This window comes from Medicago sativa, chromosome 4 (assembly GCF_051527215.1).
Source record: "Medicago sativa cultivar Bolivia chromosome 4, Bolivia_mono, whole genome shotgun sequence".
Taxonomy (NCBI): domain Eukaryota; kingdom Viridiplantae; phylum Streptophyta; class Magnoliopsida; order Fabales; family Fabaceae; genus Medicago; species Medicago sativa.
In genome coordinates this window covers 72,749,563-72,891,562 of record NC_140752.1, presented here as the reverse complement: position 1 = coordinate 72,891,562, position 142,000 = coordinate 72,749,563, and the positions used below count along the sequence as shown (strand labels likewise).

At 32.8% G+C, this 142,000-nt stretch overlaps 17 protein-coding genes and 1 long non-coding RNA gene across 24 annotated transcripts; 11 read left to right on the top strand and 7 right to left on the bottom strand.

Annotated features, from left to right (window-relative positions):
* Positions 1-1,862: 1,862 nt before the first annotated feature.
* LOC146931633 (zinc finger CCCH domain-containing protein 61-like) lies at positions 1,863-3,220 on the bottom strand. Its single transcript, XM_085703143.1, has one exon. The coding sequence runs from the start codon at positions 3,110-3,112 to the stop codon at positions 2,174-2,176; it is 939 nt and encodes a 312-aa protein (XP_085559269.1). The 5' UTR covers positions 3,113-3,220; the 3' UTR covers positions 1,863-2,173.
* A 10,154-nt stretch (positions 3,221-13,374) lies between these two features.
* LOC146931632 (zinc finger CCCH domain-containing protein 61-like) lies at positions 13,375-14,899 on the bottom strand. Its single transcript, XM_085703142.1, has one exon. The coding sequence runs from the start codon at positions 14,622-14,624 to the stop codon at positions 13,686-13,688; it is 939 nt and encodes a 312-aa protein (XP_085559268.1). The 5' UTR covers positions 14,625-14,899; the 3' UTR covers positions 13,375-13,685.
* A 7,141-nt stretch (positions 14,900-22,040) lies between these two features.
* LOC146931631 (adoMet-dependent rRNA methyltransferase spb1-like) lies at positions 22,041-28,611 on the top strand. The gene is made up of 11 exons (XM_085703141.1): positions 22,041-22,571; positions 22,667-22,714; positions 23,661-23,819; positions 23,908-23,954; positions 24,242-24,398; positions 24,508-24,569; positions 24,713-24,905; positions 25,192-25,278; positions 26,142-26,281; positions 26,618-26,744; positions 27,284-28,611. Exons 1-11 carry the CDS (start codon positions 22,092-22,094, stop codon positions 28,358-28,360), a joined length of 2,577 nt encoding a protein of 858 aa, XP_085559267.1. The 5' UTR covers positions 22,041-22,091; the 3' UTR covers positions 28,361-28,611.
* A 2,325-nt stretch (positions 28,612-30,936) lies between these two features.
* Positions 30,937-32,290, bottom strand: ATA1 (TAPETUM 1). The gene is made up of 3 exons (XM_085703140.1): positions 32,125-32,290; positions 31,786-32,045; positions 30,937-31,628 (listed from the first exon to the last, which is right to left on the bottom strand). The coding sequence occupies exons 1-3, from the start codon at positions 32,175-32,177 to the stop codon at positions 31,084-31,086; spliced, it is 858 nt and encodes a 285-aa protein (XP_085559266.1). The 5' UTR covers positions 32,178-32,290; the 3' UTR covers positions 30,937-31,083.
* A 2,145-nt stretch (positions 32,291-34,435) lies between these two features.
* TPX2 (targeting protein for XKLP2) lies at positions 34,436-39,555 on the top strand. 2 transcript variants are annotated; one of them, XM_085703139.1, is made up of 18 exons: positions 34,436-34,714; positions 35,571-35,761; positions 35,846-35,914; positions 36,008-36,307; positions 36,400-36,492; positions 36,607-36,723; positions 36,824-36,976; positions 37,094-37,156; positions 37,240-37,320; positions 37,404-37,559; positions 37,645-37,776; positions 37,921-37,998; positions 38,094-38,213; positions 38,292-38,458; positions 38,602-38,710; positions 38,819-38,878; positions 38,973-39,067; positions 39,161-39,555. In XM_085703139.1, the coding sequence occupies exons 1-18, from the start codon at positions 34,552-34,554 to the stop codon at positions 39,261-39,263; spliced, it is 2,250 nt and encodes a 749-aa protein (XP_085559265.1). In that variant the 5' UTR covers positions 34,436-34,551; the 3' UTR covers positions 39,264-39,555. The 2 variants fall into 2 exon arrangements, with proteins under 2 accessions (XP_085559265.1, XP_085559264.1); XM_085703138.1 differs by having other exon boundaries at positions 35,846-35,926.
* A 3,761-nt stretch (positions 39,556-43,316) lies between these two features.
* On the bottom strand, positions 43,317-44,150 carry LOC146931628 (uncharacterized). Its single transcript, XR_015008380.1, has 2 exons — positions 43,912-44,150; positions 43,317-43,804 (listed from the first exon to the last, which is right to left on the bottom strand). It is a non-coding gene; the product is annotated as an uncharacterized LOC146931628 (long non-coding RNA).
* Positions 44,151-47,961: 3,811 nt separating this feature from the next.
* Positions 47,962-55,394, top strand: LOC146931627 (protein kinase and Mad3-BUB1-I domain-containing protein). Its single transcript, XM_085703136.1, has 14 exons — positions 47,962-48,068; positions 48,165-48,306; positions 49,012-49,169; positions 50,374-50,464; positions 50,636-50,746; positions 50,836-50,923; positions 51,897-52,000; positions 52,087-52,158; positions 52,294-52,383; positions 52,465-52,622; positions 53,985-54,039; positions 54,119-54,253; positions 54,344-54,465; positions 54,671-55,394. Exons 1-14 carry the CDS (start codon positions 47,995-47,997, stop codon positions 54,858-54,860), a joined length of 1,590 nt encoding a protein of 529 aa, XP_085559262.1. The 5' UTR covers positions 47,962-47,994; the 3' UTR covers positions 54,861-55,394.
* A 1,348-nt stretch (positions 55,395-56,742) lies between these two features.
* AAC3 (ADP/ATP carrier 3) lies at positions 56,743-60,093 on the top strand. The gene is made up of 4 exons (XM_085703135.1): positions 56,743-56,789; positions 57,749-58,213; positions 58,702-59,073; positions 59,551-60,093. Exons 2-4 carry the CDS (start codon positions 57,770-57,772, stop codon positions 59,845-59,847), a joined length of 1,113 nt encoding a protein of 370 aa, XP_085559261.1. The 5' UTR covers positions 56,743-56,789; positions 57,749-57,769; the 3' UTR covers positions 59,848-60,093.
* A 2,418-nt stretch (positions 60,094-62,511) lies between these two features.
* LOC146931625 (Leucine-rich repeat (LRR) family protein) lies at positions 62,512-64,120 on the top strand. The gene has a single exon (XM_085703134.1). It carries the CDS (start codon positions 62,580-62,582, stop codon positions 63,846-63,848), a length of 1,269 nt encoding a protein of 422 aa, XP_085559260.1. The 5' UTR covers positions 62,512-62,579; the 3' UTR covers positions 63,849-64,120.
* A 749-nt stretch (positions 64,121-64,869) lies between these two features.
* Positions 64,870-71,169, bottom strand: LOC146931624 (RING/U-box superfamily protein). The gene is made up of 15 exons (XM_085703133.1): positions 70,593-71,169; positions 69,610-69,682; positions 68,890-69,017; positions 68,479-68,594; positions 68,271-68,331; positions 68,027-68,093; positions 67,844-67,921; positions 67,586-67,743; positions 67,445-67,504; positions 67,197-67,290; positions 66,309-66,476; positions 65,621-65,949; positions 65,411-65,527; positions 65,162-65,328; positions 64,870-65,078 (listed from the first exon to the last, which is right to left on the bottom strand). Exons 1-14 carry the CDS (start codon positions 70,776-70,778, stop codon positions 65,227-65,229), a joined length of 1,737 nt encoding a protein of 578 aa, XP_085559259.1. The 5' UTR covers positions 70,779-71,169; the 3' UTR covers positions 64,870-65,078; positions 65,162-65,226.
* A 3,877-nt stretch (positions 71,170-75,046) lies between these two features.
* Positions 75,047-80,476, top strand: LOC146931623 (Prefoldin chaperone subunit family protein). Its single transcript, XM_085703132.1, has 11 exons — positions 75,047-75,355; positions 75,465-75,524; positions 75,700-75,858; positions 76,694-76,772; positions 78,615-78,826; positions 78,918-79,022; positions 79,139-79,172; positions 79,314-79,387; positions 79,832-79,873; positions 79,970-80,044; positions 80,182-80,476. Exons 1-11 carry the CDS (start codon positions 75,149-75,151, stop codon positions 80,236-80,238), a joined length of 1,104 nt encoding a protein of 367 aa, XP_085559258.1. The 5' UTR covers positions 75,047-75,148; the 3' UTR covers positions 80,239-80,476.
* A 1,582-nt stretch (positions 80,477-82,058) lies between these two features.
* Positions 82,059-88,214, bottom strand: SWI2 (switch 2). The gene is made up of 8 exons (XM_085703131.1): positions 87,743-88,214; positions 86,961-87,067; positions 85,199-86,120; positions 84,055-84,302; positions 83,679-83,805; positions 83,324-83,599; positions 82,991-83,240; positions 82,059-82,571 (listed from the first exon to the last, which is right to left on the bottom strand). Exons 1-8 carry the CDS (start codon positions 88,151-88,153, stop codon positions 82,243-82,245), a joined length of 2,670 nt encoding a protein of 889 aa, XP_085559257.1. The 5' UTR covers positions 88,154-88,214; the 3' UTR covers positions 82,059-82,242.
* A 2,099-nt stretch (positions 88,215-90,313) lies between these two features.
* LOC146931621 (early nodulin-like protein 3) lies at positions 90,314-91,103 on the top strand. Its single transcript, XM_085703130.1, has 2 exons — positions 90,314-90,526; positions 90,639-91,103. Exons 1-2 carry the CDS (start codon positions 90,361-90,363, stop codon positions 91,019-91,021), a joined length of 549 nt encoding a protein of 182 aa, XP_085559256.1. The 5' UTR covers positions 90,314-90,360; the 3' UTR covers positions 91,022-91,103.
* Positions 91,104-97,205: 6,102 nt separating this feature from the next.
* On the top strand, positions 97,206-98,362 carry LOC146931620 (uncharacterized). Of its 3 annotated transcripts, XR_015006771.1 has the most exons (3): positions 97,216-97,442; positions 97,625-98,053; positions 98,155-98,362. XR_015006771.1 is itself a non-coding variant. In XM_085703129.1 (2 exons), the coding sequence occupies exon 2, from the start codon at positions 97,626-97,628 to the stop codon at positions 97,899-97,901; it is 276 nt and encodes a 91-aa protein (XP_085559255.1). In that variant the 5' UTR covers positions 97,206-97,442; positions 97,609-97,625; the 3' UTR covers positions 97,902-98,362. The 3 variants fall into 3 exon arrangements, 2 of the variants coding, with proteins under 2 accessions (XP_085559255.1, XP_085559254.1); XM_085703129.1 differs by having other exon boundaries at positions 97,206-97,442; positions 97,609-98,362; XM_085703128.1 differs by having other exon boundaries at positions 97,625-98,362.
* A 4,097-nt stretch (positions 98,363-102,459) lies between these two features.
* Positions 102,460-107,617, top strand: LOC146931619 (wax ester synthase/diacylglycerol acyltransferase 7-like). Of its 2 annotated transcripts, none has more exons than XM_085703127.1 (5): positions 102,460-102,550; positions 104,096-104,668; positions 106,444-106,797; positions 106,887-107,024; positions 107,131-107,617. In XM_085703127.1, exons 2-5 carry the CDS (start codon positions 104,117-104,119, stop codon positions 107,290-107,292), a joined length of 1,206 nt encoding a protein of 401 aa, XP_085559253.1. In that variant the 5' UTR covers positions 102,460-102,550; positions 104,096-104,116; the 3' UTR covers positions 107,293-107,617. The 2 variants fall into 2 exon arrangements, with proteins under 2 accessions (XP_085559253.1, XP_085559251.1); XM_085703125.1 differs by lacking the exon at positions 102,460-102,550 and adding an exon at positions 103,769-104,002.
* Positions 107,618-113,343: 5,726 nt separating this feature from the next.
* LOC146931618 (wax ester synthase/diacylglycerol acyltransferase 4-like) lies at positions 113,344-121,870 on the top strand. 3 transcript variants are annotated; one of them, XR_015006770.1, is made up of 6 exons: positions 113,344-113,588; positions 113,717-114,289; positions 115,102-115,455; positions 115,545-115,682; positions 119,989-120,191; positions 121,412-121,870. XR_015006770.1 is itself a non-coding variant. In XM_085703124.1 (5 exons), exons 1-5 carry the CDS (start codon positions 113,406-113,408, stop codon positions 120,136-120,138), a joined length of 1,398 nt encoding a protein of 465 aa, XP_085559250.1. In that variant the 5' UTR covers positions 113,344-113,405; the 3' UTR covers positions 120,139-120,490. The 3 variants fall into 3 exon arrangements, 1 of the variants encoding a protein (XP_085559250.1); XR_015006769.1 differs by lacking the exon at positions 121,412-121,870 and adding an exon at positions 120,304-120,490; XM_085703124.1 differs by lacking the exon at positions 121,412-121,870 and having other exon boundaries at positions 119,989-120,490.
* Positions 121,871-123,525: 1,655 nt separating this feature from the next.
* LOC146931617 (wax ester synthase/diacylglycerol acyltransferase 4-like) lies at positions 123,526-129,374 on the top strand. Its single transcript, XM_085703123.1, has 5 exons — positions 123,526-123,737; positions 123,835-124,407; positions 124,806-125,159; positions 125,989-126,126; positions 128,973-129,374. The coding sequence occupies exons 1-5, from the start codon at positions 123,555-123,557 to the stop codon at positions 129,138-129,140; spliced, it is 1,416 nt and encodes a 471-aa protein (XP_085559249.1). The 5' UTR covers positions 123,526-123,554; the 3' UTR covers positions 129,141-129,374.
* A 2,583-nt stretch (positions 129,375-131,957) lies between these two features.
* On the bottom strand, positions 131,958-132,881 carry LOC146931616 (uncharacterized). Its single transcript, XM_085708341.1, has one exon. It carries the CDS (start codon positions 132,807-132,809, stop codon positions 132,132-132,134), a length of 678 nt encoding a protein of 225 aa, XP_085564467.1. The 5' UTR covers positions 132,810-132,881; the 3' UTR covers positions 131,958-132,131.
* Between the last annotated feature and the right edge of the window lie 9,119 nt (positions 132,882-142,000).

Genomic DNA, 142,000 nt, shown 5'->3' with positions numbered 1-142,000 from the left:
GTTGCTCCCCCATTCCCAAACCATTAGGTGTGAGTTTATGGTAGTTACTACCACCTAGCTAACTCAATAGTACCATAGTAGTGTAGTACCTCACCTAACCAACAAATTAACCCCACCAAAAACTTATTCCATACACTTCTTCTTTATGGGTCATTCCCTTCACTGCCTTAGCTGTCTTTCAGATAAGTTTGCTTCCTAGGAAACAAATATTACGCTATCAAAGAATGGTACGTTATCTGACTTTTGATCTGTATGATTTAATGTCCACTTTCTTTTAATTAAGGAGTCCTGGATCCCAGCACGCTTATGTATCCCCTAACCATTTTGGATCTAAATCCAATTAGATAGGTATTAATTTCTAAATATTGAAACACATATATTGGTTTTACCTTTTACATCTAGATACAAAAATGTATTCACATCGTGACAAATCGAAATTTGAATCCCGGCTGAGAGAAGTATCAACCTTTAGTATTTCAAACACCTAAAATATGATTTTCTCTAGCGAAAGAACTCATGAGAAACAGTATATAATGTATAATGACTAAACAAATATTGCATGGTCATTATGAAATGATAATGCTAGATTGATCAATTATCAGAAGCCAATTTGATTATTGAAAGCTTTTATTGTTTTCATGATCTTAACTGAAAGCTAAAATGAAACAAATGAAACCATCTTAGTTACATAATTAACAATGTCACATACACAAGGTCATTTGATAAAAAAAATAATAATATCATTTCACATGGACATGTGGGGAAGGGACCTTGTGTAGTACATATGATTAATGCCTGCAAAGTTTCTCATGAGAACATAGAGCCTTAAAAATAGAGTAATGATATTTTAACATCCATTTGATGACAACCTTGTTTTTCTCAATTCTTATTGGTCAAAAACAATGAAGAGAGAAAAAGGAAGAGAGAGGATAACAACATCATGTGAGTATGAGAGAGAAAGTTGTCCAAAAGTTGTCAAAAAGTGGTTGTCAAAATATCATTTCTCAAATAAATAACTGAGCATTAGCACATCTATTGGTACAGTATTCTTGCCACACGGGCATGCCTATTCTAACAAAGTTTCTCTAATATATATAATTATATTTTTCCAATTTTATTAGATGTTTAGGATGTTTATGTTAAAGAAATTTGTCAAAATTTATTTGACCAAGAAATCTACAAGATCACCAAACAAGTTGTACATGATGAAATGAAATGACTTCATTAAATATAAACAAACACCTTGTAGAGTGGTACCGATCGAATTTGTTTCACAGATGGGGTGGACCCAACATTATGCTTAGCTAGTTTTCTTCTAGCTAATGACCAAACTATAAGATCAAAATTTGTGTCCTTAATTTCATTTTTCAATTACGTACTGCCCAATTAATATTTGGGTGCCTGTCTCGTGCATTTCAGCTGAAGAGAACATTACATTTCATATATTAATATCCGTTGTGTAACAATAACAAACTTTTCTTTGAACAAAGTCATGAAAAATATACATTGACAATAGGAGTTTTTTTTATTTATCTTATTTTTTTTCTCTCATAAAAACGTCGATTATTTTAAAAAATATAAAATAAACCTTGATATAATTGGAATAAAAAAAAAAACTTGTAATAAGTTTGTTATCAAATGGCACCAATATTGCATGGTTGCCATGTGCAAAGATATGCCTTGGACTAACACAAGTCACACGTAAGGACCTTCCCACGTAATAAGAACAAGATAAATCTAAGCTAACAAACAAAACAGCCCCAAAATATATCCAACAACAAAAAAAATTAATTAACAAAACTTTAACACGATTCGTTACTCTTTAGTCATTAGTCCATTCCTTTTCCACCCAAAAATCAAGATTCATAAAATCTAATTAATTTAATCGGAATAAAAATTACATAATTTGATTAATTTTCACAAACATACAAATTCAGAAAGTAATAAACTAGAAATGAACAAGAATTGAATTACAATTGGAAATAGAGGCTAAGCAAGCCAATTAAGGATCATATGTTAAGTCACATGATCACATAACCATATCTACACTTAATTACGTACTTTTTTTTTACTAGAAATTAATTACTGAAATAATAAATCACCATGAATTCACATAATTATCATCATCATCATCATCATATCAACATCAGCAGCTTTGTTGTCATTGTATCATCTACATCAGCAGCTCATTCACCCACCCAAAATCTGGTGTGACATCATTATCAACAACCTTAATCCTTTGTTCATCTCTCAAAAACATGCCACTACCACCACTTGAATTATAATATTTTCCACAACCCAATGAAGAATTAGGATTATTGTTATTATTATTAATCCAATTCAATTTGGAAGCAGAAACAGGTGAATTAGCCTCATGAACAATATCATCACCAAAGTTAAAACTCTCCATAGAACGAATAAGCTCATTAAGCACATGCACATCTTTGGAATTTGAATTGGACAAAGGTGACAAAGGGGGTGAATTTGAAGAAGAAAAATGGGGCCCACTTAACAAAGTAGAAGTGGGTGAAGAAGAATTTGAACAGCAATGACAGAAAGAACAACATTTTTTGTTGTTTTTTTGAGGAGGTGTAAGAGAAGGAGAAAGGGGTGGTAAAAGTAAAACTCTAAGTTGACGAGGTGTATGAGCAAAAAAACAAATTTTGCGCTTACAATTTTTACCATCTTTACAAGCTTCAGTTCTATACCTTGAAGGGTGCAACCAGCATTCAAAAACTCCGTGGGAGAATTCACAGGCTTCGCCGCGTTCGCAGTTTCCGCGGCGGTAATCAGGACACACCTCACCGGAGTACTGATATCTGAGGGGGTCACGACGGCGTGCCTTTTCGCCCGGGTGGGCGAAAGGGCAGTCAGTCCAGTCGTGGCTCCGGCTACGGGTGCATCGCCGGATTTTGAACTCGTACATTCGGAAATGGTCGGAGGAATAAGGATCCTCATCGGAAAACATGTCAGTGACGGCGGTGGAGGTGGGTGAGCGGCGGGTGAGTAGCTTCCTAGGTGGGATGTTGTCCATGATAGTGTCCCTTAGAGTGAGAGACTTTTTCAGGGAAAGGAGAAGTTTTTGTTGCTCTTCACAAAGTACACTACTCATTTTTGAATAGTTATAATAAATAAATAAAATAATTATGTAATTAGGTGGAAGAAAATATATGAAGTGAAGTGAAGATGTATAGAGAGGGAATGAGAGTGTGTATATATAGGGTGGGTTTTTTCTAGATTACCCTCTCTTGTTTAGAGGGTATTTTACCCTCTCATGATATCAACCAATCAAAATGTAATATACATTGGAAACATTAAATGTCAAATAAATGAGTAAATTTTTTCTATAAAAAAAAATTCAATTTTAGGTAACTTTTAATACTTTTAATTTTTATTTAATTATAGACAAGATTACATTATAGGTCCTTTATCTTATTTATTTGTAACACTTTGGTCCTTTATCTTTATTTTTTTCCGTTTAGGTCTTTTATCTCTCATAAAAACACATATACATCCTTTTTCTCATTTTTTTTATTAAAAAAATACATAATTTTATTTTTTAAAATATATTTTTATTAAAAATGTAAAAAAAATCCAGAAATATGATGAAGATGTTCATCATCTCCATCTTTTTTCTTTGAATCTTCACCATCTTCATTGAATCATAAAAAATTCTACACAAATATATCTCCAAATATCATGAATTAATGTTATGTTCACCTCAAATCTTCTTTTAAACACAAAAATCAAAACCCTATAGAAAAGAGATTTAGTTTCATCACCAAAAAAAAAAATTAGTTATATAAATTGTCACACCGTATATTATTATTATTTTCTAACTCAATATTCAAACCCGGCATAAAAATAACCCCAAAATTGAGAGCAGCTTTGCACATCAATTTTGTTGTTTCCAGAACAATCTTAACTTTTGTAAAGCCTAACCCTTCCGCTAGTGACTAAGCCTCCACCATCCGCCTTGCAACATTTGTGAAATTAAGGTTTTGATTTTTGTGTTTAAAAGAAGATTTGAGGTGAATATAACATTAATTCACGATATTTGGAGATATATTTTAGTAGAATTTTTTTTTATTTAAAGAAGATGATGAAGATTCAAAGGAAGAAGATGAAGATGATGAACATCTTCATCATATTTCTGGATTTTTTTTTCATTTTTAATAAAAATATATTTTTAAAAATAAAATTATATGTATATGTGCTTTTAAGAGAGATAAAGGACCTAAACGGGAAAAAATAAAGTTAAATGACCAAATTGTTACAAAAAAAATTAAGATAAAGGACCCCTAATGTAATCTTGCCTTAATTATATTTAGGTGTTCAATCTTAATTAATTTACACTACAAGACTGGTTTAGAACAATTAAAATTTCACATCAAATTTCTTTCATCTGAATGTCCTTAAATTTATCGGTTGCATTCAGAAAATTTCTTCTTCCCATTTTTATTGTTCAATTTTGTCGTTCTAAACTGCCGCATTTTTCAATTTTCGTGAGAATCGTCGTCGTTCGTTTGATTCCAAATATCGTGAGAATTACCGTTATTTCCAGAACCACGTCAGGTATGGCGAGTTGATTTTTCTTTTTGATTTGATTTTTCTTGGTTGTAAGGTAGTTAATTATAACAATTGAGTAAGTCATCTGTTATACTTCAAGGATTGCTAGCAGGCGTTGCCGTTGCGATGTTTTGGGAGTTTGCTAGCATTTTTTTTCGGTTGTTGCTGAAATGGTTATGTCATGAGGCTTTTGTTATTTTGTTTGGACTTAAAAGCTTTGGCTGATAGTGAGGCAGGTCTATGCGTGTTAGCATATTTTATTAGGTTGGCTGCTTAAATAAAAAAAAAAGTCATGATACCTGACGCGGTTCTAGAAACAACGACAATTCTCACTATAATTTGAAACTGCAGCAGTTTGAAACGACAAAATTGAACAATCAAAATGGGAAGAAAACGAAAATGAAACAAGAATTGATCAATAGGGAAGAATAAAGAAGAAATTTGAATGAAGGAGATGTTTTTGTTCTCACGTTCGGGGTTGTGGAATGGAAGAAATTTTATGAATGTAAGTAATGAATTTAAGGCAGATGAAAGAAATTTGATGTAAAAATTTTATTTGTTATAAGTCTAGCAAAATAAAATAAAATAATCTAACACACTTAAAAAAAAAAGTACTTCGGGTCTATTTTAACATAATCAAAATTTGAATACATATTTTTCGCTATTTTTTATTCACAATTACATTAACATATAGTTTTAAACCCTATTATAAAATATGAAACAACCAAAAAATAAAATTACAATAATTACTAAATACAGTAAAATATGGTTATTTAAAAATTAGTTTTATACTATAAATTATAAACTTAATAGCAAAATATTTAAGTTTAATTACCATTGATATTTAAATTATAAAGAAATGAATTTATTTTTCTTAAATGGTGGTTCAAAATTAGTATATATCATAAAAATATTTATTTATGTTAAAATAGATTAAAGTGTAGTACATATTTAATTATTAAGGGAAAAGGTTGTAATTCAAGCATCTTATAGGGAGAGGAGTGTAGATTTTATTTTTAAAGGGAGAGAAATGTATATTTTAACATAAGAGGGGAGGAGAGTGTAATTTACTCTAAATAAAAATTAAAAGTATTAAAAGTTGCCTTATGATTAAGATTAACTTTTTTATTTTTAGAAAAAATTGATTCATTTATTTGACATTTAATGTTGTCTATGCATATTACATTTTGATTGGTTGATAACAAGAGAGGGTAACTACCCCCTAAACAAGAGAGGGTAACGTAGTTCTCACCTATAGGGTGGTTTCAGGTATTAAATGAGAGAGAAAATATAGAGAGAGGGTGGTGCGAGAGAAATGGGTTTTATGGGATATAAGTGTGCGTGGCTGCATAGTATTTGGTGTGAGCATGCAAAAGAGGGTATGTGGCAATTTCACAATTCATTGCAGTCATCTGTTTTGCCTATGTGTACATCTGCTTCTTCATATAGATATGTAGATGCTGTGCCCAATTTTGAAGGCAAGTAGTTCTACTATGCACCTAGACTATTAATTAATTAACTAAAAATGGTTTAAATTTTTCTTTTAAAAGTATTTAATGGCTTTATATTTTATCCAGAGTATAAAATTCTAATTCAAAACTCGATTTGTATATTACAATGTTTCTACCAATTAAAAATATATAATAGATAGTTTCAAATTTTAATATGAATAATTTGTATGATGAGACTTGAGTAGCGTCTAAAACATTGTATCCCCTAGCAATTAGACAAATAGTTTGAACACCACATCTTCATTTAAAATATTAAAATATTAATCCCTCCTTTAAAACACATACGAGTATTTATAAAATGACGAAGTACTTAAACTTGGTACTTAATTTGCATATGGTACTATTCATGTGCTCCATATTTCGTTGTTAGTAAAATTTGTCGATTTCTCGTATATTTATGGCCTAATCTTTTATTTTAACCGTCGTTGACCTATTTATTCTTCTGTAAGTGTTCTACTCTTTTTTTTTTTTTGAAGAAGCCAAAATGAAATATAACTAAACGCGAGTGGTTCAACTAGCACAAGTGTGCCAAAAAGAACCACCCAAAAGGAGTACAAAGTTATGTGTATGTTTCCATAAACGCAACGAAAAAAAACAAGCAAAAGAAAACTACTCCCTAACACCCATACATAATAAAGGGCTCCGCCATCAGTCATTGTAACCGAAAGCAGAAGTGAGCAGCTTAGCTTTTAACCAAGAAAAATATATAAACTTGACATCATCTAACAACTTAAACAAATCCTAAGCTTTGTTCTTAAAAATCCTGTTATTTCGTTCCTTCCAAATGACCCAAACAGTTGTGTGTCAAATCAATTGGAGGTAAGAGTGAACATGTCGCGGAAAACTACTCTTTCTTAAAATGAATACCATTCAGCTATTCTAAAATTTTGATTAAAAAAAGGGTCTTGTTAACGAATGCTTCTGGGGCACTTTTTAAGCATTCTAAATTAAGTAATTATTCCATAAAAATGTCAAAGTTTTTAATTTCCAATGCACTTTATTCTACAAATTTTCACAAAAAGTTACTATTTAAAGTCCTTAACGAGTGTCTGGGATACTAGTTAACATTTCCTTAAAAAAATAAGACTGTATCCGGTCGTTCTTCATAGTTTGAACAATTTTCATATACACCTACCTCAATACAAAAATCGTATACACCAATAAACCAAACATAGAACCTGTCGATTTTAGCTGTTATACTTTCTTTCTGAATTACTTTAATTTGCGTTTTCTCATAGGCAATTATGTTAAGTTGCTGAAAATTCTAGATTTCATGTATTTGGGAATCGTTCTTAATTAACAAAAATTTAAAAATTAGCTTCATTTCTTTTACTTTATCCTATTTTCTTGATGTTCCTTTTGACCGTTAAGATGTGTCTTTGGAAAAATGTTTTTTTTTTTTTTTTTTTGGTACAAGTCTTTGGAAAAATGTTACAAAGGCGTGGTTACGATCTTTGACTGATTGTTCTTCTGAGTTAAATCTTCAATATTGAAAATAAAATCTTAGGTAATTAATTGTTTTCCTTTCTTATGATGATATAATATTAAAGATGAAGTTATGAGTCTAAATAAAGACATAAACTGTTAAGAGTTCGACGTAGAAAAGATTAATATTATTTCATAAAGGTGTAGTTATGAGTATAAATCAAAATATAATGTTCCCTAAAAAAAATATAATGTGTTACGAGTTCCACGTTGTAAGCGATAGGTTATGAGTTTCACATTGATGAAAGTGTTTGCAATCGGGTTAAGGGGTTCAAATCAAATTCTAAGATAGTATTAGAGTCTATTTAAGATCGGTTAGACCACCTGCTATAAGGTTTTTGTTATCTAGGGATGGCAATGGGTACCTAATGGGTAGGGTACTATAGCACCTTCCCCATACCCGCGTTTGTAAAAAATGCCCGTACCCGAGCACGTATCCTCATGGGTAACAACTTTAGTGTCATTCCCCATACCCTATGGGCACCTAAGTGCCCATACCCATACCCAATACCCGCACTTTAATTATAAAGAGACAATAAAAAACATCACAATTGAAATAAAACTATGATCCAAATTTTTTTAAAGCAACTCATAAAATAGTAGAAATCATAGTATTTAGCCAAATAAAAAATATTCCTCGAAAATTAAAATAAAAACATTCAAAATACATATAAAAAAGTGCATGCTAAAATAAACATCAAATTGATTTAAATCATAAATTTGTAGCTCGTAAGCTTATGTACGTAAGGATGAAACGATTACCGTATTAGTTTTTAGGTTTAGTTTTATGTTTAAATAGCTAAACAAATTAAATAATTATACACCAAAAATAAATAAAATATTTATTATATTATATAATATAATAAATTTGCGGGTAATTAGTTTTAAATAATTATGCGGGTTGCGGGGCTGGGTAGTATAGTGCCCTTACCCGCACCCATACTCATATAAATTTGCGGGTAATTACCCGGACCCAAGCCCATACCCATAAAGCGGGGTTTTACCCTATCCATTGCGGATATTTTTTGCGGGTGCCCATCAGGCCTAGGTTCAATTGCCATCACTATTGTTATCTGATCACTTGGTTCACACTTCAAATGTATATGGTTGATGTTAAGAGTCTCACCTTAAAAGAGATGATTTTAAATTAGTTTATAAGTGAGAGTAATTCTAAGACAGTTTTGTAAGGTTGAGTTAGGTCAAATAAAAAATGGGAAATGTTAACTTGTGCCCTTAAAGCACAAGTTAATGAAACAAATATAGAAATAACTCATTGGAATGTGTGCAATACATTTAATTTTAACTTTTTAATGAGTTGAATGCACAAAATTTTATAAAATATTTCTCCTTTTAGATCTCTTAACATGTGCTCTAAGGGCACAAGTTAACACTACCCATAAAAAATATAAGATGAATAACAAAGAAAAAAATATATTTAGGTAATACTTTCGTCCTTTATCTTTTTTTTGTCACGATTTAGTCTTTATGTTATAAAATAACAACATAGTTATCCTTTTTTATGAAAAAAATAATCAAAAACTAAAAAAAAAATTCATCAATGTCAGTTATTTGATTATCGATCATCATTAGTAATAAAAGTTACCACGAATCCAAGATAATGACCGATTATCGATCATCATTAGTAATAAAAGTTACCACGAATCCAAGATAACGACTTCATAGAATTCTTACCATCATAACCTAACTGAATCCCAGTTATTTGATTTCAGAAAGTTTTTATGCCGGATATTGTTTGTAATTTGTAGGCAATAGTTGTGTTTCTAATAAGCATACGCCTATGTTGACGCGTTTACAATATTACAACATCTAGTAATTTGGGATAATTTGGTTGTTTTCTATGCTATCAACTGGATCTTCAGTGCTCTTCTTTCATCAGGGATGCATAATTGCATATGATTATGTTTCGGCTGTGTCTACAACCGTCGTGTAAGTGCCTTTGCATTTTTTTTTTTTTTTTTTTTTTATCTTAGATGTGTAGTTCCTTGCTTTTTTGACGTTTTTAATTTTAAGATGAATAGCTATTGAGGGTGGTCCGGGGCACAAATTTTAGGTAGCCTTGTGATATGGGTGACAGTTACTTGCGGTAACATACTTTTTTTTTTTGGTAGGACGCAAGTAAGACTACCTACATCCCCCTTCTCACTGCCAATTAGTAGGAGCCTACTGCACCACAAAATCTTATAGAACACCAAATACCTGTCATATCCCTAGTATCCTCTCCTGCATTGCAGGATAAGATTTCACATTATGCTGAAATCTTGTCCCATAAACATAGTATAGGTATTATCTAATGTGGACATGGTATATTAATAGACCATTGGTGGTGACATTGATCATTGCACATGTCAATGTCACTTTGTTCTCCACTTTTTCTTTTTGCTGAAATTTGTATACATTGCATCAGGCATCAGCTATATTTTGATAGAAAATATAATTTCCATACAGCTCACAGTTGCAGCCTGGATGGTCCAATTCTTGCCATCAAGTACTTCTGATGTACATATAGTCGAAGCAAAACCAGTACACTTCAGCCGGTTGAACAGCTGGGAGGCCGATTGTTATTGCTGTCCAGTTACCCAATAAACAAAGACAAGTGAATTTATAGCAAGTGAATCTCCAATATAGGTTTTGATCTGGTAAATATACATGTAATTTTTTCGGAAGTCGATCCAGCCCTATCTATCTACCATAGATCCTAACCATTAGACTAATAATGCCTGTTAAAAATAAAAAAAATAAACTCACTCTCTATTTCAAAACAGAATGTGTACTTCATCGTTTCTGTCAAACGACCACTAGACACCATCGCTGTGAACCTCCACAACATCCACCTGAGCCATATGTCTGAGTTGACTCCTGATCTGTTTGAGTTATTAGCAGTAAATTAACAGACTTCAATTTTATTCGTCACTTTCCAGATTGGTTTAGCAATCTAATGATTTGCTATAGGCATTTTACATAGTTTGTATTTGTACTCATAGATTGAATGTGTTAGAATATCTCATACACTCCTCGATTTTGCTTATGAAAAAACAACTCATTAGACCCGCAAGTTAAACACAGTATTAAACCATGAAGGAGTTCTAATCATAAAATTCATGATTTACCATGAAAATTAACATAAGTGACCACTACAGTAATTTACTAATAATTATATACTAAACACAATATTTTTTTTTTGAACAAGTACTAAACACAATATTAAACTTGTAAAATCACATTTAATGAACTTACTAAAAAATAATTGATCTTAACAAGTACAAATTGCATGCTGAAGTACTGGCTATACTAGCCGGCCTAAGTCTATGTACCATTATCCATTGAAAACTGGGGTTATGCTACAATTATAGAATTGAAGAGTAATTGAGTTGAGGTCTTTAAAAGAATAAGAAGTTAATGTTATGCATGGCTGATAGCAACAATATTAAATCCAAGAAAATGACATCTAAATCCGCATGACAGCACTTTTATTCTCTGGTAGCTTTTAAAACACGGTAATTCTTACCATTTGAAAGCTATGGTAGGAATGAAACAACTTTTTAATTGGTAAATATAATATGACTCTCTATGACTCAAACAACCCTGTCAGAACTCAACCACAACATGAATAAAAACTTTAGCATTGATTGAAAATGAAATGCATAAAAGTGAATGAGCACGGGGAATGTATATGAATAGCATTTCGCATCCAGAAATGTATATGCATGTATCAAAATATTGGTCTTGATGACAAAGAAATGATGTACCCATTCACATGTGTCGGTAGTTTCATTCACTTAGGTAACAAGAGTATGGGATGCTTGTCCCACAAAAGTTGTTGTTTAATTCATCTTCTAAAAACGAATTTGAAAAATTATGACACAAAGGTAAAAGGTCAGAGAGATAGGGGACCTCAAAAGCCCTAAAATAGGTCAATTTTAGTATGGGTTGCTCCCCCATTCCCAAACCATTAGGTGTGAGTTTATGGTAGTTACTACCACCTAGCTAACTCAATAGTACCATAGTAGTGTAGTACCTCACCTAACCAACAAATTAACCCCACCAAAAACTTATTCCATACACTTCTTCTTTATGGGTCATTCCCTTCACTGCCTTAGCTGTCTTTCAGATAAGTTTGCTTCCTAGGAAACAAATATTACGCTATCAAAGAATGGTACGTTATCTGACTTTTGATCTGTATGATTTAATGTCCACTTTCTTTTAATTAAGGAGTCCTGGATCCCAGCACGCTTATGTATCCCCTAACCATTTTGGATCTAAATCCAATTAGATAGGTATTAATTTCTAAATATTGAAACACATATATTGGTTTTACCTTTTACATCTAGATACAAAAATGTATTCACATCGTGACAAATCGAAATTTGAATCCCGGCTGAGAGAAGTATCAACCTTTAGTATTTCAAACACCTAAAATATGATTTTCTCTAGCGAAAGAACTCATGAGAAACAGTATATAATGTATAATGACTAAACAAATATTGCATGGTCATTATGAAATGATAATGCTAGATTGATCAATTATCAGAAGCCAATTTGATTATTGAAAGCTTTTATTGTTTTCATGATCTTAACTGAAAGCTAAAATGAAACAAATGAAACCATCTTAGTTACATAATTAACAATGTCACATACACAAGGTCATTTGATAAAAAAAATAATAATATCATTTCACATGGACATGTGGGGAAGGGACCTTGTGTAGTACATATGATTAATGCCTGCAAAGTTTCTCATGAGAACATAGAGCCTTAAAAATAGAGTAATGATATTTTAACATCCATTTGATGACAACCTTGTTTTTCTCAATTCTTATTGGTCAAAAACAATGAAGAGAGAAAAAGGAAGAGAGAGGATAACAACATCATGTGAGTATGAGAGAGAAAGTTGTCCAAAAGTTGTCAAAAAGTGGTTGTCAAAATATCATTTCTCAAATAAATAACTGAGCATTAGCACATCTATTGGTACAGTATTCTTGCCACACGGGCATGCCTATTCTAACAAAGTTTCTCTAATATATATAATTATATTTTTCCAATTTTATTAGATGTTTAGGATGTTTATGTTAAAGAAATTTGTCAAAATTTATTTGACCAAGAAATCTACAAGATCACCAAACAAGTTGTACATGATGAAATGAAATGACTTCATTAAATATAAACAAACACCTTGTAGAGTGGTACCGATCGAATTTGTTTCACAGATGGGGTGGACCCAACATTATGCTTAGCTAGTTTTCTTCTAGCTAATGACCAAACTATAAGATCAAAATTTGTGTCCTTAATTTCATTTTTCAATTACGTACTGCCCAATTAATATTTGGGTGCCTGTCTCGTGCATTTCAGCTGAAGAGAACATTACATTTCATATATTAATATCCGTTGTGTAACAATAACAAACTTTTCTTTGAACAAAGTCATGAAAAATATACATTGACAATAGGAGTTTTTTTTATTTATCTTATTTTTTTTCTCTCATAAAAACGTCGATTATTTTAAAAAATATAAAATAAACCTTGATATAATTGGAATAAAAAAAAAAACTTGTAATAAGTTTGTTATCAAATGGCACCAATATTGCATGGTTGCCATGTGCAAAGATATGCCTTGGACTAACACAAGTCACACGTAAGGACCTTCCCACGTAATAAGAACAAGATAAATCTAAGCTAACAAACAAAACAGCCCCAAAATATATCCAACAACAAAAAAAATTAATTAACAAAACTTTAACACGATTCGTTACTCTTTAGTCATTAGTCCATTCCTTTTCCACCCAAAAATCAAGATTCATAAAATCTAATTAATTTAATCGGAATAAAAATTACATAATTTGATTAATTTTCACAAACATACAAATTCAGAAAGTAATAAACTAGAAATGAACAAGAATTGAATTACAATTGGAAATAGAGGCTAAGCAAGCCAATTAAGGATCATATGTTAAGTCACATGATCACATAACCATATCTACACTTAATTACGTACTTTTTTTTTACTAGAAATTAATTACTGAAATAATAAATCACCATGAATTCACATAATTATCATCATCATCATCATCATATCAACATCAGCAGCTTTGTTGTCATTGTATCATCTACATCAGCAGCTCATTCACCCACCCAAAATCTGGTGTGACATCATTATCAACAACCTTAATCCTTTGTTCATCTCTCAAAAACATGCCACTACCACCACTTGAATTATAATATTTTCCACAACCCAATGAAGAATTAGGATTATTGTTATTATTATTAATCCAATTCAATTTGGAAGCAGAAACAGGTGAATTAGCCTCATGAACAATATCATCACCAAAGTTAAAACTCTCCATAGAACGAATAAGCTCATTAAGCACATGCACATCTTTGGAATTTGAATTGGACAAAGGTGACAAAGGGGGTGAATTTGAAGAAGAAAAATGGGGCCCACTTAACAAAGTAGAAGTGGGTGAAGAAGAATTTGAACAGCAATGACAGAAAGAACAACATTTTTTGTTGTTTTTTTGAGGAGGTGTAAGAGAAGGAGAAAGGGGTGGTAAAAGTAAAACTCTAAGTTGACGAGGTGTATGAGCAAAAAAACAAATTTTGCGCTTACAATTTTTACCATCTTTACAAGCTTCAGTTCTATACCTTGAAGGGTGCAACCAGCATTCAAAAACTCCGTGGGAGAATTCACAGGCTTCGCCGCGTTCGCAGTTTCCGCGGCGGTAATCAGGACACACCTCACCGGAGTACTGATATCTGAGGGGGTCACGACGGCGTGCCTTTTCGCCCGGGTGGGCGAAAGGGCAGTCAGTCCAGTCGTGGCTCCGGCTACGGGTGCATCGCCGGATTTTGAACTCGTACATTCGGAAATGGTCGGAGGAATAAGGATCCTCATCGGAAAACATGTCAGTGACGGCGGTGGAGGTGGGTGAGCGGCGGGTGAGTAGCTTCCTAGGTGGGATGTTGTCCATGATAGTGTCCCTTAGAGTGAGAGACTTTTTCAGGGAAAGGAGAAGTTTTTGTTGCTCTTCACAAAGTACACTACTCATTTTTGAATAGTTATAATAAATAAATAAAATAATTATGTAATTAGGTGGAAGAAAATATATGAAGTGAAGTGAAGATGTATAGAGAGGGAATGAGAGTGTGTATATATAGGGTGGTTTCAGGTATTAAATGAGAGAGAAAATATAGAGAGAGGGTGGTGCGAGAGAAATGGGTTTTATGGGATATAAGTGTGCGTGGCTGCATAGTATTTGGTGTGAGCATGCAAAAGAGGGTATGTGGCAATTTCACAATTCATTGCAGTCATCTGTTTTGCCTATGTGTACATCTGCTTCTTCATATAGATATGTAGATGCTGTGCCCAATTTTGAAGGCAAGTAGTTCTACTATGCACCTAGACTATTAATTAATTAACTAAAAATGGTTTAAATTTTTCTTTTAAAAGTATTTAATGGCTTTATATTTTATCCAGAGTATAAAATTCTAATTCAAAACTCGATTTGTATATTACAATGTTTCTACCAATTAAAAATATATAATAGATAGTTTCAAATTTTAATATGAATAATTTGTATGATGAGACTTGAGTAGCGTCTAAAACATTGTATCCCCTAGCAATTAGACAAATAGTTTGAACACCACATCTTCATTTAAAATATTAAAATATTAATCCCTCCTTTAAAACACATACGAGTATTTATAAAATGACGAAGTACTTAAACTTGGTACTTAATTTGCATATGGTACTATTCATGTGCTCCATATTTCGTTGTTAGTAAAATTTGTCGATTTCTCGTATATTTATGGCCTAATCTTTTATTTTAACCGTCGTTGACCTATTTATTCTTCTGTAAGTGTTCTACTCTTTTTTTTTTTTTGAAGAAGCCAAAATGAAATATAACTAAACGCGAGTGGTTCAACTAGCACAAGTGTGCCAAAAAGAACCACCCAAAAGGAGTACAAAGTTATGTGTATGTTTCCATAAACGCAACGAAAAAAAACAAGCAAAAGAAAACTACTCCCTAACACCCATACATAATAAAGGGCTCCGCCATCAGTCATTGTAACCGAAAGCAGAAGTGAGCAGCTTAGCTTTTAACCAAGAAAAATATATAAACTTGACATCATCTAACAACTTAAACAAATCCTAAGCTTTGTTCTTAAAAATCCTGTTATTTCGTTCCTTCCAAATGACCCAAACAGTTGTGTGTCAAATCAATTGGAGGTAAGAGTGAACATGTCGCGGAAAACTACTCTTTCTTAAAATGAATACCATTCAGCTATTCTAAAATTTTGATTAAAAAAAGGGTCTTGTTAACGAATGCTTCTGGGGCACTTTTTAAGCATTCTAAATTAAGTAATTATTCCATAAAAATGTCAAAGTTTTTAATTTCCAATGCACTTTATTCTACAAATTTTCACAAAAAGTTACTATTTAAAGTCCTTAACGAGTGTCTGGGATACTAGTTAACATTTCCTTAAAAAAATAAGACTGTATCCGGTCGTTCTTCATAGTTTGAACAATTTTCATATACACCTACCTCAATACAAAAATCGTATACACCAATAAACCAAACATAGAACCTGTCGATTTTAGCTGTTATACTTTCTTTCTGAATTACTTTAATTTGCGTTTTCTCATAGGCAATTATGTTAAGTTGCTGAAAATTCTAGATTTCATGTATTTGGGAATCGTTCTTAATTAACAAAAATTTAAAAATTAGCTTCATTTCTTTTACTTTATCCTATTTTCTTGATGTTCCTTTTGACCGTTAAGATGTGTCTTTGGAAAAATGTTTTTTTTTTTTTTTTTTTGGTACAAGTCTTTGGAAAAATGTTACAAAGGCGTGGTTACGATCTTTGACTGATTGTTCTTCTGAGTTAAATCTTCAATATTGAAAATAAAATCTTAGGTAATTAATTGTTTTCCTTTCTTATGATGATATAATATTAAAGATGAAGTTATGAGTCTAAATAAAGACATAAACTGTTAAGAGTTCGACGTAGAAAAGATTAATATTATTTCATAAAGGTGTAGTTATGAGTATAAATCAAAATATAATGTTCCCTAAAAAAAATATAATGTGTTACGAGTTCCACGTTGTAAGCGATAGGTTATGAGTTTCACATTGATGAAAGTGTTTGCAATCGGGTTAAGGGGTTCAAATCAAATTCTAAGATAGTATTAGAGTCTATTTAAGATCGGTTAGACCACCTGCTATAAGGTTTTTGTTATCTAGGGATGGCAATGGGTACCTAATGGGTAGGGTACTATAGCACCTTCCCCATACCCGCGTTTGTAAAAAATGCCCGTACCCGAGCACGTATCCTCATGGGTAACAACTTTAGTGTCATTCCCCATACCCTATGGGCACCTAAGTGCCCATACCCATACCCAATACCCGCACTTTAATTATAAAGAGACAATAAAAAACATCACAATTGAAATAAAACTATGATCCAAATTTTTTTAAAGCAACTCATAAAATAGTAGAAATCATAGTATTTAGCCAAATAAAAAATATTCCTCGAAAATTAAAATAAAAACATTCAAAATACATATAAAAAAGTGCATGCTAAAATAAACATCAAATTGATTTAAATCATAAATTTGTAGCTCGTAAGCTTATGTACGTAAGGATGAAACGATTACCGTATTAGTTTTTAGGTTTAGTTTTATGTTTAAATAGCTAAACAAATTAAATAATTATACACCAAAAATAAATAAAATATTTATTATATTATATAATATAATAAATTTGCGGGTAATTAGTTTTAAATAATTATGCGGGTTGCGGGGCTGGGTAGTATAGTGCCCTTACCCGCACCCATACTCATATAAATTTGCGGGTAATTACCCGGACCCAAGCCCATACCCATAAAGCGGGGTTTTACCCTATCCATTGCGGATATTTTTTGCGGGTGCCCATCAGGCCTAGGTTCAATTGCCATCACTATTGTTATCTGATCACTTGGTTCACACTTCAAATGTATATGGTTGATGTTAAGAGTCTCACCTTAAAAGAGATGATTTTAAATTAGTTTATAAGTGAGAGTAATTCTAAGACAGTTTTGTAAGGTTGAGTTAGGTCAAATAAAAAATGGGAAATGTTAACTTGTGCCCTTAAAGCACAAGTTAATGAAACAAATATAGAAATAACTCATTGGAATGTGTGCAATACATTTAATTTTAACTTTTTAATGAGTTGAATGCACAAAATTTTATAAAATATTTCTCCTTTTAGATCTCTTAACATGTGCTCTAAGGGCACAAGTTAACACTACCCATAAAAAATATAAGATGAATAACAAAGAAAAAAATATATTTAGGTAATACTTTCGTCCTTTATCTTTTTTTTGTCACGATTTAGTCTTTATGTTATAAAATAACAACATAGTTATCCTTTTTTATGAAAAAAATAATCAAAAACTAAAAAAAAAATTCATCAAACTCATAGACAAACGTAAATCTTCATCATATAAGCCTAGAAAATCAAATTTCTTTGAAAAAAATCTCATAAAAAATGATAAGATATTATCATTTTACAACATAAAGAACTAAATCGTGACAAAAAAAATAAAGAACGAAAATGTTACTTAAAATAAAGTTAAGGGATTAATCGTATAATTTTGCCTTATTTTTGGTTTCTAATAGATTCCTTTCATGAAAGATAGTCTTATTTAAGACACTCAGGCACTAACTATATGTATCTTTTTCAATTGAAATTCGAACATTAATCCGTAAATCCAACTCCGATAGTATGTTTTTCTACCTTCAAAAATTAGAATAACTGTTCGACTTTAGTCAGAAAAAACAAGTGAGGCGGTTGAACCACAAAAAGATGTGATGTATTGTGATGTTATGCTATATATAGACAGACCGAAACGTTGGTTGATTAATTAATTAATTGAGCTGCTATGTGACTAAATTGCAAAGATAATAGTTGAAAATTAGGTCGAATTGCATTATTTCACCAAACTACTGTAATACATGATATTGTCAACTCGAAACCGGCTAATATCTTATACTCCTTCTGGTCACTATTATAAACAAAAATAAACTTTTTAGTTTCATAATGATGTATTTGGTCAATAATATAGACTAAATACATCATTTAATGAATGAACCTAAAAAGTTGATTTTTGCTTATAATAGTGACTGGAGGGATTATATGCATTGCAATTTGCAAGTTATAAGTCAACAAAAGTCCCATCAAGTTAATTGTTTTCTTATACTTAAAAGAAATCTGACCAATTAAAATCATCGAGGCTCGTGCCCTAATCTCTTAATTTCGGATTGCTGACCAAAATATTGAACAATAGAGTGTTGAGATGCAGCATTTCTATATTAATTTGTTTTAAGTTTAAAAAAAATAAACCCATTTGGGGTTGGTCTAGTGGTTGGTTTGGGATCTTGGAGTTTGCTCCTCTAGAGGTCTCAAGTTCGATTCCCTCTGATGCCAATTTCGGTGGGCTAAGTCCATACAGAGCTTGCTCTAGCTTTAAACGGGGGCCCCGCAAGTGGGCGGTGGGATTGGTCCCCTCGGATTAGTCGATTCTTGGATCGGATACCGAGTTTTAAAAAAAAAATTTAAAAAAAATATATCAAAGTTTTAAGGCAAGAAGCTGATGTGTTGTGCATTGTGTGTAAATTTTGCTAATCTTTAGGCACCGATCATTCCTATTATTGTGTTTCATAGCAGACTGGGTCGGTACTCGGTAGTTGCTGACATGTTTAACAACATTGATTCACCTATTAAAGTTAAATATTTTGTCTTTGATTGCATCACGGTAAGTTAGTAGTATCAGCGATTCATGCAAATCATAAAATAAGTCCAAGCCCAGTGATTTCATTTAAGACAAAATGGTGTTAGGCTTGTTAAAGCAAATTAGTCCTTGCCATCATGATGACACAGACCAAACTTTTTAGGACCATCACTGCATTAAAAACTTGTAACTGTAGTTTGAGATTTATTTCCCTAGAAAGAATATTCAACCAACATAATGGAGGGGGCAACCATGACACTTTCAAATATCTGATGGGCTGCCTGTTGAATTCCACGTGAAAGGAAGTGGCAACTTCAAGTTTTGGTTAGGTAGTTGCATGCAAAGGGGAACCAAGTTACTGTCTTTTCTTGATTCCTTTACCACCCTCCCAATCCCAATGACAACACACAAATTCATGGAATAGGAGCCTCATGAATTGTGTGCCTTTTTTCTACATGAGAAAAAGGCAAAAGCAAAAAAATTATAAAAAGATAGTACTAACCGCGATGCTAAGCAATCTTCATACTATCTCTTGTAAGCAACAAAAGAAGCTTAGTTGAAGGGTCAAACACAATCTATAGATCGCTTGTAGACTTTGTACTATAAGTCAACACGTATAGAGTGTGACATAATTGAAAAGCCAACACACATATTTCCATACCGATGAGTGTAAATATCAACATGTTACACCAAATGAATAGTATGCACAGAATTAGTTTAACAAATAATATCTCTTAAACCTTGCCCCAACAAATTTAAATCTCATGTATTAATGTCGATATTTCGGCATGAAGAATACCTAAGTAGTCAATAACCATGGAAACCACACAAGAATTGTCCATCTATAATCAATCAATCAAATTCTTTCATTCCATATTCATTTGAGCACTACCATCCAAGTTAAGAATATATGAGTCAGAATGTCACTCTTTACCAAAAAAATAAATAAGTTGAGGCTGAATACTGGTAATCTTGTTATGCATACCGCTGAAAGCTTAAGATGATATTTAAAAGTTAATTATTATAACTTTTACGATTAATAGTTATCACACAAATTAATTTCCAATATAATATTCATATCTCAATTTTTTTCTTTCCGATTAATAGTTATCTACTCTAACCTTAAGGAATGCCCCAACTCTTGATTTTTTTTGGTCAAATACTATGTTTGGTCCTTTTAGTTTGACATAATTGTCAAGTTAGTCCTTTAAGTTTCAAAAGTTTCAAATATATCATTTTAGTTTGACAGAATTCCCAAATTAGTCCTTTAAGTTTCAAAAGTTTCAAATAAGTCATTTTAGTTGATAAACTATTTCTCCGTTCCCCCTACTGTTAGTATACGTTTAACTAATGCTAATGTAGCCGTTAAGTTGTTGACTTTGATCAAAATGTTGCCTTTTTAAAAGTTCCATGATGTCAAAATGCTACGTTTAATGGTCACAAATAATCATTTATAGTGCTAGAAATGCAGCTATTTACAACAACAAATGTCTTTCTAACACTATTAAACGATATTTATAGTGCTAAAATGATATATGTGACCATTAAACGTAACCTTTTGACACCCTGAAGCTTTTAAAAGGCAATGTTTTGATCCAAGTCAACAACTTAACGACTACATCAACATCAATTAATTATTAACTGATAGCAGGGGGTAATGATGAAATAGTTTATCAACTAAAATGACATATTTGAAACTTTTAAAACTTAAAGGACTAACTTGGAAATTCTGTCAAGCTAAAAGGACATAATTGAAACTTTCGAAACTTAAAGGACTAACTTGAGAATTATGTCAAACTAAAAGGACCAAAAGTAGTATTTGGCCTTTTTTTTTTATTTTACAAAAAGGTCCTTTTGATTTGTATTATACTTTTTTGACAGATTGTATTATACTTAGAAACTATTTGTAGCATTCTTGCTTTTGAATGATGAGATTATTTTTTAAAGTAAAAAAATTAAGGACTCTTAGAGTGTCTTTGAATTTGGTTATAAAAAATTCCAAGAAAATAAAAATTTATGACAATTCAAACACTTCAATTGATTTTTTTTCATTTCTACATTTGTTTCGTTTTGCTTATGTCAAACATGGATGGAAATACGCATTTTTTGTTTTGTTTTTTTTTTTTCTTCCTTTTTTGGTAGCGCTTTCCTTTCGCGGCGCTGCTTAAACTATGTTGGACAATATTTATAAATTCTAAAAGTTGTGGGTGAGTTAAAAATTATGAAAAATAAGGACTAATATATAATATAAAAAAATATAGGGAGTAATTTTCATTTTTTTTATTAAATTCATAGGGACGAATTTGCACAATTTGTAATATATAAGAATCAAGTAGCTAAATATCATCCTTCAAACAAAAAGTAGCTAAATATCCAAGACAATAATAAGTCGATTAAGCCACCAAAGATTCAAATTATATTGGAATAGAGATTTCCTTTAATGCAATTCCTAAGAAGAATTAATATTTCCTTCATACAACTTAGTTTTGGTTATCTCTTGCATGCTCTCAACTTCTCATCTACTGAGTACTTTTCCAGTTTTTTTGTTGTTGGGCCGAAAAGTCAGAACAGAATACTGGGGCCGTAAAGAAAGTGGACCGGGTTGCAACTGATTGGGCCATTCTGACCCGGCCTAAAACCCCAAAACCCTAAACCTCTTCTTTATACTCTCTCTTGCGTCTCCATCCATTCACAACCTCCTTCAACCTATTCTCTTCTTCTTCTTCTTCACCAATCCATCAACAATGGGTAAAGCAAAAGCAAAAGGAAAACATCGTTTAGACAAATACTACTACTTAGCCAAAGAACACGGTTACCGTTCTCGTGCCTCATGGAAACTCGTTCAAATCAATTCCAAATTCCATTTCCTCGAATCCTCACGCTCCGTCCTCGATCTCTGCGCCGCTCCTGGTGGTTGGATGCAAGTCGCAGTTCAACGTGTTCCCGTCGATCATCTCGTTATCGGCGTCGATCTCGCTCCGATTAAACCAATTCGAGGCGCGATTGCTATTCAGGAAGATATTACTAGACCTGAATGTAAATCTAGAGTTAGGAAAATTATGAATGAAAATGGTTATCGTGCTTTTGATGTTATTCTTCATGATGGTTCTCCCAATGTTGGTGGTGCTTGGGCTCAAGAAGCTACCAGTCAGAATTCGCTTGTTATTGATGCTGTTAAGCTTGCTACTCAGTTTTTAGCTCCTAAGGGAACTTTTGTTACTAAGGTTTTAACCTAATTTTGCTTAATTAACTTCCTTAATTATGAAATTATCATTATTATCATCATCATTTTAATTGCTTTTACTTTGTTGTGTGCTAGGTTTTCAGGTCTCAGGATTACAATTCTGTGGTGTGGTGTATGAAGAAGGTGATTATTTTTTAATTTTAAAATGAATTGTTCTGTTTGTGTTTTTTAATCTGGTTTTAGCCCTGTTTGGATAAACAACTTAATTTGCAGCTTATAGCACAAATGATAAAAGGGTTAAATATGTTTTTAGTCCCTCTAAATATACAAACTTCCTATTTTCAATTTTAGTCTATGCTTTTTTACATTTGTGTTATAAGTGATAAGAACTTATGCATAAGCTATCCAATCTCTATTAATTTGCCTTTAACTTCAAATTAAATATGAAATTGTTAAATTTAATATGAAATAGTTAAATTATTAAGCTAACGATACTTCATTAAAAAAGAAGTTGAAACACGGGGCTAAAAGTGATAGTTGTATATTTAGAGGGACTAAAAACATATTTACCCAAGATAAAATATAGTAAATTGTTTCATAAGCTAAGCTATCTTGGAGAGCTTATGAAAATAAGCTGAAAACAATATATGAATATGCCTCAAATTGTTTTCATAGGTTCTTCCAAAAAGTATCGAAATTGTTCTTTATCAAAGATAAGTTCAAATAAGCTATTAATTTGTCTATAACTTCAAGTTAAATATGAAATTGCTAAATTTAATATGAAATAGTTAAATTATTAAGCTAATGATACTTCATTAAAAAAGAAGTTGAAACACGGGGCTAAAAGTGATAGCTGTATATTAGAGGGACTAAAAACATATTTTACCCAAGATAAAATATAGTTAGATTGTTTTATAAGCTAAGCTATCTTGGAGAGCTTATGAAAATAAGCTGAAAACAATATATGAATATGCCACAAGTTGTTTTCATAGGTTCTTCCAAACAGTATTACAATTGTTCATGATTAAAGATAAGTTCAAATAAGCTAATCCAAACAAGCCCTCTGTTGAATTCATTGTGGATGTTGAAAATTGTTTGATGTTGTGGTGGTGGAATTTTTGTATTGCAGTTGTTTGAGAAGGTTGAGGTGGAAAAACCACCGGCTAGTCGTTCTGAATCTGCTGAGATATATATTTTGGGGATTAAGTATTTAGCCCCTGCTAAGATTGATCCTCGCATTCTTGATATCAAACATCTTTTTGAGGCTTCGGCTCAACCGATAGCTAAGGTTAATTGTTTTTTTTAATTTATTTTTTTTGACAATGTGTTTTTGCTCTTTTCATTTGATTTACTTGGTTGTTGAATCAATAATGCAGATGGTGGATGTACTTGGAAACAATAAGCAAAAGAGGCATCGTGACGGGTAACTACCTCATCATTGTGTTTTGGATTTTACATTGTTTCGTTCGGGTTTACGCATTCTTTCTCAAATGGTTCTGCTTGTTATTTTGAAATGGATTTTATTAATTTGTGTGTGTTAGATTCATCATGTATGTTTTTTTGCAAAAGAAACTAATTGTGGAGAATGTTATGATATTTGGAGTAGGGAAAACTCCGCAGTTTAACTGCTTATTTAGAGTAGGGAAAAGTCAGTTGTAACTGCTTAATTATGGTGTTTGTTGCTATTATTATAACTATTTTGTGCTACAGGTATGAAGATGGAAACACAACTTTGAGGAAGGTGTCTTCAGCTGCAAATTTTGTTTGGACAGATACTCCTCTGGAGATTCTTGGTTCAGTTACTTCCATAAGCTTTACTGATCCAGCTGATATACCAATCAAGGATCATGACCTAACAACTGAAGAGGTATTTTTTTGGTATATACAATGATATCTAATTTTTTTGGTAGTCTGAGGGATTGGAACAATGCTCAGTGTTATTGATAATAAAAACTTTGATTGTGGTTGTATGCCAGGTAAAATCTCTCTGTGAAGATTTGAGGGTTTTGGGGAAGCAAGACTTCAAGCATCTTCTAAAGTAATTGCACAGCTAGAACTTTACTCTCCGTCATTTCTGGCATTATTTTTTCAAATGCTGAATCCTGAAAATGTTTATTCTTTTTTTTTTTCTTTTATTTTATATCTGGGGGTAATTATGTTGTATCTGCTGGTTATCTCTAGGTGGCGGATTAACATTAGAAAAGCTCTATCACCTGCTAAAAAGACCGAACCTGCTACTACAGCTGAGGTGGAAAATGAGCATGATGTGGTGGATGAAGATGATAGAATACTCAACGAAATGGAGGAACTGACAAATGCAATGGACCGCAAGAAGAAGCGTGAAAAAAAGATTCTATCAAAAAGAAGAGCCAAGGTTTGTAGCTTCTTAGTTACCACCGAGTACTTTGGGGTTGGATACATCAAATGAATTTTCTGATCTTTGCAACATTGTTAATATTTAGTTGGAAACTATAATAGGTTAATATCAAATCAATATTTACATGATTTTAGTCCCAAAAATGGTTTCAAGGCATGATCAAGAACAAAAGCAGTGTTAATCCTTCCATGTATCATGGCATTCTAAGCTCAGTTCTGTTTTATAATCCTTTTTGGGGATGAGATCAAGCTTGCTCATTGCTTTACCCATTTTGGTTTTACAGGACAAGGCGCGGAAAGCTACAGGGATGCAAGTGGATGCAGTAGAAGATTATGTTGACCATGAGTTGTTTTCCCTTGCTTCTATGAAGGTTTGCTTTAATCTTTTTACTTCCTCCATCTCAAATCAAGTGCTGTTTAAGTTATTTTAATTAACAATCATTAAGACAAGCAACCAAGGACTTGATGAGCAATTGTCCTTATTAACAATTGAAGTATTACTCGTTATAAATGCATAGTGGAGTATAATGACCGAAAGCGTACAATATTTATTTGGGGGGAAGATTGAGAGAAGCATCTTATTTAAATTTATATGCTTGAAGCAGGTCAATTATTTAATCATTCCGAACTCTTCTTCACTTTGTTAAAGGAGATATGTACATAGAGGTTGTGTGATTGACATTCCTGAGAGTTTACTGTGAATGTTTCTGAGAGTTTACTGTGATAGGAGATCTACTTTGATTGGTTAATTACTCATATTGCAACACTTTTGAGCTAGTGAGTCTTAGGTGGTCACAATCATTTGGGCACATCATTTGAGTGCACACACATACTTGAAAAAAAGTAGAAAGATAAAACATTGAAATAATGTATATTTTTCAAATAATTAATGATATGTATTTTTATGTGTGTGTGTAAATGATGTGTCCAAATGATTGGAACAACCCAAGTATTTTCCTACTAATCCATTACTCTTTGGAGTAAGTTACATATTAGTGATATGACTTCTTATCTTAGCATATGTTCTTTTGGCCCTTCAGAAGGAAACCATAAAGAGAGTATATCTTACTTACCTTTTGGGATGGGTATTTTGTTTCTGCTAGTTTATTTGAAGATATTGAGTTCTGTCACTATATCTTCATGGCATAAGTTTAATTTATTACTCATCTTTAGATAGGAGAAATGTTTTCAACTATTTATTAATCGTTTCTTGGTTGTTGTCACCGGGTTTTAGGGTAAGAAGGATCTGGTAGCTGTTGACACCACTGACTATGAAGGTGGTGAGGGTGAAGTGGATGACAGTGAGAATGATGAAAACAAAGGTGGCTCAGAGCATTCATCTAGTGACTTAGATTCTGACGAAGAACGTAAAAGGTGATTGACGGGTTCTTTTGTTATTGTTTTTCATGTTATGAGATCATTTACACTCACATATATCTTGTAATTGTTTTCTAACCAGTGTATCTCTTATGCACAAGCCTCAACTCAAGGATTAAAAGTTGAGGGTTATGTTACGGGTTATAAGTTAAATAAAGTAATATTGTGAGGGAAGGCATATAAGTGAGAGGGTTATATTTGCCCTCGTGTTCATTTTTTTTTTTTTTTGAATTATGAAAACCATTCTTCAATCACATTTGTTCTTACCTCTCCACTGTTTTATTCTGTTGGTCTTTCATAACTGGTGAATCTAACTGTATATACTCAAACCAGATATGATGAACAAATGGAGGATTTACTTGAACAAGCTTATGAGCGGTTTGTGATAAAAAAGGAAGGCACTGCACAGCAGCGTAAGCGTATCAAGAAATCCTATGATGCAGACTCCCAACTTTTGGAGGTATGGAGCTTTTTTGTAATTGTCGATGTAGTTACACCAGTCCGGATTTGCTCCATTTATAGTCCATTTATGAAAGATAGACACATGCGATAGATTAGTGATTTAGTGGCTCCCACTAGTGGATGCCACTAAGCTATCACCTTGTTTATCTCATAAATGGGCAATAAATGGAGCAAAGCTGAACTCTAATTATACCTTCCGGTTTGGGAGTTATATGAAGGGAAATGAAATTATACCCGATTCTTGAAAACTATTATCTTCACATTATATTCCCATTCCTTTAATTCCAGTTTCCTTTAATTTCTTCCCTTCGCTCAAATATATCCTACGTCGAATATTTAATATGAAGCTTACCGGTAATATAAACATGATTTCATGTTGGTATTGTTGGTTTTACCTGCTTGGACCTCCCTTTAGGACTGGTATTTTTGTCATGTCAAATGTGTTGGTTATTGTTGAGAATTGTGGAACTACACATCCTTTTTTATTCCGTGTGCAAAAAGAAATATTCACACGTTCTATTACCTTTTGGCTTGTAGGCTGGTGAAGATGATGACATTATTCCGTCCAAATATGATTCAGATGAAGATCAGGATGTTCAAGAAGCAAATCCTTTGATGGTGCCACTTACAGATGGTACAGGGCCCACCCAAGAGGAGATCACAAATATGTGGTTTAGTCAGGATGTTTTTGCTGAAGCTGTAGAGGAAGGAGGCTTTGAGAAGGATGACAGCGAGAATGAAATGGATATTGATGGGTTGAAGGAGAAGCCTCTTGTTGCTGAAAAGATCAAAGAAAATAAGCCTATTGCTGAAAAGATCAAAGAAAATAAAACGGCTACTTCTGTCGAGACAGATCGCAGTCAATCTAAAGCATCCAATGAAATGGATTTTGAGATTGTTCCTGCACCTGAAACTGATTCCGATGATTCGTCATCTGATGAGTCGGAGGATGATGTTGAAAAAAAAGCTGAGATACTAGCTTATGCTAAGAAGATGCTGAGGAAAAAGCAAAGGGAACAGATGCTAGATGATGCATATAATAAGTACATGTTTGATGACCAGGGATTGCCCAAGTGGTTTCTGGATGAGGAAAGAAAACACCGTGTACCAGTTAAGCCTGTCACGAAAGAGGATGTTGCTGCTATGAAAGCACAATTTAAAGCAATTGATACTAGACCTGCAAAGAAGGTGGCTGAGGCCAAAGCACGAAAGAAGCGTGTTGCAATGAGGAAGATTGAGAAAGTCCGCAAGAAGGCCAATGCTATATCAGATCAGCCAGACATATCTGATCGTTCCAAGAATAAGCAAATTGACCGACTCTATAAAAACGCTGTTCCAAAAAGGCCTCAAAAGGAGTATGTAGTTGCGAAGAAAGGTGTCCAAGTTAAGGCTGGTAAGGGAAAAGTCCTTGTTGATCGCAGGATGAAGAGTGATGCGAGGAAAAGTGGTATGGGTAAGGGAGGCAAAAGAGGTTCCAAGGCAAAGGGTGGCAAGGCACCAAAGGGTGGTAAGGCACCAAAGGGTGGCAGGGCTCCGAGTGGCAAGGCTCCTATGGGTGGTGGCAAGGCACCAAAGGGTAGCAGGGGGCCGGGCGGCAAGAAGGGAAGGAAATAACTGAAAATAGGTTGGTGCACAATTTCAGTGATGAGTTTTCTTACTTTCCAAGGCAAATTTTGTATGTTTATTTTTCATTTGGTTGTTACTGACTGCTATAGATGGATGATAGATAAATTAAATATAGCTGTTTTGTTTTTCATTTAAGGCAATCCTATTCCAAAGTTATTTAGTAATTGATTGTGGGCGCCAATATACCGGTTGTTAGCAGAAACAGTTAGAAATGGTTAATGATATGATTTTATGGGTAATATTGTAGGTGAACAATGATTGTATGCTCTATAATCAGGCTTATACTTCAGCATAATTTTGAATTTATCAAGGCCGTATTGTGAGATGCATCGAGGTCAGGTCTAAAGGCCATATTGTGAGATGTATGTTGAGACAGTGGCTTAATTTGGTGTCGATCTAAAATAAAAGAAGAGGGCCAAAAGCATGGGGTGTCAAAAATCATGAATTGAAAAAAAGAAATAAGGGGATCAAAAGTGTATTAAGCCTTTTTCTTTTATTCTTGTCTCAAATATTTATGGATATTCATGGTTTTTATTAGGGGAAATTACATTGACCTCCCCTAAAGTTTAATCAAATGTCACACACCTCCCCTCTAGTTTTTCTATAGACAATAACTTCCCTCTGATTAACTCCGTTAACAATCCGTCATGTCCAGAATGTCCAGGAAGAAAAGAAAGAAAATTAAAAAAGATCAATTGTCGCCCTGAGGTTTCATCTTTCATATTTAGTATATGTATGCTTATTTTGATCACCTGTACACAATCAAACTTAGTTTACTGAGAGACTAACAACTCTCGAGGTGATAATTTTCGTTCAGGTGATAATTTTCGTTCAGGTATTCACCGAAACGGTACCTTTTGGTTAAGACAACAGCTATTTAGTGAAAATTGTAGCGCTCGATTTGTTAAGCAGAATGGTATCAATCAAGAACATGAAAAGCATTATATGATACTCCTGGTAAATTAGAAGCTTATATATTGGCTTGAGAATCGTAAAAATTAATCTATATGGGTCATATTTTTGTGAATTAGGCTGGTAGATTAAGGAAAATATATTCTTCTAATTTAGGATCTTATGCCAAATTCATTTTTCATAATACAAAAATTAAGAGCACAACGCAACAATTAGATTTCTTTTTTTTGTTTAAGAATCAATTCGTTTGTTTAAGGAGAGTGCAACAGAAACATGAAATGGGGATGTAGGGCATTCTTTGTAGGCGGTGATTTCTGTTTGGATGAAGGTAACAAACGGTGTTAATCAAGAGGGGGGATCAGTGTCATTAATTTAAATAATAAGGGAGGTTTGTGATAAAATTAAAACTAGAGGGGAGGTTTATAACATTTAATTAAACCTCAGGGGAGGTCAATGCAATTTCCCCTTTTTATTATGGGAAATGTTAACTAGTGCCCCCGGGGCGGGGCACTAGTTAAGCACCCAAAGTAGTAATATTTTATAAAAGTTTGTGCATTTGTTGTATTGGAAATTGAAATCTTTACTTTTCTTAAATAATTTCTTCATTAGGAATGCTTAAAGAGTGCCCCGGGGGCATTCGTTAACAACACTCTTTTAATTATTACTGGTGTGCAAACGATGAATGACGTGTCCTGTTCGTTTTATATTGTGCTTAATTTGTGAGTAATAATTTAATGTTTTTTTTTACTGATTAATTATTTTTGAACTTAGTTCAAACTAAACTAGTAAAAAGGATGCTTCATTAATATTCATAAGAACCTCCTTAATTGTTTTGGTGTACACGCAAATTTGGTGACCTTGGTTTTGTTGTTTTAGAAATGCAGCTAGTTTTGAAAGGGAAAAAACATAGATACTATTCCTTATGTGCTTTTCGTATGATTCTTAACTAAATTCATCTATAATTTTCTCATAGTTTGTTATATCCAAAAAAGATGTATTTTTAGTTAAGAACCATACGAAAAACACCTAAAGAATTGTAATTAAGTTTTGTCCATTGAAAATGTAACTTTGAATTTTCAAGTAAGCATGAAACTATCATAGTTGAATAATTTAAGTTGTGAGTTTTATCGACCCCATTGGATTGAAATGCATAAATAAGTACATGGTTTGGAGCATCATGATTGAAACACTGTCCTTCCATGGTTCGAGCATCTTGAACAAACTCTTGTTCAAAATGTGCACGCTAATATATAGCACTAGGTAAGAACAATATTTGTTTGATTAATCAACTAGTAATCAATTACTCGTTCATCAACCATGTACATGTTAACCAAAGTTTATTTGTTGTTTTCTGGTATAAGTTGGTTCAAGTAGAATGGTGTACAATCAATATTTCTCTTTTAAGGAACTCATCAATAGTATTGTTTTGACGTGAGGATAAAGTTCAGAAGCCTCTACAGAAATGAGGGTACAATCTCAGAAGTTAGTTTGATCTTCCGTCACAAAGGTAGCGCGACGAATTGGTAGGCTCATATTTTTGGAAAATGAGGACTACGCAAGAAAACGAAACATTCGTCCTATATTAGTAATCACTAATAATAAACAAGCTAGACCATTTTAAAAAGTAATTAGAAATTGACACTTGAAACACATTAAATTCGTAACGAGTAATAATGTATCTTATAATAATATAGATTACATGGAAATCAAAGAACTATGTATCTTATAATAGGTAAGTTTAGAGTATCAACTACAATGTGAAAACAACCGATTTCACTTTATTAATTATCATTTTCTCTTCACTTAGGATCTTGGTAGATGAAACTCATAACACTATTAGCAGATGTGATTCCACCATCAACTGAAAGATTATGAGCAGTGACAAATCCAGATTCATCACTAGCCAAAAACAGAGCAGCCTGTGCAACATCATCAGTTGTTGCACCTCTCCCTTTAAGCAAACTTGCATTCATCCCAATAAACTCACTCAATTGTTCACTAGTCATATCAACTTCACCGTAACATTTAAAAGCATTCAAAAGCATCTCAGAAGGAACGCCGTGCGGAGAAACACAATTAACACGAATCAAATGAACGCCTAATTCACACGCCGCACTTCTCATTAATCCATCCATAGCTGATTTTGACATTGTATAACCATGTGAAGCGAATCCACCTATAGTTGCAGCTGCACTTGATGTACAAATAATTGATCCTCCTTTTTTACCTTTGATCATTGCTTTTGCAGCATGTTTGATTCCATGGATTGTTCCAAAGAGATTGATTGAAAGTAAATGAGTCAGTTTTTCCATGTCAAGTGTTGTTATGCTTCTTCCTTCATAGCCTGCAATTACGGGCGTTAAAACCAAACCAATGATCCGATGAGCCTAAATATCCAAACAAAACTATTTTAACTCACTTTTTTTTTTTTTTGTCAAAAAAAAAAAACTAATTCACTTTTTTCTTCGAAAATTCAAAATAAACCATTCCATTGCACCCACCTGCAATTCCTGCATTGTTGAACATTATGTCTAAGTGGCCTTTCCATGATATTGAAAGGTTAACTGCTGATTCAATGTCAGATTCTTTGGATACATCACAGTGTATGTAGAGACCATCAATTGATTCAGCAACCCTGGTGCCTTCTTCATCTAGAACATCAGCAATGATGACATGTGCTCCATTTTCTGCAAATAATTTTGCTGTTGCAGCACCAATTCCTCTTGCACCGCCTGTTATAACTGCTACCTTACCTAGTAGCCTTAAAAACATTTCAAAAGAAAAGAAATTTAATATCATATGATAGGTAAATGAGACTATATATCAACGAGATTACTAACCTTTTTGGAGCTAAATTTTGAGATTCTACATTCTGAATCATACGTGGCTCCATTTTATTCTTGCAATCTGTCCTTTATTAATTGATCAATGAAATGTTTATAGAACTAAATAAGCTATAATGGTGAAGTAATGTTTTGTTCTTTATATAAACAATAAACATGCATTTTGTACCTTATAACTACTTCAAAATCTCTCTCTCTCTCTCTCTCTCTCTCTCTCTCTCTCTCTCTCTCTCTCTCTCTCTCTCTCTCTCTCTCTCTCTCTCTCTCTCTCTCTCTCTCTCTCTCTCTCTCTCTCTCTCTCTCTCTCTCTCTCTCTCTCTCTCTCTCTCTCTCTCTGTGTGTGTGTGTGTGTGTGTGTGTGTGCGCGCGCGCTTTATCTCCTCAATTTCGAGCTCCTGATTCCTCTAATTCATTCAAATGTCATGTTCAGAATAAATTTTTTTTTTGATTAAATTCCGCTACAACAAAATAATACAAGTCAATGTGAGACTCTTACTCGCATTTTATATGACGTTTATCCCTCTTTTGGAATTTCATACAAGAAATTTGTTACCTTTAATAAAACCGTCAACTTTGAAACTAATTTGTTTGGTCATGTGATAATCGTGGATCATTATATTAGGCTAAAACAAGTAAACAACCAAATAATTAAATTGGATACCATTATATAAAGACAATTACAAAGATCACCACCGGTTAACTACTTTTTGGTCGGAACTCTTTCAAAGATACATTAATATCACCCACATAAACTATCAAATGTGAACACCTAGATTCAAACTCCGGAACCGGCATCCCTAAGTTATTTTTTTTTTATTTTTTATGTTGATGATATTAAAAATACATTAATTTAATTCTTTAGTCACAAACATTGGTTCCATGTATAGTTTTTATAATAAACTATAATTAATATATTATAATTATTTATATTTTTATTTAGAAGATATAAAAAGTAAATTATATTTACTAACTGATTGTCAAAAATTGTTTCGTTTATAAATATACACCACAACATAACTTTCTAATGAAAATAATAAAGTGTGCTAAAAATATAATTGATTATAATTGTTCTCTTTTTTATTCGAGAGATATTGAAAAACACTTCTTTTAAGTACTTTTTTCATGATAAATATTTGTCTCTTGAATGAATTTTATTTAGAAGATATAAAAAAAATTAAACTTAAGTAATTGATTAATGATAAACAATTATCTCGTGGATATATGCACGTTCTAAAGCCACTCTTTAGTGAATTATTTATAGAAAAACAATGTGAAAACAATGAAGTGTAAAAAATTATAATTATGTATTGTAGTTGTTCTCTTTTTATATTGAAGATATTACAAAATGACATTAATTTTTAGTGACATACATTTGTCTGATTTATGATTTTTATAGTAAATTTAATTATTATTCTCATTTTTATTTAGAAGATATAAAAAAATATAGTTAACTGATTAACCACAAACAATTGTTCTTTGTATGATTTGTACATTTCAATAATACTCTTTAGTAAGCCATTTGCAAAACATAACGTGAAAATAATAAAGTGATATACTAAAAAGAAGACGAAGGTGATAAATTACAACTTAACACTTATTAAAATGAATGAAAACCTGTAATATTAATAAAAGATTTAAAAAAAAATTGGAAATTTAAGTGGGCATTTGTTTTCTTAAGTCTAAAGTTGATAAAAATTAATTAGAGATTAAAGCAAATTGATCATGACATAGACAATTAGGTTGTTAGGTGAGGAAACCTCCCAGCCGATTGATGGTTAGGCGATGCTAAAGAAGTTGAGTGAGGGAGTTGATTCTTTCTCAAAGTCACTGACTCAATTAGTGGGTCGTCAAAACCTTAGGACACACTGAGCTAAAATATAATGAGTATAGACATGACACAAGAAACCCACATTTCGTGTTTGTAGCATCACTAGCCACTTTGAGAAATGAGGGAATAAACACGACCATGAAGTTGTGTAATAAGGATCTTGTCAACATACCACACAGAGAAGGAAAATATTGAAGCCGAACGCGAGACGCCACAATCCCACGAGCAAGGGAGTTATTCGCACAACCCACAAAATTAGCTCAAAAATAGTGAGAATTAAGAAATGAAAATAAATAAATATAGAAAATCATAAAAAGAAAATAAATAAAATAGTGTAATTAAGAGGAGAAAAATAGCCGTTAGAATAGAAAAACATAGATAGATTTTCGTTGCACTGTTCAAAAAGTATTTTCGACCGTTAGAAAACTAACCGTTACACTTTAACAACATTACAGAGCGACACACTCCTTCTTTCTCTTCATCTTTCTCAATTCTCTCTTCTCTTACCACACTTCCCTCCAATTACATTACACAAACACGCTCTCTCTATTCATCTCATTAATTCAATTTCATACAAACCCTAATCGGAATTGAAAATGGCGGTGGAGGAGGGAACCGGCGGTGGTGGCACAACGATCATCGACGAGATTTACGAATTCTGTGCACCGAGATTCTTCGATTTCTTGAAAGTGGAATCCGATGACGATGTTCGTAGGGCTGAACTTTGGTTTCACACCGCTTTATCTTATGCTCCTTCTCGTAAGCATCATTCTCTTCTTTCAATTATCAATTTAATCATGAGAAATTGATTTCGTAATTAGGATTTATTTTCAGAAATTCAATTATAAGATAGGGTTTTCTTCTTTGAATCACGGGTTTGAATGTGAAGACTGTAGGAAAGTTGGAACTGTGTGTGTGGATCGATAAAGTTGATTTTTTTTTCTTGTCAGAATGAAATTGTGAAGGAGACAGTGAATTAGGGTTTTGTTATGTATTCTTGATTGATGATTTTGTGTTTGTGAATTCTTCTTTCATTCACTACTTGGGTTTATTCTGTAGTTTTCAATGTTTTTTCAGATTTTTTGTTGCTTAGGGTGGGTGAAGTTTTGATTTTGACTTGGTAATTGGGATTTCAATTCTATGATTTGTAATTTTGTACTAAAGAAACTCTATATGATTCATACTATAGGAACTGTGTTTCAATTATGTTAGGAACCCAAGACTTGGGTTCGGAAGAAATAACAATTTGATTAAGAAATAGGATACAATTTCTCAAGGGTTTCCCCTACACAATAGTGTCACTGCTCTATTCACTAAACCTTACAAATAGCCTTGAAACAACCTCAACTATCTAACTAACTTTAACCACTAACAAATCTTAACTACTTTAACTACTCTAGTTAGTCATTATTCTATATCCTAACAAATTATGTTGCACTAGCACTTAGAATACATAGATGAAACAAATTGCTTTTCAAGGCTTTTGATCCTCATAGTTTTATGTTTCGGCCAGAGAACTTTGTTTATCAATGTCATACTTGAGCTTTAGACATTGTTTTAATTGTTTCTATGATGTACAAAGGGTTTACTTGGTCGGATTTTCAATTTGTTGCAGCATTCATGCCTAAAATCAAGGCTGGTAGATCCATTACTGTAGACACATTATGTGATTTTAGTGAAGCTGACAATATGCCAAAGGCTGAAGATAGAGTTCTGGAATCAAATACTCAACCACAGAGCATTATTAGCAAAGTAAAGGAAGATGATAGAGCCGAGGAAGAAAACCTTACAATTGCTTCTCACATGGTAATTGCTGGTGCCATTTTTTGTAATTACCCAACAATTTGGTTCTTGGTTATTATTACCATTTGCTCATAGTTCATTTTTCAGAATTCTACCATTAAGAAAGAGGGTGCACCATGCTGCGAGGCCGAAGGAAATAATTCAACTTCTCTTGAGGTATTAAGCGTGGTAATTTTTGGCATCCCCATAACTAATTTGTTTCTCATGGTTTTTATTACTATTGTCTCATAATATCTATCTATCTATCAGGATGCTGTTGGTAAGAAAATGAGTACTCATAAAGCGGAGATCATAAACACAGCGACATCCATAGGAGGAGCATCTGTTGAAGTAGGAAAAGATGCTTGCACACCAAAACCAGCATTGCGAAAAAATGTCAATGCAGCTTCCACTAATTCTAAGAAGCAGCAGAACTCTAAGAAGGTATCCACAAATACCAAAACTCGATTACAGTCAGCAGCCACAAAGAGCACGGCAGGGACTCCCCACTTCACCCAAGAGAATCAAGCCATTAAAAGGCAAAAATTAGAAGGAGGGAAAACTAGACAGGTAATTGTTAAAAGGTCTCTTCGTTTTCTGGTATTGGCCAAAATACCTCAAACTTTAACTATTCAAGCTTATACATTTTTTTAACAATTCAGATTCTGAATCTCAAACCTCAAACTTTGCCTCATGATAAGTCAAAACTGGGTTACTCTTCAAGTACTAGCAAAACTCAGAATGAGGACAGAAAGGTTTGTTTTGTCTCATTAATTAATATTTCATATACGATCAATTTCCTTACGATCATTTCCTTTGTTTCAATCTTTAGCTATTTTGTAAACATTGATTGAACTTTTTATGTAAAGGTTTATGTTCGTGACACACCAAAAACACCAGCAGCACCATTTAAATCAATGGCAGAAATGATGAAGAAATTTGAGTCTAGTACGAGAGACCTGCCCCTGGCCAACACTCTTTCCCATGTAATTATCAATCACATTCCCTGTTTTACCTTTTTGTTGCACCTTGGGATGTTCGAGTACTTTTTGACTAATTATTTGTGATGATAATTCCTTGATACAGACAAAACCGAAACTAACATTGACCAGGCCTAAGTCACCTGAATTTGAGACAAATCAGCGGGTTCGCCCTGCTAGAGTGAAGAGCGCTGCTGAGCTTGAGGAAGAAATGATGGCTAAAATGCCAAAATTCAAGGCTCGAACACTAAATAAGAAGGTACTGTTAAATGTTTTTTTTTTTTTTTTTGTGATTTAGTTAAATTTTGTTATTTACTCAGTCAAATAGGTGTTCTTTTTTAGTGCTTAAATTTATGTTTCTCTATTTTCTCTATAGATTTTGCAAACTTCAACCTTGCCTCCCATGCCAAGAAGTACACCCCAACCACCAGAGTTTAAGGTAAACTAGACCAAAGAATAGAGAGATATTTTTATTAACTAATATGTGAGAGTGTGTTGAACTAACATTTCCATTTTCATCAGGAATTTCATCTAGAAACATTGGCTAGGGCTCATCAAAATACAGATTCAGCTTCAAAAGCCTCATCAGAGGTGTCTCATAAGGTATTTTTTACTAACAGGATAATCAAATAGCTTTTTCATTCATTTTTGATCCATTAGTAACTTATGTTTTTTTATTGAAACAGGAGAACTCATCGAAACCTCATCTCACTGAACCTAAACCTCCACTACTCCAAACGTCACTAAGGGCCCGCCCACCAACAGTGAAAAGCTCATTAGAAATTGAGCAAGAGGAACTTGAAAAGATTCCTAAATTCAAGGCAAGACCCCTAAATAAAAAGGTAATAGTGACAAGCTAACTACGACGTTAACCAATCCTAAGATTTTCATTCTGTCATTTAGCTGACCTAATAGTATATCTATCAGATCTTTGAAAGTAAAGGGGATATTGGAATATTCTGCCATATGAAGAAACATGTTACCGAACCTCAAGAATTTCACTTTGCAACAAGTGAGAGGTTTCCACCTCCTACCGCAGTGGCTGATTTATTTGACAAGGTGGGTGGTATAGACTAAAATGTACAACCAGCTCCCAAGTTTTTTTTTCCTTCAGATTATAGAAGATTGTAATATGCATAGTATATCTATGATCACTTCTATATTCCAAAATCATTTACTTCTTTTTTTCTTTCCATTTTGCAGCTTTCTTTGAAGTCTGAACCTGCACGTAATACAATTCCAAGAACCACTACTCCAAATCCATTCCATCTGCACACTGAGGTTCGTTTCTTTCCATTTGGTTGAAACTTGACAGGTTAATGCAATACATTGATTGGCCAATTCTTCTAATACCAACATTCTTGATCATGTGGCAGGAAAGAGGAGCTGAGAAAGAGAAGAAACTGTACATGGAACTTTTGCAGAAAGAATTGGAAGAGGAAGCAACAAGGGTTCCAAAGGCTAACCCATACCCCTATACCACCGACTATCCCGTGGTACAAAAGTGTTCATTTTGGTGGTTCATATATACAATTTTTTACAACATTATTATTAAATCTACTGATAATTTGCAGATCCCACCAAAGCCAGAACCCAAACAATGCACAAAACCAGAGCCCTTTCAATTGGAGAGTCTAGTGAGACATGAGGAAGAAATGCAAAGGGAACAAGAAGAAAGACTTAGAATGGAAAGAGAAGAAGCACAGATGAGAAAATTTAAGGCGCAACCAGTATTAAAAGAGTGAGCAATCAATTAAGCATGCGTATTTTCTTCAAAAGAAATTTAAACAACCAGGACTTTTTTTTCTTTTCGAAGCATGCATATTTTCAATGATGATACAAGTAGTGAGCCTAAATTTCTTTTCATCTGAATGTACCTTGCAGGGACCCAATCCCAGTTCCAGAGAAGGTCCGCAAACCCCTTACACAAGTTCAAGAGTTTGATTTACATTTGAATCATCGAGTCGTGGATAGAGCACAATTTGATCAGAAGGTAATGAAATCAGTCCGTTTTTGTCTTCAACTTTAAATGATACAAGTAGATAGCTGGAAACAAAGGTATTTATTTATAGTTTAACCAATTCTCGATTAATTTTTATAGATTAAGGAGAAAGAAATGGTATACAAACGATACAGAGAGGAAAGTGAAGCAGCAAGAATGGTATGAATATTCGTTGTTACTGTCAGAGCATATGAATTTAGTTGCATGAATGACTGACTGATGCTGATTTTGCAAACATGAACGAACTTTGCAGATAGAGGAAGAGAAGGCACTGAAACAGATGAGAAGGACAATGGTCCCTCATGCTAGACCAGTTCCAAACTTTAATAATCCTTTTTGCCCACAAAAGTAAGTCATGCATCTGAAACTGTCCTAAACTATATCCCCATTTTTCATCTTTTGAATACTTATAAAGCTAGCTGCACTCTATTGTTGCATCAGGACTTCTAAAACAACAAAACCCAAGTCACCAAACTTGCGTGTACTCCAAAGAAGACGGTTCAATGGTTCCACAACTTCGAGCCCTGCTACTAGCATGAGATGACTGGGAGTATCAGATCTGATCAAAGTTTGGTGTTCAAGAACTCTTGAATCCTTGGCACCTCCCTAGGTGTCTCTGTAATAGTGTAATATATAAATCTGTATTCTTTGATGTAAATTTTTCAAAATTGCAGCTAATGCATCTGTATTGCATCTGTATAAACTATTTGTGATACCAATTCAACATTAATATTGGTAAATTAAGATTATGAACTGTTTGAGGAATAACTCATGAAAACTGAGTTAGTCCATATAAGTTTATGATACTTGAAAATTATGATTCTTTTGGTCAAAAATTGCAGCTAATGCATCTGTATAAACTATTTGTGATACCAATTCAACATTAATATTGATAAATTAAGATTATGAACTGTTTGAGGAATAAGTTCATGATACTTTAAAATTATGGATTCTTTTGGTCAAAAAATCCCAAGAAAATGATATTCATGCCAAAAGAAATGAAGTTGATGATGCTCAAGAAAATGCTCCAACCAAGCTACTACCGCTGTTACTTCATCTTCAATAAAACTAAGCCGATATCTTTAAAAAATTTATCCGTGACAAAGAATTATTTGAAAAAGCTTTAGGACTTTCGTAGTGAGTGAAGAATGACCGAAAATAAAATTGAAATTGTAACAAACTTTTGAGATACGCAGTAAACTATCCAGTATTATTTAACTACAGTTTGTATGTAAATAACTGAAACCAAATTTATGTAGATTCACACTATTTCACTATAGTTTATTCAGCAAAGTGTTTTTTCCAATTTAGATACAGAAAACTATCTACAATGCTCGCTCCTTCACCCTCTAAAAGCCAGAAAAAAGGATTAATCTAATCATTACGTGAGATACCAATAAGCTCGTTTTTAATGCCGGAGAATACTTTAGTATGGCAAGGAGAAAAAGATGGAAGGTACTCGGTGAGATCAGCTTATCACTTACTTGGAGAGGAGAGGAGGAGACTCCTTCCAGGATCCTCTACTGCCCCTAATGACAACCTGTGGCAGAAGATTTGGCATGTCCAGCTGCCTAACCGGGTGAGGAATTTTGTTTGGAGACTAGCAAAAAACATCCTACCAACTAGGGGAAATTTGAGCAAGAAAGACGTTAAAATTGAACCCCTGTGTCCTTTTTGTAATTCTGATATCGAAATCATTGAACACCTTTTTATGAAGTGTAACATTGCTAAGCTGGTCTGGTTCTCTTCTTGCTTGGGAATTCATGTGCCTGAGAACAAACCTCTGAATGACTGGCTGAAAGGGTGGCTGATAGGAAAAGATACTTTAGGGGCTCAAATGTTTTGTACTATTATGTGAAAAATTTGGTTTGCCAGGAACCAAAATGTTTTTAAACAGCTGAATGTTATCCCGCATATAATAGCTGCAGAAGCTATGGAATTTGTTAGTGAATATAACAAAGCTTTGCCTAAGAAACAATCTCATATGCAGCACAATCAAGTCACAGCCCCTATAGATCAATTCCCCAATCCTTACATTGTTCAGGTTGATGCAGGTTGCTTCCCTTGCGGAGTCACGACTGCAGGCTGTGTGATCAAAGACCCCTATGGTACCATAATCCTGTCTGCAACAAAGAAAGAAATGATGAATACTGTTCCAGCCTTAGGTGAAGCTCTTGGTATCAGATGGTTTCTCCAATTAGCTAAAGACCAAAAGCTTGAAAATATCATTGTACAATCTGATGCCCTTGTAGTAATTGAATGTGTTAGAGAGGCTCCAATAGTATTGCAAGTATTGATCATATTGTGGCTGACTGTAATTTGCTCATGAAAGAGTTCAAAACTGTGTCTGTTAACTATATAGGCAGAGAGCTTAACTTGTTAGCTCATAGTCTAGTTGGCTTTGCTATGCAAGCAAGTAGTGGAACCTGGTTGGGGTATGTCCCTTCCTTGGTTGATAACTCTAATTGTTGTTCTTCTTCTATTATTTAATGAAGTTGTTGGAATTTCAAAAAAAAAAAAAAAATGTGAATTCGGATTCACGCCCTTGCTGTACTTGTCATTGCAGGGTGCGTCATTGCAGCTTCCTTTAACCCATATCATAAAGTATAGCAAGATGTTGTAATTTATCAACTATGTAATGAACTAAATTAACTGCATTAAAAATAAAATCAATATAAGAAAATGCATGATACTATTAACCACCAACTATATGTAATTAATCATACATATATTTATGTGAAAAAGATTTGTGTGAGTAACATTTATCAAACTAAAAAGGATATCAGAATTTGCTATAACATTTTGTTCTTCAAATTTGTCCCTACTACAACAAAATACGTTAAATTAATACAAATAACTACAATAGAAAATAGACAATGGTTCAAGTGACAAGAGACTCCTTTCAAAAAAAAAAAGTGACAAGAGACTTAGGCTCCTTAAGCATGCAAGGGTTCAATGCGTATAAAATAAATTTAATTGAAAAGGGAGAACTCACCTTATGTGTTCCTGATTAGTTACTGCTAAGTGGCTAATATAATGGTAAAAAAAAAAAAAAAGAATACACAAGCACGTGCACACCATCAACTAATAAAAAGCATAAAATATTTGTGAAAGAAATAAAAGGAAAAAAAAATGATTTTTGAGAAAATTGATTATGACTAAAAGTAAGTTGAATGTAAAATGATTTGTGGTCTGATACATTCATGTAAAAGTGAATTTAACTATAAACTAGACCATCGACCCGTGCGCCGCACGGGTCTAATGTGATATTTAGTAATTGAGTAAATTATTAATCATAAATCAAACACACATTAAATCATCTTTCTGTTTCATAAGATGCAATCCAATGATTAAAGGGTTAAGGCATTAAATGGGTTTGAGAAGGAGTTCCAAAGTCCTATCCATATAAAAGATTAAAAGTGGATGTCATTGTAAACAAATGAGTAGCGTTTACACTAAAACTATGTACTTGTACTTGAGGAAATTGTGATTATTTTTGCTTAGACATCGTGATAGTATACTTGTTGGAACTTAATGAATTTTGCAACGTTCCAAGGCAATTGTTTAATACTGATGTAAGATATTTACATATCATCTATAATTATGTATGCTTTCAAAAAAATATATATAATTATGTATATTTATGCATAAGTGGGACAATTAATAAGATAAGTAAGATATTTAGTGGGCAAATTAGTAAGATATTGCTATGTCAATTTAAATATATTTTAGTGGACCAATTCATAGGGGAAGGGAGCCTAATAATATGGAGTTCAACCTTGAGCCAAGGAACATGAACAAACTTTTCATTCATCCTAAATGATCAAAAACTCCAATCTCATTAATTAAGGAATGATTTACTAACGTAATCAACCCTCATTAATTTGTCACGTTACACATTACTCCCTCCGTTCCAAAATATATGACTTAGTTGACAATGTGGATTGTTTTTTTGAAGGAGACAGTGTGGATTGTTGAATTGACATTCTTTGACCATGTCTTTTATACTAATATACAAATATAAATCTCATATAAGATGTTGAATTTGTCTCGATGAATATTTTTAAAATATTAAATTTTGATAATTTTTTCTAATAGATAATAAATATATTATAGATAAAAAATATGCATTGATATGTGTGATTGATTCAACTGTATCACTCACTTAATATGAGACAGAGGATGAATATTCAGCTTGAGCAAAAACGTGACATTGGTTATGGATATCAATTGAACATAAAAATTGTGACTACAAACCTGTGATGTTAATGACAGATCACACAAACAATAATTAATCGAAATTTAAATTAATGATATGGATAGCAAGAATGAATCAAAAAATATACATAAATCTTGACAAAATCTATAAGGATGATCTCTTTTTTCAGGGAAAGGATGATCTGATATGCATTATTCTATGTACCTTTTACAAATTAAATTATATGATCATGTAAAATTAATCTTCATTTTTCATAAGCTAAACTATATTTACTCCTTGCAAAACATAAGGCAAGACCACCTTAACAGTCGATATAAATATCAGGTAGTGGTGCTCTTGGCAAAAAATAATATTTCTTTTTTAGGAGAATTGATGGTTTTTCTTTATATAGTTTGTAACAAAAATATATTAAAATATTACAACATAACTATAGTTTACAGAAGAGTTCAACACTAATAAGTTGGTCAGAGAACCAAATTACACCTTTACAATCTTTTTAACAAAAGAGAGTAATAACACCAAAACCACACAACTTTATCAAAACACATATTCTTATGCTTAAGTTGAAAGAAACTTGATCACTAAAACTTAGCAAACTAAACAAACAAAGGTAATTGCTGCCACAAAAAAGCATGAGATGCACAATTATAAGGCATCTCTCACAAAATACAGCAACAGTCCAAACAAATGTGGCGAACAGAAAAATAGCCCGAAATGGATAGTCTGCAAGTCACATCTCTACTTATTGTAACATCAACTCCCCACTCAAAATACAGCAACCAAAATCCTGGAACAATATGCATATCTCAACACAGCTAAACCTGGAACACGCTACTCAGACTGAGGAACTCCAACTCGATGACAGGCTATATCAAAGGCAAAAGGACTACACCTAATCAGATGAGATGCATCCAGTAGGAACATAATCATTGTCTGCAGATCAAGAAATCAACCAAAACGTATAGAATCCAACCCGATATTAACTGATAAGAGAAGACCATGACTATGTGAACTGTCAATCGTAAATAAACTCCAGATCTGGCGCGATTGGAAAAATAAGTCATTAAAAAATAACACACAAATCAACATAACCTTAATTGCACTTTTCAGAAACCTCTCACAAAAAGAACTATTGTCGACACCAAATCAATTTCATAAACAAAAGAACCATTCATTAAAAACAAAATGAAGAGTTGATGCTAATAATATCTATCTCACAATCAAGATACCAGTCAGGGTCACATCTGCATATTCTCAAAGTTGTTTCTCGCACAATGACCTATTTGATTCTTTATCAAGATAAAGAAACACGCCTTAAGAAAAATTAAGCGAAATTGAAAGTGTCAAATTCTGGGTATGTGTCACAAAGCGAACAAACTTGAAAGTGTAAACAATGCTAGTAAGAATCATGCTCAGAATAAGTTTACTGAATAATTAAAAAATTAAAGAAGAATATTTGGTTGATAAAGTCATAAAGCAACATATTTTTATCCCCCATTTTCATTTTCCTCTTTGTAAACTTTTATCCTTCCATCATTTTATCCCATCAATATTATCAATTTATGGAAAAATTAAAATAAAACTCAATTGACTTAGTAACATTTTCAATCACAATTTATAACTATTAAGAGGACCCTATTTACACATTCAGCCAGTCAGATACCACACAACAACTTCAAAGGTACCTTGTAATATATAACAATAGCAGATATGAAACAGACAGATTCAGAATGTCAAAAATACAATGACAAAACTTACTAAAATTGATATTCAATAATTTTGATTATTATATATGTTTTTCTATTGGAGTTTAAATAAATCCTGTATAATTTAAAGTACAGTAGCACTTTCTAAGTCAGAAGATCAAGTAAATAAGGCCTAATTTAAAAAAGAACCCATTAGAGCACTATGGCGTAATTTGATCCATGTAGTTGACCCCACTTTGTGGGAGAAGGCTTAGTTGTTGTTGTGGTATAGAAGCGGATAAATTGGAACTCAAAAGAGAGATGCCCATGAATTAAAAAAAAAAACTCATTTTTAACAAAATATGAATCAACATAGGATATTGTGATCAACATATAAATAACCTCTGCAGAGTAAACAATTCATTGAACAAAAGTGTTCAATTATTCTCAGCAGCTATTCAACTATTTCAATATATTAAAATGATTTAATATCATCACTCACTAATAGCTGTTTGAGATTCTAGCTTCAGGTATAATTCAAAATCTTATTGTAACTACATATACCTTAATTAGTTAAATAGTCTCTCCATGAGTACATTGCACAACCAACGACACCGTCATGAGCTTTTGTAGGCGCCATTCAATACGGTGCACCTGAAAAGTTAGACATAATTATCATGTTAAGATAAGGTAACAACTCGCTTGAACAAAAATAAGGACTCCATTACATACGCACTTGTGTTGCTTCAATACAATCGCACCAGCAAATATCAAACCCAATGGTGAAACAAAACACGAACATGAAATCCAAAATTGATATACATAGGATAGTTGATTGCATTAGTAAAGTACCTTGGTGAGAAGGCCCCTTTACCGCAATTGTCGCTTGAAACTGTCAATATAACACATTTTGTTGTTGTTGTTGTAGCAGCAAAAATAATCAAAGATGGGTACAAAAACCAGTGCTCTACCCAAAGTTTTCATTAGGACCCATAGATCCTGCAATTGCAAAATGCAGCTGTGCTTAGTAAATGCAACCATGTATTTATCAAATGAAGTTATCACATAGACATCAAACAGTGGAGGAAATTGATTTCAGGTTTAGTAATCTCAAAAACTAATCCATAAGACTACAAATTCAATAGAAAATAGTGAAAAGTAAATATGTATACCTCTACATGTGTGTGCTATGCAAATTCAGGTTTAGTAAGCTCAACAGCTTTATGAACCTACAAAGTAATATAGAAAAACACAATTTAAAATCCCAATTTATGAGATATCCTTTTACAAAAAAAACGAAGCTAGGAAGTTATGAAAATAAGCCACTACATTTCAAACAAAGTACAAAAATGATGACAAAATTAACGTGAAATCTGCAAATATGATTCATATAGAATCGCAAATATCATATATGTGATTTAAAAGCATAAATATTCGACTACAAATTCAATAGAAAATAGTGAAAAGTAAATATGTATACCTCTAAATGTGTGTGCTATGCAAATTCAGGTTTAGTAAGCTCAACAGCTTTATGAACCTACAAAGTAATATAGAAAAACACAATTTAAAATCCCAATTTATGAGATATCCTTTTACAAAAAAAAAGAAGCTAGGAAGTTATGAAAATAAGCCACTACATTTCAAACAAAGTACAAAAATGATTACAAAATTAAGTGAAATCTGCAAATATGATTCATATAGAATCGCAAATATCATATATGTGATTTAAAAGCATAAATATTCGACTACAAATTCAATAGAAAATAGTGAAAAGTAAATATGTATACCTCTACATGTGTGTGCTATGCAAATTCAGGTTTAGTAAGCTCAACAGCTTTATGAACCTACAAAGTAATATAGAAAAACACAATTTAAAATCCCAATTTATGAGATATCCTTTTACAAAAAAAAAGAAGCTAGGAAGTTATGAAAATAAGCCACTACATTTCAAACAAAGTACAAAAATGATGACAAAATTAAGTGAAATCTGCAAATATGATTCATATAGAATCGCAAATATCATATATGTGATTTAAAAGCATAAATATTCGACTACAAAGTTGTTGTTCTAGATTTGCTATCAGTTTTTCAGATTGAGACATTTCCTCAAACATCTCATGATCATAATTAAACTTCCAATAAAAGACAAATTAAGAAAGCAAGTCCACATACCTTTGAGCAGATAATTTGAATTAAACTTGCAATTTTCGTTACCTTTGAGCAAGTAATTTGTGTTGCTTCATTTCCTAATAAACTCCAATTCGTCACCAAACAAAACCAGAGAAAACAGGTTAGCATAAAAATATCACGAAACCGACAACAATCAACAATATGAACAACAACTACTGCATGTCACTTGCAAGCAAAAGAATTGAAAGTAAAGAAGGATATCTAATTTACCTAGCTAAAAAATTACACCCACTCGCAACAGAACAACAAAAGAAATTTGCCCAAAGCCAAAAACAAAGTTTAGTAACACAGAAGACACAAAATGCAATCAGAAGCTAATTAGTAATATCTCTGCAGAAGCTAGAAAACAGTAACACTGAAAATAAACACCAACAACCTTGGAGGGAATTGCGGCGAGAGAGAGAGAGAGAGAGAGAGAGAGAGAGAGATCCGAGAGGAGAGTGAGTGGAGAGAACATTGAAGAAAATGGATGATGAATCAATATTGAGAGAGGGATAAGCTTGGTGAACAGAGAGAATGAATAATTTGAATTTTTTCTTCGGAAGTGGGGAGGATGAGATAGTGCATGATTCCAAGGAAAAAAACGTAAAAGTTTGTTTTTAAGGATAACAGTGTAGCGTTGGATTAGGGTAAAACAGTTAGGGTTTAGCGGAAACAACCATGTTTGTAGCGCAAACAGATGAAAAGCCCTATTTTTCTTTTTATTTTTCATAATTAAAGTTTGGAATAGGGTAAAACAGTAATTATAATCATTAGGGCTTCTGAAAAATTAGGGCAAAATTGTTTGCTTGGGGCAACTTTTATATATAGATTGATTCGTGTGTAAAAATCAATTATATAATCAAAAGCTACAAATAATATCTTCAAGTAGAATCAATTCTAAAAGGCAAAATCAATTATACTCGAAAGCAACCAAATTCATCTTAATCAATTATACACCTCTAAATGTAACCAAACATCATACACTTAATTATTTATGAATAAAATATAAAAAATCAACTAATTGAACTCAAATGTAATTTATCAATGATTTTTTTTTTTTTAAGAAATGTAATTTATCAATGATTAATGAGTTGGGTCTAACATTTATTATTTGAATAAACTTCATTCGAATTTGTTAAAAAGAAGAACGTTAGATTCAAATTTCCACGCTTGGTTCATTACTGAAACTCAACAACTCAATGGCCACCACGCTCCTCCGCAACTCATCCACTTTCACAACCGCCGTTGACGATCCTCTCTTACCCTTTCTCCGGTTATACTCTCTCTTTTCTCTATCTCTATTTCCGTCACACACTCGCACAATTTTTCACACTCTCGCCAATTTTCTGCATTTTGTGAATGAATTCAGGTCAATCAAAAAAGCTCTAGAAGATTCCACCACTTCCTCCAGTCAAAATCTCAGCAAGTTACTCAGAGATTGTATCAATACATTCAAGAACAATCACCGCTACCGAAATGATCCTAGATTTCTCAAGATCTGGTTCCTATATGTAATATTTCAACTCTTTCTTTCTACCCAAAATTTCAATTAACATTTCACATACTCTTGCTAAACCGTATTATATTGCAATTAACATGCTTCCTTTTATTTTAGTAGTAGCATTTTAGTTTTTACCACATCACTCCATTTTTTTAGTGTGGTTTCTCATTGAATGTCAGTGTAAAAATGTTTTACACTAACATTATATGTTCACTAAACTCATGGTAATTACTGTTATTTTGTCAATTAAACTATCATCTTTAAGATTTACTTTGTATACACTGACAGTGTAAAACTTTTTCACACATTCATCCGACCATGCTATTATTATTATTATTATTATTAGGTTAGTGCCTAAAATGTATCTACAAATAACTATTTCTATTTGGCGTGTTTTGATTTTATGCATGTGTAAAAATAATTTACACCGTTAGTGCATAGAAATTAATCTCTTACTTTATCTAATTTAATAATAAGAGACATATAGGGAGTAGTATTATTAAAGAGACAAAAGATTTAGAAGGAAAATAAACTGAGATCTTAATATAAGAATATTGTTTCTTAATATGTGTATAATTGGCCGTAAAAATGGAAGAGTAACAACTAGTTATTGTTTGAACGGTTTGCCAGCTTGGACGTGATGAGCACATGTTGCTTTTGAGGAACCTTGAAATTGAAAGGTTCTCAACTTGGTTTTATTGGTTTCTTTATGCAGATGGATGTTAGTGCTGATTTTGACAGTGTTTTCAAAGGAATGCTGAATAGTAATATATGTGCCAATGATGCTTCACTTTATGTGTATTCTGCATGTTTTTTTGAAGCAAAGGGTAGATTGCACGATGCTGACACCATCTATAAGCTCGGCATTTCCAGGTTAGTGCTTTGGGTAACATTTTGTAATCTGCTTTTGATATTGCAAATGGTAGCATAATGATTTGTTAGGAAAAGGACTTTATATTTCTAAAGCTCCAAATACAGTTTCCTATAATTGCTATGGTTTTAGTTAGAATTCCTTGACTCATGGGAAACACACAATCTCACAATTCATTTTTTGAAAATGGAGTTAATGAGTTTCAATTTTCAAAGGTATTTGAAATGGGAAAACAATTAATTTGCATCTATCAGTTTGTGGAAGAACTCATGCTTCAACACAATGTAAACTGGTTTCATGAAACACCGAGGCATTCCAAATCCATGAGAAGTGAGTGAATCTTTAAACAAAGTGGTTGCTTGAATAGTGAGTGTTTCTTGTTGGTGAATATTTACTATTTCTAGTAGATCTTGAATGGGGTATTTGGGTGATACACATCTTGGATGAGTTTATTCAAATTTTATAAACTTGTATACTTATTAGGATTCCGAACCTGTGCAACTTACAGGGAGAAGTTGCGCAATGAGAAAACCGTTGTTTGTGATATCAGCAACTTATAAACACTGAGAGGATGGTAAAAATAGAATTTAAATGATAATTTTGCGGTACATTTGTCAGAATATTTGGTACAATATCTGAACTTAAACACCTATCCCATCAACAAGATCCTTGCCCATCAATTGAACCAGTACATTCTTTTAATCAAATGTAATAAGCCAAATTTATTAGTTTCCCAGATACATCTACTTCATTACGATCTTTATGATGCAAAATGAGCCAAGACTCTTTAGGAATTTACGAAGCCAGCTGAACTGATCATCCAACATTAGCAATTCTTTGAAAATAAAAACATTCCCACACTTTCTGAATTAACCAAAGCTTTATGTCAAGAAAGTGTGAACTTGATCCTGCAAATTATAATGTTGATAAACAAATTACAGGATTGAAGAATAACAAACTTGCATCCTTCGGCTGTGAATAAAATAATACTTCATTTAGGCACCGATTTGCAAATTCGAATTATAAAGACAATTATTTTGAGATGGTAAATATATTTGTTAGAGGGTTTACGTAGACGTGGCCTGAAGGTGACAAAGGCTCCATTTTTTCGTGGTGTTTTATATCTGTTTTATTCTGATTTGTTGGTGTGAGATTTTTTGCATTAGGATTGTAGTTCTAATTTTATGTTTGGTCCATGTTTGACAGAAATGCAGAGCCAATTAAATGGTTGGAGAAGGCACATACCTTATTTCTCAGTAGAGTTTCTGAAATATGCAAGGTTGCTTCAAGCCAGAAGGTATGAAATCATATTGAAAAAGTGAACAATCCCATAGTTAAAAATTGAGCCAACCTTTATATATCACTATTCTTTATGGTCTCTGCCACTTGTTTCCTCAACCCTGTTTCAGTTCAATTTTTAGATTTCTAAATATAAATTTAAGAATTCTTATGTAACTTATAATTTCAGGTTGATTATAAAGAATCTGCTACGTTGGAAAATAATGACATTAATCCATGGGATGCCTCTACTCTGAATGACCTTTTGAAGAAGATAAATCCTTTAATTACGAAATTTGACGTGAGACATTTTGATCCTTTGTTACATGCTTAAACTTAATACATTTGACAAAGATCATGTTCCCTTACATGTCTTTAAATACATTTCAGGGGTACCGTTCGAGCACTAAATCTTATACAGGAAAAATTGCCTTATCCACTTTGAAGAATGCATCAAGGAATAAAGTTATAGAGATAGGTAGATGTCTGAACATGATCTCAAGCATTGATCATATTTATCTTATATTTGTAGTTGTCTGACTGTTTTTCCATTTTCTGTGTATGTATGATCAACTATCCAAGAGTGAATTTTATATGAATTTGCTTGTTTATATTTTCTGCGTTATACCATTTTGTTATGAGATCGGGTGCTTCTTCCTAACAAAGAAAAAAAATGTTATGAAGAGGAACAGTTTGTCTGTATTTATTTGTTTTTTGCATGTCTAATTCATATCTGGATGAAAAAAAGTATGTATTAACTCTTCTTATGGCACTAAAACTTTATCTTGAAATGGTAAATTTAGATCATAAATTTTTTAGCATTACTTCAAGAGTATGCAGTGTTATTGATTGCAGATTTCAGAGGGCAAAAAATCTGCCATATGGCCACTATTTAACAACACTAAGAGCGTGTTTAATTGAGTTTATGAGCAGAAGAATAACTTGTTTTTAAGTCATTACCTTAATGTCTCGTAACCTTGGCGCAACCGATAAAGTTGTTGTCAAGTGACTGAAAGGTCACAGGTTCAAAACAGCCTCTTGTGTAAAAAACAGGGTAAGTAAGGCTGCGTACAATACACCAAAAATGGTGGGACCCCTTCCCGGACCCTACGTATGCGGGAGCTTTAGTGCACCGGGTTGCCCTTTTTTTTAATGTCTTGTATTCTTTCAATTATGTAGTTATCTTATTGGTCCATGTAACTGTAGGATCTTGTTGTCTTGAGTATGAAATGCTAAAAAATCGAACCTGCTATGAAATGGGCAATCTTTGTTTAGTTTGAATTTATTACATACATATCCCTTGTTTTTTCCTTTAATCTTTTAAAGTTAATCATGTTTCAGAACAGTTTCTAGAAGAGTTAGGTTTATTATTTATTTCCATAAGCTGCTTCCTTGGACGAAAGTTCCAGTTAAACAATTGCTCTTGTTTGTCCTTGTCATGGCATCCAAAGGTGGAATTAAGTACCATATCAAGGGCTGTGCTGGACAGGGAGGTTTTGCTCAAGTATACAAGGCAAATGTCGGCAGTGATCCTGATGAAGTTGTGGCACTAAAGGTGATGGCGGTTTTACAAGTCGTTTTCCCCCTATACATAGAAATATAACATATTGTCTCATCAGGTTGCATTTTGAAACTTGGCAGATACAAAAACCAGCTTTCCCTTGGGAGTTTTACATGTATCGTCAACTTGATCAGCGCATCTCTGAGAGAGAAGTATGTCAATATCGATTATACCATCAACCTGCTTTTCTATGAACATCTACTTATTCTGTCAATATCGATTATACCATCAACCTGCTTTTCTATGAACATCTACTTATTCTGAGTTCTGACATCTTAATCTTTCAGAGGTCAAACTATGGTTCTGCTCATAGAATTCATCTCTATTCTGACTGTAGCATACTCGTCTGTAATTATTTAGCTCATGGGACACTACAGGTCAGTAATTTCCTTTTGATTTCCCTCATTATCTCGTTCAACATCACGTGTTATTAAAATTCAACAGAAAATTCTATGCAGGATGTCATCAACTCATATGTGGTCATAGGAAAATTCATGGAAGAAGTATTGTGCATTTATTACACAATAGAAATGTTGCACATGATTGAAACTTTGCATGATGTTGGCTTGATTCATGGTGATTTCAAGCCTGATAATCTGCTTATTCGTTATGCTAGGTAAATTTCAGCTTCTATTGTAGTTCATGCTTGTGTCTCTTTACTTTAACAAACCTCAGTTTTGTAAAATCAAAATTCTAACACTTCGATTATCCCTTGCCTTTTACCTCGATAATTTGTCTCTTTTCATTGTTTGTATCTTGTTAAAGTGCAATTGTAAACATTTTCCCCGTCTTAATTTTGAGGGTATGCCTTCTATATCTAAAAAAAGTAGGGGTATTATCAACCCATTGTTTTTGTACTGTTACTATATTATTTTGTTTTTAAGGATGTGGGGTTTGTAAAGTCCCTCTGCATCTAGTAAAGTATCATCCTTATTTTGGATAGGACAACTATAGTAATAGATTCGAGTATTGCTGTACAGGGGGTTCCCCTGTCCAAATACATCAAGATATGTTCAATGAATTACAGTAATAAGAAGACATGCATAAATAAGGATTTGATCACCACTCATAGAAAGAGAGAATGGAATTTCCAGTGGGTAAACCACCATTTTGGTCCCTGAAAGTGTACGATGCTGTCACTTATGTCCGAAACTGGGCTATAAACCCAAATTAGTCATAGAATCATTAAAACGTCAATCAGTTAAGTCCCTGACATTATAATATGTTTTATCTTTCATGGACTATTATGATAGTTGTATCATTCAGGGACTATTTTGATGATTCAAGGACCAAATTGAACTTTTAGCATAGTCATGGACCAAAGTGACAGCACACTACAGTTTCAGGACTAAAATGATGGTTTACTCTCTTACATTTGGCCACAACCAACTTCTTACGTTGATCATTTCTATCACTTCATCTAAATTCAGTTGTATGGAATGGAAACAAATCTAATTTCTAAGCATCCATGTGGCATAATTGTGTCTACATACAACCACAAATAGCATATATGCCGGATTCAATTAGAGACATCACAATTAAAAGATAAATGATTTGTGGATTCTACATCCCTCTTACAAAACTAGTGCAGCAGTTTATCATTTTGAATATTTTCAAAAAAAGTTTAATATTTTGAATGAAGACTCTTCTAAATAAGTTAGACTTAGATGAGAGCCTCTCAGTAGATGCTTTTGAAGCAAAAGTGTTAATCATTTACTGGAGTGAAAGTTAAAGTATGGTGGTATAGGCATACAAACATTGTTTTCCACTTTTACTAGCAGAAGGATTTACTCATGGTGTTTTATGACCATTGGTTGAGATAAAAGCTACTTGCAAATGCTTCAGAAATTTCCGTTTTGACGTGCATTTGTATGATATCGTTGATGTGCAATGCATGTTCTAATTATGAAGCATTGTGTCAAGTAGCTTAGATGATTGCCATTTGTGGATAGTACTCATTGTTTTCGTTATTTTGAAGGGGTAACCTCACAGAAGATGGGTTCTTAGACCGAAGCGGTTGTTGGCATGATCAGGTCAGTTTTTCTCTCAAAGATACAATCATATATTTTTGCTTTATTACTATGTTGTGTATACATTTTTTTTATCTTTCAGGGTCTCTGTCTTGTTGACTGGGGAAGAGGGATCGATCTTAATCTCTTTCCAGATCACACGGTATTTAAGGGAGATTGTAGGACTTCTGGTTTTCGATGCATTGAGATGCAGGAGGATAGGCCGTGGAAATTTCAGGTGAGTCACTACTTAAATTACACTACAAATGCAATATAGCTCATGATTTACTGCCTTTAAAGTTGCTCTTCTGTTATCACTTGTCAACAGGCAGATGCATATGGCCTTTGCGGTGTTGTTCATACGATGCTGCATAATACCTATATGGAAACCGTTAAAAAAGAATCATCTGATGGGGGTTCTGTGTATCTTCCCAGACTACCCTTTAAACGGTATATTCCTCATTTTATAGTTACATCCAATTGCTACTTTTGTACTCTATGATTAGGGGACCTCCTAGTAAAAATTCGGTCACCTTTTAGTCTCCCTCTACCGATTTGGTAAAATCAATTTGGAAGCTATGGTGCCACAGCAGACCCTTCCTTTTGTTTTCAACTTTAATTTTTATTCTGATAATTTGGTTGTTGTATCAAACAGTTACTGGAACGTCGAGCTATGGAAGACTTTCTTCACTAAGATGCTTAATGACTACCCTGGCCATGATGATAGGAAGTTGTTGCAGGAATTGAAGAAGTCCTTCCAGGACTATATCAGCTCTGATCCTCAACGTATAAAGAAACTCAAGGAGTTACTCGCGAAGCAAAGGGTTTCTCTGTGTTCTGCATAGTGTTTTACGATCAATATATATATCCACTTCTGCTGTAGCTGTCTATGCAGCTGCTGAGTACATACAAAAACACAATGCAAGCAATCAAAAACAGACTAGGAAGGTACATTTCATTCCTGTTTTCCATCACATGCTCCTTAGTCACGGACAAGACTCTTCCAATGTGAATTTGTTTCCGGGACGCGCACATGCAAGTGTATTTAACCTTGATTTATATTGGGTTAAAGATTACAATACTATAAAGTGAAGCAAGGGTAGATCTCCTTATTTGCTCACTTTAGAAACAAACTAATGTTTTAAGAGTTTTTTCCTTTTAATTGCCATGCATTAGCCTCTATAGATGCTAATTGTTAGTCCCTTGTATTATGTAATTTGAGTAACCATCTGGAATGTAACTTTTTCAATAGTGTATATATGTAAATGTTGTAATTTGTAAGTGAGTATGATTGTTAAGTTTCACTCGAAGGACATTTCATGTATATCAACGAATTCGGCTAATCAGATCTCTCAAAACCATAGAGATTTCTGCATAAATTCGGTGTACTCTTCCTATAATGCCAATCAATTTTTGACTGGAGTCTCAACATAAAAGCCTATTCACCAAAAAAATCATCGAAAAGTCCTACCAGTATTCTTTAACAAACACTTAAGGGAAAATACAAGTTAAAATACTCTTGCAATGATCATTGGTCTTCCAAGCAATAATTATTTCAAATTTCTATAATTTTATTAAATTTTTCAATACTCTTTTTATTTTGAGAGGATTTACAATACCAATTAGGTTGTACTCCCTCGGCTCAAGATGATCGTCAATTTAGCAACATTTATCCATGCATACCTAAAAGTTTTGCATATACATTTAATCATATTTAAATAATGTGTCAGATTCTTGTCCAAAAATGATGATGATGATGATGATGATGATAATGTGTGACGTTTTAACATTTAGTTACTAATTTACGAATAGTCTTTATTTGACAAATTTTGATTCGACCTTATTAGTACATAAATTATGACTAATAGATTAAGAACTTTTTTTGAAAGAAGATTAAGAACTTCTTTTTAATCTATGAATAATTAATAGAAAATTACAAAAGTAATATATATCAAAAAAACTGTAAAGAGTTTATAAACTATAAATCAACAATATTCCAGTAAAAAAATAGCTATAAATCAACAATATAAATAGTTCCCATCAGAAAACTTGAGTTCTATTCTTAAAAAAAAAAACAATCATTTATCCGCTTTTACTTGCCTACGAACCAGACACATCCTTATCATAATTCATTTCCCTTGTTAACCATATATCTAATTACATTTGACCATCTTCCTCCTACTAATACCATAGCATAACAAAGCTGGCTGTTGTTTTTCCAGCAAATGTTCCTTTCGCTCATCAGTAGAATTTGTGTGTACGTTGCACCATAACATGGAATCTACTATGTATATGTTTTCTTTCATGCATTGTTTATTGTTTATTTTACAAGTCCTCTAATATTATAAAATAAATAGTCCTTTCCAATATTATAAAATAAAAGGTGATAAGATTTTAGAAATAATATTCTCTAAAAAAAAATTATTTTAAATAAGGGTGAAAATCGAATAAAAAAGTTATAATTTGTTTCGTTCCATCCACTTTCCAAACAATGGAATGGAAACATTATCACATCATTTCATAAAATATCCAAACAGTGGAACGGGGTCTCTATTTCATTCCGCTCCGTTCCACTCCATTCCATTTTATTCCGCTCCGCTCCGTTCTATTCCGTCAATCCAATCAGAGAATTAAGAAGAGGGGCAAAGACGTCATTACAGTCAAAACCCTAGTCTCTTCATTTCGGTGCTGCCATTTATACTGATTTTCATTTCAGTCATCACTCTCATTCACTTCTCGACCCTCTCGCGATCTGAACCGAGGCCTCTCTTCTGGTATATCATCTCTTCACGCTCTCTTTTTTGCTATCACCATTTCCATTTTCTCAACGATTTTCCATTAATTTTCGTTTTTATGCTTTTTTCATGTATTTTTATTATTTCACAGTGATTTTTACTGGAATTTGATTTTCCTCTGCAATCGTTTTTATTGTAGTTGTTGTTGTTAGTTACTTGATTTTTTAAGCTGATTATGAAGCGGAAATTTTAAACTAGATTATTGTGTCATTTGACTGTGATTTATGTATATACTGTAGTAATAGTTGATTTGTTCTTTTTCATGTAAATTAATTTTGCTAGGGTTTAAGGTTTAGGATCTTTATTAATTACATTCGTTAAATAGTGATGTGTGATTTCAGTATGTTTTAGTCAAGTGTATCAAACAGTGAAGCACCGAGACACTCAGACACAACACCAACATGTTGAATTGAATTATTGAATGTAATCACATGTGTCGGGATTATTAGAAGTGTCAGTGCTAAGGGTCCTAGTGGTTTACTTACCTCCCGACTGAACTCTGGATTACATAGCCCCTTTCCACTAAGAACCGGAGTGGTAACCCACACACACACAGTGTCCTAGTGCTTCATAGAAGAAAATGTTTTTCCTTATTCCTGTTTTTGTCGATTACTTTTTTCATCATTGCAAATGTTTATATATACTCTTGAATTTCATTTCTGTATTTTTGTGTACATGATTTTCTGTGGTGGTTCCTGTGATGGACTTTGCTTTGTGAGAACATCAATTTTTTGTTGTTGGGGCTTTATGTTATTGTTATGTTTCTAGTACACTAACTATGTGTATGCATTTTGTTCTCTGTTTTGTTAAAATGTATTTGTTTCAATTTGGTATGAGTTGCTGTGAATTTAAAAATGCATACTGTTTTGTTTGATAGTGATTTTTCTGCTTTTAACTTTTGGAATTTTTGAATCGTTGGTATGTTTTGGTTTTTGCAGGTCACTTTGTAGGCTGCAATCATGGCCGATGGACCTCATCATCCATCAATTGCTCAGAAGATAGGTGGACATTCTTATTTGGTTTCCAGGCTTAGCGCCAACTCTAACTACAGGAATTACTCTACGTCCGGTACTTTCACTAATGGAGTGCAGACTTCTGGTTTGGCACTTGCGTCACCTCTGTCGTCATTTACTGTCCCTTCTCCAGCAGAGAAAGGACCCGCTGGATTTTTGATCGATTTTCTGATGGGAGGAGTGTCTGCTGCTGTGTCAAAGACAGCTGCTGCTCCTATTGAACGAATTAAATTGCTTATCCAAAACCAGGATGAAATGCTCAAAAGTGGCAGGTTATCTGAGCCATATAAGGGAATTGGTGACTGTTTTGCTCGAACCATGAAGGATGAGGGTATAATTGCTCTGTGGAGAGGCAATACTGCTAATGTTATCAGATACTTCCCTACTCAGGTGATAATCTGAATTTTTTTCTTGTAAGATATTTTCTATTTTGACATATTCTTACAGCATCCATAAGTTATATGCGTTGTAAGGGTTGTTCCTCGAAGTGTATATTGTGTTAAACCAAGAAATTTGTGGAAATCTAATGGTTGAATATTCTTTTACTGACCTCTACTTATACAAACACCACATACAAAAACTGTCACTGTGATTCCGGTGTCATGAGATTTTCCATGTGTTGTCTTGTTTGGGTTTTGTTCATGCTGTCTTGTTATATATATTGAGATTAGCTTATATTTTGGAAGGGAAAAGATTTTATATAATACCTATTTTTGTATCCTTGCTATTAACATTTACATCCCTAGACATACAAAACATTTTCTCTCTTTTTTTATCTGATTTTGATGCATGTGAATGCTCTTTTGGTGATTGAATGTTGGTTCTGTAGTTTCTGCGAGCTGTTCCTTTAATTTCTAATTTCATTCTTTTCCTTTTAGGCTCTGAACTTTGCTTTTAAGGATTACTTCAAGAGGCTTTTCAATTTTAAAAAAGACAGAGATGGCTACTGGAAGTGGTTTGCTGGGAATTTAGCATCTGGTGGAGCTGCTGGGGCCTCCTCACTCCTATTTGTCTATTCTTTGGATTATGCCCGTACCCGTTTGGCAAATGACGCAAAGGCTGCAAAGAAGGGTGGTGAGAGGCAGTTTAATGGAATGGTTGATGTTTACAAGAAAACCTTACAGTCTGATGGCATTGCTGGCCTTTATCGTGGATTCAACATCTCGTGTGTTGGAATTATAGTGTATCGTGGTCTTTACTTTGGAATGTATGATTCTCTGAAACCAGTTGTCTTGGTTGGTGGGATGCAGGTATGTACAAAATTTGATTTTAACGGGAAATATGGTGTTTCTTAATCTGTTCCGTGTTAGATTAAAATTATTCCTCTTTTGTTGGTTTTACTTTGATTTTATGTTTGTCAGGCAATATTTTGTTGATTGTAAACGATTAGCTTGAATATTTAATTTTTTATGTCTTAAATATAATTTGAAAATGATGCTTTTAGAATGCTAATCTAGTTTATTAGCACATTATCTGTAAGCATGTTAGTATTCAGTTACCTGCAATCAGTAATGTGTATATATCTTCCTTTCTATTAAACACCTTTTACCCTAGACATCTTTCTATTAAAACACCTTTATATCCTAGACATCATAGATTGCTAAACTTGAAACTTTAATTGAACTAGGGAAATTTGTTCTTCCACAATTTTGACTTTCTTTTAGCCCCAATTATTTTAGTAATGTTCATCATTTTCTTATTATCTATGGTACTTTTCTTGTTAACAGGATAGTTTCTTTGCTAGTTTCCTGTTGGGATGGGGTATCACAATTGGTGCTGGTTTGGCCTCTTATCCCATTGACACTGTGCGTAGAAGAATGATGATGACTTCTGGAGAAGCTGTGAAGTATAACAGCTCTTTGCATGCATTCCAAACCATCGTTGCAAAAGAGGGTACTAAGTCTCTTTTCAAAGGTGCTGGTGCAAACATATTGCGTGCTGTTGCAGGTGCTGGTGTGCTTGCTGGTTATGACAAGCTGCAGCTGGTCTTGTTTGGAAAGAAATATGGTTCTGGCGGCGGCTAAATGATGACGATAATAATTACCCGGAATCCTTCTGTTTGTTCCATTGTGATTTGGATAATTTTGGATCAACAAGTGTTATTAATATTTTCCAGAATTTAGGACCTTTCTATTTAGAGATTATAGTTTTATGAACTTAAATTTCATTTGGTTGTTACATTTCATGTGTTTACCAAGTCCTTGCACTTTGAGACCTCCTTTTGGTTCGGTAATTAATACTCGTTGTGATTGCGGATGGTTTTATTGAAATGCAATTCTATAGCATTAGTTTTTTTTTTTTTTTTAATATAAATTTTGATTATATATGGTGGGTGGTTTACATTTAGTGCTGAAATTGACTCGGTTTATTTTTACTCACCTTAATCGCAGTAAAGTTTCATACTAAACATATACTTATTACCAAAAAAATACTAAACATATACTAGCTGCCTAGTTTACACATCTAAGCCGTAGCTGACATCTTAATCGTAGTGATGTTTGTTGTTTGTTCAAGCATATATTGCTGGATAGTTACATTTTCATTGTTTTTTTTTTTATCAAACATTTGGTGAACCAACCATAAATATTGTGCTTATCATCTTTTTGTTTTTGTAGTGCTTTTTGTATAAAAATTCAACGAAAATTCTATAGAATGATTTTCTTGTAAGAAATTTTCATAGTTCCTCTCAGATTATCCCCAACTGTATCAGGATATATTTAGAGTGATTTGTGGAAGCTCTTGAGTTGAAGCACTGACGGATTCATAATCAAATTTTCATAGTGCTTTATTATTTGTTTTTGCCTGTTTAGCTCTGCATTAAAATCGAGCTTCTAGCTTGTGGCGGATTCAAGCAGTGACTTGGCGATTTTATTTGTAATTTCGGTCGGTCTACTATGGTTATGACTAAACTTGGGGTTTGATCTATGGTTTGAAATTGGAGAGTCACCAAGTTCTTAATCCTACTATCATTATTGGGATGATTCTCTCACAGTGATGCTTGCTCAAAAGACTTAGAATTCCATCTGAAGCCTCTTCTACCGGAAGCTCTTTCCGTCATGGATCAGATTGATTGAAACTATGAGCAGACATATTTTTATCGTGATGGAACTAGTATGTTGATTTTCTTATCTTTAATGATTGTAGAGGGACCTCTTTCCCTCGTTTTGAACCTTAATCTCGTTGTAATTTCCTTAAAAAAAATTGAGACTAAAAAATATTTCAAAATTGTTCAAAATAAGAAATGTGTAGTTACTTAAAATCGAATTCAAAATGCGTTGAAAAGGGGTGTGTTATGAACAAATTTAAATTCTGTGTAAAATGATTTACCGTTCTAAAATTATGTTCAGATAAATAAATTTCATTGAGGCACTCTCAAATTTAATCCTAGTTGGACATATTTGAATTGGAAGCTATGGAAGTGAGGTTTGTTTATGGTCAATTTAAAAATGCTACTTATTTCAGGTCAAAGTCTCCGATTGCTGATGAGCACTAATAAAATTCTGAGTTGATTTAGTGTTTTATTGTGACAATGTTGAGAATGCAAAATGCCATTTGTTGCTCTAGAGTGTTCAAGTATTTCTTAAGGTAACACAAAAACACACACCAATTTTCCCTATGAAAAAGGAAAGATAAGAAAATAATCATAGTAATCAGTTGTTTTAGGTTTCAAGTGTGAGTGATTAAATATCACATTACCTATAAATCGGTGAAATGATGAATAAGAGTGTATAATTAATCTCTTCAGATTTTGGATAGAGATGCGACGTCTCTCTCTTATAATCTTGAAACATTGATTCGTTGTTGCTTCCAGTGTTTACCCGAACTCCCTAACAATTCCCTTGTTAGACGTTGAATATGAAAACCTTCAAGCAGATGTAGCCACCACACACGATCTTGAAAATTTGAAGCTAATTAGTGAACTCGATACAAAATTCTTCCCTTTGGTTTTAAGTAACCAAATTTCTCTAAATTCCACTCAAACTACTATGAAAACAACATGGAAGGAGATAAGTCCTTATAATGCGCTTGGTCCTCATCTTAAAGTTTCATAGTCAAGTGCAAAAAGAATCAATAGCACTGTTGACTTTGTATCTAATCTAGAATCTCATTGGTAGAGAATAATCCTACAACTATAAAAGTAACCCAACATTGGTTCGTAGGTTCTTGTAACGGTTAAACATCACTTTAACATGGTTGTTGTGATTATTTGATGTTGTCGTTTTCAAAATTCAAATTAACTGCATTAAAAAATCATCTTGAGTTATTTTAAGCTCAAATACAAACACTATATGTGACAATATATATTTATCTCGATTTCTCTCTTACTTTCTATCTTATACAACTTAAACACGTTTAAAAATACACACAAAAATCAAAAGACATCATATTCGACATCAAAATTTTGATGTCAAAAAAATATTTCTTTTAAAAAATTACATGCATTTACACACATTAATCAATCTTGATCATTGATTGTAGATTGGTCCAGTCATATTGATATTTTTATCAAATTATCTTTAAATAATCTACAAATTTGATTCAAGAGCAGACAACCAAACATTAATTATTGCGTTAACATTTAATGTGTGAAATCTGAATCCATCATTTTCAACCCATTTTGGATTATGCTAATCAGAAACATGTACAAAAGACAACATGATTGAACAAAAGACTATGCCTTTATGGTTTGAAAGTGAAAGAGCCCTACATTCTCCTACATAAATATATACATTGCTTCACTCATTTTCACAAAACAATGGCTTCAACTTCATCTTCTCATTCCTTTACCACTTGTGTGTTATTCCTCTTTTTTCTATATTTGTCTTGTTTCGTCAACAACCTTGATGCAAAACACAGTATAACCAACAGTCACAAGCACCAACACAAGCACAACCACATCCATAATTCACCATTAAACCCAAGACTCTACCGCGCATTTCTTGCACTGCAAGCATGGAAGCATGTGATCTACTCAGACCCAAAAAACATCACTTCAAATTGGGTAGGTCCTTCAGTTTGCAACTACACTGGTATCTACTGTGCTCCATCTCTTGATGATCCTAAAATAACAGTTGTAGCCGGCATTGACCTTAACCACGCAGACATAGCCGGGTTCCTACCGGAAGAGTTAGCCTTCTTATGTGACCTTTCACTTCTCCACCTCAATAGCAACCGTTTCTGTGGCATCATTCCGAAAACCTTCACCAACCTAACTCATCTCTATGAGCTTGACCTTAGCAACAACAGATTTGTCGGACCTTTTCCTTCGGTCGTGCTTTCCCTTCCTTCCCTTACTTATCTCGACCTTCGTTACAATGAATTCGAAGGTCCATTGCCTCCTGAGCTTTTCAACAAACCTTTCGATGCTTTTTTCCTTAACAACAATCGCTTCACAAGTTCTATTCCAAGAAATTTAGGAAAAAGCAAAGCATCTGTTATGGTTTTTGCTAATAACAAATTTGGAGGATGTTTACCAGAAAGCATAGTGAACTTCGCTGACACTTTGGAAGAACTTCTCTTAATCAATACAAGCATCTCAGGTTGTCTTCCACAGCAAGTTGGATTTCTATACAAATTAAGAGTGTTGGATGTGAGTTTCAACGATATCGTTGGTCCTATACCTTATAGTCTTGCAGGGTTATCTCATTTGGAGCAGTTAAATTTAGGACATAATATGATGAGTGGAATAGTTCCTGTCGGAGTTTGTGAGTTACCAAACTTGGTGAATTTCACTTTTTCTTACAACTTCTTCTGTGAGGAAGAGGGAATTTGTAAGAATTTGACATCAAAGAAGATAGTTTTTGATGATCGCCGCAATTGCTTGCCAGAGAAGGCACTGCAGAGGAGTGAAAAGGAATGTAGTGCCAAACTTGAACACCCTGTTGATTGCTTTGAGCTTTGTTGTGTTGAAGGAGGTATTGGGAATAATGTTAGTGCTGGTTCTATGGCTATTCCACCTTCTGCAATTTCACCAGTAGCAATACCTGTTTCTGCTGCACCTCTTGTTGCACCAAGCCATCCTTGACATTGAATTAAGTGTTTATGTTGATGTAATAAAGGTCCAAATTTAAGTTAGGTAATGATATTGTACATACTTCGTTTTTAAAGTGGTGTGATAGTTCATGTCTCTGTATTGTATCATAATCTTCGTTACTTGGAAAGTGTTATGTTGGACAGAATTAGAATGTATGTTGAGTGTGTTTGTCAAACTTTGAATAATTTGATTTTGTAAAATTATTTGATCAAAATTTAGTCTAAAGTGGCATAGTTTATGATTAGATATTTTTATTCCAAAAATGAGTTTGAGTTCCAAATATAAGTTTGATGTAAAACTTATATATGAAAGAAACGTTTGATTAAAACTTTGCATAATTTTAAGCAAAATGAACAATTTGCTTTGTATATGAACGTGTGAGGTGTTATCATTTTATCCGTAACATATCAAAATTGCAAATAGATTCCAAAAGGATCTCTTTTGTTTGAAATTTATGGACTAAATTGAATAGGAAAAATACACATTTATGACTAACTAAAGAGACACTTTAACATGTGTTTGCAATTTCAATACATTTAGATGCTAACATGATAGTGTCACACATTTAGAGACCAAAACGACTTTTACCCTATTTTTTACTACATTAGTCAAATAGAGATTTAGAGGTAAATTTGTTTTATACAAAATATTCAGATGAAATTACATATTTTAGACGAAGATCACTTTTCACATGTCCCACCTTACATACATCAAACATATATGGCCTTGTGGGATTCCTAGGTTCATTAAGGGTGAAGGTATAAGGATTTTTTTTTTTTTTAATTCAGAAATGTGATTTTTTTTTTTTCATTCAATATTAGCGAGTCATCCGTGTTTTTTTAACCATTTTATTTGTGTTAAATATCCACCAATATTTTGATCCATGGCCAGTGGAGAACCTGATTGACTACTTTTAGTGGAGTCTCATTTCCCAACCACATAATTTGACCTAAAAATTGCACTGAAATTATAGCATATATGGAAAGTAAAGAAATCCACTGAAAGGCAGGGGTGAAATTCAAAATATTATCCTATGGAATTTCTGATATGCTATATTTATTATTAATCATAGACACAACCACTACCCAGTTAAAAGAAGGGAAAAAAAAAAAAAACTATTAATCAGCTATAAACAAATTCTGCATGATACAATTATCAGAAGTGCCGTATATCAGCTTTGTGCTGAAGCTCAATTATACCAAATTTTGATTATATCCCAACCTGCCAAGCAAAAGAAAGAAAACTTGTAAAAAGTAGAAAACAAACAATAATTAAAAACAAAATCCTTTTCGTAAGAATATTACCGAAATTATATTTGAGTTGGGAGGTGTCAGTTGATCCTATTGATATTAACATTTCGAAAATCTATTCATGCAGGTGGGAGTGGGCGCCGACATGTTGGGCACTCCATCTTTATATCCATCCATCTTTGTAAACAGCCAGTGTGGAAAAAATGATCACAAGGCGTCACCTGCATATAACAGTTGGTGTGTCTTAGACTTGATCAAGATTGCAAATATTAATTCGAATGCACAAAAATTTTATTTACGTACCATGCAATCATTTGATCGCGGCGTGAGATCAATGGCTGTCATGCAAATAACACAGTCCGTGGCATGATTTGTATCCTGAGAAGACCTCCTATAATAGCTGTATTTCTCAGGTAGAATCTATAAAACATGAAAAACAAAGTTAGATTGTTGGATGAAGGCGAGTTAGTAAAAAGGAGGTTATAAAATATTGAGATGAGAGTTAGGCCCAACCTGATGAGGAATGAACCAACGGGAGCCGAGGTAATGCTGAAGAAGGAGAATTGCGGCTTGAAATCCAGTAAATAAAACCAAACAAACACACCAGCTTTGATCTGGTTCTATGCGCAAGAAGTTATTAGGACAACCAAAAACGTATAATGGGATTGCTAGCCGAGTAACGGTGATGCCTAATATATAATGAGGATGCAATGGTTTGCGTGAATCGCGAATAACATTGGTGATAATCTGAGGTATCCAAAAGGAGTATACAAGAAGCAGAATAGGTCTCAAATAATTATGGAATTCATACATGAATAGAATACCGCCCAACAGAATCCCATCTGCACGAAAAGTTAAACAGTTTAAGAAATAAGGCACTGGTTGTTGGATAAACAACGCATTTATAACCTAAGTGTTTATGTATAAACTATTTCTATAACAAAAGATAGAATAAAGTCAAACTGTTTTCATATAAGCTGTAAACTGTTTTTCATAAGCTCTCCTGGAGAGCTTATGAAAATAAGCATAAAACAGCTTATGGACTTTCCTAAACAGTCTGACAAGTGTTTATCCCAATAGATAAGCTCAAAAAAGTCTATTCAAACAGGCCTTAAGACCCCATGGCAAACACATGATGAGTAACAATGAGATCACAAAAACAGATTGCTAACAGAAAATTTGATTCTATACGAGAACTTACAGAAACGGCTGTATAAAACCGAAAGCTCACGCCTCATTGTCTCCCAACCTTCACCGTTACTCAATGGCCGACTTGCTTTCCAAATGGCAAGGAGATATCTCATCTCAAATATTGAGAAAACTACAAACTTGAAGAATGCGGCGGTTGCAAAAGCATTGAACAAGGACTCTACAGGGCAAAAGTAAAGACAATTATCAGACTATCTAACTGAAAGAGAATAATCAACAACTGAAGTCATATCTATTGTAACAATTATGTCCATATACTGCAATTAATTTGAACACGATAATATTTATAATATTCTCTCAGTTGAAATGAGAGCCATGATTGTGAACCTACAACCTACCGCAAACTAAGTTACAATATGCTTACACTGGTATGAGCAAACTAAAGAGTGTGTATGCTGTAACTTTCTAATGTGTTCTAGGAATTGGATGTTGTAAATAATAGGATCTAGAATAGGACAGAGGAAATTTGAATTTAGAAACTGTTTGTTACGAAATATAAAAAGGTGATTTTGATATTCAATTATTTAGAGATTAATTTGTAGAGATTTTATTTGAAAAAAGAAAAAAGAAGATATTTTGTGTTTGTTTACCATGATGAAAATCCACTTTTTTAAAAGAAAAATATCAAAAATGATTTTCAAGAGAAACTACTGAACAGATTCTGATTCAAAGCAGTTTTTAGATTTTTTTTTCTTCATATTCTCATTTTTTTTTTAAAATCTATAACAAACAGATGAAAATTCTAAAAATGATTTTTTGAAAAAAAAAATAAGTAACAAGCGGAATTTGAATCACAGGTGAAAATTTTAGCGAGGAAAAAGTTTGTTGAAATTATTTAAATGATTATATGAAAATCCCAGACACTTGTTTCAAAACTTACCAACTAGTATTCCTGCAGTCAGATGTACAAGGCAAAGATAAGCATCCACTATAGCTTGCTGACCAATCATTATTATTGAAACCTTCGCTGCCCCCTGCAGTTATATAAGAATCGTATTCAGTTTTTATATCCATATATCTATAAACTAATTAATTGAACATTCTCCAGCATATTCATTCAATATATTAATTCCATTGATTAAATCTATAACGTGAAATTTAAAATAAAATTTGGAAGAAATTTATTACAGATTGTGTGTTGCTATGCTCCATTTGCCGAATCAACAGAAGAACTTGCAAGAATGAGACCTAATATATACATTAAGGAGCTAACACAGAGACAATAATGTTGGCTTAAAGTTAAAGAGAATATTGATGATGGAAGGATACAAAGGTAACCATCAAGGTATAGTTCACTGCTTTATTGTAGTAGACTCCAATATTAATAGATGTTGCATTTAATTGTAATGGTGAGATGCAATCTCCATCGTCATCCACAGACGGACTTTCCATTAATCCTTCCAGCTGAAAAGAATCATGCTCCCCATCTATAAGAAAGTGTTTAACAAATTGGTTAATAATGAAATTAAAATAACAAACCATTTAAATATAAATCCTTATTAACGCTCAGAGAACTCATGTACATACCATGTTTTGACGATGACAAGCGTGAAACCCGTGCTGAAATTTCAACGTTACAGTTTTTCTCCATGCCATGCAATGGAGCTGCGGAGAGGGCAAAAATAGAACAAGTTAGTAGTACAACGCGGACCAACCAAAAAGGGAAGAAGAAAATTATTCAATATATACTAGTAAAAGCAGAAAACTTACAATGCTTTCTTCTCCACATCGTATGTCGCGAAGATTCTTGGAATACTTGAGATGAGAAAACTCCAAGCTGTATACACCAAGCCAAACATATAGCAACTAAGCATTTTGAATGTTCATTATACTTCCAAAAGTAACACAGATCATAGAATGATCACTAAAATCAGACATGCTTCTTAAGATGATTGTATGCTATAAGTTATAACAAATGCCAACGATGAGCGATACATCAAGAAAGATGCAATACCAGATGATATGGATTGGATAAAATATAATCTCCATCTTGATTCAACCCTCCCTCTTTTCCGCTGCAAAAGAAGAAAACAAAAAGAAATTCCCCAGTACATTAGATATACTTCCTATTTCTACTTCAATTGTAAATAGATTATGCCCATCAGAGCAAGACATGTAAATGCAATAAGGTATGATATAAACTTGAGATGCATATTGTTCACCTGTTGGCTACCATTCGAAGTTGTCTAAAAGGCCATATATATACACCTTCTATTTTGATTTGGGCACCCCCAACATTGTATTCGTTGTCGAACACATCGTGGAATATAACAACCCCCTGATAAAAACATGAAAAAGAGAAATAAAACTTTAGAAGAGTAACAATATGTTCAGTTGAGATGTTACACAGTCCAAACTTTCATTTGCAGTCGAGTTAATTTAGAGAGCTTTTTTTCTGTTGGATTTAAATTTGTAATGAAAAAAGAAGTTCTTGGTGCAAGTAGAACCAATTGCTTGGGAAGTGAAAATTTTTAACATCATTTTAAAAACAAATAATAAAGCAAAACAGGAAAATGTGTTGCGTACAAAAGCCAACTTCCTTATGAAACCAGTTATATAGCTCAACATCTCACCTGCACATAATGTACACCAGTTATCTTTGTGGGTGTACTAACTAATTCAATTACAGAATTTCCATTTATTTTTCTGATGTCCGGATATTTATAAGAGCCATTGGTAGTATCTAAAAACTTCCACGTCCCTGCATTCAAGGAGAGTAATATCAATATGCATCATCAAAATGACAAACACCCATTCCAAAAAAACTTATTGAACAAAGTTTACTAGAAGATGACACAGTCACTTAAAATGAAGCATATTTTAGTAAGATAAGAGCACTTCTGGAAAAAAATTGAGGTGCAAAGATTTATTTCAAATTGTAAAGCAAGCTATTATTTAGAAGACTTGTATTCATTGCAACATCATTTTAACTTTTCTTTTCCTGTTAGTGCTCGTTGAAAAGTTTGTCCAAATTGGCTCTAAGTTTATTCTCCAATCATATATCCCCCTTATAAGACATTAAATCATGCAAGAAACACATGCTCAACAATCAATAGTGCATCTAAGTAACCATTTATACAACTGGTTGTTGAAAACTCTAAGTTTATTCTCCAATCATATATCCCCCTTATAAGACATTAAATCATGCAAGAAACACATGCTCAACAATCAATAGTGCATCTAAGTAACCATTTATACAACTGGTTGTTGAAAAATGTGCATACCAGACTGAAAATATACCTCAACGCGATCAATCTAAAATTCTAAATATAAATTTCTATAAGAATACCAACCTCTGTAAGTTCCAGTTATATTCCATTGTGAAAATGGACCTATGTCGCTTTCATCTTTTCCAGAAAAAATCCACTGAAAAAAGCAATGCCAATACAAGAAAATGGATGTAAGTTGCCACAAACATTAAATATCGGTTTAGGAAAGTCCATTAGCAGTAGCACTAAAGGCATGTCTTTTGGTAAAACAAAGTCCTCAGAGGAATTCCAAAGGTATTGAATCTAAACCACATATCAACATTAAATGGTCCTAAAAGATCTAATTTTCTTTTCATTTGTGGATTCAAAAGTGTTTCAGCTATTTATAAATGCAAGTTGTGCCAATGTGCACAACTAAAAAAAAAAAAACGGAGCAGCTAATTATTTGAAAACAAAGCAATGATTGTTTACAAGTACGATAACATAGTGAGAATTGGTTGTGAGAATCATATGAAATTTCTCTACCCTCAAACAATTTCAAGGTTCAGCTAAAATGCACTTCATCAAAAGTGAAGCACAAAGTCAATCCAAATACATCTAAGTACATTTTGACATAGAAATCCGATAAAGAATACTCGAGTACTATTTTCCTAATCCACTAAAATTCAACCTGATTCTCTCTTCAAAAAAAGTTAAGCGCTAATTTGATATCTTCTAGACATCCTATTGATATTATTCTAATCTGATCAAACCACCTTTAGCCCTTTGACCAAACCACATTGTTTTGTTTTATTCTAATCTGATCTTAAACACCAAATATCATGTTCCCAAATTTACAACAGGACAAAATCAAAAGAGCCGAGAAAACAGTGACACCTAATGCAAATCAAAATACAACTGGAGTGATCATCAACATTAATGCCAAAACAACATTACTAGTAACAATAATTATGTTCTAACTTGCTAGAATAGTCATCCACAGTTACCACAATCCGTAACAATAAAGTCAAAACACAAAACAACTACATCAAATAGCACTAAAATAAACTAGAATTTAACAAACAAACCTCATCACCCCACGAACCAGTTTTATCCCTTAATGGTCTGAGACCAACCACAGGACTAAGAAACAACAGAAACACCAACAAACCAAACACAGTCCTCCGCAAAATACCAAATTTCTTCCTCTTAACCAAACAAAGTTCCAACCTTTGAGCTTCAACCTCAACCATATCAAACCCCAAATAAACCATGTCTGAAAAGAATGTTATGTCACAACCCAGTTCCCAATTCAATTAGCTGATTCCAACAATAAAATTCAAAACCCATCAAGGGAAATGGATTAAGAAAACAAAAGGGTTGCTTCAAAAGGAGTCAAACGAGTGAATCAACGAGTCACAACAACGAGTCACAAGACAGTGAAAGCGCAACGACTAGAGAAAAATAACGAAATTGGCTTCAACAGCAAGGTTTTCAACCAAATTGAAAACAACTTTGTACTAATTAAAAATTGAGAATAATAATTGTGATGATGAAAAAGATTAAATTTTTTTGATTGGATTAAGGAAAAAACAAAAAATGGAATTGTGGGTTTTCCAGTAGTTGACGAGGTTTGGTGTAACTGTGTTGTTTGCAAGTCATGCTGGCTTTGGTCTCCTACAGCTGGGAGGTTTTATATACGCGCCCTTTTGGGAAGTGTTCACACGCGCAACCCAAAACAAAATTTATAATTATTTTTTGGGAATTAGTCACTTGAGTCCCTCGATAGGAAAGAAGTCGTCACTTTAGTCCCTGAATGCAGATAAATTGCAAAATAGTCCCTGAATGTGACTCTGTTAGTCAATTTAGTCCCTGAATGCAGACTCCGTTAGTCAATTTAGTCCCTGAATGTAGACTCCGTTCATCACTTTAGTCCCTGAAATTGACCAACAGAGTCTACATTCAGGGACTGTTTTGCAATTTCTCTGCATTCAGGGACTAAAGTGATTAATTCCCAAAATTCATTCAGGGACTAAAGGGACTAAAGTGACTAATCCCCCTTATTTTTTCATAAAAATTAAAAATTAGATGAGTTAGCCTAAAATTCATTCACGACTTGAATAACACCAAATAACACCAGAGCCTTAAGATGAAAGTTGGACTCACATTTTTTGCGAGGTATAAATCAACTTCTTATCAGTTAGACTAAATTTATATTGGCAAAAAAAAATTGAGTGTAAAATTTTTCTTTTTCATTTGAAATAAAGTAAAAAATAAATACAAATAAAAGAAATTACTAGATTCGTTGGATCATCACATGTATTTTTATTGCATTTGTAGTATAATGCATAAATATCTATCTAAAAAAAATATGGTGGATTTGAGCATGAGTGGTATGAGCGGCTGCTGAGAATCTCGTTTTTCATGGTATGTAAAATGATAGAGGAGGTACGAATTTTGTATCAGAATTTGTATTTTTTTTTATTGATGTGTTTTTCATATAAATAGATGGAGTCATTTCTACGATGAATCGGTAATTGAAAAGAAAATTAAATGATTGTCTAATTTTCCTATTGTGTATAATAAATACAATTGATATGATGTGTCAAAAAAAAAAATACAATTGATATGATAACCCGTCCGTTTGATGGTCAGGATAGGATAGAGGCAGGATATGATATAAAGATAGATAGAGATATGATATGATAAGGACATGATAAACATTAATCCTATCAGGTGTTTGATGCGCACATGATAACAAACATGATATCATTATAATTAAATTAAAAATTGTTGTCATAATTAATTAAATATTATAAAAATGGCATGTTATTAATTATAATAGAAAATACATATCATAATAATATGTATGCATATACCATAGTGGCCTTGATTTGGTACGTTTTAGACATATCTAATGTATTTTTTTTTTTGAGAGAATATCTAATGTATTTTATTATGTCATAATATTAAAATGGTAAGTTTTGATCTTGATTTTTCTTTTAATTATCACAATATGTTTCTAACACGCGCGCACACACATACACACTCCCTCTGGAAATTAGAGGTGAGATTGAAATCTCAAGAAGACTCAACTTGTAAGTATTCGTAAGAATCACATCTGAGTAGTAAAAATGTCTGCCAAGTGGTAAAAACATTGGAGATAGGAAGGACTCATAAGACCTAATATAACTTTTCACAAACAAAATGACAATCAACATCAATGTGTTTGGTACGTTCATGAAAATTTGGGGTTCCGCCAATGTGATTGGCTGAGGATGATCAATACTAAGATCGACAAAATATTTTAACCATTGCAATCTAGAAGAAAGAGTTAAGAGGGAAAGATACTCCGCTTCGACAGAAAAACGAGAAATTATGGGTTGCTTTTTGGTTTTCCCAAGAAATGTGGTTGGAAACAAGCATGATAAATTAACGAGTAGTGGATCAACGAGTAATAGGATAAACAACCCAATTGTGTTGATCTGGTTTGACAAACAAAGGCCATGCTCTAGATGCATAAAAATGCTTTAGGCGCATGGTAGCCTTTTGCCATGCTCTAGGCGCATAGCACATGCTCTAGGTGCATGGTGCTGCTCCTTGGGCTCAGTTTTCCGTCGTTTTAGGTCTTTGTCTTCAAATAACTTGCCTCGGAACTTGAGAACAAAATTCCCCCCACTGTAAAGTCTCCTGAGGCCTCTTGAATCTTCATTCTTGGTCTTCCCAAAGTCATCACAAATCTTTGGATGTTCTTGATTTGCCGATTTGCATGATTTCTCCGCGAATTACTTCAAAAACCCCATAAAATTGCTATGTTTTGGGAAAACTATAATTACATACTCAAATATAGAAAACATTACAAAAGTTCCGAAATCATAGGCAATCGTTCTGATACTCCTCCTTTTTGCTGCTAAAACCTACTGAAATTGACTGAAAAATGTGCTAAGAATAACGTAAGGTGACCTATCATCAATTTAAAACATGCACACTTGCAAATTTGTTTGCTTTGTTTGAAAATTGTGTAGAGTCGTTGCGTGTGTAGTTAAAACGATCCTATACCAATGTAGTAGTTAAAACATTGGTATAGGATCGTTTTAACTATACATGACTATAGAAAAAAGTTCAAAATTTTGGATGACAGAAACGATCCTATTACCTAGAACAAAATATGCATTTGCAATGTAGTAGTAATATATAAATATTAATATTGAAATTGGAATAAATTGATACTACATCTTTTATGAAAACAAAAAATGCGACTTAGTTGATTCTCAACATTAAAAAAAAAATTCCCTAAAAAAAAAACATTAAAAAAAAATTGAAGAATAAAATGGATCATTCGAGTCTTTTCACGTTCAATATTACTTGAATTTTTTCTTATGGTATGAAACACGCTAATGATTTTCAAAGTTGAAAAATTTATATATCTCGGTTTTCTCTGCAAAAATACTTCGATTATTTTTTTCTTCCAATGCAGATATTTATAGTTTAAATATGCTAAAGACACTTTTATGTTTATTAATTTTCATGCAAGATAGTAGTGAAAATCTTATATTAGCCGGGGTTAAATATGTTTTTGGTCCTTATAATTATTTTAGCTTTTTGTTTTAGTTCCTTTAAAAAATTTCTTCAACTTTTGGTCCTCGAAAGTTTTGTATCACTACCTTTGATCTTTCCTTTTAAGTCAACTCATTTGTGCTATCCAAAATTTTGAACTTTTTTCTATAGTCATGTTTAATACATTATAATACCACGTTTGTGTACGGTTCTCAGAGATGGTGGTCGGACCCTATGTTGTGTTTGGGTATTGACTGACCTTTGCATCTATAATTACTTTGTACGACTGTTTGCTTTTAGGGGTGGGTCTTTAGTACACCTTGTACTGAAATGGTTTCACTGCTGTTGTTAATATATTACATTTTTATGTCTTAAAAAAATACACTATAAAATTATCATTTGCAAAAGTTTAATTTTTTTTAACAAGAGATTAATTAAATATAAATTTTTATATTTTTGACGCATAAAAAAATTCATATTTAATTTATGTTTTGTTAAAAAATTATATTTTTTTGGAAGAGAAACTTATAATACACTACCAAAAAAAGAGAAACTTATAATATTCGTTCATACAAAAATTAATTCAAAATTTTAAATGATATACATGAGTTGATTTAAAAGAAAAAATTAAAAATAGAGATATAAAAACTTTTGTGAATAAATATTGAAGATTTGTTTTTAAAAAAAGTTGAAATATTTATATATTTCAAGTTTAGAAGCCAAATGTAGGTCCCCGTGAGCTTAACTTAGTTGGTAAGGACAAGGCATAATATATGTAAGGTCTGGGGTTCGAACCCCAGACACCACAAAAAAAAAGAAGCCAAATGTAGAAAAAATGTATCGGAATGCATGTGTTAATGTTTTAATGAATTGAATGCACAAAGTTTAATAAAATATTTCTTTTTTTGGATTTCTTAACATGTGCCCTAAGGACACAAGTTAACACTACCCATACAAAAAACATATTCAACCTTATTACCATTCTAAGTTAGTGTGAGAAGCTTCAATTTCGAGTTTAAAAACAGCCACCGTCGAGAGCCACCACGCGAGGCAGAGAAACCGCACAGTAACGGCGGCGTCTAGAAGCATGGCTGGCCCACGGATGAAAGGGACAGTGACACCACTCGAATCACAGTTCTCCCCAGAGGAAGTTCAAAACGCTACCAAGCACGTTCAAGATGCTATCGCCGTTAAGAACAACGAACTCCATCAACTACGAGCTTTCGTCGATGACAACAACAACCTTGTTAGCCTCGTTCAGAAACTTCCTGAACAACTCTCTCACGATATCATGGCAAGTCAATCCTTGTTCTTCTCTTTTTATTTTTCCAACTGTTTTTAGATTTTTGATCACCCTTTGTGAAAAAGTTTCGAAATTTGAAATGGGTTTTTTCAATTTTCAGGTTCCGTTTGGGAAAGCTGCGTTTTTTCCTGGTCGTTTGATTCATACCAATGAGTTCATGGTAAGCTTTTTTGTTGTTGAATGGAATGTGTTTTTTTCAAGTGTTTTCACGCAGCCTAATTTGAGTTGATTTTTTTATTATCATAGACTGAATTGAGCTGCGAGAAAATTACAAGGGTTATTCATTCTTTATTCAATTTTTGTTTCTGAATGGTGAAGGGTGTTTTGGTTGTTAGGTTCTTTTGGGAGAAGGCTATTATGCAGACAGAACATCCAAACAAACTGTTGAGATTTTGCAAAGAAGAGGGAAGTCATTGGATTCACAAGTTGATTCTCTCCAGCTAATGATCAACAATCTTAACTCGTTTATCAAAGTGGCAGATTCTGAAGTAGAGGTTTGTTTCACCATTTCCCTTATAATTTTAAGAATCTTTTAATTTTATTTGCATTGTGGTAATTTCGACTTCACACATGCATTTTGTTATTCTAACCGGTTAAATGCATGTGTGTATGTGTGTGTGTGTGTGCGCATCATGGTATGAGAAGATTAAGTGTGTATGAGATTGTTAGTAACTAAGTTGAAGGCTTATAATAATTGATTAAAAAATGGTGGTCTGGTGGTGATATGCATACCACATTTTAAGTTGGTCTATTTTGATTGAGGTTTCGGTTGTTGGTCTGGCATGCTTTTATTGTTTGATGGAGATTATACACAGCTTGATAGCATTGCGAAAGTGGTGTAGTTTATGTTTCAGCAGAATTATGGCGAGACCACGCTGGTATACCCACATTGTGGTGCAGTTTTAGAACTAGCAGATTAGGGGACTGTTTTGTGGAGACTTTTTGATCAATATTGTAATATATTTGGGCACTAACATGATTGTGGTGTAATCTTTGGTTTTGATATTTTTTGACCTTTAATGCTCTTTTTGAACATTACTTTGCACTCTCTTGTCCTTCCACACCTTGTCCTTGAATGTGATTTTCTTAATTCATTCAATTTTCCTTTGCAAAAACAAAGAAGATAGAACCGGTTAAATTTGTGGTCGAACTTGGGAGTATTATGCTGCAATGTGTTTGTTTCTCGTGCTACATTGTCTGGTGGGGACTAACTGTAGCTTGTGCTACATTTTTCCTCCCATTTTTTAGTATGCCTTAGTTATCAATTGCTGTTAATAGTTTTGAAGTTTGCATAAATTATTAATTGCTGTTGTGGTTTAATCGGTGCAGGAGGGTCTTGTGGAAATAAGGGAAGAATATGTGGAGGACGAGGACAACGACCACGCCGACGAAGAGGAATCTGAATCAGGCATGTTCCTACCTTCTTGCTTTCCAAAATTTTAGATTTATATAGGGTGATAATCTATGTTCATTAACCATTATAAAAGGAAGCAGGTAGGGAGGTCTTGAAAGTCTAAATTTAGTTCAAGTCCTTTCTCGAAAGATTTTTTATTCTTTAAGATTATTCAGATAGCTATAATTTATTAATTGTAACCATCTGTCAGGTCTTAGTTCTGTTTAACTTTGAATTTTTACATTCCATCACGTTGGTATCATAAGCATGTATAATTAATTATTTTAATGTTTATGGAAATGAAATTTCCTGGTCTCTTATTTTAAACACTAAACTTTCATTTTACATTTTGTTATAACAATTTTCAGTTTGCACTACTCTCAACTTTTCTCACTTTTCTCCCAGCTCTCAGCTTTCTGATACCACTTATAGGTTAAAACAAAGTTTAATCGTGCAATTTTTTCTTTGTTTAAATCAGTTTTACAGAACATCATGAACTAAATGAATACTAATGGGATTAGTTTCTCATCTTATCTCTTAAGATTAGTTACTGTATCACTTAATTATTATCATAATCTGTTTCTCTATTCTATTAGGATTAGGAGTGACCTTCGTTTGATCTTGTCGACTGTCTCGCCCAGTTTCTCTGTTTCTTTGTTTCTCTATTCATCACCATCAAGCTTATGATTTACACGCTGACCTATATGTTCTTGCTACCCAACCTCGCCTCACTTTGATCACTTCTGTTTTGTCCATTTCAGCTTCCCTTTGTGCTCTGTCTGGTCACAACCCAAAAGAAACGATCATCTGTTTGTCTTGCTTCTAGTTCCAAGTTTATTGCCGACATCTTGTTTGTGGTCATTTTTCCAATTCAATTGAAACAATCATCTTGTTTGGCTCTAGTCATTGGTTCTGACAGTGTGTTAAAATCACCGTTGATAGTCTCGGGCAGTCGTGCTGTCTAGCCACCATCAAGGCTAAGTCACCATCACGTCATCACCCGTCACATGAAACTTCTTTTTCGTCATTCTGGTTTTTCTCCCGAATAGTAGTTATGGTTTATTATTTCTTGTTTTGGGCCCACCTATTGCAGTGCTTTCAGATGTTTCTTTAGTGCTATTGGCATTCTTTGGTTGCGCCATAGTTGATATTTAGGCTTTAGTTGCTTGCTACTTTGTCATCTCTGTTTCGTTCAAAGTTGCAACACTTTCCAGGTATGGCTACAGCGGCCGTAAGCACTGTCCCAGTATCATTTCAAAAAAATTATTTGAAACAAGCTTGAGGAGGAGAGTTAAGAGTGTTACAATATATGAAAAAGTATTATCTTGAATTATCTCATTGAATTAGTTATGTATGTTACCTCATAGGAGTAGTTCACTTGGTTATGCTCATGATTTGTTTCCCTATTCAATTAGGATTAGGAGTCTTGTATCCCTAAAAAGAGACGATAGTGCTGATTTTTTTGGTATCATCAAACTACACTAATAATCATATTCTGAAGTCTTTATTTTTATTTTTTATATATATAAGAACTCAACTTCAACTTATACATGTTACACATATTTTTTACAGTAGTTTCTGTTAATTTTAAGCTTTACTTCTAAGCGAATTAGCACATATTTTTCTTCCCTTGAACAGAATTTGTTAACTTCTCACTTTTAAGTTTCCTGTTTTCTTGTACGTTGAAGTTGAATGCGAGCATATATATATCATTACACTTTTTTTTTTAATTTAAAGTTTTAAACTGTTTCATAAGCTAGGTTAGATCGATGCACCAACCAATGACCACACTTGTAAGGTTGTTGCCTTGTTGGTAATATTGAAATTATGATCGAATATGTCAATATATTTTTTCAGATTCACCCGTGGAAGATGCTACTAGTTCTGGGAATGATACAGCCAAAGAAATGGACTATGCTGCTTTGTTATCTATGATGGATGAACTTGAGAAAAAAGAAGAGCTTGCTGAAAAAAATGGTGAATATAGTGATGAAGATGAGGAAACTACTGATGATTTTGATGATAGTCCATATCAGAGACCTGTTGTCAACAATCCCAAAAATCCAGAGGTAGTATCTTGATCAATTTGTTGTTTCTGGATTATTAAAGCTATGAGCACAATGAACTGTGATAACTTATGGTTTATTTTCTATGAAGCAGGGTAGTAATCAAGCCGTACCGCTGAATCAGACTAACAATAGAAATTTAGCAAATGAGTTTCCGAAAAAGCATAATCATCAAGAAAATATAGCTGATCAGTTGAATGTAAGAAAGTATCTTCCTATTATCTTATTTCAGCTTTTAGGTTGTTTAATATGTTATATAACTAACTACTCAGCTGGAGAAGTATAAGCTTTTGTGTTCTAATTTTGAAAATGCAGTTTGAAAGCCTGGCTGTTCAATCTCAGGTCAGAGGTTAGTACTCAATAAGTTCTCTGCACTCTCATTTCCTTTGCATATGCTTGTTTCATGGTTCTGTGTATCCATAGATGGTTGCCTGGGCTGTTTGCATCCATTTTAGAATTGAGTTTCTGTCGTGTCTAATCTTATCTGAAGGGAAAATTGCACAAAATGTGAAATCCATCGATCCTAGAGAGAAGACATCTCAAGCAACTTCTGCGAAAATTGAGGTATGCAAATATTTTGAAGAAATACTATCTTGCTTTGACCTGAGGTTACAAACTACATTAATGTTTATTTTGTAGTTGGAATGTGACTTTCTTATTTTTCGGCATGCCTTAAACTATATTGAGGTTTCATACAAATTAAGAAAGTCAGTTAATTTAGTTAGATGCTTTAAATTAAACAATTGTATTATTTTTTAAATATTACCTTATAATCATTGAGACCCGTCATCTCATTCCTCTCGCCTAATAAATTATCCACTGCTTGAATTGTATTGTGACTCATCACCCACCTCTTTTCTTCAATTCTCCTCACAAGAGAGAGAAATGAGAAAGTAATTAAGGGCATTTTATTTTAAAAGAAAAAATGTTTCTAAGATCTTGGCAAAAACTACAGCTTAAGATTTCAGGAGAGTCAATGCTTGACATGTATAATTATTTCCTTTACAGGCTCAACACCAAACTTCACAACCATCATTTGATAGTCACAAGGTTTGTTTAATCTTTATAATTTTTTCCATGAGTCATAATGCCCTGCAACAAAATATGCAGCAGTTGAAAATTTTCTTGAATAAATATTTTCTGCAGGCTTTTACAGGCTCCATCGTAGAGCATGCCGAGAGTTTACCAAAAACTTCAAGAGAACAAAGTTCAACTTCACAGGTAGATTAACCGAGTTATGTATGGTGTGGTCATAAATAAAATAATCTTTCTTGTAAACGTGGCTTTTGTACTATGGTCCTTTGCCGTTTCATCATTGACTTAAATTTATGATGATCATGGGTTTGATATTTTAACAGGTTTCCAGTTCTCAACCTTCAAAACCAGTCTCCAGATTCAAAATGCAGAGAAAGTAGATACAGGATTAGGAGAAAGTTATTTGAAGCTCTAGGATCTGCTTGTGTTATTACAATCAAAAGCAGAAAAAATGAAGATGGGATAAGCCATTTTGAATAGTTGAAATTATTGTGCTTTCCGTGTAGAATGAAGAATCGAAAGAAACGAAGGCATATTTGTACTACTTTCAAACAAATATCACAACTTTTCTGCTTTGCAGTGGATTGGAATGAAAATGAGGTTTTTTTAAATAAGAAATGTTGGTGCAGTTAATGAAAATGAGGTCTTTTTTTGATGAGAAATGTTACTTGGACATGGTTTCTCTTGGATATCTTTTTTACAACTTGATGAATCATGAACTAGTCATGATAAAATTTGAATCCTCTCATGTTCCTCATCTCAGTGAGAGGGTTATGTTCATCATTTCACTGTTAAAACTAATTCAGTTCTACAATTTTAAAAATGTATAAGTCGGTCCGTTGTGTTTTAGGGCTCGTTTGTTATAACTTATTTTGAAGAAAAAAAATTATTTTTTAAATAATTAATTTTGGAAGCTTATTCGTTTGTTATAAATTTTTAAAAATGAAAATCTGAAAATAATCTAAAATTTCTTCAAACAAAGTTATTTTAAGTAGTTTCTTTTCAAAATTAATTTTATAACTGTTTTTAAAGTGATTTTCGTTTTGATAAACAAACAAATACGTTTTTAAGCAAATCTCTAAAAATTAATTTCAAAATTAATTTTTGATATGTAACCTCTGTAGTCAAAGTGGAAACACGGCGTGGGATGCGGGCGCTATTCCGGTAACACAGACACTTATATATTTAATACTAAAATATCATACTATACAAAAAAAAAAAAAACTAACTAAAATACCTTAAATATTACTCAAAATTTATGAAATATTCATAATTTCAAATAAAAGCCACAAATCTTAACAAAATTGAATAAAAATATCTTAACAAAAAAAGAAAGTTTAATGAAAACTCGGTATACCTACAAAACTTTACTTAATAATAATAATAATAATCTAAGTAAAAAGAACTGTAAAAAAAAACGCTTTAAAAACAATTAAAGAACCGTAAAAAAGAAAAAAACTGAATGCAAAGTATGTAAAGTTGCATCCCACTTTGTTAAAAGGAAAAGTACAGTTGTACCCCACCACAAAATACAGCTGTGTCCCACTTTGTATTCAGATCCTCTTTAACCGTTAGATTTTAATCTCACCATATTCTCTTTCCTCTTCCTCCCCTTGTCTCTTCGCCGCTACCTAACCGCTCTGCTCCACAAGATTGTGTCCGATTTTCCCAGCTTACACTTTCGCTCCGCTCCAGAGCGCTTGGTAGCGGATTCTTAGATTTGGCTGCACCGCGCCGCGATAGCAGATGCTTTTGACAACATAGTATGTAACAAGCATGGCCTTAATGGTGAGATGATGAACATAGCTCATGCAAGGATACAAACTCATAATATACACCAAAGAATGAATCGTTCGTGAGTGGTTAATGAAATTCAGCAAATGACGAATCGTTTGAGAGAACCAGAATTTGATTTCTGGGTGGAATAATTCTTGATCAAATTATACTTAGCTCACAACCGAACTACAAATTACCAAAGTCCGCTTTCCCCGGGAACCGGAGGGTTAACACAATTTTTTTTGCAACGTATCATAAATATAAAATCAAAAAATATTATAAAATGTCAAAAAAATACATAAAATATTGAAAGATTAATTGAATTTTGATCATAAAATGTCATAAACAGAAGCATTTAAATATTTTTTTTCGTGTGAGAATACTAATATTTGAGCCTAATATGCAGATGTAAGAAACATTACGATTCAGAACCTAAAAAAACGAAACATTACGATTCATCAAAAATAAAAGTTATGATGTTTGGAAGACAAGCTGTATCTAACTAATTCAATTTGTACAAGGAAAAATCGACTATCTACACATTTCACATTTACACAATTTTCTATTGTTTGGCCTGCATTTGTCTTGTCATCCATGAGAATCACTGCTTAACCTTTAAGCTTTTTCTTTTTCTTCTTGTAGTCTATAAGCACTTTTTCTCTCTCTACTGAAGTGGCTGATAGTAACCATTTGCTAAATGCAAGCTCTCCCATGCCCATAGACTCTGCAAGGAGGCTAAATTGGGCTCTCTTCCTTTCATCAATCAAAGGAATTTTCTGTTTTTTAGGTACACATTCTGGTTTCTTCCTTTCATGGACTAAAGTGCTGCTTGGCTCGCTTTCGCCATCGCTTGAAAGGGTGCTGCTGGTAGATAACTGCCTTTGAATCACTGGTCGGGAGTTGACAATGTCTTCATTGCGATGAGTGTAGACAATGCCTAAAGATACAAAACAAAAGTTGATTAAATGGAAATTCCGCTGTCATTTCCCAAAATTAACAGTAGATAAATTTAGAAGCTTTACTCCCTAATTTCAATGGCCACAGTTACAAAGCAAAGATTCAATGCGAAGAAGATCGTGTATCAAATTACCAATATTCTTTTGTCATGGTATGGTGAATGAAAATATGAATTTGGACAGTGCCAATAAAACAATTTGTTTTACCAGCATTTTTGTGCATATGTAGACATGTCCATGATCGCCTCAAAAAAATGTTCCAGTAAAAAGCTGTTATATATCTTAGAAGGTAATGAAGTTATCATTTCACTAACTTCCTAATTGTTTCCTTACTGAATAGATTTATGAGGAAAGAAAACAAGGAATTTCAGTATGTGAAATAGGATTGCGTGAAACATACCGACGTCTTCAAATTCAATTTCTGGTTTACTTGCAGCCCTCGCAGATTCAGAACATGACCTGGTTTCCGACTCTGATGCTAACAAACTTGTTTCTTCTGAAATATTTATTTTTTTCTGTTGTTCTGTTTTAAGCCCGTCTTTTTTATTCGTCTCATGCGATTCAACGATCTCACTGGTAAATAGTTTATCAGATAAATCTCGAAATAAATTGCAAATTCCAAAAAGCTCCCCTTGAAATGCTTTGCAATCCTGCATGGAAATTGATTAATTTTTAGAAGTATTACAAAACAAATGAAAAGAGCTGCAACATCAAAATACACAGGTTGTGGTACCTGGACACCTTCAAAATATCGTTTTTCCATCTTCCCAGAGACAGCAATGTTTGAGAGCTGCTGCTTGTACACCTGACGAGAATAAACTAGTTCTTCAAGTGAACCAGCTGAGAGAAGACGGAATACCACAACATGCCGTTTCTGTCCATATCGAAAGGACCTGTCCTGAGCCTGTAAGTCTTGTGAGGGATTCCAGTTGGGATCAAATATTACGACACGGTTTGCACTGACAAGGTTCAATCCGAGCCCACCAGCACGAGTTGATATCAGGAACACCTAAAATAAGAAACAAGAGCCTGATAACAACAAATTGAACCAGAAAAATGCTTATTCAATTACTAAGTTTGAGATATACTTGTTTGCTTGGACTAGAGTTGAAATCATCAACCAGAGACTGACGTAAATTAGTTGGAGTGGACCCATCAAGTCTTGAGAAGCAGTAGCCTTTTCTTATGATAAATTTCTCCAGTATGTCCAGCATCCTGAAAAGAGTAGCTCAAGTTAAACAGCAGGAAAATACGGAACATGCAGATAGCATGTTCAATCACCCCAAGACCAAAAGATACAACTATGGTCTTGAAGCAATAGATAAGAGGAACAAGGAATCTAAAATGACAAAAAATAAAGTATAATACTAAAAACTTCAAGCAATATTATGGTAAATTTATCCTATCTTATAAGATACCCAGAAAAAGTATCAAACATGATCTGAAGATATGCCAACTATTCACCTTACAGAATAGCTAAACAAAAGAACTTTGTCGCCATGTGAAAACCATGACAACAACAGCTTTTGAAGTGCTCGCATTTTGCCACAATGTTCTGCATCACTTAGACCCAGGAAACTCTCATTCTGCATGCTCCCACCAACTAAGTCAATGTCTGGGCCATAGACAGCAGCAGCAAACTTTGCATCTTTAACTTGTTTGTCTGGGTCATCTTTGGGGTTTGGCTTAATCAGCTCAAGGTGATTGCTTATCTGGCATAAAGAAACAGTAATATTCAAGATAATGTGAAGAAGCATCTTGAGCATGGTCATAAACAAGTTTGTTCATAGGAGTAGACCACTGAACATAGCGTGTGCAAACTGAAAGGCAATAGTGCTCCCCATGGCTTGATTTGATTGTCTTCTTTTCTTTAAAAACAATTTTGAAAAATATTTTTAGGACAAAGCAAAAAATATGGAGTGTCGGGTGGCAATGGTAACAGTGGTGGGTGTCACAGCTCACAAGTGATGCGTAGGAACAAAAGTAAGGAAATAAAAAATGAAAACAAAACAACCCTAGGTTGATCTAATTTTAATTTTTTTTTTTTTTTTTTTGCAAAAGCAAGGAAAACAAAAAGTATTGAGAACAAGAAAACAAAAATACCTAAATACACAATTTCTTTTTTTAAGAATGGAAAAACAGTTTTTAAAAACAGTAATCAAATAGGCTCTAATTTGTTTTATTCTATAACACAACAAACAGACAAATCCCTCCATCAGTGTGGTTACTAAGAGCTACGAACAACATCAATCAACATGTAGTAAAGAGAGAACGAGTTTCATTTTAATGATTTAAATTTATTGTCGAACCACACACTTATTAAATTGAATATCCATATCCTTGTCCATATCTACTTCCATCTTAACAGATAACAAACATGCCTTCTTGAGATAATTCACGCCTCTCTTTCTCATCCCCGTTACAACTACTGATCTGAATCATAACAAGTAGTTTCCTACAATTACAAGATAGAAACTCGTACTAATGAATAAAGCTACAAGCCTACAATAGATGTCCAGTGCTATGAACAAATTGGCTCTTAAAGATGTTTTGCAATGACACTATATTCAAAAAGAGAGGTAAAGAAACTTAAAAGATCTCACTTAACCTGTTGTAGCTTGACAAGGCATGGAAGGACAATACAATAGGGGCATGAATCACATCCATCATCGAGGTTATCTTTGTGAAGGTAAGGCCAAATAGCTCCATCTGGTACAGTCCTTTTGCAACATTCAACTTGAGTGAGAGGGCTACCACAACTACAAGGTAGGTCCTTGTTTATAAGGCACTGAATGTCAGGAAGCTGGATCATTCTCCTATAAATGCGTTTTTGCAAATCACTCATTGCACAAAAAACAATGTTATCTTCCTTCCCCATCATAAGATGCCCTATGGTCTCTTCCTTTGTCCTTCTCAACATATATTTATTAAGAACTGATACAAGGTGTTGTTTTCTCTTATTAGCAATTTGGACAAATCTATCAGGAGCAGTTGACCTCTGACCATGTTTAAGGGGTTCATCATAAAACTCACGGAAGTGCTCCCGCGTTCCAAGGGATCCAGGTGCAACTAAATCAAAGATATTGAACAATTCTAAGATCTTATTTTGCATTACGGTCCCAGTAAGACCATATCGTCGCAGGGTTTTAATTTCTAAACATGCTTTATAGAGTTTTGATTTCTCATTCTTAAGCCGATGAGCCTCATCAATAATCACAGTGTTCCAGTGTATATCTGATAAGGAACTGCTGCCGTGAATCCTGTAAGTGTCAAAACTGGTAATAAGTACCTCCACTCCATTTGCTTCCAATTTATCATATATCAAATCCCGGTTTGCACCATGATAAATGGCAACGCTGAAGTTAGACCACTTAGAGAATTCACTCTCCCAGTTTTGAATAATGGATGATGGGCAAATTATTAATACAGGGTCTCTTTTATCCACTCGCGTCTCGCTAAGAATGGAGTCTCCTTCTTTACCAAATATGGCAGCAAGAAATGCTATTGTTTGAATGGTCTTTCCAAGACCCCTGTTTCAAATTTCAATATGCAAAAAAGAACTTCGACTTAATAACTACAACCAGAGTTGAGATAAAAAGAACCAAATCTCATAAAAAAATAAAATAGCAGCAAAGTATACCAGCAAATAATATACACACAAAACAAAAGATAAAGTCCAAAAATTTATTATTTATAGGGCTTGAATACACATAGTAGCAGAAGACATACACTGAGATTTTGGAAGTTTCAAAAAGAAAATGCAGAGATGAAGAAGAGTGCAAACATTTGTTAATTTAATGACAAAGGCCTACCTGAGAAGCGAAATTTTAAATCCGCACACTACTAAATTTCTTTAAAATTTTAAAAGAAGCAGTTGACTCAAAATAAATAATTCAATATAAATAAAACCTAAATTCTTGTATCCTACTATCCTAAAGCATTTCCAGTCAAAATCAATCATCAAGTGGGATGTGATAAAAAAGAAAACTTTAGCGGCTTAAGTTGAGAAAGTGCAATATTTCAGAGAGGTGATATGTACTGTACTCTAATAGGATCTACCATGGTTTGCATGACAGGGTTCTCAGGAGTCCCAACAGTAAATATTATGTAAGCATGAGGTAGATAAAGGCAGAAAACCAAGAAAATTCCATCATAATGTTTTATATAAGATAGAGGATTTTAAAATTAGACAAATAAAGCAGTGTGATTGAGATTTGGAATAACAGAACATCATTAATTTTTCACACACCCACATCAATATATCTGTATATTCTATACATATTATGGCGTAAAAAACAGGACGATGCTAAAAAAATAGGAAAAACAGAAGAGGGGAAAAGTGAGAAGAGGAGGATAAAAGTGTAACTTACATGTCATCTCCAAGGATGCCTCCCTTATTATTCTTGTACAAATCATACAGAAACTTCACTCCCACTCTCTGATGCTCAAGCAGTCTACAGTTTATAGATGCAGGAACCTGAAACAGTTCTCAGAATATAATTTTGTTTCGAATTTCAGTACTTTGAAAAACATTAAATGCTTTGATTTACAAACTATAAATGTCTTCTCTGCTGAATGCTGATAGTACAAAGTACGATCATGTATATAAAAACAAATTTCTAAACATGATAAAGGAAACATTTTTTTTTTTGGAAACTCGGTTAAAAGACCTAATAATCCCGGGGATTAATCCCACCATGTACTAGAGGCCCAACTGAAGTCAGAGCAAAGCTCTGTATGGACTGGCCCAACACATAAATTGTTAGCACCTGGCAGATTCGAACCTGATGCCTTAATGAAGTAAACAATAAACAACATAGTATCAAAAAGAAACAAAAAAGAAAAACACATATGATGTGCTAGTTGAACCCGCCATTGGGAAATCTACTCAATACTAGGAATCTATATAGCACATTGAAGACGTGTCTATTGTCCAATACGGGGTGATCTTGTTGGTGTCCAAAACCAACACACACGTGGTTGCATTCAATTATTCTATTTTCTCTAATTATTAACAGTGTCTTCGACCAGTCAATGACTTAACTTGAGATTAAATAGCAATATAAATAAATCCATGATTGCATTCATATAAAATTAAGAATAAAATGCAATAATTGTGGTAAGCATAAAAAGAAAGTTAAATAATTGACACCTGAACCAAAGGAAGTTCACCATCAGAGGACAAAAGCAAAGGCTCAAAAGGTCCAGTATGATCAAATTGAATCTGAGAGGATGTAACAGAACTAAATTTCACACACTTTATTTCTGGCTCTTCCTCTTCTTCCTCCTCATCTTCTTCTTCTTCTTCTTTATCTAGTTTTACTTGTTGTTCTTGGGTTTGGGAATGGTTATGTTGGGAAAGGAAATCGCGGGGCTGAAAAGGTGGGTCATCGGGGTCTTCAAGGAGACGAAGGTGGTGGGCAAGAGAGGATTTGGGGGGTTTTCTGTTGATTGGGAAGTTGGAATCGAAATCGCGGAGAAGGGATTGTGAGGAAGATGGTTGTTGTGATTGTTGGGTTGAGCAGTGTCTCAGTGTTAATTCCTTCAGAGTTTGCAGCGACATCGAGAGAGAGAAAGAGATTTTCAAATTCGATTATTCATAATCGTCTTGTTTTGCAAAATTTGCTGCAGTTGTTAACCGCGCGCCGCTAAATGCAAAATCAACGAGTTAATTCAAAAAAGTTTAGGCGACTTTGATCCGATCAATTAAATCGACCATTTGAAAGAGGGGTAAAATAAGGAAAATATATATATTTTAGAGGGCGGCTCTAACAAATAAAAAATCTCTACATTTTTAATTATTACTACTACTATATGAAAATATTAACATGATAATGTGAGATTAGAGGGGTTCAAATATATTTCTTACGATCCAATTTACTTCTAAATTTTAGCAATTAAACACATAAATAGAAAAATTCATTTATGTTAAGTGAGAGTTACATGTAAAAGAAGTGAGTATCATGAGTTTATCCGTTTTCCCCCACACGCCACTCCTTTTACTCATAAGTTTCTCGTGAGAACAATGACATGATTACCGATTCAACAATGAATGATTCAACTTTTTTTCAATATTCTCTTACCCGTTGCATCATGTTCATATTACAACCCAAATGATAAAAGTCTGTCTAATTGTTTCATATGGTAATTGGTAAGGTGCAAGTTCGAATTCGTAATTTTCCACTTCTTTGCACATAGCATAAACGAATTTCGTCATAGATGATAATCAGTTAAATACCACGTTTTTTTCGTCAATTTAATGTTGCAAATGCTTTTTTTTTATATATAAATTAAAATATATTTTCGATCTTTGCAAGAAAATCATTTTTTGCATTTAGTCATGACAAGAATATATAGTATTTTTTTATATTTTATCATTGTAAATATATTACTTTGTGTTTCTGTTCGTTGTTGTTTTTTTAGTTTTACAAAATTTATTCATGTTAAAATTAATTTTTGTAAATGTAGAGTATTATATTTGATTGAGATGTTTTATTTAAACGATCATTTTAGGATAATTTATGGCAACCAAATATACACAAGATAATACGGCGCTGACAAAAAAATCAAAGAAAACAAAAAAAAAGATTAAAAAAACCATGTTGCCTTTGTATATCTTTGGTTGTCCTATAAGTTGTTAAAAGATGCTTATTCAAAAATAAAGACACATATTACAAAAATTAATTTCAATATGAACAAATTTTATGAATAAAATAAATATCAAAGAATGAAAACAAAAAATGGTATATTTATAATAATTAAAAATAAAAAAATGTAAAAGTTAAAAAAATTATATATTTTTGAAGATTAAAATATATTTAAACATTTTTTCATATCTGATAATTTTGCAAAGCTCAACCAAATATAAAGTTTTTTTGTTTGTGTAAATAAACGAAATGACAATAGCTAATTGAGAGCTCACACATAAAACTTTATGAGTTGATGTTTGATCGTCGATGATGATGTCCAACGAAGCAATTTTGATTGTGATAAATAGTCATTTTGGTATCTGAATGTATAACAAGTAACCACAATAGTGCTTTAATGTATCGAAATTTCAAACTAGTTTTTGTTGTGCACTTCGTTAGTCAAAATATTCTTTAACGTTAAAATGCATCATTAATATTATCATATTAATCCTTTAATGTATTTACTTATTGTCATATCATTTCTTATAAGTACTTGCTTACTGTCATATCAGTCTTTATATGAAAAGAGTTATTGTAAGCATTGAGATATTATTTTTGCGTCAGAGACTATTTTGACTAACATAGTGCATAATCATAGACTATTTTAAAATTTTGTTACATTAATTGACTATTGCACTCCCTCCGGTCACATTTATAAGCAAAAATGCACTTTTTAGGTTCATTGAATACATAATGTATTTGATCTATATATTGACCAAATACATTAAGCATTGAATGAATCTAAAAAGTGTTTTTTTGCTTATAAATGTGACCGGAGGGAGTATATATATATATATATATATATATATATATATATATATATATATATATAAACATAAAGTCTCATGCATGTTGCCACGTGTAAATGTAACAGTGGTAGAAAAATATGGCTTTGGAAACATATTCAGTGCATGATGCCACTGCCAGCTGCAATCATATTCTTACCACCCTGTATATGCATTTCCCATGCTCAACGGTTAACTAGTCTCTCTCTCTCTCTCTCTCAATCCCCACTATATATATTACTACTTCTCCATATCATTCTTCACATAACAATTCAGACTCTTGAGAGTGTTAGCAAATGGCTTCTTCTAGCATGTTTCTTGGTCTTTTGCTTTTGTTGACACCAATTTTGCTTGGAGCAAAGGAGTTTCATGTTGGTGGCAAAGATGGTTGGGTCGTGAATCCTTCTGAAGACTACAATGAATGGGCTCGAACACATAGGTTTCGAGTCAATGACACTCTCCGTGAGTCCAATTCATTATTAATCCTCAACATTACAATCATTTACGAGTTATTTATTATTATATACTCTTTTAATAACTTGTAACGTTGTTTTTATTTTCAAAAATGTTGCAGATTTCAAGTACGTTAAAGGGAATGATTCGGTTCTTGTGGTGAAGAAAGAAGACTATGATTCTTGCAACAACAACAATCCAAAACAAAAACTGGACAATGGTGATTCCAAGTTTAAGCTGAGCGACTCGGGTTTCTATTATTTCATCAGTGGCAATGTTGACAACTGCAAGCATGATGAAAAGATGATTGTTCAAGTCATGGCTGTTCGCCCTAATGTCACGGCTGTGCCACCATCTCAGCCACCGGCAAGTGCGCCAGCTCCTAATATTCCGTTGACCTATGTGGATACTCCGGCGCCGTCTCCGTCCAAAGCAAGTTCTGTTGGGGTTGTGGTTTGGGTGGTTTTGATGTTGTTTGCTGGCTATGCAGGGTTTGCTTATTAGTGTATTGCTATAAGCCTATGAGAATTGTAATTGGATCTGATGTGATGAGAATAAATTGTTTCGTGATTCATGATTTTTATGAGGGTTTGAATTTGTTTTTTTAATTTCTTTGTTGATAATTGTTCTTTAAATTTGTCGGAAGGTAAGTAAATTTCGTCTAAAGCAAGTTCTGTTGGGGTTGTTCTTTGTTGATAATTGTTCATTAATCGTTCTATTCGTAAATCGAACTTAGATTCTGATGAACAATCCGTCATTAGTGAAGTTTATTAATCATTTAAATTTAGTTATTGGTTATCCTTGTATTGGATTTAGAGAAAAAAAAATTATCGTAAAATTATCGATTGTGCATGAACCCCACTGCGCTATACATTGGTTACAAAGGATCAAAATATCAAATTTGATGTCATTGATTTCATCACATCCACAATATTATCTCTATCCAAACACTTTGTGCATCTTATTTACCTTTATCTTAATTGCAATTTGGAATGTCTATCGTAAGTGATATAATAATGTAGAGTCGTTGGATCAATATCCATATGGTGTAGTCGAGTCATGGATATTGATCTAAATACACTCTTGGTTTGTAAAAATGACAAAATCAAAATAATATCTCAGGGATGTTTATTTCACGCACTAAAAAATTATTCATAGAAACAACATATTTGAGAATATAAAGATGAGAGTTTGATTCCTAGTGATTTAAAGAAAAAAAAAAAACTGTTTGACACGCTCTTGAATATTACAGGAAAATTGAAAGTTATTTTCTTTTTAAAAAAAGGATACAAAATTTCATAGGAATCGATATTCTCATCTTTTAACTTGGAAATAATTTCACGGGAGTGTTAGAAGTTATGGAAAGTTATTTCATCCCCATGAACCTAGATGCACAGGAATAATGATTTCTCCCTAGGTATATTCATTTTCTACCCATGTATTCTCATGAATGTAAATCTTAAACTTAACACAAACACCCCCTTAACTTCTGATTTGCTCTCCACAACCCACTTTATCTCTCTCAATTAACTCTTTTTCACACCCTTGTACTTTAGTACTAATGAAGCGATATGATCTGAATATGAGATTGTACTTGCACTTGACATCCAACATAAATCAAGTGAACATATTATTTGATATACCTTTATATATTTTACTTTTTACACTCTATATGGAAGAGGTAAAAGTCGAAAGAAATATTATGAGAGAATTGAAAATACGTAAACTGAGACACAATTTGATAATCATATTATACATACGAAGTATCTGAATCATTTAGAAATGACTAATATTTGTCTAAATTTTTTTTTTGACTCATAATGTTTGTCTGTAATTGTTAGTGTCACTTGTATAGATGATTTTTTTTTGGCTAAAATATGGTTTTAGTCCCTGCAAATATGCCTCGTTTTGGTTTTAGTCCCTCGTAAAAAAAAATTTTGTTTTTGGTCCCTGCAAAATTTTCAGGGACTATTTTCAAAAACAAAAAATTTTGCAGGGACCTTTTTAAAAAACAAAATATTTTGCAAGGACCAAAAACTACAAAATGGGTTCAGTCATCATGTGCCACGTATGCAAATCATCACAAAAATGGGGTCAGGGACTATTTTAAAAAACAAAAAATTTTGCAGGGACAAAAAACAAATTTTTTTTTACCAGGGACTAAAACCAAAACGAGGCATATTTGTAGGGACTAAAACCATATTTTAGCCTTTTTTTTTTACTCATAATGTTTGACTAAAAATGGGTTTTGGCCCCACATGTAATTTCCTTTCCCGATAAAATTGTCTCGGAAATTGTACCCAAAAAAATTGTCTTGGAAATTGAGATGCATTAGAGACTATATTTTGTTTTTTTTTCTCTTGTTTCTATCCCATCTTTTTAACGCACTTTCTTCTCGTGTAATAATGTTTATGAATTTTTTTTAGATGCATCCCTCTCTCTCTCTCTCTCTCTCTCATTTGTGTAATGAAAAGGAGTGGCTAAAAATATTGTTGAATCGATCCACATCGAGCCGAACCAAAAATAACTAAACCTATTATGAAAGTTCACAAATCAAACCAATATTTTAAGCATAATTTACCAACTACAACTGAGTTACAAATAACTAAATCGAACTATTGGGAACATAACCAAAAACCTTAAAAAATTTAAAAAAATAAAATTGGAAACAAACATGAATAGTTGAATCCACAGAGATTTTTCGTTTTCTACTAGACAATTTGATCACTCCAAACAATTAGATTTTCTTGCATTTATTCAATTATGAAATGACAAATTCAAAATTCTTTAAATTTGAAATTTGTGGGGCACCCGTTACACTCGAATTTTAACCCATTATTTTCAGCGAAGAGCATTTTGAGTAACAAAGCACTTTGAAGGAAAAACATGTCAAGATAATCAGCAATCTCGATCTAAAGATTCAAATACTACAACTTCTACAAACTGCCACTAGTTCCAAGAGCAGCCATTATTCCCTTAAAGCGCCAAAGATTAAAATTCAAAAGAGAAGTTACAAAAGGAAGTTCCTGGAAGTTAAAGGACACATGGCACACATGCAACAATTTGTTAGTTTATTTTCCTGCGTATATAATGTAAACTTAAACTCCATGCAAGCGAGTTTATTTTTGTTCGACAAAACTACGCCTACTAGAAACAAATCCACTCTAACAAGATAATGTTCTTACTAGCAACGTTGAAAGAGCAATGTATGGAAATCGCCTAGATTAATAGAATTTTTTTTGTACTATATATTCTCTTTATCTTTTTCCCCTTTTATATGTTCAAAATCCTGCACATTTCTTTGATTCACAAATTAAGACGTGTTACACGTAGACCTGCCAACTAAGATATAACGATTTAACTTGTATCCTAGATTGCTCGTCGAATTCATTTGTTGTTGAGAAAATATTTTGAAATAACATGGCCTCCCCCCCCCCCCCCCCAAGTATGTTCACCTCACTCACTCATTCACTTACTTGCTACCAATATAATTGTCTTACTTTGACATAAGAGTATCTTTTGCAAGCTCCCCTCACTTGGAGATGGAGTGTACGACTAGCGTCGACAGATCAAATCACCAATTTAAAGACTGCACCTCATTGTTAGGAGGTACACCCAACTTGTGCATACAAGAACAGAAACCCATAAATATATATTCGACCTATTGTTTTTAATATCGGACTAAATCGAACCGAGAGGTTGGTTGAACTAATTCAATAGAGGTTGGTTTTAGGTTGGCAAAACATTGGAAATTGTTGTATAACAAAGAAGAAATTGGATGAACCGATTCAAATCGAAAAAATTAATTGGATGAACCTTTAAACCTAGGGGTATAACGATTCAACTTGGTTTGGTTTGCAATCAAAAACACGTCAAAACTGACCTAATCTACACTGGTTTGGTTTAATTTTAAGTGGTTTTTAAAAGTTAATCAAATCAAGATAAATCGATGATATAAGGTATAGTTTAGTTGATTGGTTCACCTGAAAATGTAATTAAAAAACAATTTTTTTAAATACTATAGGTAGAAAATGTGAAGTTCCAAAACATTATATGAATACTTAGTTGAACACACATAAAGATAGGAAAATGTTTTTAGCTTACTTGTTAGTAGTTATTTTATGAAATTTTAAGTTGAGATAACATAATTAAAGATGAAAAATGTGAATACCTATTTGAGCAACTTAAGTTATCTGTGACAATTATAACCTATTGAAATATTTAAATTCCAATAACAAAAAATAAACTTGTTATTTGTTATTTTTAGTCATTTCGTTCTACTTATTTAAGTACGGGTTCAAGTCACGGAAACAACCTCTTATATAAAAAACAAGGTAAGACTGCATGCAATATACAAAATATTGAGACCCCTTCCTGGACCCTGCTTATGCGGGAGCTTTAGTGCATCAAGTTGATTTTTTGTTTCTTTTCTACATATTGCTTTTATTTGAGTAATGATGTTTGATCGTACCTGATCAGAAGGAGACTGCCGGTGCTTTGAATGCGGTGGTTGTGACGGTGGTGGAATGCGTCAGGATGCTTCTTGGAGCGGATGGGGGGTGTGTACCTACAGGCACTCCGACGCTCAAGTCAGTAGAGATCAGAGAGTGAGGGTTTTAGAAGGAGATAGAGTTCTACCTTGGGGACTGCGGTGAGTCCCCTATTTATAGAGGTGGAGGGCTGCAGAGCCGTTAAGGAGGCACACCTGGCTCTGGCGGTTACGAAATCGTGGGAAGTGTAACCGCCAGAGATTTTATTGCGGGAACGTGCACAACGTGCAAGAGAGACGTTGGGGTTCGTTTGAACCGGTCTCTTTGCTTCGTGCACCCCCTTCAGGCGAGGGGGTACGTTGTGAGCAATAATGCCAAACGTGGAGTTTGGGCTTTGAATGATATTGGGCCTAAGTAAATGAGTCAAGAATCTCTTTGGCCGGTCCAGAACAATGTTAGTAAAATGTTATGCAAATACTAAGTCACAGTGGACATAGTGATCTTACTAAACTAATGATTGAGTTCATCGGTTTATTGAATTTTGAAATTAAAAATCGAGACCAAACTAATCTAGTTCGATTTTGTTTATTTGATTCAACTTTTGATCTAAACCAAATTTTTTTTGATAAGTTTTGGTTCAATTTGGTTATTCTGATTCATTGGTTTTGTCTGAACTGTTAATATCCCAACCAAAACCAATGTTGGGTTTTAAAACCGTATCGTTCAAAGGGAAAAGAAATCAAATTACACGAGAGATTCTTTAAGTTTAATATTTATAACACATTGGTCTTTTACGTTATTTTAATATCAAATTGGTCCTTTAAGTAATATGTTGTCTTTCGTAAAAAGAAAAGAGTAATAAGGTGCTGTCTTTCGTAAAAAGTTGACTGCATCGTTACTTTTTCGTCATACCCTGTTAAAGATTGCATACATGACTGTTTACTGCTGATGTGGGAGCTCCAAATCATCAAATTATATTTTTTGATTAATTTTTATTAAAAATAAAAAATAATAAAACTTAATGTTTTTTATCCTCATTCATCTTCATCAATCTTCAATCATCATCTTAATCACATTCTTCAATTTCTTCAACATCTTCGTCATCACCATCTTCATTAATAAATGGAGCCTTAATAAACTGAAGCAAAAAAACCCATAAATCTTCAATCTCAAACCCAACACCTCAAATTTTTGGACCAGGTGTTCTATTTAAAACTGAGAGCAAACTAATGGTACAAACATAACATCCTAGTTTATTAATAGAACTGAGGACTGAGGTTGAGTAGGAATTTAATCTTATTTCTTAAAAACAAGTAGAATCATGAGGAGAAATCAGTGATGAGAGATATTAAAACAAAAACTTAGAAATTGAAACAAATTTACTTGCATATGGATATGCACCCCTATCCAATACTCCATAAATTTGAACAAAAATGAAAACTTTGATGATGGAATCGAAGAGGGTTATGATTTCCCGCGAGAGAGAAATGTGAATTCGAATTGAAAGTAACAATTGCTCTCTCTCTCTCTCTCTCTCTCTCTCTCTCTCTCTCTCTCTCACTACTTACAAGAATGAGTGAATACACTACTTTAATCGTATTAAAATTCTTTCTCTCTCTACTTACATGAATGAGTGAATACGCCACTTTAATTGTATTAAAAATGGTTCAATTTCATGACTTGAACAAGAGCAAAAATTAGGGTTCATAAAAATATGTAAAATCAAATTCTTAATTGGGGAATAGAAAATTGATAGAGGTGAAATGAAATTGAGAATTTGATTAAACAAATTCATAATCAATTGTGTAATTTAACTTGGGAATTCAATATTAGGTCAAACATAATGGGGAGAAAACACGTATCAACTTCTTCTTCTCGCTATTGTAGATGAAGATAAAATAATTATTAGCAAGAGAAAAATAAGGAAAAAGATGTAGAGAGATGATGAAGAAGATAATTTGTATAGTTTTTTATAATTAAAAGAAAGATACAATTTACTATTTGGATCCGTCACATCAGCAATGAAATTGTCATGGGAGAAGATTCTCCAATAAAAATTTCACGGAAGAGGATCCAAACCAGTGTAACGGTGTTACATCAAAAGGTTAGCGTCCCAAACAATTACAAACATAAAAAAACTAAATTGAAACAAAAATATAAATAAAAGGATAGATGTGTTACAAATATACCATTTGAAGGACCATGTAAAAAACAATAAAAATAAAGAAAGTCTCCATTTTTATCCCAAAATTTTATTTGATCTATTGTTTTGTTGAAGAAAATCCCTAATTCTTCTCGGTCCCGACCAGTTGCACACCGTTTTCTTTCTCACAAAACAGAGAGAATCTCTTCTTCTCTTTCATCACTTAACCCGCCGCCACCCCTCTCCGGTGGTCCTCCGTACACCGCCACACCCACGCAGTTCACCTGTCCAGGTTTGTCTCCTATTTCTTCACCTGTCCAGTTATTTTCTATGAAATTTGGAGCTGGATTACAAAGCTTAAATGCATTTTCTTATTAGGATAATGAAATTTGATTAATTTTAATTATTAAAAACCTATTAACTTGATGTATGCATTTTCAATTTCTGTTTAAACTAAGGTTTGGTGTGTTGCAGAATGGGAAAGGGTTTGATATGGGCGACGGCAGAGGATCTGCATAGGAATAGGAGTCGAGTTCTGTCGCTATATCGTCACATACTGCGAAGCTTGAATTCTCCTTCGTTGCCACTGACATTCGCTGCAAGACTGGCGAAGAAAGCTGAGGTACGTGCAATGTTTTGGGTGGGTTCTGATGAACGGTCTTTGCATAACATTGCTGACCTAATTGATACTGCTGAATACTCTCTATCTTTTCTCAAGAAAGGTCAATTTCCTCCTCGTCACATTACCTGATCAACACCTTCCATTTCCCTCGTCGCAATTTAGTATGAACTTAATGCAAATCATGATATTTTTTTGGTTGTTTATATGTAAGAAAAAGGCATACGGTATTCAAAATGGAACACAGCTTACATATATATCCTACGAGCCGAATCCAATGTAGAGTATGTTAAGCTTAAATTCTACCTTATTGTATGCTTATAATAAGAATGATTCCTAATTAGAATTTGAAATTAGGTTGTTTATGTGTTGTTTTGCTTTGTAGATAAATGAAAGTTTAACTTAAGGGTGTATTGTTCATAACTTGGTATGGCCGGACTTCCTGTCGAGGAAGAAGTCAGCTTCGAACCAATGTCAGCTTCATCCTTGTTGTAATGTTATGAACATGGCCTAGAATTCAAGGTTGGTGTTTTAGTTTGGGAACGATTTGTGATGTTTATTGAAGCTATTGACTCGGTGTATGTTTGGTTCCACTTATAGATCCGTCAAAATTGATTCCACACGTGTAGAACTAATTTTGGCATGTTTCCTCCAAAGTAGAACTGATTTTGGCTCCATAATTGATTCTACTTGAAGCTAGAAATTGTAGCTTTTGATTCTAAAATTGATTTTTACACAAATTTATTGTTCAACTCATTTTTAAATGAATGTATTTAAACATAAATCTATTTATGTTCAACTTGATTTTACCCAGAATCAATTTTACATAATCAATTAATTCAAAATCAATTCTTCTCACCACAAACCAATATTACACGGAATCAAACAAGGCCAAGTGTGATAGGGTCCAAGATTACATCTCCAATCTCCAAAGTAGATATAGATCAAATGCTTAGATCAATTAAGTTATGAATCCGCAATAAAAGAGGAGGTTATTATACCGACAATTTCCTTTTATTCTTGCTCTTTCAAAGTAGATATAGGTCAAATGCTTAGATCAGTTATGTTATGCATCAGCATTATAAGGGAGGTTGTTATACTGATATAAGAGGGTGTTCTTAGTACAGAAGAAAGTTTGGTTATTTTGGATTTTGTTTCATATATACAATGTCATGAAGATGACTCAAACTTTTATTGGGGGTTTCCTTTTAGAAATTTTCAAGAGGCAGATTAGATTCAGGAAAGGCTAGAAGACTGAATAGCAATAACGTAGGACAAATATTTTTATGAATTCAGATGAGATAACATATTTCATTGTTTGGCCTTGGAACTGAGAGCCTATAGTAGTAATACACAAAATGCAAATACAATCAAAACTAATTGTCAAGAGTATTCTTGCTGTGAAGTATTGGGAGAAACCTGCCATTCTGGAATCAGGATACTGTCATGAAATTTCTTTTCCTTGTAGCCTGATCTCCAACTTAGGTCAGTATGGGATTGGGAATGCTATTGTTTGATAATGCTATGCTGTCTTATTGTTCATTGTTTTGTGGCTTGTCCCCTTTGGATTTAAATTGATCAACTGTCTTTTTCCAAGTCTTAAAGCTGATGCCAATGTGAACTATTTATTTGATACAGTAATTAGTGTTATTTCCAGTTCACCAAAAATAAGCAAGGCATGTTTTTGATAAGCATGCATTGTTTGGTTCCTTCATATGTTAAAATTATGCAATACATAGTAAATCAGAATATAAGCAGTATGTTTGGATCAGTAAAACCAAATTCTGTGCTTTAGATTTTCTGGAGTACTTGTGATACTTATATTTCTAGAGAGAAGAATCAAAGTAGTAACGGGGAATCTTAAAATTTGGATTGTGTCTTACTCAATCCTACAAAACCGACTTGATAGGCGAATAGCGTGACTCTCTATAAACTCTTTTTTGGACTTGTATTTTTTCAATGTAAAACTTGAATTTTTTTTCCTCATGCATCTCCTCACGCTCAACTCAATACTATTGGACTTGGTGCGTGAGTAATTTAGTGGGCGATCTAAATGGATAGACTCTGATGTCGTATGCAGTTTTTATTCTGTATCTAACTCCTGTTTACTAAGTGGACTTGACTTGGAACAAAGGTAAATTAAAAGTTATATGCTCTAACTTTACATAGTGAATATAGGGTTTTCTGGTACATGGAGATTTGTCAATACATGGAGATAAATGTCACCAACTTGGCAACATCCCACCTTGTGACACTTCAATATATCAATACATGGTGATAAATGTCACCAACATTTCGTATATAATAGAACTTATAGGTTACCACAGAACTAAGCGACTGAGTATCAAATCAGCCATTTGTTGTTATTTTCATTCATCTAAGCGACTGAGCCTAATCCTACATAACGATAATGTTTGTAGTAATATTGACGCATGACCCCCCAACGAACCAAGGCATTATTGTCAAATGTTACATTAATTTTACTTCCAAGTTGCAAGTCTTTCGTTGAAAAGTAGTGACCTTCACTTGTTGATAATGAAGTTCTGATTCGAAAGCTGGACAAAAAAGTAGTTAAGAATAATTAATAACATAACAATGAGAGCTACCGATAGACATATGTGAGCTACCGAGTGATTTCCTAAGTTAGTTTGTCCCATGAAGAGTGGGAAAAATAATAATGGATTATACAACAACGAAGATAAATCTCCGAAAGGTTAGGAGAATGCTAATGAGTATCATTGAGACATTGGTTAAAGTGTTAAAATTAAGGGAAATGTTAACAAGACCCTAAAATTAGTAAGTTTGCATTAAAAAGTGGTGTTGTTATTGCTAAGACAAATGTAAAAATTTATATTTTCAAGACAAAGTTTTTAATAATGGATTTCTTAACCATTATCCTTAGAATACTGATTAACAAGACTCGTAAGGCTAACATTCTCACTTCCGGTGATGTCTATCATAATGCAAAACTTCAAACACACTACGCTTTTTACAATAAAGCTCTAAACAACTTATCCTCTAAAAAAAAGCACTAAACAATTTTTTTTTTAGTTTTTATTTTTACAATAAAACTCTAAACAACTTATGCATTAGATTTATTATTATTTTTTTAGCAATGATATTAGTACATCTATTTATTGACAACTTTAATGACAACCTTGTTTTTTTTTTATTGGTTAAAAAAACAATGGAGAGAGAAAAAGGAAGACAGAGGATAAGAGCATCATATGAGTATGAGAGAGAAAGTTGTTTAAAAATTGTAACAAAATAGTTGTATAAATATCATTTCTCTATTTTTTGTGTGTAAAATCATCGTTCCAGACCCCGCTGCTCTCCCTAGTAAGACCAACACATGCCGCACGAAAACGATCCGTGCTAGTCCCATCAATATTGAGCTTGACCTGGTCCACCGGAGGAGGCTTCCCTTAATAATTGTGTAAAATAAATATCGTAAGATAGTTTTTTTATATAATCAAAGGCAAATATATTTTTTTTTTTAGCAAATGAAAGGCAAATATGTTGAGATAATTTTTTTTTTAATAATGAAAGGAAAATTTTGAGAGATGAAGGAAAATTGGAAAATTATGAAAGCGGGAGCGGGGGACTATGTAAAAAAATATGAAGAGAAAATTATCAATTATCATCATATTGGGTTCAGTATGATATACTTTTTTTTTTTGGGTTCAGTATGATATCAAATTTTTTTTTAGTATGATATCAATTTTTTTTTTGACACAAGTATGATATCAATTTTGATTAGTTGTGTTAATAAAAAATAAAAATAATTCATAAAAATTGATTTCAAATCATGATTTTTGAACTTGAGTTACTTACCTCCCGATCAAACTCTGGATTATTATGATCAATTTCCTTAAAAATAAGATGGTTGACAAAAAAAATATTTTTAATTAACATAAATTAAAATATTTCACAGTTTTACAATATTAAGAAGGTAAAATGATCTCCTCAAAAGAGAAGATAAAATGATACTTATTGGTAAGTAGAGGTATTGAATATGTTACCCGAAATTTACACACTCATAATGGGCATCGGCCACTTTCACTTTAGATCTAAATGATACGATTTCATCATATCAATTAGGGGAATTAGTCACTTTAGTTTAGTCCCTGAATGGGGAACGATTCGTCAATTTAGTCCCTGAATGCAGATAAATTGCAAAATAGTCCCTGAATGTAGACTTTGTTAGTCAATTTAGTCCCTGAATGCAGACTCCGTTAGTCAATTTAGTCCCTGGATGTAGAGTTCGTTAGTCACTTTAGTCCCTGAAATTGACCATGCAGGGACTGTTTTGCATATTATCTGCATTCAGGGACCAAATTGACAAATCGTTCCCCATTCAGGGACTAAAGTGACTAATTCCCCTATCAATTATGCAGGGATTTTATTTTATTTTTTATTATAAGAATTATTTAGGGATCTTAAAAACTCTTTTATAATTGAAATATTATTAGTGTGATTGTTGTGTTGATGATCTCTTAGAAATCGTGGTTGAACCTAACACAACTTTATAAAATCGGCTTGTGAGGTGAGATTATCCTCACTTATAACCATTTATTCAAGCCATCTCTCAACCGACGTGAGATCTTTAACACACCCCCTTGCGCCTAACACTATTGGACTTGGTTCATGAATATAAATGGTGGGTGGTCCGATAGCAGAAACCTGATAGCAGGTGACCCAAAGGATCATGGAGGAGGCTCTGACACAATCTTAAAAACCGTGGTTGGGCATATCACAACTCCACAAAATCGGTTTGTGAGGTGATGATTACCCCCATTTATAAATATTTATTCAGGCCATCTCTCAACCGTTGTGGGATCTTTAACATGATCATGTCCCAAGAAGAGGTGGGAGTGAGACCATGTAAACCAAATTATCTATTAAAAAATATCAATTTTTGGTGTATCTTTTTTTCTTCTTCTTTCATTTGAATTCTTTTATTTACAATTTTATCATTCTTTATCTAATTAAATAATTAATTTTATTTTTTAAATTTAAATCAAATCAAATATAATCTAATCATACTTTAAATAAACATAATAATAATAATAGTAAATGAAATAATTTCGTCCACAACTTCAAACTTAAAAAAAAAAACTTAAGTTTTACTATGATGAAAAAGAGTTATAATTTCTATCTAAAAAGGAGATAGATAGGTGCGTCATTGTTCGTTTCCACGCCAGTGAAAATATAATAGTGTGTTATGCTCTTTTTTTAAGTTTTAACCTATGAAGCTCGGATAGGTAGTTCGGATACGGGTACACGGATACATAAATTTTTTAAAATTAGGATATGATACAGGTAAGATATGTTAACAAAATATTTATACTAAAATTTATATACATGTAAAATACTTAAAAAACGTTGATTACTCTTCAATACTATAGAATCATAAAAGTCACAATTTACAAAAAAATAATACATGTGATCAAAATAAAAAATGTAAAGTTTTCATACAAATCATATTCTATTTTCATTCATATGTTAGGTTATCTCATCTCTCCCTGGTTATTTTCATCCACCAAAAACATAATTTCTAATTGGTTATCGAAAAACAATTATAGTGATTCACATCTTAAATTGAATCATATACATCTCCATTGAATTTTCACAGCACAGTCTCATTTTTTTTACACTTCATTTTTTTTAGGATACGTCTCTGTGAAGTATATTATAAGTATCTGTGTGTATCTGTCGAATATCTTATAAGTATCCGATAAAATATATATTTTAAATTAAAATAATTAATTCCGATACTCCGTGGGTACATATCCGAGAGTATCCGTGAATTATCGATATCCGATACGTATCCAAAACGAATACGTCTTCATTTTGGAGTATCCGGGCTTCATAGGTTTTAACCCATGAATCATGAATGTCACGCAAGATGTGAGGGTTCAAATTGTGCACCATCATTGATTACCAAGAAAGCTATTTCTTTCTTTCTATAAGTAGCCAGAGACAAGTTTTCATTCTTTATATAGTCAATTTAATATTAGTCTCTACTTTCTAACACGGTGCATAGTACTAAAATGGACACCTTTGAAGATGTGACAGAGCCAGTAAGTCCAAGTGGACAATTCTTCAATACACCACCCCTATGTTCATATGTTTTCGGATTTTTGGAATTAGAAATTCCAATGGACGACTCTCAAACTATGTATTTGTTCCAAAATTTCTTACCTATCAATCCACGCTTCTCCTCCATAATGGTACTTTATATGTGTTGTTTATTTTTTCTTACAAGTTTCATATAATAAATACTAACATGTACTTGTACATATATATGCTACATGTTTATATAGGTGAGAGACCAAGATGGCAAAATGAAGTGGAAAAAAGTAGAGGTGCAGCTTGAAGACCATATGAAGGTTCCAATATTCCCTAAAAGTGAATCAATTGAATTGTATGATCAATATTTTGATGATTATGTGTCAAAGATTATGATGGAAAGAACACCACAAGACAAACCACTTTGGGAAATGCATTTAATTAAATATCCAACAAGCAATGCTGAAGGAACTTTGATATTCAAACTTCACCATGCACTTGGTGATGGTTACTCTCTCATGGGTGCTCTTCTTTCTTGTCTACAAAGAGCTGATGACCCTTCTCTTCCTTTGTCTTTTCCTTCACGCAAACCATCACAATTGTTATCTCCCAAGAAAGGTTTTTTCAAGTGGTTCCCTTCAACCATATTCCCCCTTTTCAATTCCTTCACTGATTTTGGATGGAGCATAGCCAAAAGCTCAATGATTAAAGATGACGAAACACCTATATGGAATGGTGAGGAAGGAGTTGAGTCTCAGCCTTGTGTACTATCAAACCTATCATTCTCTCTTGATGAAATCAAAACGATCAAGTCTAAGCTTGGAGTGGTAATTAGACCCTCTATCGCAAATTTATATATGTTTACAATTCGCAAATTAGATCCTTTATCGCTGTAGTATGGTGCTGTAGTTGCATCGATCGTTAGTTTGAGAGAGATATTGTTTTTTTAGGAGGTGGGGAATCTAAGCTTAACCTATTAGAATATGTCTAGTCTTGCGGTTGAAGCCTAAGAGTGTATTTGATTTTTTTTAGAGAATTTTAGGCAATTCAAATGATTCAATTGAATTGTTTTCATTTCTAAATGTCTTCGCTTGGATAGAGTAAAAAAATTCCATTGTTAACATTTTGGCTACTTTTAGAAAAATTATTTTTTAGGGTCAAATTTAAAATTTTAAAAAATAAAGGGATCAATTTATATTTTTTTGAAAATTTTGGGGAGTGAATTTGTAATTTAAAAAGAATTAGGGGCCAATTTACAGTTTTAAAAAATTATAGGGGTCAATTTGAACATTTTGAAAAGTACGGGGACTACCTTGCAAAATTTGAAAAAGTAACAAGAAGGGAGAAATTTGGAATTCCTAACTTTTAGGTGTCATTTGAAATTCTCTAAATTTAATTTGGATAAAATACTTCATAAATTTTCATTATTTTGAAAATTCTTCAAAAAATCATCCAAATACTGAAATTGATCTAAAAGGATTTAAATTCCCTGCAAAAATTACATTACCTCAAAACATTCTTTCATCCAAACACACTCTAAGAAATTTCAAGGTCAAAATCATTCCGTTCAAAAACCAGTCCTCTCTATACCGAAGAGTGTGTTTGGATGATGTAATTGAGAAATTTTGAAGAATTTAGAATTCTAGGCAATTCAAATGATTTTTAAGCAATTCAAATGATTTTAAAATATTAAATTGCCTTCATTTCTAAATATTTTTGTTTGCATGGAGTAATAAAAAACTTCATTCTCATCATTTTTGGACAACTTTTAAAAATTTTAATTTTTTTAGGCCAAATTTGAAAATTGAAATTAGGGGTCAATTTACAAATTTCAAAAAATGTTGATGGGTTAATTTATAATTTTTGAAAGAGAAATGATATTTGTACAACTATTTTTTGACAACTTTGTGACAATTTTCTCTTTCATACTCACATTATGTTTTTACCTTCTCTCTTTTCTGTCAATACCTCCTTTTCTCTACAAATTCATGGTTGTCCCAAAAAGTTGTCATTAAAATTGTTGTTCAAATAACACAACTCTTTTTGAAAAGTTGAGGGGTAAATTTTTCAATTTCCAAAAAATAGGGGTCACTTTGCAATTTTTTGGAAATTTATTAGGGTCAATTTGAAAATTTTGGAAATGTAAGGACCTAAATGTAAAATTTGAAAATTTTGAAATTCTTAGCTTTTATGTGTCGTTTGAAATTTTCTAAATTTAACTTGAACAAAATACTTAATAAATTTACATTATTTTAAAAGTTCTTCAAATTATCATCCAAACAATTAAATTCATATTTGAATTTCGTCAAAACATTGCATTACCTTAAAACACTCTCCTATCCAAACACACTAACGGTTTGATGCAACCGAAATATTATACTACAAAACTCTCTCTCTAAATCTTATGGTATCTAAAGCTGCATCACCATATTGCAGCGGTAGAGGATCCAAGTTCATACATATTGCTGGGTCACCTTAATTATAACCAAATTCATACATTTTATTCGGTCACCTTAATTATAATTTTTCACTTGTGGTACTATATATGTTTGATCAAATTATTGTAAATTATTTGTATTTTTTTTTTTTTTTGGTACTGCAGACAATAAATGATGTGATCACTGGGGTAATTTTCTATGGGATTAGGCTATACATGCAAGAGATTGACAATAAGGCAAGAACATCAAATTCAACAGGATTGGTGTTGCTTAGTACCAGGAACATTGGAAGTTACCAATCAATCCAAGATATGACAAAGGCTGATTCAAAATCTCCTTGGGGGAACCATATTTCTTTCTTACATATACCAATCCCAAAGTTGTGCCAAGCCAGCCTATCTAACCCCTTAGAATTTGTCTGGAAAGCACAAAATATAATCAAGAGGAAGAGAAATGCTTTCACTGTTTTTCTTATTGAATGGCTCTTAGATATGGAGCTGAAATTAAGAGGACATGAGGTGGGTATATATCTAAATTACATCCCAAGTCTTTTGTTTATTTTTCATGTTTTTGAAATGCTTGAGCTTGCTATAAACATGTGTTGTAGGCAGTTGCTAAACATATCTATGGAACATTGAGAAATTCAAGTGTTGTCATATCCAATTTGATTGGGCCAGTGGAACCTATGGCTTTGGCAAACCATCCTGTGAAAGGCTTGTACTTTACAATGACAGGTGGACCTGAGGTAACCATCATCTTAACTCTCAAGTTGGATACCTTCTCTCATGTTACTATAACATCCTCTTAAAAAAAAATGTGTCACTATAACATGTTATCCTTTGTGGTTGCAGAGTATAAATATTGCAATTATGAGCTATACAAGAATATTAAGAATTACTTTGAAAACACAAAAAGAGTTTATTGATGAGAAGAAGTTCAAGTTGTGCATAGTAAGAGCCTTTGAGGTCATATCCAAGGCAGTAATGGAGATTTCCAACAAGAACAAAGATTAAATAAACTATCTATAAAGAAGCAGAAGGGCATGGGAGACTTTCAGTGTGAGTTTGAAGAGGAGTTTTATTATTGTCAAGTTTAGTTTCTGTTGGATTGAAAAGCTATGAATACTATGTGAGATGATAAATTATTTAGAAGAATAATGAGAATACGAATGAAAACTGTGTAATACTTTATCGAATAGAGAAGATGTAAAATACAAGATGCATTAACCTTCTATATATAGCGCGGATTATGCTAACAAACTACGGTTACTTGGCCAACAAGAAACCATGTGATCAAGTTATTTCTAACTACCTTATTAACTCAATCTTATTTAGCTTACTTGTTGCTTAAGTAACTAACAAACTAACTACTCATGATTTGAATTATACAACTAACAGTCTCAACAATAAGTAGAGAACCTACATTCTAATTTGTGTGTAACTCTATCAAAGTTTTCCAAACATATGAGATCCAATTCAACTAAATTTGTTTTTGTTAAAAACAATCAAGCATGTTTATAGTCCTTATAAAATGGTATAATTTCATTTTTCGTCTCTCTAAAAAAATTCCAACTTTTAGACCCTATGACGACAAATTTGGCAAGTGCAACAAACCGTCCAAGTAAGTTATCATCTTCACGAGGATTGTTGTTATCTACCAGGTAATTTACTAAACTTATATTTAAAAACAATAATTGAGGGGAGTTTGAGTGATTGTTTGGTTGCAATGAAAAGTAAATGGATTTTGATTCAAATTTTTAACGGAGATTATGATTCTTTTAGACCCTATCTTGAATTAATGCATGTCCTACAACAAATATGACCTAAGAATTATGTAAGCGATGGTCAACCTCGTGGGCCTAAGATTCTAAGCCCTCCAGATGTTGTATTGCTCCATACTGATTTGCCATGGACTTATACTTCTACATGTAATTGACTTCGAAATGTCTTGTTGCTACACAACTATTTAAGGGGCTTATAATTACACTGACATAGGAGACGTCATAACATCATATTGTTCTCAGGGTCGGGACTTACACTCTCACATGTGTCTTAGAACCTAACCATCATACTAAGAATCCCTAATTTCTTAACGATTCTTGAGCAAAATACATATATAATGATTTTGATCAAAGCAAGATGACAATATATAAACCCTAACCTAAGATCAATTCAAATTCTAAGATGCGTCAAATCCTAGTTCGAAAAGCATTAAGCATGGTATACGTGTAAATTAAATATAACTTGGATTATATTGAATAAATTAAATCATGCATTATAAAATTCTAACAAATAATAGAGGTTCATCTTAGAACCATATTCTTTTGGTGTTTAGCTTCTCATGGTAACTGAAGACATAATCAAAGAAAAACATAAACTTGAGAGCAATTGGAAGGAGGTTGGAAGACACTCCTCTTGATGCTTTGGTATCCTGCTGTTGCCTTTTGGGTGAAAATAGGCTCTTAAATATGTATTTTTCGCACTGATTTTGCATTGGGTTACTAGGCTTATATCCCTGTTCGAAATACCAAAAAAACAACAAAAATTTGTTCTTTCTCGCTAAATTTTTATTTATTTATTTATTTATTTTTTAAAAAAAGAAGTATGTTTATAAACCTTATAAAATGGCATAATTTTATTTTTTTCGTTTCTCCAAAAAAATTCAAACTTTTAGACCTGTGATGATAAATTTGGCAAGTGCACCAAACCGTTTCAATTGTATAGAAATCACCTGAACCTGTTGAGGTCATACTGATGCATTGATCAGCTAGCTTTGATTGCATGCATGCCTTTTGGATTCCTTACCCACCTTGTGGAGTGTTAGTGACTGAATTGTTACCAGAATTGGCTCGCACGACCTCCAAATCCTTGGCTTGTTGAAACTCATTTTAGACCCGGAGTTTCACAATGTCAATAAGTTGTTTGGAGACTTGATACAAGATGTCATGTATCCCCATCTTAATATGTTATCTGTTGAAAGAAGTTGTTTCGAGACTTGATACATGATGTCCTGTAATTTCTTTTGCTTTAAGCGATTGGCGTTGAAGCAGGAACTATGTCCCTTAACTGTGAGTTCTATAACTTCTCCAGTAGAGCGTTAGGTACATTTGTTTCTGTGTTTATGCTACTCTAAGCAATGCATAAATAAAAGTAGAAAGATAAAAGGATAAAAAAATGTGAAATAAGCTTTTTTGATTGATTGAACACGTTCAATTTAGTTCAATTTCCATTCGGCTAATTGATTGGACACATTCAATTTAGTATTGCAACTATTACCTACTAGCCAAACGACGTGGCTTCTGATGCTTAAATCTCCATTCGGCTAATTTTGTGGATGTTGCATGATCACTTCTTTGTTAGTGAAATTATGGCACCCCACGTTCAATTTCAATTTTCTCTTCTTGGCATGATCGATTGACAGTGTCCTTAGTGCGCAAATCTACTAGATATCATGTCTTCTCCTTCATTCCTCTAGTGATTAGTGGTGCTCAGAGTAGAGATCTTGGGTTTGTCGCGTCATTTTCCAATACCATTATGTTTTGACTCAGTTTTAAGCTTTTGATGACCCTTGTTCTGAGTTAATGGTCTTGAGAAAGAATCAACTCCCTCGCTCAGTCGTGTTAGCATTGCACATACTTCACTCGGTTGAGAGGCTTCCTCGCCTAATAGTGTAATATCTTATATGTCGAGTTCGGCTAACATGATAATTATTTTTAGATGTAAATAGTCATTTAAATTATTTTAAAAGTTCATTTTTGTCCCTAAACTTCAAAATTAGTCAATTTTATCCCTTAACTTATTTTAAAAGTTTTAATCATTGAAGTATATTGAGTTATGTGTTTTTAATCATTGAACTAAGTTCTGTGTACAAATTTAATTGGTGCTTACTTATCCTTTTGTCCATGAAATGCACAAACAAGATAAGTTCACATTGTCCTCTTAAGCTCATAATGAGGCTAAAAGTGGGTAAATCTCTGAACGACATACTGCCATTAAAGCCATCCAAGTAACAAAGAATTTGGTCATCCGGTCAAAACCAAGAGATTCATAGTTTACTCCAGTGGGAGGTGAAGATTTACCATACCTACTATGAAGCTAATATGTGGTGCGAATACTCTTACAAATATAAGATGTTGCTTGAGTTCTTTGATTTTTTTTGAATCTCGTTCGACTCAAATTAGTCATTTATTGTTAGTTGATGTCGTTATGATGAGTTTTCCTCTTGCTTTGGCCCTCTAGTTAAAAAAGAAAAAGGAAGCCATTTGTTGTTACTTTCATCTAAGCCTTAGTTTTGAGACAACAATAACACTTAATATTGACACATAACCACCAACGAACCAAAAGGCATTGTTTTCAAATGCTCAATTAATTTTCCTTGCATGCCTTTCGTTGTTAAAGTAGTGACATTCACTTATTGATCAAAAATTCTGATTGGAAAGCTAGACAAAAACTTAGCTAATTAAATTATTAATTAATAACATAACAACTGAGAGCTACCTGTAGAAAGATTTTTGCTCTCCACCCAGCACAAATCACTCGCACCCTGCAGCGTTGTCATTTTTACCCTTGCGCAAGTTAAGTCACGCTGCGCACCTTGACTTGCGCAAGTTATATATTATGCGTGACTTAACATGCGCTGCGTGAGTTAACTTGCGCAGCGTTAGTTAAGTCATATATCAGCAACACATAAACACATTTCCCTCATTTCTCCAACTTTCCAACTTCATTGTTTTATTATGTTATACCATTATGCGTTATGTTTTATTATGTTATGACATTATGCGTTATTTTATTCCGTTGTTTTATTATGTTATTTTTTCGTAATATAATTATGAGTTAATGCTTGATTGAATGTATGAAAGAAGGATTGAAAAAATAGGGAAAATAGAGATTTCTGCCTCTTCTGGTTGTATGCACAGAGTGTGCGTGAGTTAACTCACGCATGTGCTACTGGCTGCGTGAGTTAACCCACACAGTGTTCACGCATGTGCCACTGGCTGCGTGAGTTAACTCACGCAGTGTTTACCACCTGCGTTACTTAAGTTGCGCAACGCATGTTAACTAACACATACATTTACACTTGCGTTAGTTAACATGCGCAAGGGTAAATATGGAAGGGCTGCAGGGTGCGAGTAAAATGTGCTGGGTGGAAAGCAAAATTCTTGTAGAAATACGTGAGCTACTGAATGATTTCCACACTTAGCTTGGCCCATTAAAGAGTTGGGTAAATAATGGATTATTACTACAATTGAAGGTATCTACAAACAATTTTATAAAACAATTTTATACATATAATAAAGGGTCATGTTAACTTGTGCCCTAAGGGCACATGTTAAGGAATCCAAAAAGAGCAACTTTACATTGGAAAACATAACATTTTAATTTTTAAGAAGTTGACTGCACGACTTTTAATAGGTATATTTCTATATTGAGTTCCTTAACATGTGCCTTGAGGGCACAAGTTAACATTTGCCTATAATAAAAGACATCAGAAAACGTCAATTATCATTTCAAAGCTTTAATTAGGCTACAATATTGGTTGTAGGAATTAAATGTTGTCACTACCATCCCAAAAAACGTGTTTTTTTTTTTTTTGTTTTTTTTATTTATAAATCAAATACGGTCTCAATTGAAATTAGTGTTTCTAAACATTCAAACTACTACAAAAACCAAAGTCATCCCTATCAACTAAAAAATCATTACAACCAAAAAACCAAATCTTGGCAAAAAAAAAATAAAGAAACAAATGCCTAAAAAAACGAAAAAAAAACCATCCCTATAATTTTTTGACTATTTCTTTTACCATTTCACACTTTTTAGAGGCCCTTCATTTGTTCGGATTTTAAAATTTAAACCTTTTTACATGTTGGAATTCTAAAATTTGAAAAAACAAAGGAGCTTGCAGAAGTGTGGGGTGGAAAAAGAAATTCACTGATTTTTTGGATAGATATGATGGCTTAATCCCATGAAACACAACCACATCCAACCAATGAGTTTTTATATTTTCTTTGATGCATTCAATTATGTAAAATAAATATGTTTCCGATTTTTTTTTTTTGAAAAACAAATATGTGAATTACTGAAGATAGAATTGGCAAATTATGAAAGCTGGGTTATGTAAAGCAAACCACTAAGAAAAAATTATCAATGACATCTTCGGTTCAATATGATCTCAACTTTAATTGACTGTTTATGAATAAAAAAAATTAACAATTCATACTAATTAATTTCAAATAATGATTATTTTAAATTACATAAATTAATATATTTAATAGTCAATGATTGAGTTGTAGCAGGTGAAATTTACAATGCCAAGTAGAAGATCTAACTATATTTTTTTTTATTAATTAATTAACGTTATTGTGTATTGTGATTCATGTAAACAAATTAACAATTCATACTAATTAATTTCAAATAATGATTATTTTAAATTACATAAATTAATATATTTAATAGTCAATGATTGAGTTGTAGCAGGTGAAATTTACAATGCCAAGTAGAAGATCTAACTATATTTTTTTTTTATTAATTAATTAACGTTATTGTGTATTGTGATTCATGTAAACGACCTTCCTTAATGAGATAAAATTTGGTTATTGTTGTTGTATAAGAATCAAACTCAGAACTCTAGAGTCTAAAACATGATACACTGCCCACCAACTTGCTTCGTATGAAATCAAATGATTGCTCATTTTTTTAAGAGAGGAATTGATTGCTCAATTATGTATTTACTATTTTTAGTATTGTAGAATAAGAGTCGTATACAATTGTAAAAAGATGAAGGATCTTTGTAAAATCATTTTGGTATAAATTTTGGACAATTTCTTTCTCATACTTACATTGTTATTATCTTTTTATTTTTCTCTCTATATTGTTTTTGACCGATAAAAAAAGAGAACAAGAACGTTGTCTCAAAAATTGTCACGAAATAATTGTACAAATATTATTAGGAGTTGTGTAATCGACTGATTGCACTTTGATATGACCTATAAATAGGAGTCATGTTAATTCACAACAAGAAAGTTATTTGCTGCTATAAGTACCCGAGACAAGTTTCAATATTTATACATTCAAGTTAATTAGTCTCTACTTTATAATAGGGTGCATAGTGCATATATAATACTATAATGGACAACTTTGAATATGTAACAGAGCCGGTTAGTCCAAGTGGACAATACTTTAACACACCACCCCTATGTTCATATGTTTTCGGATTTTTGGAATCACAAATTCCAATTGATGATTCTCAAACTATGTATTTGTTCCAACATGTCTTCTTACCTATCAATCCACGTTTCTCCTCCATAATGGTACTTTATAAGTGTTGTGTTTATTTTGCCTTAAAAGTTTCATTAATAAATACGAACATGTACATTTTTTTTTTTGTTGAGGAATACTAAGATGTACTTGTACATATATATTCTACATGTTTATATAGGTGAGAGACAAAGATGGCAAAATGAAATGGAAAAAGGTAGAGGTGAAGCCTGAAGATCATATGCACGTTCCAATATTCCCAAAAAGTGAATCAATTGAATTGTATGATCAATATTTTGATGATTATGTGTCAAAGATTATGATGGAAAGAACACCACAAGACAAACCCCTTTGGGAAATCCATTTGATTAAATATCCAACAAGCAATGCTGAAGGAACTTTGATATTCAAACTTCATCATGCACTTGGTGATGGTTACTCTCTCATGGGTGCTCTTCTATCTTGTCTACAAAGAGCTGATGATCCTTCTCTTCCTCTATCTTTTCCTTCACGCAAACCATCACACTTGTTATCTCCAAAGAAGGGCTTTTTCAAGTGGTTCCCTTCAACCATATTCTCCTTTTTCAATTCCTTCTCTGATTTTGGATGGAGCATAGCCAAAAGCTCAATGATTAAAGATGACAAGACACCTATATGGAATGGTGAGGAAGGAGTTGAGTCTCAGCCTTGTGTACTATCAAACCTATCATTCTCTCTTGATGAAATCAAAACAATCAAGTCTAAGCTTGGAGTGGTAAGATTGATTTATATATGTTTACAATTCATAAATTAGATCCTCTATCGATGTAGTATGGTGATTCAGCTGTATCGATCGCTAGATTGAGAGAGAGATTGTTGTACGAGACATAATGTTGGACGGTGAAGAACCAACACAAACATAAAGCAAGCGTAGCAAAAATAAGGATGTTGTGTTGAATGTGTGGTAAGACTAGAAGAGATAGAATTAGAAATGACAACATTAGAGAGGGAGAGTTGGGGTAGCACCTATATTAGATAAGATGCTAGAAACTAGACTTAGGTGGTTTTGGTATGTTGAGAGAAGACTTGTGAATTCTATAGTTAGGAGAGTAAATCAGATAGGGGTAGACATAGAAAAGCTATAAGAGAAACTATTAGGAAAAATCTATAGATAAATGAGTTAGAGAAAGACATAACTTCTAAAAGAACACTATGACGTCGTTTGATTCATGTAACCAACCCCACTTAGTGGGATAAGGTTGGTTGTTTTTGGGAACTAGGCTCAATCTATTAGAATAGGTCTAGTCTAACAGTCGAAGCCTAAAGAATTTCAAGGTCAAAATCATTCCGCTCGAAAACCAGTCCTCTCTAAGCCTAATGGTTGATACAACTGAAACATCATACTACAAAATTCTCTATAAATCTTGTAGTATCTTGAGCTGCAAAATCATATTGCAGCGGTAGAGGATCCAAGTTCATGCAATTTGTTGGGGTCACCTACACCTTAATTACAATTTTTCAATTGTGCTACTATATATGTTTCATCAAATTAAGCTAAATTATTTATAATTCTTTTTTGTACTGCAGACAATAAATGATGTGATTACTGGGGTCATTTTCTATGGAATTAGGCTATACATGCAAGAAATGGACAAAAAGGCAAGAACATCAAATTCCACAGGATTGGTGTTGCTTAGTACTAGGAATATTGGAAGTTACCAATCAATTCAAGAAATGACAAAGGCTGATTCAAAATCTCCTTGGGGGAACCATATTTCTTTCTTACATGTATCAATCCCCAAGTTAAGCAAGGCCTGTCTATCTAACCCCTTAGAGTTTATTTGGAAAGCACAAAAAATAATCAAGAGGAAGAGAAATACTTTCACTGTTTTTCTCATTGAATGGCTCTTAGATATGGAGCTGAAATTAAGAGGACATGAGGTGGGTATATATCTAAATTACATCCCAAGTCTTTTATTTATTTTTCATGTTTTTGAAATGCTTGAGCTTGCTATAAACATGTGTTGCAGGCAGTTGCTAAACATATCTATGGAACATTGAGAAATTCAAGTGTTGTCATATCCAATTTGATTGGGCCAGTGGAACCTATGGCTTTGGCAAACCATCCTGTGAAAGGCTTGTACTTTACAATGACAGGTGGACCTGAGGTAACCATCATCTTAACTCTCTATAGTTTGATACCTTCTCTATTTAAAAAAGATTAATTAACTAAGAATAGCAAAAGAGGTATGATTATTAATTAAAAAATCATTAGTTTTTCTCTTTTTACAAAAATAATATAAGCTTCATTCAAATGATAAGGTAATCACATGAATTGAATGAGATGATAAGAGATCCTCAGTTTGAATCTAACACTATGAATACAACAATGTTAAATCTTTTGAGGGAGAGTTTTTTCTCCATTGTGGTCCTACCTGACTTGATGGATTAGTCTTTGCAGTTGCTTATAAAGGATACTCGATTTAAAAAAAAAAAAAGTAATGATAGTTTAAACTAAAGATTACGCGTTGTAACATTTTTCATCCATATTTTGAGGTAAATACTAGTGATTAAGAAAACCAAAAACATGCTAAAGATACACAAAAACATTTCAAAAGCCAATGAGAAATTAATAAACAAAAACCTTATTCCTAAAAACCCAACAAATTTCTTTAACATATGACCAATGGTCAAGAATAATGTAAAATCCAGAGTCGTTAAATTCATCTATCTTTGAAAAAAAAAATTATTTGTCGGTGTTCGCTCATACGACTATAAGTGGTATGTGAGACCAATTCAACCACATGTTGACAAATAATTTGTGAGGCTAAGAGATGTTGATTTTTGTGATAGCTGCCATAAATTCCTTACTTAAAATATGGTACCGACAAAACGACCATTCTTAAAAATTTCATCAAACACATATAGTACAATCTTGAAATAAATTAAAAATAACAATAAACTACAAGCAAAGAAATATACAAGAAAAACATAAAAACCCCATCACAAACGGGCAATGATGGAGTGACAAGAACACAAGGTTACCATGGTGGCTTTCTAGGGGCGCTTTTTGCAATTGAGGTAGAAACCATATCAACTTTATTTAGAGGTGTTGAATGAGGTGGAAGACGATTAACTGGAGAGAGAGTCTTCTAATAATAATGAGCGTTGGTGGTTGAGGGAGAGTTGGTGTTTTGGCATCACAATAGGGTTGGAAAAGAGAGAAGAGAATGAGAGAAGGGTTATCAGTTTCTTACCGCCCACAAAAAGGAAACAACGCTATGAGAGGAAACGTTTTATCTCAACAAAACAGACAGAATATGTGAGTAAACCAAAGGAAAACACAATCTACGAAAGGAAAGTACTATACGTTAAGATCTATCTTTGACCATGAAAAACTCTAGAGAGCATGGACCGTAGAGTGATGCGAGAGAAGGGTTCAGAGAGAGGTGTAAGGATAAAAAACAAATTAATAGTTAAGATTACGATAACATTCTCACATATCTATAAAGGCAACTCAAAAGTTAACTACCAAGTAACTCTTTTTTGGCCGGACTTTTTCTTAAGACAAATTTACCCTAAACAACTCATTTATTTATCAATTTTAAATTTAAATCTAAACCATAATTATATGAAATTTGAAAAATATCCATCTATTTTTGTTGGGGAAAATAGACAGATATAATAAAAGAATACGACAGGAACACAAGAATAACATGGAAACTCCAAAGTGGAAAAAAAAAACCACGAACATTGTCTAATGACAACTAGATAATAACACTGTGAAAATTATTATAAAACTACCCTCAACCATCCCACAACCCCAATACAACAATACTCTTCAAATAAAATATCTAACCTAACCCGCACAACACTTCAACACAAGAGTTTAAGTGAAAGAAAAAAAAACAGATATAAACTTAAAGTGTTTCTGACTGGTTGCATCTTGTAACGAAGAAATTAATAGAACCTATATATAGGTATTCCACTGCTTGTCTTGCATTTCAAGAAACAACCTTGTGGCCTATAAGACTTGCCAAAGAGGAAAATTAAACAAGTGGAGGAATTACTTTGCTTGTCTTGCATTTCAAGAAACATCCTTGTGGCCTACAAGAATTGCCAAGAAAGAAAGTAAACAAGTGAAGGAACCACCTTGCTTGTCTGGAACTTCAAGAAATAACCTTGATTGTCTTGTATTTTAAGAGTCAACCTTACTTGTCTTGCACTACCTCTTCTTTATAATTCTAAGCAATGTATGACTTCTTCAACACGTGTATTTTTAACCAACAACAACAATATGTACCTTGCCTTAAAATGATACATTAACTTTCATTGTCATCATAAAAAATCATAGTACAAAAGAACTATTACTCCACCATAAAGAGTATAATCACTTGAAGCTAAACCACTCTAAAAAGTATAATCACTTGAAGACAATCCACTCCAAGAATACTTTACACTATCTTCTTTGACAATCATAGCTCAAAAGAACTATCATACTCCACTATAAGGAGTATACTTAACTCAAAACTAAACCCCCCAAGAATTTCCGCATGTCTAAATTCAGGCTGAAAAATTATGGTGCAATTTCAATGTTGGTAGGGTGCTCTTCAACCATTGACATTCTCTTACCACACACTCTGTTATAATGTTAATCCATGCACTTGTACTAACTCTCTACCAATACTCATCCTTTGCCATGACATCACGGAAATGTGATCATGACACACTTTCAATTTTCTGAAAATATCACCATCTCCCATAGTGAGGGAGACATGGCTAGCATTTGACTCGGAGCCTTTTTCTGAATTTTCTCCATCAGGACATTTATCCCTTTCATGCCCATGATTTCCACATTTCCAACATTTCAAAATCATGCCATTGCATTTCTTCACATAAGTCCCACCTTTAGCTACCAAAACTAAGTTTGATGAAGTGTTATCTTCACTTTCCAATCTTCTTTCTTCAGAATTTTGCTAGAAACATCTTCAAAGCTCAAAGTATTCTTCCCATATATCAAAACAGGCTTAATATGCTCACAAGATGATGAAACAGACCATATGAGTCTCAAGGCTATATATTCATCTTCAATCTCCTCTCAATAGTTTCTAATTAAGAGACCACACCATTGAGAGTACTTAGATGATAAAATACTTTCGTATTTTCATCAATGTGTAAGCTATGAAACTACTCCTTCAACAACAATCGATTTAAGATACCCTTTTCTAGATATATCCCTTTAAGTTTCTCTCGAAACTCCTTGGATGACGATGTACAAAAAACATTCGCAAGAATATTCTTAGCCAAAGACAAGCAAATTGTACTTGAAGCTCTAAAATTTAGTCTTTCCCACTTCTCATTGTCCATGTTGGAAATGGTTCCTTTCAACACCTTATCGAATCGTAACTGTATCAACACATCTTCGGCTTGTATTTTCTACAAATTAAAATTGATTCTTCCATCAAATTTCTCTGTGCCAAGCTTCATTGCACTTGAAAAGTTTGAAATTGCAGGAAGCTAAAACCTTTTCCAAAAAACACTTATTACACCCCACGAAATCGAACCTACATATACCAATTGTTGGTAAAAACAGACATATAGAAAATAAAAGAACACGGCAGGAACACGAGACTATAAAGTAGAAACTCCAAAGCGGAGAAAAAACCACGAACATTGTATAATGACGGCTAGAGAATAACACTGTGAAAATTGTTACAACACATAGACTATCCTCAACCACCCCACAACCCCAATACACCCACACTCTCCAATGAAAATCCAACCTACCCCTCACGACACTCTAACATATGATTATAAGAGAAATAAAAGAGTTAGATATAAACTTAAAGTGTTTCTAGCTGAGTTCATCTTGTAACGAAGAAATAGCGTCTATATATAAGCAGTGCTAGTCTTGCATTTTAAGAATAAGCCTTGTGGCCTTCAAGACTTGTCAAGCAAGTAAGTAAACAAGTAAAGGAACCACCTTTTGTCTTGCATTTCAAGAAACAACCTTGTGACCTACGAGACTTGCCGAGCAATACAAAGTAAACAAGTTAAGAAACCACCTTGCTTGTCTTGTACTTCAAGAAACAACCTTTTTTTGTTTTGCACTACCTCTTCCTTTATAATTCTAAGCACCTTTATAATTATAAGCAATTTGTAATTTCTTTAACATGTATATTTTCAACGAACACCAACAATTTTAGTTGAATAATTTTTTATAATTCAAATTTATATTCAAAATAGGTAAAACTAATATTAAAAAGGAACTAAAATAAGTTCATAAATATAAAAAATGCGGATAGACGTGACGTGCTTTTAATTTTAGTAGTAGTTTATAAAGGAGGTAGAGTCTTCTTATATTGAGGTTTTAAAAAAAATGCTAGTTAGCTTTATCTGCAGGTAATATTAATTTTTATTGAGATATACATAGATAATTGAGTTTATATAACATGCTCTCTTTTGTGGTTTCAGAGCATAAATATTGCAGTTATGAGCTATACAAGAATATTAAGAATTACTTTGAAAACACAGAAAGGTTTTATTGATGAGCAAAAGTTCAAGTTGTGCATGGTAAGAGCCTTTGAGGTCATATCCAAGGCATCAATGGAGATTCCCAGCTAAAACAAGGATTAATTAAACCATCTATAAAGAGAGGGCCAAGCGAGGCTTTCAGTGTGAGTTTGAAGATAAGTTTTATTATTTGTCAAGACTATTTTCAACAATAAGTTGGGAACCTAAATTTTTTTCTAATTTATAATAACTCTGTCTATGTTTTATGTGCCATAGGTTCTGAGCCATATGCTTGCCCTAATGAGCTACATAATCCAACCCATACCCATCTAATTATTTATTCATCAAAAAAGTTTAATATATTTATAGTACTTGTAAAATGTCATAATTTCATTTTTCGCCCATATTGTAAATTGTTTTACAAACTTTTAGACACTATAAATATAAGCATTATATTTTTTTATCCTTATTGTTAAATCATCCATGCATTGACTACTGAGAGTTTGTCTTGGCTATGAGGGTTTGAAGGGGAGGTGGTTTGCTGAAATGTTAAGAAAGGTAATTAGAGACGTGAGATATTATTGGACAAAGGTAGATATAATGTGTAATCAATTTAGAATTTTTTTTTTATTCATCATTAGACAAAGGTAGATCTGTTGCAAAAATAGTTGTAGAAGATATAGTTGAGACCAGGTTTCTGTTAGGACCAAGACTTCTGTTAGTCTGTCTAGTCAGCAACAACTTGTCAGGAGGGATTAACGTATAGAAAATGGTGAACATATAAAGGACCAAATTTCTTTCTTTTAATGGGAACTGAATTTAAAAGGTCCTAATTTCATAGAGACCTGAAGTATATTTAACTATCTTTTTTTCGTTGCCTATTGTGTTCATCTGGTTTCGAGGCTTATTATATTAGGTTTATATCGTGGCTTGTTATTTTTAGTCCCTATAAAATTAAAACTTTTAAGTTTAGTCCCTGCAAAAAAATTATTCACTTTTAGTCCCTATTTGCATTTTATAAGGACTATTTCGGAGGACTAATAGTATTCATTTTTGTAAAAAGTTTTCAAAATAGAGACTATTATTACAAACAACAATATTTTGGAGGACTAAAATTACCATTAAAATTTTATAGGGACTAAACTTTAAAACTCGTGATTTTGTAGGGACTAAAAACATATTTAACTCTTTAATAAAATATCATTGATAATCTGCACGCATTCCACTAGTTTCATAATAATGTAAATGAGCTTCAATAAGGTCAACAATGGTGTACACTATTTAGATCAGAACCAAAAAGCAAATGAGACAATCTCTTTTAAAAGAACACTCGATTTTATTACTTGATTGATGATGAAAGTCCATTATGAACTCTTATCTACAGGAGAAGGAAAACTAATGGAATTGCATGCAACAAGCCAACTCTCAAAGAGTTACATTTATCAAATCAATTGTTATTCATACGATAAATCTAGTGTATTTCTTGCAATAAGGTTAGGTGTCATGTCATTCAAAAAGACAAATGCATCACATGCAGGATAGTAACGTACCGAGTATGGGCTCCACAATGACCTAGGCTTGGATCATTATTTGAGAGTATGTCACTATTTTTTGAAAGCTTCTCAATAGACCCCTCAAAATGCTCACATACCTCTCAAATTTCGAAAAGAGCCCCTCTCGGTTTGTAACTCCCGATCCCTCTGATTCAGGAGTTAAGACCTTATATGTTCTCAATTCCATTTAATCTTGGATATGAAGTTACAACCCAAGAACATATCGGTAGTTAGAATCCGATACACTCTTGTATTAGACTCAAACAAAATTTACAGTACCAAACACATGATTCAACAACCATTTGTATTTTCAAGAATAATTAACAGCACATAATCCAACAACAATATCAAAACTCATAAAATAACGCAACAATTTTCTTTTTACAGGGGATGAATGGTTCGGGAATTAGGACCCGAACCAGGCCCGAGTCTTAATTCCTGAATAATGTCTTGTTAGGTTAAAAAAAGGTAAATCAACATTGTAACCGGTTTATAAGAAGCAATGCATGTTATTTAATGTCAAATGAGTGTAGAAACCTTTAGTTATTCTGCTTTGATGATTCGAGAAACACTATTTGTAAAAAAAACATAGGTGAGCACGTGAGCAAACTTGGATGAATGGAATAGGAATGTTGGTGGTGATTGAGAAATGTAGTACAAGTGAGGGGCTTTTGGATGGGTCGGATAGTAACTCTCAAAACCGAGCGATGAAAACTTAGTCCCCAAATAGGTCGGAAACTACAAACTATGAGGGGCTTTTATGGAAACTCGAGGAGCACGTGAGCATGTGGGCCCCCTATTGAGCAGCTTTCCTATTAACTTTTATCAAATAAGATGATCCAAATCAATTTCTAATGAAACAATTTGTAGTTAGACTTTACTTACCTTCAAATATTACGGTCTCTTTACCTCGAGAACTAGGGGGTAAAAAAAAAATCCAAAATGATTTGGTTGATAATACAAGACAAGAAGGGGCCTGATTCAGACAAATCATATACGGTCTAGTTGTACATTAATGCTTTCGCTGCAGCAACCTAAATAAAATAACAGGAAATTGTATCCTTGAAACCATTTAAGCGGTGCTCGAATTAATGTCCCAGTCGATCGGCATGAATTTATAAAGACTATGTTTTTTTGTTTAATAATAATTATAAACACAACATGTGAAGTCATAAAAAAAAAAACACAATATCATTCAATCTATTGTTAACAACATAAATAAAAATAAAAATTAAAATTCAAGTAGGGTTTCATGAATTAGTTACGTGTTTGATGACCAAAGATAGAAAAACAAAAGTTTAACAAGAGGTAGTTTTATTTTGTTGTTCAGACTAACTTGTGCCCTAAAGGCACATGTTAATAATTCTATAAATGATAAATACTTATTACAAAACATTAATTTTCAATCTCTAAAAAACCAAATTTGCACAATTTCTTACACAAAATTTTCACTTTAAATTCCTTAAAATGTGCCCTAAAGACACAAATTAGCATTACCTTTATTTATTTTTACTTGAATGTAAAAAGAGGCATTAAAACTGTACATGGTGTAAATTTTTGGTTGAAGCAGGTCAAAAATTAATCATTTTCGTACATATTGCCGGCGACATTTATCACAATTTATTGACATATTAATCACCATGTCAGTCGTGTGACCATACAAATTTAAGTACGAATGTGGCTCATTTACTCATTACTAGCTACTAGTACAATTTTTACCCGTTCAAGAGCCACGTTTATGATCAAAAGGAAATGAAAATATATTCAAATTTGCAATTTTATCTTCTTTTTTATTTTATGACAAAAGAAGAGGTGTGAGACTGTGTAAAACAAATAATGGAAATATAATGAAATTGTGCTGGCATGAATGTCACACCAGATGTGAGGATCCAATCAAATTGTGCTGGCATGCTATAAGTAAGTACCCAGTGCCAACATTGAAAATACAAGTGCATAGTGCATAGATCATAATCAATGGACAACTTTGAAGATGTAACTGAGCCAGTAAGTCCAAGTGGACAATACTTCAACACCCCTCCCCTATGTTCATATGTTTTTGGATTTTTGGAATTAGAAATTCCAATTGATGACTCTCAAGCTATGTATTTGATCCAACATGTGTTCTTACCTATCAATCCACGCTTCTCCTCCATAATAGTACGTACTTTTTATGTGTTTTAGTGTTTATATTTCCTTACAAATTTTTTATATAACAAATATTAACATGTGCATATGCATGCAACCATTTATATAGGTGAGAGATAAAGATGGAAATATGAAATGGAAAAAAGTAGAGGTAAATCCAAAAGATCATTTTAAGGTTCCAATGTTCCCCAAAAATGAGTCAGTTGAATTCTATGATAAAGATTTTGATGATTATGTGTCAAAGATATTAATAGAAAGGACACCAAAAGACAAACCCCTTTGGGAAATCCATGTTATCAAGTATCCAACAAGCAATGCTGCTTACACCATAATATTCAAACTTCATCATGCACTTGGTGATGGTTACTCTCTCATGGGTGCTCTTCTTTCTTGTCTTCATAGAGCTGATGATCCTTCTCTTCCTTTGTCTTTTCCTAACCGCAAATCATCACAATTGTTAACTCCTAAGAGAGGCTTTTTCAAGTGGTTCCCTTCAACCATATTCTCCCTTTTCAATTCAATCTCTGATTTTGGATGGAGTATATTGAAAAGTTCAATAATTGAAGATGATAAATCACCTATATGGAATGGTGAGGAAGGTTCAGAGTTTCTACCTTGTGCACTATCAAACCTATCATTCTCTCTCGATGAAATCATAACAATCAAGTCTAAGCTTGGAGTGGTAAGATTAATTTATATACAATTTGTATATTGGTTGATCCTCTAGCACTGCAGTATGGTGTTGTAGCTGTATCGACATAATGTCCCTACCACGGCAACACCCTACTATAGCGGTAGAGGATCTATATATATGTTCATACAATTTGTTAGGTCACCTTAGTTATAGTTTTTTAATTATAGTAGTACTATATATATATTTTTTGATCAAATAGCCTAGTGGCTGGAGGTCATATATTTAAATGTGGAGAAATAGGGTGTTCGAGGTTTAAACCCCGACCTCTGTGTGTATGATGCAATGTTCTTACCAACTGTGCTAAGCTCACGAGGACTAGTCGTACTATATATATTTCATTACATTAAGCGAAATTAGTTCTAACATAATGTTTTTTGGTATTGCAGACAATAAATGATGTGATTACTGGGGTAATTTTCTATGGTATTAGGCTATATATGCAAGAGATTGATAATAAGGCAAGAATGTCAAATTCAACAGGATTGGTGTTGCTAAGTACCAGGAACATTGGAAGTTACCAATCAATCCAAGACATGACCAAGGCTGATTCAAAATCTCCTTGGGGGAATCATATTTCTTTCTTACATATACCAATCCCAAAGTTAAGCCAAGCCAGCCTATCTAACCCCTTAGATTTTGTTTGGAAAGCACAAAAAATAATCAAGAGGAAGAGAAGTACTTTCACTGTTTTTCTCACTGAATGGCTTTTAGATATGCAGCTGAAATTAAGAGGACATGAGGTGGGTATATATATGTAAACATGCATATTTTTTTTTTTTTATATAAAAAAAACATGATTTAAAAAGTACACATCCAAACAAGTCAAAAGTTCTTGATTTGCTTGAAAGTATATATGCATCTAGACAGTACAAAAACATTTTTTTTCCCTTCAGATGTGTACATCCTGAGTAATTTAGGGTGGGAAAAGTTCCTCTTTAAGCATCTTTACTTTTAGAATTTTTTTTTTTATATATTTTCTTTTAAGAAATTGTTTATTTTGAATTGTGAACAAAGAGATGGAAGACTCATATAGTATATAATTGTAATAGAGAGTGAGAGACAAACTAAAAAATGTATTTGCATAAAGAATGGAAACAATGTTTTAACATTTTGAAAATTTCTTGAAATGATAGATCTATTTTAATTTTTTTAAAAAAGATGGTGAGTAAAACATTGGATCTAAGTTGTCTTATATTTATAAGTTGAAATGAGAACAAAAAAAATGTGAAATAATTATGTGAATAGATTTTTACGAGTGTGTGGCAAATTCATGTATCTAAATCCTTGTCTCCACACAAGAATTGCTCTAGAAAGTAAAACAAATCTTTAATATTTTATCGAGTAATGTCGGTCATACCTATTTTAACACACTCTTTCTTATACTCGGTCTCTTGTTAAATGAGATACATGCGAGTCACGCCATTTTGAAAATGAATGCAACTCACATGTATTTCACACAATAAAAGAATGAGTATTAAAAAAAAATGTTAAAATCAGTGTTGCGGACGTTATTCTCTTTTGTTTGATTCATGTTTTTGAAATACTCGAGCTATAAAATATGTGTTGCAGGCAGTTGCTAAACATCTATATGGTACATTGAGAAACTCAAGTGTTGTCATGTCCAATTTGATCGGGCCAGTGGAACCTATGGCTTTGGCAAACCATCCTGTGAAAGGCTTGTATTTTATAATGTCTGGTGCACCTGAGGTAAACCATCATCTTTTCTCTCTGGTTTGCTGGTGCCTCTCTTATTTATAAAAAGCCTAATTAAGATGAATAAGTATAGAGTTACAATTGTTAATTTAAAATTTTAATAGTACTTAATAGAAAAAGTTAATAAATGAGACCACAATAAAATACACATCCATAAGTATAGTAGGAGTTCAAGAGTAAGTTTCTGGAAAATATTTCATGGACACCCATTTCTATTCTATATCGTTAGAGAGAAATGAAGATAAATGGTAAAACGATAGATGTGCTATATGCTAGTGATGTGATGAATAGAGAACTAAGAGAAAATGAATATATGAAAATTAAAGGTGGACACATATCATTGTTTCAATTTTTTTTCTAGAATGTTACTCCATTTTTTTTAATACATGTCGTAATTGACCATTCCATTCTATATTTTTAGTTAGAATCTTATTTCATCTGTTTATAAATACATGTCGCAATTGACCACTTCAAACATGTCAATGCATAACCTTGATCATTAATATATTTAATAAAAAAATTATTAAAAAAATGATACTTCATAATTATTCATTGAGACAAATCAAATAACATCCCACATACTAAAATTTGTCTTAATATATTAATATTTTTTTATCAAATTAAGTTATGTAAATAATGCATATGATCAAATTGCAACATGTATTAAAAAACGGAGGGAATAGTTGAGAAAATTAGAATGCAATTTTTTTTCTTGACAGCTCATAATAAAAGGACAATATAATATTTAAATAATGTTAAACATCCATGGATAATATAATTGTGTGGAAAATGCTATCAAGTGTCCTAAAACACTTGTCAATAAATCAAATATAGTGTACTCCATTAAGTTTCGCATTTAGGTTTAGCATGATTCTTCAAAAATGGTTAGTTGTGTTGATTTCAATGGTAAAAAATTAATAATTTCTCCGTCCTAAATTATAATTCGCTTTGGAAACAAATTGCTCAAAAATAAAAATCATTTTACAATACCAATTAGCATTAATTACTACTTTTTATATTACCCTTAATTATGTATTATTTATTATTGTATCTTCTTTCAATTAATTAATTGATCTTTCTCATAACATTAATAAAGAATAATTTTTTAAAGGAGAATGCTAACCATTGCCCTTGGGGCATTGGTTAAAGTACTAAAATAATTAATTTTGCATTGAAAAGTTGTGTAATTATTGTTAAGAAAAAAGTAAAAACTTGTATTTCCAATACAAAGTTTCTATTAATGGAATTCTTAATCATTGCCCTTAAGGCACTGCTTAGCAAGACCCTTTTGTAAAATAACTCAAAATTTCTCTTTTCATACAAAATTAATTACATTTCTCAATTTGTGCGAAATGGTCCAAACGATCTATAATTTGGGACGGACGATTAACATTTACTATAACATCTTATTGATTGTAATTAGTAGAGTAGTTAAGTAGAGTGAAACTCAATAAATAAGAGTATGTTAGAGGAAAAAAGATAAATGTTGTATTGATATTATAAAGATAAAATTATTTTGAGACATAAAAAAATCTAAAAATGACACTAATTATGAGAGAGAGAGGCAATATAATAGTGTCTTGAAACTTATGTAGTTTTTTTTTTACAAAAATAAACGATATTCATTCATTCAAATTGATAGAGTACATCGATACAATGAAAACTCGCTAAAAACAAAAAGGATGAATCTGTGAACAAACTCACAACATCTATGTTAATAGCATAAAACGACAAAGTACTAAAGCCTACACATATGACTAGATTTAAGTCTCCGGAATACCCATGTCTCCGGATCTGCAACGTTGACGACTCCAAAGTCATTGATTTGATCTGCACTGGATCGAAGTTGATCTGCCAATCTGAATCGAACAAATACATGAACGAAAACAATAAAGACAAACAAAGACGACAAACAAAACAACATCGCACTAAGACGACGAAATCACGAAAGAAAAAACGAAATAGATGTGAAAATAACTTAGTTCAATAAAAGGGAAATAGAAAAACGAGTTAGAGGGGTGATTTTGGGTCAAAAATTGACCCTAAATCACCCCTAGTTGGTGGATGAAGGAGAAGAAACTAGAATTTTGGTGATGACTCACAAGAGAGAAGGAGAAGTCAAATGCTATCTTTATTGAGACAAACTTGTGTAGTTGATTTTAAAAAGTTTAAGAAATGTTCATTTCAACATAAAACTCTTTTTTTTTCAAAAAAATATAAAACTTCTTTTTTTTAGTTCCTTAACAAGTGCTATAGCAAATAATAATATTTAAGTGACACTACAAAAAAAAAAAAGACACTTGTTAGCATACCTTAATTTTATTATTAAGATTATAGATTTAATTCATATTACCATTAGTTTAAATATTTTGTACAATGTCTATTAGTCATGATTGTGAGATCATTAAAAGTGTTTGACTTTAACCATAACAACTTCTAAAATCACATATGAATGGTCGTGGACTCGTGGTTGCTTACAGTAAAATATTTTATTTTGAAATTGTATCAAAATTCAACTAACATTAATTTTTCAGGTGATAACAATTTGTTAGATTTTGCTCAGAAAAAAAAAAAAAAAACAATTTGTTAGATTATTCAAAAGAAAACCATTTATTAGGAATACGTAATCAAGGGATAACAATTCTCATATTGGTTAGGATGGACTAAATGAAGATAATGTAAAACTATATACACATACCAATTGTTAGTAGTTTTGAAGTTCCTTTTTATTTTTTAACAAGAAAATGCAAGTTAGCTTTGTCTGCATGTAATTAGTGATTATTATTGAGATACGAATATATAAATGTGTTACCATAACATGCTATTCTTTGTGATTGCAGAGTATAGATATTGCAGTTATGAGCTATGCAAGAATATTAAGAATTACTTTGAAAACACAGAAAGACTTAATTGATGAACAGAAGTTCAAGTTGTGCATGGCAAGAGCCTTTGAAATCATATCCAAAGCAGCATCAATGGAGATTCCCAACAAAAAAAAGATGAAATGAACAATCTATGGAGAAAGAGAGGGGCAAGTGAAGTATTCAATGCCATTGTCTAGGAGTTTCATTATTAATTTGTCAAGTTTAGTTTCATCAATAAAAAGGGAGCTTAAATTTTAATTTCTTTGAATAATAATTCATTATTTATTGTTTGGAATATTTATAATGTACCTCAATTGGAGGAATGTCATGTATATTAATTAAGTTTTGTGGACTAAGTTTGGAAGTTCACATTCTAAACCACTTGGAATTTCACAACACCTTATTTATAAGCTATTTTAGTCTCACAATTTTATCCAATGTTGGCTTATAATATTTGCATTAACTAGTAGTCTTTTTTAATTGGCTTGTTCTCAAGGGCTGGGGTTGTGCGGCTACCTGTATGGCTGTACCCTCGTCTTTTTCTGGTAGTTTGAGTCTCAATGCCTATTTCAAATTATAGTAGGTTCAAACCTCTTGAAATTTCACCACAAATTGTTTATTGCTATGGGGTGACACTTTAGTGATTATGCTCAACGGTGAAGCTAACCATCTTTATACGAGGATGTCAAATATAAAGATAAAAAAAAATAAGACGAAAGAAGATAAAAAAAAATTACATCGGGGATTCATTAAATTTGAGGTTTGTAATAAATTGGTCTTTAAGTTATTTTGGTCATACCTAAGTTCTTTAAGTTTGTAAATGTTTTCGATTTAGTTCTTCTGCTACATTATCATTATTTATTATTAATAAACCTATTTTGGTAGTTGCTTAAGATATCAAAAGTGTCAAAATAAGACGTAATACATCTATAAAACAAGTAGATATCTAGTAATATTTTTAATTCCGCTAGTTTTCAACATATAAACTCATTTATGATAGCTAAATACATATTATTGGGGTAGCTAATTAGTAAATATACTAACATATTTCAATAAAATAAATATTTTTTGAGTAACTAAAGCTACCCCATTATAACACATAACTTCGCCCCTGTCCAAGCCTATAAGATATCGCGTATGAGGCGAGTGTTTTTTGTTTAGGTTGAATGAAAGACTTGTCTTTTTCCACAATCACTCTCTCCTTTTAAACTCTTAGAGTGTGTTTGGATGGGAGGTTGTTTTGAGGGAATTCAAATACTTTGAGGTGAATTATATTGTTTGGATTATAATTTGAAGAATTTTCAAAATGATGGGAATTTATGAAGGATTTTGTTTAAGTTAAATTGAGAGAATTTCAAATGACACCTAAAAGCTAAGAATTTCAAATTTCTTCATTGTTAAGTTTTTTCAGATTTTGAATTTTGCTCCTCAAATTTTCCAAAATTTTCAATTTGACCCCTATAAATTTCCAAAAAATTGCAAATTGACCCCTCAATTTTTCCAAAAATTTTAATTTGACCCCTCAAATTTTTTGAGATTTGCATATTGATCCCTAATTTCAATTTTTAAATTTGACCCAATTTTTTATTTTTTTTATAAAAGTTTCCCAAAAATGTTGACAATTTTTTTTTATTACTCCATCCAAACAAAACTATTGAGAAACGAAAGTAATTAAATTGAATCATTTGAATTGCCTAGAACTATAAGTTCTTTAAAATTTTCAAATTACCTCATCCAAACACACTCTTAGCCTCCCTCCAATCCAATCCAATGGATTTCTTGCCCTCTTCATTAAGCTATTCGGATAGGTTTCCCACAAACCACCCTTGAACTCAATATTATTTTCGGGTCTAATTCTAAATGGGCGGTGTTGGGTCATTTCAGTTAAGGAGAGGAATGATTTGGGCATTAAGGTATGTCGTTTTCTCCTTCATCTAAAAAAACAAAACTTCCACTTAAAAATGCTTAAATGAGATGACACGAATCTTTTATACCTTAACCAATATCTTGGGTTCAAATCCAATTTGGGCATGCAACAAAGTTAAAACTCTTAGCGAGAGTTTGCCATCCATTTAGATTCCACAAGACTTGAAAGATTAGTCTCTACAGCTGCGCTAGTGGAGGATACCCGGTTTACACCAAAACGAAAAAAACTCCTTTTCTTTATAAATGGGTGGGTTGGACTTCCACAGTGACATTTTGTTCGGTTTTTTCTCCTTAATCTAAAAAACAAAACTAAGTGTCACAACTTTGTCATTTTTTCTGCTCAAAATGACATTCATGTTGCAATGATGTTGAAACTCCCTTGATACACAATTCAAGTTCCTTGCCCCTTTCTTTATAAGCAGTGAGTGAACGATGTGAGAGTACATAAGTTAACTTTCAAGCGACATTTTTTCAAATTTGCTCCAAGTTCTGGATTATTTGAAGCTTATGTTTTTTTTTAAGCTTATATGATATTTTTTGAAACAAATTCTTTTGATATATTTCAATATGAATATGCTATGGTGAAATTTTTTTTTCTGCCCCTATCACAAAAAAAAAATGATATATCTGCCCCTAGTTGAAAATTATTGTTGTAAATGCCCTTGTTCTTCATTTGAAATGGCGAGCATCACATTTTTTCAACCATTCTCTGCAAGCTTGCAGGCTTTCTCAGACTTTCTCTGACTTTTCTGTGTGTTTGTAATTTCATTTGGCGAGCATGTATATTTAAGTATTTAATTTTTTTTCTTTCCATGTTCAACATATCAAATGGCGAGCATACCATTTGTTGTTATTTTTTTAGTATTTTTTTTTGCTTGCTAATATGAAATGGCGAGCATGCCATAGTTGTTTTTTTTTTAGTATTTTTTTTTGCTTGCCCTTTGAAATGGCGAGCAAGGAAAGGCCATTTTTTTTTAAAAAAAATGCGAACATGTTTTTGTGATCTTTTTCCATGGTTGTTTTAAAGAGCAGCATTGTGTTTAATATATAAAATGGCGCCATTTTAGTTTAATTTTGTTTTTGAAAGAATATAATGCAAACGTTGTGTATTATTGTTTAATGAAATTAATATAAATATTTTTAATTTTAATAATAATAATTATATTAATTAAGATAATTTGGAATAAAATACATTACGAAGAAAATTAACTACTGGTGATTAACAGTTGGACAATTTCTGCGAATATGACCGGTCTTGGAACACAGTCCACATTTTCTCGGTGCTTTTTCCACAACATCCATTTCAGTCAAGATGCGAGTACTGTTTGGACGACCTTTCTTTAATCTTCGCATGGTTGGATCGTGGCAAAGCTTTGGACCTTCATGCGGAGGCCAATAACTTTTGTCTTGGACTACTTCGAACCTTGTGTTATAGATTGCGTATACACTCTCATTTGTAAACACAGCTGGTATAAGGGTTCGATAATCATGACGAAAACTAGAACACGCAGCTATAACATGAGAACAAGGCAAATGTAAAGCCTGAAATTTTCCACAATCACACCACCCTGCCTGTAGGTCTACCTTGAATGTTCCCATCGGTCTTCCCTCCCTATAATTGATTGTTTCACGGACAGAGAAAGTATACCTTTGTCTGTCGAATTGATCAACTTGGTGAGTGTTGGACTTAATCACAGATTCTTGAATCTCCTTCATACAATGATCCGTGAATGGATCACCGGAACCTACCCTTGCATACGCCTTTTGTGCTCTATTGGCAAATAGACACGCCAACCTATAGTAGGTTGATTGGACAAGAGCTGTGATAGGGAGGTTGCGAACTCCCTTATAAATGTTGTTCCATGACTCGACAATATTAGTTGTCATATGACCCCATCGTCGACCCCCGTCATGTGCCTGAGTCCATTTTTCTTTGGGTATATTTATATTAATTTCATTAAACAATAATACACAACGTTTGCATTATATTCTTTCAAAAACAAAATTAAACTAAAATGGCGCCATTTTATATATTAAACACAATGCTGCTCTTTAAAACAACCATGGAAAAAGATCACAAAAACATGTTCGCATTTTTTTTTAAAAAAATGGCCTTTCCTTGCTCGCCATTTCAAAGGGCAAGCAAAAAAAAATACTAAAAAAAAAACAACTATGGCATGCTCGCCATTTCATATTAGCAAGCAAAAAAAAATACTAAAAAAATAACAACAAATGGTATGCTCGCCATTTGATATGTTGAACATGGAAAGGAAAAAAATTAAATACTTAAATATACATGCTCGCCAAATGAAATTACAAACACACAGAAAAAGTCTGAGAAAGTCTGAGAAAGCCTGCAAGCTTGCATAGAATGGTTGAAAAAATGTGATGCTCGCCATTTCAAATGAAGAACAAGGGCATTTACAACAATAATTTTCAACTAGGGGCAGATATATCATTTTTTTTTTGTGATAGGGGCAGAAAAAAAAATTTCTGCTATGGTTGTATATATGGATAATTGTTAAATTTAGTGGTGGAGCCAGGAATTTTATAGAGCATGAGCAAAAAATTTATCGTAAATTCACATATGACATAATATATACTAGAGAAAACACAGGCACTCACGTGCCCGTTTTTCCGCTCTTTTTACTGCTCTAACGTTTAAAAATTATAAACGGTATTTTTTTTATGAAATATATACACACACAATGTGTATCTTTTCCATTCTTTTTATAATGTTTAAAATTATATACGGTATTTAAAAATACCGTTTATAATTTCATAAAAAATACCGTTTAGAGTAATACTTTATGACCGCCTGTCTGTTTTTTTGTTACGCTAACGCGTATAATTTTTTTTAGTGTTGCATAATGCGTATAGTTATTTTTATAAAATTTTGAGTATAGATGCCTAAAAATATTATACTTATATATATTTTGCACATTTATATTGTAACAACGTGCATATCTTTTTCTTATTAAAAAAAACTAAAAATATTGTAGCGTATAATTTTTTTTAGTGTTGCATAATGCGTATAGTTATTTTTATAAAATTTTGAGTATAGATGCCTAAAAATATTATACTTATATATATTTTGCACATTTATATTGTAACAACGTGCATATCTTTTTCTTATTAAAAAAAACTAAAAATATTGTAACAACGTGCATATCTTTTTCTTATTAAAAAAAAACTAAAAATATATTTTTCAATGACACCAACCATGTAACAAATATAATTTTTTTTTTATGATTGCCGGGGTTTGAACCCCGGACCTTGCATTGTCCATACCAACTGAGCTAAGCTCACGAGGACTAACAAATATAATATCATATAATATAAATTCTTATCTTTTTTAATGACACAAAAAATATGGTATTCTTATAACGAAATTTGTTATAAAGTATAATTGGAAAAGAAAAAACCAACTATTTTGATATGATTTATTTTTTTTTTGTCAAGAGATATTATTTATGTTATTATTTGAAATAGTCATAGTATAGATAAATAGTCATAAATCGAAATAAAAAAAGGTCTGTCATTTTATCAATAAAAGTACAATTTGAAATAAGAGATGAAATATAACATACCAATAGTGTGCTAAATAAAATTAGGAGGTAAATGACATTTTTGAGACCTCTTTGCGGTGAATGTTCGAATAAAATCAACATCATCAAGTGACTTTTGTTGTGCGCGTGTGAAAAATATTTGAGTTTGCCCAATTTCTTATTTTTTTTAAGTAGATTAAGGGGCTATTGGGTTGGACCTAGTATAAAGAAAGTATCGATTGAGCCCGAGCGAGTGTCCGGGCTCGCCAGGTGGTGTCTCCGCCTATGGTTAAATTCCAACAAAATCAAATTTCATGAATTATTTTAAACAATTCAATTAACCAAACCTTACCAAAAGAACATATCATATTTAAACCGTTTCACTTTTTTTTTTCTTCTCAAACTTAACCAAAAACAAAAAAAATCATTTTGTTTGGATGATTATGATTTAAATCATTTTGATTTATACAAATTTTTTAAAAGTTACTGGGGATTGATTATCATAACTTTTAAAGTTATGTTTCGTTTCCTTTAAATCCGACATTTGCAATGAACTCGGGAACTCTCAAAGTTAAACAAGTAGAAGAGCTCTTAGATAGGAGACAAAACCTTTAACCCAAAACCTATCGAAGAGCTCTTCTACTTGTTAAATATTTAAGAGTTATCAAGTAGAAGAGCTCTTAGAGTGGTTTCATTCACAATTAACCGATAGAATCACAAGGCGAGAACCTCTTCTCTCTGATTTTGAATCAAATCATTTTCAAGATGCTAATATTGTATAGTAAGTGTGAGTTAGAAGTCTCACATTATTTAGAAAATTGAAAGTTGAATACTTTATAAGTGAGAGTATCAATAAACTCATTGCATTAAGGTTGAACCCAATGTTGGTGATCCCCCCTCATGATCCAACAGTCTTAATCAAAGTCTGGTTCTGGTACTAGTTGTTGGGAACAATTTAGCATACACATCCAACAATAAAAATGAAAATTCCCCTTTAAAAGTTGTTTCTTCTCGGTTCGTTGCCTAACTTGTGGAAAATTTATCTAATGTCTTTGTCTAATTCTACTCTACTGGATCATGACGAGAGTCGGAGGATTATCCAGATTGGACTCAGAGCAACCACACAAGGATCATGATGAGAGTATGAGGATTATCCACATTTGACTCAGAGCAACCGCACAAGTGATTTGGACGCCATTCTTTAACCCAAAACATTAAGACAATGAGTTTTTGAGTTCCCTCACTTATAAAGTGTTCAACCTCCAATTTTTTTAAGGAATGTGAGACTTCTAACTCACACTTGCTGCATAATAGCTAATTCGTCTTTGTTCAAGAGGATTGAGAAACACATCAGTGATAGTTGTAACATTATATTCTCACAAAGATTTTGTATTACTCTTATTATTTAGGGTCATGTTAAGGAACCCAAAAAAAGCAACTTTGCATTGGAAAACATGATATTTTAACTTTTTAGAAGTTGACTACACGACTTTTGAAGCGTATATTTCTATAAAGAGCTCCTTAACATGTGCCCTTTTGGGCACAAGTTAACATTTGCCTATTATTTATTACAAATTACAAGAAGAATACACATTTGTAAGAATTTGCACTCGAACGGAAAAACATGTTCTCTATGAAGATCTAGCCACCAATGTTCTTCTCAAGTCTTTTTACACGCATCTCCATTTTAGATCGTGTCCTTTCCCTCATTCTTTTTTTTGGTAGTGTGATTTTTTTTTTTTGGTAGTGGTGTCCTTTCCCTCATTCATTGAAATAGTTACTGGTTTAGGAATCATTTCAAAAAATAATCCGGTTTAAAACCAGTTAAATTGAACTAAACAAATTCGAAACTATAATTGGTTTTAAATTGAATTGAAATTGATTTGAGAAATTAACTAATTTTGACTAAAATGGTTTTTAAAATTGAAGTAAACCATTAATGAATTTATAAACCATGAGCCCATGGACGTTTCTTGACTTTAGCTTACGTCGTCGGTGTGCCTCTTGACTTATTTTGGCCTTTAAATTCTCCTTATATGATTTATCAAAATGAATGGAGGAATGGTTCACCATGACAATTCATGTTTGGGTTGGATAACTCAACTGATTTAAACGATTTAGCTAATGGATAAAGAATTTGAGATTTGCGTTCAAACTAAAAAAAAAAGAGAGAGAGAGATAAATTAATCTAACGATCAATTAATAACATTTGTCATTAAAAATAATTTCTCTAGCATGCTAAGTAGTACTGTTTTATTAGAAAAATAATAATTGTAAGATTAATTATTACGGGATTTTTTTCTTTCCAATTATGATTTGATTTATCAGTTTTATTTGAATTAAGTGTTATTTTTAAATAGAAAATATTATACCTCTAGTAGTTTTTCTATTTTTAAAAAAGGCTTAATTGTAGTTTTGGTCCCCTAATTTCATCTCTTTGAAAAATTAGTCCCCCTATTTTAAAATTCGACAGTTTTGGCCCCTCTAACTGCAATTAAACGGACGAACACATGAAAAGGTTGTATAGGTTTTCACATAGCCTACTCTATTTTAAGGAAAGACCGTTTGTACCTGAGATTGCTGATTTGCGTCGCATACTGCTGCAGGAATACCACACAACACCCAACGCCGGTCACTCTAGCTAAAAACCTAGCCTTTCCAGGATATCCGCCGCTTTCACGTGGCCAGGAATTTACGCCGACACAAAGTGTTTCATTCAGCATTGCCAAATCTGCCAGCAAAACAAATACTTGCCACAAAAACAAAAAGGGTTATTGCAGTCTTTACCTCCCCCAAACTAGGTATGAGAAGAGTTGACAGTGGATTTCAAAGTATGTACATTTCATCGATCTTCCCACCAATTAGACAGCAACCGATCTAGCTCACCGTTTCTCGGTCGAGATTTGTCGTCTCCATTCCAAAATCGATTATCTCAGATCGGGATCCTCTGTTTTTGAGCACATTCTGGAAAGAGCTTTTTCGCGATCAGGGAACCATTTGAAGTATAGCACCACATACCACCCTTAAACAGATGGCCAAACAGAAGTCACCAACCGCTGCCTGGAAGTCCAGCTTCGCTGCTTTACAAGTGATCATCTACGTCAATGGTTCAAATTTCTGCATCTGGCTGAGTATTAACACAACTCCACTTTCCACTCCTCAATCTGAATGTCTCTTTTTCAGGCACTCTACGGTCGTTCTCCCCCCACCATACCAGACTACATCCAAGGATCCACTGTTGTTTTAGATCTAGAACATAACCTGCAACAAAAATAGGAAGTTATGAACACTTTGAAAGTCAGTCTCCAGAAAACTAGACAAAGGATGGAGACCCAAGCCAACAAGCACAGGAAAGATCATACCTTTAATCCGGGAGATTTGGTGCTCCTCCGCCTTCAACCATATCGCCAGCAAACTTTGGCCTTTTCCTTGTGCGTCGCCGCATCGGTATTGTTGCCTATGAACTTGATCTTTCGCCGACGGCCAAGATCCACCAAGTGGTACATGTATCCTTGCTTCACCCTTATTACGACGATAATCCTTCCAGCTACTTCAAACCTCTGCCAGCAACCACCCATGCAAACTCAAGTGAGGAACCAGACACATAAGCAGAATAAATTCCTACCACTCCTTGATCCCCAAGAACCGAAGTTTTCAACCACAACACAAACATGCAACTTAACAAGAAAAAGAATGTTTAATCTGCCTTGAGTTCCCATCCAACGGTCGCCAACGCTTTCCATCCCATCCATCCAATAACCATGAGATCTGTGCCCCACCTCCCTATCTTCCCACTCAAAAGGCGCCACGTGTTTACCCAAACCTTGAGGAAAAGGTTCTCTTTGGAGAACGGGGCAGTGTTAGCATGCATCCAGGATTCGAATCCATTAGGCCCAAGAAGATGACCCAGGAGCCTAAGAAACTAGTGGACTATGTTTGCTTATTGGATGAACTGACCCAGTAGTCAACTGGACTCTTATTTACCGAAGTCTTATTTTCAGCATCCTTCCCTAAGGGCTAAAAAACCCATTTAATTGTTAAGTCCATAAATGCTAGTAACCCTAGCTATAAAAGTGTAACAGTGCCCCTTGGCAACTTTTATGAAAAACCTTATGCAGTTTTATGTTTTCTCTTCTTTTGTAATCTTAATTTATTAGTAACTTTGTAGTATAGTCTATCATTTTTGGTCTAAGAAAAGTTAACCAAATTTGAAACATGAATAAATCTTAAATCACTGTAACTGTGGGGCTCCAAACTTTCAGAGAAATTACCCCCTCCGTCCCTTAATAAGTGGTCATTTTGTAAAAAAAATATTGTGTTAAAATAATTGACCTATTTCACTTTTCAATACAATATTAATTACTTTTTTTCAATTATAACTTTAATTAATACCATTTTCATCACTTTCAATTCAATATGTTCTACTTTGCATTTATGCTAATGGAAAATGCATCAATACTTAACAAGAACACTTCAAATTATTTTCCTCTCTCTTTCACTTATACATTTTTCTTAATAAGTGTGAAACGAACAAATGACTCACTTAATTTAAGACGGATGGAGTAATAGGTAGACTCACATATATATGACGATTTTGAAAATGCCTCCTAAACAAGTTATGTTTTAAAGGATGAAATTGGTTGAAAAAGTGATTGCAAATTAACTTGAATTGAAAAACTTAAATGTAAAAGGGAGATTGAATTGAAGCTAAAGAAGTTTAAAAGTAAAATTGTATGAATTTGTAATGCTAAAATTTTAAAGAAAATGGCATAAAGTAAGATGAGGCCTAGATTTCCCTCTCTTGTTTAGGGGGTATTTCCCTTTTAAGATATCAACCAATCAAAATGTAATATACAAATGTAACATTAAATGTTAAATAAATGAGTTAATTTTTTCTATAAAAAAAATCAATTTTAATCCTAAGGTAACTTTTAATTTTTATTTAATTATATGTAGGTATTCAATCTTAATTAATTTACACTATATTGATGTAGATTATTTCTACATGTCATATAACTATGTACACGTGAGTATATATAGGATCGTTTTCCGCAGGGAGTTGCGTTAATCATAAGCATTTTCACAATCTTTCACATTAAGGTATCGTTTATAAAATGTTTGTTTGTAACACTATATCCAAAGATGACATAAAAGTAAAAACGAGAGGAGATCGAACTATTTCGCTTGCGGTATAAGATAACGAGTAAGCATAACAGCAGCAATCTCTCGATCGATTAACAGACTCTAGCTTTATAACCAATATTATCACAATCATTTCTACAACATCCTTCGTGTCCAAAGCGACATCGTTATTTCTAAGTTAGTGTTTAAACATTCGTGTCCAAATCCCTTAAACGATAACAAAGTCGATCGGATAACTTAATCGACCGTGTCCAGCCTGATTAAGTATCTGAAAGCATTAAGTTCTTGATTAAAAGTAATTATCAAAGGTTTACAAACTTGTCAAGAGTGATATAACATAAGATAGATTGTTATTCTAGTTCTAGATTCAAGAGTTCGTGTCCAAATCATCTTGAATCTCATTGAAAGCATTAAACATAAGAATAACAACAATATTGAATCATTAAGCTAGAACCTTATATATTAAAAGATCAAAAGATTACATAATAGCTTGTTTATTACCTCAATACTACAAAGAAGATGATAGCTACACATAGACATGTATACTATGCAAAAGATGAAGGAAAGATGAAGATTCCATGTCAAGATCCTTCGTGTCCAAAGTGATCTTGAGTTGAATCTACTCCTAAACCACTTGCTTTGTGTTTCTCTCTTAGAAATAGCTCTGACCTCTCTCTTAGAATGTATAAAAATATCAATGGAATAGTGAATGACCTAAAAGAGAGGTAAAATTGCTATTTAAAGGGCATGTGTTTTAGCACCTGCGCTAATAGCGCAACTCACGCTAATAGCGTGGTAAGTCGGCCTATAATCTGGCCAATTGGAGTGTGCCACGTTGGTACATTTTGCCCTGCTGCGCCCAAACCACGCTAATGGCGTGGTTCTCTGGAGACCTTACGCTAATAGCGTATATCACGCTAATAGCGTGTTTTTTGACAACTTTCTCTTTTGCTTCGCTCCAGGTACGCTATTAGTGTGTTCCTTAACATGTGCTCCAGATCCACGCTCCAGGTACGCCATTGGCGTATCTCTCTGGACTTGGGCATTTCTTCATCACGCTAATAGCGTAGAACACGCTAATAGCGTATGACTTTGAACTTTGACGTTTCTTGCTCCTTGCTTGTATTTTCCTGCACAAAAAGGGTAGAATAAGGCTCAAAAGCATAAATGACATATTTGCATAATATTTGGAGTTTTCCATGGAGAATCTTGCAAAACAAGTCACTAAAATGCCTAAACTCCTATATGAAATATATCACTTTTAAACACTTATCATATATAGGGCTTGTAACAATTAAAATTTCACATCAAATTCAACCGAACGTTCATAAATTTTGTTGTTCCATTCCAAAACCTAGAACACACAGAACGTGCCCTGCATTCCAAATGTGAATCCAAAAACATCATCTTCATTCCAATTTCTTTTTCATTCTTCTTCCCATCTTGATTGTTCAATTCTCTCGTTCCAGAATTGCCGCCGTTTCCAATTATCGTGATAATCATTACTGTCTGTTTGATTCCAGACATCGTGATGTGAATATGGAAACAACACCTGATGTGATTATGGAAACAACATTGATTCTCACAATGTATGGAATCAAATAGACGACAACGATTCTCACGATAATTGAAAACTGCGACAATTCTGGAACGAGCGAATTGAACAATCAAGATGGGAAGAAGAATGAAGAAGAAATTGCACGTTATGTGTGTTCTAGGTTTTGGAATGGAACAAAATTTATGAAAGTATATGATAGGTTGAATTTGATGTGAAATATTAATTGGCAAAATTACACTAAAATCCTTTATCTTATTTATTTGTAACACATTAGTCCTTTATCTTTTTTTTTTGTCAGGTAGCCTAATGGCTAGAATTCACCATATAAAGTGAATAAGTGGGGTTAGGGTTGGGAATAGGCCAGGCCATATGCCCCTGTAGCCTATTTTTTTGGCCTGGCCTAGCCTATTTAAAAGTCTGGCCTGTCCAGAAAGCCTATTTACAGGCCTACTTATTATTAAAGTCAATAAACATTCCATTTTATCTACTTCTAAATATTTTCAGTGTAAGGCTTGTCTATCACTATAAGGCCTTAAAAGCCTATTTCACTATAAGACCTTAAAGCCTATTAAAAAAGTCCACTATTTGAGTTGTTTCTTTATTTTTATGTTTAAAATAAATTATATTTTATTATAAATAAAAAATAATTTTAATAACATGCATAAACAGGCCGGCCTATTAGGCTTCATAAGCTTTTTTTGATAGCCTAAGTCTGGCCTATTTACTTAAATATGCTTTTTAAAAAGGCTAAGCCTAGCCTTTTTAATAAGAAAATTGCTTTTCTGACATTCATAACTTCACAATGACACAAGTAAATGACTAAATTACCC

Coding starts and splice junctions, on each gene's coding strand:
- LOC146931633 (XM_085703143.1), bottom strand. CDS start 3,112: ATGAGTAGTGTACTTTGTGAAGAGCAACAAAAACTTCTCCTTTCCCTG.
- LOC146931632 (XM_085703142.1), bottom strand. CDS start 14,624: ATGAGTAGTGTACTTTGTGAAGAGCAACAAAAACTTCTCCTTTCCCTG.
- LOC146931631 (XM_085703141.1), top strand. CDS start 22,092: ATGGGTAAAGCAAAAGCAAAAGGAAAACATCGTTTAGACAAATACTAC. Junction 24,906..25,191: donor TATCAAAAAGAAGAGCCAAG/GTTTGTAGCTTC, acceptor TTGGTTTTACAG/GACAAGGCGCGGAAAGCTAC. Junction 26,282..26,617: donor TCTGACGAAGAACGTAAAAG/GTGATTGACGGG, acceptor TACTCAAACCAG/ATATGATGAACAAATGGAGG.
- ATA1 (XM_085703140.1), bottom strand. CDS start 32,177: ATGGAGCCACGTATGATTCAGAATGTAGAATCTCAAAATTTAGCTCCA. Junction 32,046..32,124: donor CAAAATTTAGCTCCAAAAAG/GTTAGTAATCTC, acceptor AATGTTTTTAAG/GCTACTAGGTAAGGTAGCAG. Junction 31,629..31,785: donor CAACAATGCAGGAATTGCAG/GTGGGTGCAATG, acceptor CCGTAATTGCAG/GCTATGAAGGAAGAAGCATA.
- TPX2 (XM_085703138.1), top strand. CDS start 34,552: ATGGCGGTGGAGGAGGGAACCGGCGGTGGTGGCACAACGATCATCGAC. Junction 35,762..35,845: donor TTACAATTGCTTCTCACATG/GTAATTGCTGGT, acceptor TTCATTTTTCAG/AATTCTACCATTAAGAAAGA. Junction 38,711..38,818: donor GAGCACAATTTGATCAGAAG/GTAATGAAATCA, acceptor TAATTTTTATAG/ATTAAGGAGAAAGAAATGGT.
- LOC146931627 (XM_085703136.1), top strand. CDS start 47,995: ATGGCCACCACGCTCCTCCGCAACTCATCCACTTTCACAACCGCCGTT. Junction 52,623..53,984: donor CTGCTTATTCGTTATGCTAG/GTAAATTTCAGC, acceptor GTTATTTTGAAG/GGGTAACCTCACAGAAGATG. Junction 54,254..54,343: donor ATAGGCCGTGGAAATTTCAG/GTGAGTCACTAC, acceptor ACTTGTCAACAG/GCAGATGCATATGGCCTTTG.
- AAC3 (XM_085703135.1), top strand. CDS start 57,770: ATGGCCGATGGACCTCATCATCCATCAATTGCTCAGAAGATAGGTGGA. Junction 58,214..58,701: donor TCAGATACTTCCCTACTCAG/GTGATAATCTGA, acceptor TTTTCCTTTTAG/GCTCTGAACTTTGCTTTTAA. Junction 59,074..59,550: donor TCTTGGTTGGTGGGATGCAG/GTATGTACAAAA, acceptor TCTTGTTAACAG/GATAGTTTCTTTGCTAGTTT.
- LOC146931625 (XM_085703134.1), top strand. CDS start 62,580: ATGGCTTCAACTTCATCTTCTCATTCCTTTACCACTTGTGTGTTATTC.
- LOC146931624 (XM_085703133.1), bottom strand. CDS start 70,778: ATGGTTTATTTGGGGTTTGATATGGTTGAGGTTGAAGCTCAAAGGTTG. Junction 67,744..67,843: donor CTTGTCATCGTCAAAACATG/GTATGTACATGA, acceptor ACTTTCTTATAG/ATGGGGAGCATGATTCTTTT. Junction 66,477..67,196: donor GACTGCAGGAATACTAGTTG/GTAAGTTTTGAA, acceptor TTTGCCCTGTAG/AGTCCTTGTTCAATGCTTTT.
- LOC146931623 (XM_085703132.1), top strand. CDS start 75,149: ATGGCTGGCCCACGGATGAAAGGGACAGTGACACCACTCGAATCACAG. Junction 75,525..75,699: donor TTCATACCAATGAGTTCATG/GTAAGCTTTTTT, acceptor TTTGGTTGTTAG/GTTCTTTTGGGAGAAGGCTA. Junction 79,874..79,969: donor CATCATTTGATAGTCACAAG/GTTTGTTTAATC, acceptor TATTTTCTGCAG/GCTTTTACAGGCTCCATCGT.
- SWI2 (XM_085703131.1), bottom strand. CDS start 88,153: ATGTCGCTGCAAACTCTGAAGGAATTAACACTGAGACACTGCTCAACC. Junction 84,303..85,198: donor GCCTTGTCAAGCTACAACAG/GTTAAGTGAGAT, acceptor TCTTTATGCCAG/ATAAGCAATCACCTTGAGCT. Junction 83,241..83,323: donor GATATTTTGAAGGTGTCCAG/GTACCACAACCT, acceptor ATTTCCATGCAG/GATTGCAAAGCATTTCAAGG.
- LOC146931621 (XM_085703130.1), top strand. CDS start 90,361: ATGGCTTCTTCTAGCATGTTTCTTGGTCTTTTGCTTTTGTTGACACCA. Junction 90,527..90,638: donor TCGAGTCAATGACACTCTCC/GTGAGTCCAATT, acceptor AAAATGTTGCAG/ATTTCAAGTACGTTAAAGGG.
- LOC146931620 (XM_085703129.1), top strand. CDS start 97,626: ATGGGAAAGGGTTTGATATGGGCGACGGCAGAGGATCTGCATAGGAAT.
- LOC146931619 (XM_085703125.1), top strand. CDS start 103,823: ATGGACACCTTTGAAGATGTGACAGAGCCAGTAAGTCCAAGTGGACAA. Junction 104,669..106,443: donor TCAAGTCTAAGCTTGGAGTG/GTAATTAGACCC, acceptor TTGGTACTGCAG/ACAATAAATGATGTGATCAC. Junction 106,798..106,886: donor TGAAATTAAGAGGACATGAG/GTGGGTATATAT, acceptor CATGTGTTGTAG/GCAGTTGCTAAACATATCTA.
- LOC146931618 (XM_085703124.1), top strand. CDS start 113,406: ATGGACAACTTTGAATATGTAACAGAGCCGGTTAGTCCAAGTGGACAA. Junction 114,290..115,101: donor TCAAGTCTAAGCTTGGAGTG/GTAAGATTGATT, acceptor TTTGTACTGCAG/ACAATAAATGATGTGATTAC. Junction 115,683..119,988: donor CAATGACAGGTGGACCTGAG/GTAACCATCATC, acceptor TTGTGGTTTCAG/AGCATAAATATTGCAGTTAT.
- LOC146931617 (XM_085703123.1), top strand. CDS start 123,555: ATGGACAACTTTGAAGATGTAACTGAGCCAGTAAGTCCAAGTGGACAA. Junction 123,738..123,834: donor CACGCTTCTCCTCCATAATA/GTACGTACTTTT, acceptor CCATTTATATAG/GTGAGAGATAAAGATGGAAA. Junction 125,160..125,988: donor TGAAATTAAGAGGACATGAG/GTGGGTATATAT, acceptor TATGTGTTGCAG/GCAGTTGCTAAACATCTATA.
- LOC146931616 (XM_085708341.1), bottom strand. CDS start 132,809: ATGACAACTAATATTGTCGAGTCATGGAACAACATTTATAAGGGAGTT.